Source organism: Elaeis guineensis, chromosome 3 (genome assembly GCF_000442705.2).
Source record: "Elaeis guineensis isolate ETL-2024a chromosome 3, EG11, whole genome shotgun sequence".
NCBI classification, from domain to species: Eukaryota; Viridiplantae; Streptophyta; class Magnoliopsida; order Arecales; family Arecaceae; genus Elaeis; species Elaeis guineensis.
Window position 1 is genome coordinate 122717022 of NC_025995.2, and position 125197 is coordinate 122842218.

Sequence of the window (125197 nt, forward strand, 5' to 3'; positions counted from 1 at the left end):
TTAATTCCTTATGCTTGCATTTTATTAAAGGTACTTCAAAATTCAAATAGATCAATCTATTTTCTTATTTTTTAACGTTAAATTCAAATAGATCTTTCTACGTTCTTAATTTTTTTCTCTTTTTATGCTGTTTATTTTATTATATATTTGGTAGTTTTTAGAGCATAGTGTCACTAAGAGATCATGGTTTTTGCCGTTGTGGGGTGAAAATTAAAATCTTCTATGGTCTTGTATATTTGATAGTTTTCTGGATCTGCAGGAAATCTTGAGAAGATTTATGGAACAAGATTTATTTACAAGTGAATTAAGCAGTGTTTCATTTTTTTCTATTTTAATGCCTGTGTCGTACTTGTTTCGTTCTTTGCTGCCACTATTTTTTGTTGTAGGCTCTAAATTTGCAATTTTTTAAAAGATACTTAGGATAGTGACTTTGTGTATATAAACTATTTAATGGAAATATGGGACATTCTGTGTTAGCTTAGTCATCAGGTAGTAGAAGTGACTGGGATGAAGTGCAAAAGGAAGGATTTTGCTGTCTAATTATGCATCTGAAGTTTTTAAGGATTTTATAGAGACATGAATCCTAAATATGGGATTTGCATATTTCTTTTCAAACATTTATGGCCTTTTTCTCGATGTTATCAGATGAGATAACTTTCGTGATCCATTGAGTGAGCAATGATGATGGAGTTAGGTAAAGACAATGTCTATTGTAGGCTTGAAATTTGTTTAATTAAATGATTTAGACTTCCTATTATTAGTTTCATTCTTCAATTATTTGAAGGTTGTCAGTGAGAAGATTCTTTTTATAATAAAATGGAATTTCTGGAGACAAAATTGCACTGTATTAGGTTAGCATCAAAGAGTGTCTTTCTTTGTGATAAAATGTCAGAATTTTGAGCAGAAACATCATTTTTTATTGCTTGTAGTTGTATTTCAAGAACTTCTAATTTATTGCTTTCAGATGCCAGCATGAATTGGGTACATTGGTTTGCTGTCCCCTCTCCTCAGTGGTTGCACTGGGGAGAAGCCCAGGGTTCAAACCCTGGTTGACTAAGATTTATACATCTTTGAGGAGCACATCATCAAATGCAGCTTGAACACCAGATCACATCAAAAACTGAAGGCACTCATCAAATACATCTTGAGTGTGGACAACTACTTTTTTTTCCTCATTCTTCTTCCTTTTCTTCTTCTTCTTCTTTCGTGCCACCAGGGGTGGGGGTGAATATAGCCCATTCAAAGATATTCTATACATTCTTTTTTGTTCAGGCACTTTTGATGCAACTCTTTCCTCTTTAAGTGTGATTCTTTCATGATTGCTATGTATGTGGTCTATTGGCTTGATGGCATTTGCATGCACTTCAGTTTTCCGCATTAATCAAATTCAATGGTCATAGAAATGGGAACAGTTTAGATATTTGCAGTAGATATTAGCTATCAAATTGGTCCATGGCATTGCTAACTTAGTTCTTGCAACCTTGCTAAGCTTACCTCATCATAGGGCTGGTCAATTTCAAGATTTTTAATTGGTTTGCATATTTGAAGTTTCATGGAATTTGATGAAGTCTGGGATCCTGTGCACCTCCCAAAGGACAACTTTGGTGTGGTCTTAGATTGTTCATATTACATGCTTGTGTTGTTCTTCTTGAGGCAGATAAATAGTGCTCAGAGATGATTTCCATGATGTTTCCTCTATGATTGAAAGGGCTCATATTCAACCTCTTATGCATGTTCTGTGTCATCACATGGTCAGTGGCTAGTTCAGTGGGTTCAGTCATCATGGGATCTTGCTAGCTTGTCCCTTGATATGCCTATGAATCTTATTGATAATATTCTTGTCATATCCAACCTCCTTTTGCAAAATCCTTCGTTTTGTGGCACACTTTGGCTATGACTCTTCAGATCATATCATACAATGCTCTCTAGTGTTTTATGTTTACTAAACATCATAGAGCTCAAATTATATGATTGCTTGACTTTTTGATTCTTCATCTTTCCCCCTAATTCTTCCTGCCTTCTCAGTGGTGTTCAGGTTTGAATTGGTCTGTTCTGTGGAGCATGGTAGCTTTGCATTTCAATTGAAGTCCTGGACTTGATATCTTGTTTCATTGCTAAGAAATTAACTGAAACAACATGCTGTCCTACTGATTACTTCTCTGTGAGTCTGTTTGCTATCTCAGAGCCAAATGATCCAAATAAATGTTGTCTCAACTCTCAACCACTGCATAGTCATCATGGCCTTTTGATAAGTTTTATTGCCAGAGTTGTTGTCCCTCACCATTTTTGGGCCCTAGGTTTTAAAGCATGGATTGCTTGTTTATGGTTTTCGCTAACATTGAGTGGTGAACATTTAGATTTTCCTTGTAAATAAATATCACCATGGTGACGAAGAAGCAGCTGATCAACAGAAAATCCTAACGAGATGAGGGTGATATGTTCCTTTCTTCTGGAACTTCATTTCTCAGCACGATTATTGGGTGTTCCAAAGTTAGCTACATCCTTTTTATGTGCCCCATCATATATGAACTTGCCCTCAAAAAGACCACATGTTCTATACATGACTATCCATGCCAGCTTGCTCGTAACCTACCTAATAAACTTCCATTTATGCCCCCCCCCCCCCCCCCCCCCAAAAAAAAAGGAAGCATCTTTTCTTGCAAAAGCATCATGTTTATGCAATTTTTTGAACATAGATGTGTTAGATGGTGTCAAGAAAGGGATCTTGCTCATTAAAGGCACAGTTGCAAGTTTGATGTTGGTAAGTTCACGCTGAACCCTACTACAAATGTGGGGCCATGGGGTGAATATTCAACCTAGAATCTGGAACCAGAAATCAGTTAGTGATAGACCTACTCAAGGCTTAATAAGGAAAAGGTCAGTGGCTTTTCAGGTTTTTGGATTAAAGGAAGCAAAAAGGAAAAGGACAGATAAAAAAAGGGAGAACTCCTAATGATAGATAGTGGACTAGAAGTTCAGATATTTGTCTAAATAAAATGGTGTTGGTTGGCAAAGAACAAGTAATTCAGAGGGAGCAGATGAACGATACTAACCAAAATCCAACTAAAGTATGAAGGTGAACTGCATAAAACTTGAAGTAACCTGCAACAAAAGGGTGAGGAAGATATCTTTTGGCATTCTATCAAAAAAAAACAAAAATGAGGATATGTTTCAGCAAAGTCTTCACCACCAAGAACTATTAGGAGTCATTGCTTGCAGGCTTCATTCGTACATAACAGAACAAAATCCTAAAATATTCCATTGATTGTGGCATAAAAGGGAACAACATAGGAACATAACCTCCAAAAGTAGCTAGCTGAATCCTAAAGATTTTTTCCAACTTTCCATTTAAGAATCTAAAGCTAAGTGCTAGTAGGATCCTCACTTCAAAAAGAGAATCCTCGAATATGTGAATCATGTGTCTTTCATTAAGCAATTGCAATGGACACTCATGAGATGAGCAAGTTTATATGAATGACTCAAATGTCTGAATCTCAGGCTGATGGAAATTTAGATGACTTTCATCACTAGGCACATACTGCCTGCGGGCATTATGTATATTCATCTGCAACACGTATCTGAACTGTTTCTATTTGTGGAGCAAAAGGCAATCTTTTGTAGTGAGCCTTAATCTCCTAAAACTAAAAAAATTCCTGAAATCCAATGCTTACTGATCCAAAGACATTATTTAGTTTTGCTGTTTCTAACTATCATCAGGATTGTGTAATTTTTGGAAAAAGAGGAGAAAATTTAATATTGTCAACTGGTGCTATCTAGCCATTAAAATCCTGGCCGCACATGAAGTCCTGAAATTTTTTTTTGCATAAATCTTTTGCCATGTCAAAACATATAGGCTTTAATTTCTCCTGGCATCAGAACTTTCCTTGTTTTACTTTACATTTACTAATAAATAATAATTAGGAAGTAGCTGACACAGGTAAATTTGTTGTGCAGAAGATATGTGGTACTTGTACAATCCTGATGACCCACAGTCTCTGAATGGTGAATGTGAAATTAAAGTGACAAGAACTGGGTACTGGAAACCCATGGGTGGTCTCAGAATATTCACAAGTACTCCTACTGTAGGCAGAAAAACAACAAGGGAATTTTATATAGGGAAAGCACCCAATGGAGATAAAACTGGGTGGACGATGCATGAATATCAAACAGAACAGAAGACACACCAGGGAATTAATAAAGAGCAGGTATTGTATATATTTGGCAGCCTGTACTTGGTTTTGAGCTGATGCTTTTATTGTTTGGACCTTCTCACTACCTTCCAATGGGATATTGATGTGTTCGGATGATTTTTACAGGACCACTGCTCTCTGTATAGAGTCTTTTTCCAAATTAATGAAAGGCCAAATCATGAGGAACAGCATAACTCTATGATTGCAGATGCTGCTGATGGTGATTACCTAGAACATGTGTTGCTGAATCTTCTAGAACAAGAAAACAATTCATCTTCAAGTGGTGCTGGAAACAGATCCCAGGTAGAAGTCATTTCTTTTTTCTTGTTGATGGGCCTTTGTCTGCATTAATTGATTTTTTTTGTGTTGCTTTGTTCATGTAATGAACTCCTTTTGGCTTTTGAAACCTGTCAATTTTCATTGTACCCTCTTGTTCGTTTTTAAGAGTAGTTTTTAGTTGGAATCCTCCAGATTTTTAATTTGGGTCATTATTGGCATATCAAAAGTAAAATTAGGAACCTTGTTCTTGTTTTGAACATTCACATACGTGATTTGCATTCTGTCCTTTTATCATGCTGTTTGCTAATTATCCTATTTTCACATTGACTTTTTGGATAATTATTAGCTTACATAGTATCATTCTGTTTAGGAGGCACTGAAGCTTTTATTTTTTAATCCAATCTTGCGAGAGTTATATCTGGTTAATTTCATTTGTTATACATATATTTACTTTGGGTTCTATATTATTCCAATGTAGATGGTTGGCAGGGATCAGCAGGGGCAATCAGTATTATCTGGAACAAGTGTTACCGGTCCAGAAACTGATAGCTCTGCTGAGGACGTATATGCAACTTGTGATTTTTCTAAGGGAGACTACTTGGAACTGAATGACCTGTATAGTCCAGGGACATCTTCATCCAGTTCTGACAATTCTAGCCTCATGTCAGTAAACTCTGATGAATACTTTGATGCTGATGCCTTGTTGAGGGATCTTGAGAATGAACATAACCCAAGGGTGGAAGAAGAGCATGCAGATTGCAGATACAGTGTCTCTGCATCCGTCAAATCAAATCAAGTGGTTATCAGGCCACCACCATCAGGTACGCTTGTCCCTGTATGTAGTCACATATGGATCAAATAACAATGCATTTATCTAAGAGAGGTATCTATATAAACATAGGCATCTCAAGAAGGCTGCTGGCCAAACATAACTTTTTTTTTGTCTGGTTCTGATACATTTTATTTTGACTTAGCCTATGGTACCCCTAGCATCCTAGCAATGCTAATGTATATAACCATAACCAGCAAGCCTCATCCCTACCTTTTAAAGTCAGTTTTACAAATACGTATCGTCAACAAATATATAGTCATATCTCTTCTCTATGTATAAATGGCAGCGCTCAGTGGCAGCGCTCAGTGTTGGGACTCCAACCCTGAGCAAGACTCCACTTTTGACGTTTTCCAAAATGTCCCTTCTTAAAGTCGAGGCCCTGTTCCTTTCTCATGACCATCTAAACCAGCTTTCATGTCTGCTGCCTGTGTCCAACTCTAATACCATCTAATTCTAACAGAATACATTGTTCGCTGCTATCAGATATTCATAATGGTGTTTCCGCCTTGCCTCTCATTTACTTATCCTAGGGCCTCCCCTTCTCCTTCATTACACTTTAAAAAAATCCAACCCTCTCCTTATCAGGGCCTCCTCAGATCTTCATTACGGGTACACTTTCCATTCAGCTTTTGTTCATCACCATTTTTAATAGGTTAAACTTCAACAATTCCTCTATAATACTTGTTGTCTGTCCCTCCCACCTGAAAGTTCTCATCTTTGCCATGCTTTACTTTTTTTAGATGCCTATGTGGCCCAACCTTTTGAACTACCCAACATCCTGGGGCTTGTTATCCAGCAGATTTTATTCTTCGAACTGAAGACATGCCATTCACTTATCGCCCTCAATGTATGTCTCTACTTCATTGAGCTGTATTTCTTTTCATTTTGTCTGTCCAATTTGTGTATTGCATTCAAAAATGACGTTAATGATCACTCTATAATATATTCTCATCAATCATCATCAATCATGATAGATGATTGAATTTTTGTTACTATTCCTTAAATTTCCTTAAATTTCATCCTGTTTACACTTTATTCTCTTATTCATTGTTACATCCTTATTTGTGAAGGTTTTCCTCCCACAATTTCAACATTCTATCTAATCTAGTATCTTCATTAGCTTGTTATCATCCAAAAATAAGATTGTGCCCAAGTCACCTCCTACTTTTGAGCAATCTACTTTATGAAAAAAGTGTACCCTTTGTATAAACTTGAGATATCCTTTTCTTGCCTCAGCTTCTAAAGATTCTCACTATTAGCTTCTTAGTGTATGTCTTTAACAATTGTAGTAGTCTATGTATATAATCTATATGCAATGTCTAATTTCCAATTATACCAGGGAAGGTACTATATCATATTGTTCCACTAATTACATTCCTTTTTTTTTCTCCCCTATCTTATACACAAGTTAATCATATATAATTGTGTCTATTATTGATCTTCCTACCATTAGATCAAATTATCTATTAGATATTGCTGTCGTTTTTCCCAATCTTTGTTCCGTCATTCTCTTCCTTAATGTCATTGATTGGTTCTCAGTTGTGGGTTTTTCGTCATCCGTAACCGTTTAAATAGCATCGCAATACTTGATTCATTTATCACATCCCTATTGAGAACCTTTAGGTTACCTTGATCTATATCATTAGTTAATCTCTTTCTCATCTTAAGCTAATTTATATTCTTGTTTTAAGATTTCCTTTGCCTTGACTGAGACCAACTTATATCAACGTAAGCTAATTTGTTGTATCATGGATTTCCTTTTTGTTTTTACTAAGCCAAAGCTTTATTATTATTTCGCACACCAACTTGAATATTGATGGGGTGCTTTATTTGTTCCATTTTATTTGTTTGCTACCTCTTTTTCTTGATTTCCTTTAGATCTATATCTTTTATCAGTCTAGTTTCTTGCTTTTGTGTGGTGCCAACCTTAAGATTTTTCCTCTCGTTGTTTGGCACTGCCTCGAGTCTGCAACAACCTTGGTTTGGAATGGACAAATTCAAAAAAGCCTGAAACTAGATTCTGTTCACTTATTTTGCAGGCTCAGTTTGCGGTAACAGTAGCAGTAATCTGGTGGCAGAAGGGGGCGCATTTGCCAATCCAATGCCTGAAAGGGCATGGGCTTCCGGCCCTTCCTCTTCTGCTTATGAGCTATCTCATAACAGGAAGGCTTCTAGTTCAGGCAAATCTCCAGGTAGTGATTCAGACCAATCTTCTTCCGGTAGTTCACGTGGCAGCAGGACTTCCCGAGGTCAGGGATTGAAGACTGTTGGCAGGATTGCAAAGTTGGGGAAGTACTATTGCTGCTGTGGATCATTTTAGCCTTACCATCATTCTGAAGTTATTTTTAGCTGAGTAGAACATGATTGCAAGTTTGGAAGGTGCAAGCGTCTGGGGTGCCAGAAGATTGAAAGCCTGGGAACCAACCGCTAACAAGAAAGCAGAAACATTAGTAATGTACAGTACATGTATTGGGTGTAGAGTCGAGGACAAACTGCTGCTCTGAAGCATTTTAAAGCCAGCTCAGCATTCATCTTCAATCATGCTGAGCAAAATAGTGGGGACAGGTATAGTGCCAATCATCTATTGCCTGAGGCAACTGCTGGAGGAATAATTGCTGGTCGGTGATTCTTGGATTTAGTATACCTCATTCATATCATCATCTAGCTTCGCTACAGCAATCAAATCTTAGGGATTGAACAACATACTATTTGACGGTAAAAAATAGGAAAACCTACAGGTTCTGTTCTGTTTATATTGGGTGCAGCCTCTGTAATTATATATATTACTTATGTAAGTGCATGTTCTTCCCCTTCCACCCACTCATTCTACAGAATATATTCTCAAAGTGGATGTTGATTTCTATTCTGATCTGGTTGTCTTTTTTACTTATTTTGATCCAAACCGATCCATATGCCTGCCTGCCTACCACAAAACGATAGATGGATCTTGGAAAGCCCTTTACCATTTAGGGTCGGGATGTTTGCGTAGGAGATAGGTAAACACAGGATTTTCTCAACAATCTAGTCATCAAAAATCTTCCCAAGTCTAGGCACATTCTAGCTGTTATTGATAATAGGGTTTGCAACATAAACCTCTTTTCATATCAGGATGTACCAAAGTGGCTTATACCTTCAAGGTATATCACAATGTGCAGGTGATCTGGTAGCAGGGCAGATTGACCATTAGCCATGCTGAAGGTTAATCCTGATCAAATTTTTTGAGCACACTTGGTGACAGCCTTCCAGAACTATGAAGAGTTCGGTCAAGGTTGCTCCAGGGAAGTAGCTGTCCATGTTCCTGGCCACCTTGAGTTAAGAGTTCTGCAATGAATTCTTTACATGCTTACCCATGATTTCTACTTTGGCTCACTTAGGCTTGACGATGGAAACCCAGCCAACATAGTGGAAACGTTGCTTCTTCTCATCCTTATTCCCAATGAACCTGGGAATAGCATTCGCAACCCCATATAAAATTCCATCAGCAACCCAGGAGACAGATATTCAAAAGTTAGGAATAGGGTTTAGAACATGGTTGACCAAGGTAATTCTACCAGCAATCTATTATACAATTTTTATTAGGTTATTTGTAGTTTGGTATGGTGGAAACTACTCTATGGCTTGATATTGTGACTCTTCCTTGGAGGTTGATTGGTGGCACGCATTAACACAAGCAAACCAATGACTTTACTCGCTACTAGTGTTTGCTAGATCTCGTTGGACATGTATGTTTCTCCATATTTGAGAATTCATATATATCATTTCGTGGGGTATAAATTTCATGAGTCAGAGTAAGATTTTGGCAAAGCCAGATTGTGTCCTATGCAAATTTAATGTGATAGCTTGGTTATTATTGCTTGTCATGCATCCTTTTTTTGATCCAATTATTAATTAAATAATGTCAGCATATCATGGTTGGGTTTATGTTATCATGTGGTTCGTACGAGATGTTGGGAACATGATTGCTTTTGAGTTGCAAGTAGCCCTAAATAAACCCGATAACTTCTATGTATGATAAAAAACTTACTGTCATTATATGTGTATAACTTCTTTTATTTGAATTTTTTATCACGAAAGTGTCTCTCTTTTAGTTACCTCCATACCTAGATGTTCTCAAATTCAAAATATTAATCAAAGGGTCTGGCTTCTCTGTTACTTTCTTCTAGGGCATATTTGGTTTTTCCTAAGTGGACATCTATAAATTATTTCTAGCATACAAAAAATCACATCCGGTATTGTTATCTCAAAGTGACCCAAGTGGTCTGAAGAGAGTTTATATGTTAGAGGAATTAGGCTCAAACTTGCAAGAAGTGACTTTGGCTTCCTGATCACTTTGGTGAAGTGAGTTCCCAGCGATCCATTTAAGGGCAACCAAAATAGGCTGGTAGGGGTCATGAGAGAAGGGACCGACGGAGTTGGAAGATGGATGGCTTTCATTTATCACTTGATTTTAAAAATTTTAAAAAAAATAAATAAATAATAAAAATTATCTATTCATCGTAACCCATCAATTTGCATCCCCCAAATCAGGAGGATGCAAAAAAAAAAAGTAAATATGGAGCATATGACGAAAGATTTCTATATCGACAAAATTATCTCTCATTAATTATTTTGATAAAATTTTAAAACTATTACTATTTTTCTATTTATATACATCATTTTATAATTAACTATTTATATAAAATTAATTAACTATTTAAATTATAAATTAATTTATATATTATTAATTTATAAAATTATTTACTAAATTAAATTAAATACTTATATAATTTTTTATATAACCATAAATGTGGTAGAAGGTAAACCTCGAAGACTTAGCTTTCAAAATGATGGTCGAGCTAAGGTAGTTTTATTGATATTTGAAATTTTAAGAGAATATGAAGTCTAATATCATCGAATAAAAATTATAAATTTACATATTGCCTTACCTATTTGGTACAAATAAATGTTATAAATCAATAATAATAATAATATTTTTTATAAAAAAATAATTTAATAAAAATATCATGTAAATATCGTCTATCATTCTTTTCATTTCTTCTATATCAAATAGAGAAAGAAATTATTTCTATCTATCTTTCCATATATCATCAAACATACCGGAGGATAGATTGAAGATCTATCCATCGTCTTCCTCATCCATCCTTCCTTTTCTATCTATTCCTCTTTCAATCTATTCTTCATACCAAATAGATGGTTAAAGTGGAAAAACATAGGAAAAATGATTCTTGTTATTGGCCTCTAGCGTTTTAGGCTGCGGGCCAGCTCCCTGTTGCCAACATTGGGCCTTTCGGCCCAATCTTAGGATCAATTCCAACTTTGTGCAACCACAGATCATTGCTCCACTGTCTTGCCAGAATTGATATCTCTGTTCTAGCCATGATCTTGCCTTGCTATTACTTGGCCAGGAGTCTCCTTGCTAGTTATATTTGGTGATATCTTCCTAGTCTTATAGCAATAGGCCATGCTTAGTTGCTTCAGAGTCTTATTTGAGGAGAGGGTTGTGTCAACCATGAATCTTGATCTGATCTCAGTCTCTTATGCTGGTTTTGGGTGCCAACATCTTCTTTGGTCCTGGTAGTTGACAACATGAATCAGAGAAGCTGTGTGTCTGACGGCAATCTTCTTCGGTCCCAATAGTTGACAGCATGAATTAAAGAAGCAATGGAGTCACGGTTAGACATTGTTATCTTCAATGGAGTCACGGTTAGACATTGTTATCTTCTATCTTTCATCTGGGCTTGTGCATGTTTATATTGTGCTCGTCTGCCTTGTGTGGGTCATTGGGCCTTTGCTCCACAAGAATTATGGTGGGATCGGAGATAAATGGTGCAGTCCGAATCCTTTGACATGTGATTTTAGCACTATAGAATATGATACCATTATAGATAGCCACTATATTATCCATCTTAGAGATAGATAGATCTTATTTATCATGAGAATATATCCAGGTACATAGAGATGGAAAGCCGTTCCATCTCTAAGATGAATGATTTGGTGGCTATCCATGATGATATCGTACTTTGTGGTGCGACCGAGGATCTCCTTTGTAGATGGCAAGGTGAGTTTATAGCTGTGCTTGGTGGCATGTGTTGGTCGTTTACATAACTCAAAATAAACAAATGCAAGTCTGGATCCAAGTTTAATTGCCACTCTTTAAGCATCTAGGCCTGGTCCTGCTGGACCCTATGTACAGTTGATCTATGGTCTCTCTCTGCATTGAGCCAAACCTGGATCCATCGAGAAGCCTTATCAGAACAAGAAAGATCAATAAAGTAACTCATAGTTTTAAAGTTAAGAGTAAAAGGTATTATCTTACCAAAAAAAAAAAAAAAAAAAAGGAGGAAGAGGTATTTGCTGTAGAGCATTGATGACTGGTTGCAGCAGCCCGCTTGACCCCATCCACAAGCTTCTGTGGCTTTCCTGGTGCCACACAGGAGTTGGTGACATTCCACCATGAACCCATGCGAGAGAAAGACTTGTTGGGATGTGACTTCTAAACTGAACATAAAAGAAAAGAAGAGACCAAGCGTTTATTAGTTGCTGAATGACTCTAAAAGTTCTTTTACCCCAAAAAAAGGAATGACCAGTAAGGTAGCATTTTGAAGGAGAGAACGAGCATAGTAATTCATACTCTTAGGAGCATAGTAATTTATTGATAAATTGGATTAACATATGGTTATGAAAGATATAGGGGTAAGAAGATGTGCAAGAAGAGGATAATGAGTTCATCATTCATGTGAACCATTCATTTTTTCCAACTCTCATGATAAGAACATCTTGACTTTGTGAGAAAGTTTTAAGCATCTCAATTAATGTCTTGGAAGTCAAAAATGGTGGAGTTCCATTTAGTCACGGTTTAGTGCTGTAGGAGGAGAATGATATATACATTTTGAAGAGACTGATGGCAAAAAAAAAAAAAAAAGAGTGTTCTGAAATTTAAACTTTCGGAAAAAAAATTATTTTCTCATTTATTTACTTTTTATTCATGAAAAATCATAAAGGATTCAACAATGTTTTTATCTATGATGAAGTTAATATTCTGAATTTTTAATACTCTTTAGTCCTCCTATGTTTGACACGTATAGAGATATTAGAGTTTGCCCATTTGACTTTTTTTTGATGATTATTATTGTAATTGATGATCTCTTTGGATTTTTGTGGCATAGATAAAAATATCGATGGTGATTTATTGACAATAACTAAATCTAGTGAAGCTCTATTTTGTAAAGGAAGATATATACAAAAGCAAAGTGGATAACTTAAGATGTTATAGAAGTTCTTGTCAAGAAGTTAGCATATAGAAAAAGAAGCCACTAACTCTCATTCCCATTCTATAGTCCAACTCCCATAAATCAAATATACTTAACATTATTAAAATATCAATGGTGAACCAAAATTTATCCAAATAGTTGTATCCCTCTTCTTAATAACTAGAATTCTGGGTTCAAATCCTCACGATGCTTTCTAAGTATTTGAACTTGGATATTATATACAAGTGAATATCCATTCCTTTCTTTTTGAATAAAACAAAATATATTAGCTAAAAAATGACCAATAAACTTATGAAACAAAGTACTTTAATGATATGTTATAATATTATAATGGCAAATCCTTGGCAAGAGATTTCAAAATCTTAAAATCACAATCAAGAATATTGAATCAAGTTCATCATTCTTAAATATTATCATGTTAGTATTAAAAATATTCAAAAAAGATAATGCAAATGGGGGCCCCCATGTGATACAGGAATCACCAAGATTGAGATTTGTGTATTATTTTCAACGATTATTGATAGCTCTAACATGGTTATCAAAATTTTATATTCATATTTTTATGTTGTAAGGTCACTGTATCAAAGTCCCGGATGATGAAGAAGCTAATCAGGTGAAGCTTGGGGGTATCTCCTTGGTTAGAGCCAAGGTATTAAAGTTGGCCGAGTAGTGCAAGTTTCTAACATGAAAGCTACGACAAATCATGGTGTGGCATCCACAAGCAACTAATATTTTGAAAGATTTAAATTTCGTTGTGGAAGCAAACCATATATCAAGTCAGAGTCTTGTTTGCTTTGTAAACAATGTGAAGTACTACTCTTTCACTTAGACAAAATTGCTTCCAAAAATGCATGAATCCTTTCCAAAAGTTTGAATCCTCCCCAAATTATATTAGAAGTGACAAGTCCCAATTCAAATTAGAAGGTATCCATGAATTGCACAACAATAAGTGATTAGATAAGCTTAGAGCGTACATGTCTCTCCCATCCAATCAGCAATAATTTTGTGATAAATAGACAGAAGATTCTTGAATTAGATTAGACTTCTCCGGTAACTGAAAAGGATCAAAACTTTTCCCATTATAAAGTTTTTTATTTTTCTATTTTGAGAAAACACGAGCAAGAAAAAGAAAAAAATCCTAACGACATATGAATCAATGGTTGATTGGTGCAAACGTCTTTTTTTTTTTTTCCTTAATGATGGTAGTCTTCTTCTCACGGGCGTTTTAGTTTAGAAGTAGAATGCTATTTGTATCAGAAAATGAAAGGAAAAAAAAAAAAAACCGAAAAAAGTGCAAGGTATTCTTGTAAAATTCGGATCCTGAGGTGGACCCGCCTTGACGTGGCATCAAATCTTTCAGATATGTCTGCAGCTCGGCAACCCATCGCAGCCCGACGCGTGTTTCATGCCGTTAAAACCGGTCTTAGGCCGACCTTGCTTGGGCGTTCCAAATAAAAGCGACCCGCTGGATTCACGGTGCTCCCAAAGTACTAAAAACGGCAAATTAATTCCCGAATCCTCCCTCTCATCTCAGCAGCGAATAACGGAAGCAGCACTCAATCAATCCAACCTCGTGCGTTTTTTCTTTTTTTAATTTGTTTTTTTTTAACTAACATCGTGCGTTTTTGAGACGTCTATCTCACTCCAACGATGATTAGTGCTTAAAAATAAAATCAGCAGAGAATTAGAAATATCCGTCTCTTAATGCAATCCGTGTATTACATCAACAGTTATTATAATTGAGAAGTTATCTACAAGTCTCTCTCAAATCATGTCATTTGAAAATTGATGATTCAGTTCAGATAAGGATTGTATCTTTTGCGTGAAAGAAAAATTTATCTTTCTTCGAATGAATCCATCGTCAAATCACATGATGATCTTTTAGAAATCATCGTGAAGGAGTATTTCAATGATTAACATTGTGAAAGAAAATTAATCATTTTTTTAGACATCGAAGATACAACCCAAACCCATTTAATTCATGCACTCTTCCAAATCTAAGAACAAGATGTATTTTATGTGTCTAATATGCAAACACAGTTCATAGGTGGCCATTGGATTGGAACCACATCTCTCTACCATCTTGAAAAATTTCGCAAAGCTACTCCAAGTGCCTATATGCATGTATAAATATTGCTGTGTTCTATCTTTTCTTCTCTTGTCAACGACTTAGTCTATGATTGCTTTACCCATACACGAACATTGTATGCTGCTTCATTAAATATCCTAGCCGTGTCATTGAGTTCCTTAGAATTCTAAAAGTTGTGACGTATACTTTAATATTCAATTGGTCCCATTACTGAAAGAGAGTTGGTGGATTAGTTCGTTACATGTGGAGCCAGCTAGCCTTTTCTTCATCCTTTCTCCATCATTTGGTGGTAGTAACCATATGCAATGCATGTGGATAAGAAACATGGATACGTAGAGTCCCAAATGCACTGCAAAGTTTGAAGAATTTTCTTACAAATTACAATAGATAAAGGAAGGGTTTCTGTTCTTATATTTGCTATGGATTTCTCTCTTGATTTCTATTGTAGCAGTTGGTTTTCTCTTTCAGAGGATGCACAGGAATAATCTTCTCCTCGGAAGCGCTCCATGACTTCAGCAAATTTGTGGAATATAATCTAGAAGAGCATGAAAGTCTTCAGAGCTTCAAGTCTCACTTGGTGGGCTTTGTGGACCGTGTCACTACACCCAAATCATATAATGCAAGTCAATTTTGAAGGTTTGACTCATAAAAAAAAAAAAAAAAGATTAAGACTCGATCAATATCCATGGAAAATTATAGTGGTCGTGTGTGTACATTGCATGATTTCCACTCCCATCTTTCATTTTCCAAGGTTGGAGCGAACAATGTTGACTGGTTCATGATAGAAGAATGGCCCTGAGTGATATACTTTGTCACGTTTTATTAAGAGCTACAACCAATGTTGTATCAAGGAGAACTACCCCATTCAGCAGTTTCCACCTAGGTCTTCATGGTTTACATGCTTTGGCCTTAAAACATTTCCTCCCACCAGAACTTCTCACACCACCATCAATCATTTTTATTATTATTATTATTATTTTCTCGTTATCTCTAACTTTTTACATGTGGATGATCTAATTGGGGCGAGAAGGAAATAAGTCCTTCAATTCGCTCAACTTTGATTTTTTAAAACAATAATAGAAATTAAGCAAATGTCAAATATAGGATTCTAATTTCTCCTTTTTTTTTTTAATTTAAATAATAAAACTAATTACAGATCCCTTTATTTGTGCCAGTGAGGTCCATCTTTACAAAAATCCATGTTGGATTCCTTTTCAAGTTAAAAAAAAAAATATTACAATTTTTCTCAAATAATCATGACTATTAAAATAATCATGAAAAGGCTAAAATTTCTTTAAAATTAAATTATGACTCCTACATCAACTTTAATTTCAACTCTATCAGCCAATTCTTCTAGATTGTGAGTTATATCTTGTTATTTAAAAAAAAATATATACTTCGACCGGCTCATTTTAAGATCCAAATATCATTATAAGCTCCATCCACTATCTGTGATGAACCCTTTAAAGATTGTTGCACCGCTGTAGTGTTCATTTTGGCACCTAGCATGCTAAAAACAAATGCCCGATGAGAAATTTATAACCTTTAGAAAGTATGATTCGTGGTTTGATATGATGGATATTATTCTAAAATCTTATTTAGATTTCTACACGAAGTAGCCAGAGCTGTTTACAATAAATCTGTTAATCCTTCAAAATTATCAGGCTTGTTGGATACCTAGACTTGGATCAATACTTGATCCAATCAATTAATGGATGGGCTTGTAGATTCGTAATAAGTTTTGAATCCATTTTTGGTCTAGTAAAACAAATTTGATCTGGATCACTTAAGTTGGTAACATGTGCAATATAAATTATATAATATAATTTATGTAATCTTTTATAAAGGTTAGTATATTTAAGTCTCCCTTTAGTCTCTTGGCTTCAATATGGATTGCCATCAAAATTAACCTCCGCACCATCCATCATCATCATCATTCTATCTAGCTTTTTACATGTAAACCTTTTGAATATATTGACTACTTAATCTAGTTAATTAATAGTTAGGTTCTAGAAAAAAATTCGAACCTCATCCCTTTTAAATTATGGGTCGAAGGTGATTGTACTTGGACCCAACCTAACCTAATAGGGTGGCTCCCTCCATGTAGCTGAACCAAATTAGATCGGTCAAGAAGTGTAATATGAAAAACATATGCACCTCTCAAAGTTTTAAGATGAGAAAGAGGTGTTTGTCAGAAGGCAAAATAAGTTTGATTGCTTTCCGGAGATGGCAAGGGGAGCTGCGGCCTCCTTGGCCCCGCCAATTTGCTTGATGTTTTTTTTTTTTTGCTTCTTTTGGTGCCACATAGTAGTTGATGATGATTTCATCCGAAAGCAATGCTGAAAGACCCACGGAAATGTGAGTTCTAAATTGAATATATCAGAAAGGATTAGCAAAGTCTATAAGTTGCCAAAAAGAGAGGTTGCATTTGTTGGCTGACTAATTATGGTACATCATGGATCATTTAATGAATGACTCTAATAAATGCGGCCGGTACTTTGAAAGGAGAGGAAAGGATAAAAATTGGGAGTAATTAGCTTGGAGACAGCAAGACTGTTAAATTGAGGGTGCGTTCGGTTAAACTTTTAAATTTTAAATTTTTAATTTTTAAAAAAAATATTTTTTATTTTTTTTAAATTTTTATTATTAAATAAAAAAATAAAAAAATATTTAGTAATTATATTATTATAAAATAAAAAATAATATTTAGGGACGATAAGTGAAGAGCTCGACAAGAGAGAAGAATTTAGAAAAAGAGGGAGAAGAGAGCAGGAAGATGAAAAACTCAGGAAAAAAAGTTTCGGACTCTTTACTTTATCGTTTGATGTTTTAGATGTACAAAAATAAAAAATAAAAAATAAAATAATTTTTTTTTATTTTATATATATAATAATTATTTTAATTATTTTAATTTTTGATTTTTACTATCAAATATTACTTGTTAATTTTTATTTTTTTAAAATTAAAAAATAAAAAAAAATATTTTTTTGGTGGCTAACCAAATGCACCATGAATTAACAAATGGTTAGGAAAGATGTGGAAGCAAGTAAATATACAACGAGTCGATAATAAATTCATGATATATTTCAATTTATTGGCACTGTTAGAAAGTTTTGTTATCTCAATTGTTAGTATTATTGAAGTCAAAAATTTGAAGCAGTTGCATTGTCACCATGAAGACCTACACAGGACAACTCATGCATGTGCTTAGAACGGAGTGACAGCAAAAAATTTGTAAATGTCATAATAATTTTTCATCATGCAAGGAAATTATTTTTTTTTCTTTTTTTTCTTTTTTTTCTCCTCGTACATGTTAAAGCATCAAAAGGATATGCCGATGGTTGATGAAGCTCTACTTATAAAATAAAATTATATTATTTAATAAAATAATAATTTATTGTCAATAATTTAGGACATGATAAAGTAAATGAAATTTGGCATAGCAAGTTGAGTGATTAATTAGCATCATTAAAATGTGACTAATATTAATTAAAAATAGATCAAGCGGTGGACATAATTATAGCTTAAATCCTTTGGTGAAATATTCTTTTATTGGGTTCACCATAATGGACTAATAAACCTTTGGCAAGAGCTTGAGGATTCTAAAGATCACCAGCAAAAATATAGAATTTTGTATTCTTGAATCTCATAATGTTAATGTGAAGAATAGAGAAAGAAAAATATAATAGCAGAGGTTCATAGACTAACACAAAAAGTGCTACATTTTGGGGTCTCTACATTACCTTTGATAATATTTTGTTGATTGATCATCCCAATAGTAATTATTATTAGACTCACATTTTGTATAGAATGTCAATGAAAAAACTTATGGGAGATTATTGAGGTGATGGATTATGGTAAGGCTAATTTATCCGAAGTTAGGCACATATCCTTAGTTAGAGATGAAATTTGAGATCGGTCAAATATTGCAACTATTTAATAAGGTTGTTGTGATTAGATGATGGTAGGATATCTAAAAGTAATTAATATTTTAAAAATTTGAAATTAAATAGTGGAAAAAATAAAGTACTTTATTTTTTTAACTTTTTAAGCCTTGTTTGATTGATGAATAACATGGAATAAATCTGAATAAAATATATTTATCTTGTTTTAATTCAAAAGATAATCTTTTTTATCCAAAAAAATATATATGTTGAAGAAAGAATACCCGTAAATTTCAAAATAGCTAATATGCTACTTTTGTACTCACTCATTCATCTTAACTCAGATAAAATCATGTGAACTAGAGCTATCTCTAAGTCCAAAAAAATCTATGCATGTGCTAAATAAGTCTTTAAGCATTGATTACTAATTGAAGCACAAGGTGATTATTGATCCCAAAAAAGAGAAAAAAAAGGACACACATAAAGTGATTGATATAAGCATCTTGTTAGCAAGGCTCTTTCACCTAATCTGGTTGGTAGATAAGGGATGAGATAAGGTAATTACGTTGAAGTTATCCCTGGATCTAGATATATATATCAAAGCGACCAAATCACAGGATGCAACCATTGATCTTGATAATTTTGGCAAACTAGGGATAGTATAGGATCAATACTTCCCTAAAGTCCACATAATTCCCTTTTATCCCCATTGGATTAGTGAAAAGATAAGACTAGCCCTTTATTAGTAAAAAGTGATTAAGATACTAAGGATTAAGATACTAAGGGCATGACCCTTTTATCCAAGAAAAAACATTATATGTTAGCTATAGTTTGGCACTAGATAATCATAAAAGGGGATAAAAATACTTATTCCAAATATTATTACCCATTAGCTATACTTTGGTACTAGATAATAATTAATCAAAAATACTTATTCCAAACATTAATTTTGCATTATATTATACCAACTTATCCTTTTGTTATCCAGTATTGGTTGTACCTATGGGTACAAGATGTTATCTCCAAGATACTCTATTTCTAAACTAGATTTTTGAGTTCGGTTTACATTTAAATTTAAAATAAATATCATATTATTCTAATATAGAGATGATTTTTTTTAATCCCATATCGATTATGAGTCAAGAGAAAGTATGACTCATATGGATTGAAATCTTCTCTCCTCCATGAAATATTTTTTAAAGGACAAAATCATGAAGCCCCATGTAACAGCATCAGAGGCCAAAGTGGGCAATACTTTAAGCATGCGGGTGCAGAGTCAACCTAACTATCCGAGTCATTTGATCTTTTGATTTGCAACACATATAAATCAGAAAAATAAAAGGGAAAAGAAGAGAAATTCTTTGAACCGTTTACAGAATCCACAAATGCTAATTTGATAATTTATACGAGGGTATTCAGCTAAATATGAATTGTAGGGCTTCGACGTGGCGTTAAATTTTTAAATTTTCAGACAGCTACCGGTTGTCTCCGCAACCTAAAAAAAAGAAAGCCTGACACGCGTCCTTATCAGTAGAAACCGGTTTTCCGCCAAACTTGCTTCTCCGCCGACTGCGCTGTGGCCGGCGTTGGAGCGGAACGGTCGAAGAGAGCGACCCACTAGATTCCATGTACTCCCCTCAGAAACACTCAACGGAGGGCCAGATGGCCTCGTGCACTTTCTTGGCGTTTCCCTTACTCCACCAACGGCTAATTCGCCTTTTTTTTTTTTTTTATGTGCGCCTGGTTTAAAGGCATCCACTATTGAACTTCTATGTCAACATTTAGCTCAAATTGTTTTAAATTAGGACAATATTAGGTTTCCAAAACTTGTATCAAAGAAATTTTTTTTTTTTTGTCTTCCTACAAACAAAAAAAAGATTTTTTGTCTTTATGGACGGCATGCTAGACTGTATATACATAGGGTCGATATTATTTGCAATGGATATGTCTATGATCCGAGCATTGTGAAGGAAGATAAAATTGAGCCTTGTAGCAATCTTTTTTAATTTAATAGATGCATGAATAAATCCATAGGTATAAAGTATCCTCATTGTTAAAGCAAATCAATATTATCTTCATCCGGTGGTTGCACTTTAGAGAGTTGGATATTAAGGCAGTAGCTTAAGAAATTAGCTCACAAGCAAGAAATCAAGAATGTAAAAAGGGTGTTCAAAATGCTAAGAACTCGATTCATGCTACAAGGGATGATATTGTCCACTATGTCGCGATGATAGTTCTAAAATTTTATAAAGCGAGATGGGTGCATAAGTGAGTGTTGAAAAATATCATTACCGGTTGTTGTTTGTTTGTATTGTTTCTTTCGTATCCTTTGGCTGCTTTTTTCTGTCAATTTCCCTTGAAAAATGAAATAGAAAATATATGTAAATAAATATCCAGTGCCGTTCACTGAGCAACATAAGCTATAATTAGAAACATAAGGTTACAAACTTTTTTCTTTACTGAGCTGCGTTTGGGTGGCTGTGTTTGCCCATATGCCCCATCTTTTACAATTAACTACATGAATATGTCTTTACTAAAATAAAAGTTTTTATTTAACCCGGGTGGTGATGCTTTCCATGAACCTTGATAGCTCTTTGTTTCGGTACCAACAAAAAAATTGGTTATGACCCAGCGAGTTCCACGGAGGTCAGGCAATTGCTTTAGAATATAATAAATAAAATACCACTCTTAAAACTTGCCATTTATGAATGATGGAATGGACTTTGTGGGCGCAATTTCATTAAAAATCTAATTCCATGCATCAATATTCACCATCACTAAGTTCTTTCGAAAGCTTGACCAGTCAACCAAAGCTCATGATAGAGAAGCATATTGGCTGCATAAGATGAACCAATATTTAGCAATTTATATGGTACAAAGAACCAATGCTTAGCTCTGATGACCACTGTGGACTGGAGATATCTTATGATAGGTCAATTATTAACCACCCAAAATGGAAAACAATATGATTTTGTGGCTCATGGCAGTGGATCATGCACTTGTAGATACATCAAGATTAGTTGAATAATGCAATAAATCAAAGATTGTTGGCTGGGCCAACATATTCACAAATCACATAGGAAAGTCAAAGAATATGGTCTCTGTTGGGATTACCGACCGATCCCGCTTATGCCGACTCATAGTCGGGCATACCCGACCGACCGATCGACTGACCGACCGATCGTCGGACGACACTACCGACCGATTAATGGCTCTCTACCGATTGAGGATATGTCAGCCGGACAGACCTTCTCCGCTCTCCCGACCGACCGACTGCACCAGGGAGTCCGATGGCCGACTCTCCCAACATGCCCGACTGACCGTCGGAGGGGTCCGAATCTCCACCCGACGCCACTCAGCTGGCCACCGACCTAAGATCGGTCGACTCCTCCGATCGCCGTACTGCTGCCAGAGACTGTCAGCCCTAACAGCAGTATGCGACACTGCCGCCTAAGGGCATTATCCCACCTAGGGCATTGTCAACTAGTGATTTGACAGCCCCACGGTGACGTGACACTTTCACGGCGACTCTGACAGTCTACAGTGAGTTGACAATTCTCAATTGTCTGCGCCATTAATGACGGCGCCATACTACGCTCCCATATATATCGGGGAAGGCTACAGTGCTGAGGCCCTGAAAAAAAAGAGACACAGGCTTGCTCCCTCTTCTCTCTCGTTGAGTTCTTTGCTTTCTTCTCACTGTTGCCTAGTCTCCTCTCTGACTTGACCGTCGGAGGGTCCCCGCCGGAGCCGCCTCCGGTCAGTGCGGACTTTCTTTTGCAGGCGCTCGTTCCCGGCGATCAGGCGACGAGGGATTGGCCGCAACAGATTGGCACGCCAGGTAGGGGGATCGGGACTTACGTACACTATCCCGATGGAATTTGAGATGACAAGATGAGAGCTCAGCGATCGAGGTCACGGGTCGGCGAGGCGCTCTTCCCGCGGGAAGAGCCTCTCCTCCACCCTCCGCAGCGGAAACCCCAGCTCCCGCACCCCCACGGACGAGCAGATCGTGGCGATCGTACGGCAGATGACCATGCTGACGGACGCGATCAAAAGCCTCCAGCAACAGTCGGTACGGCTGCCGCCATCACCGATCGGGCAACCGGCGGCACGTCCGATGCCCTCCAGGAGCAGCCGCCGACGCCCGCGTCGATCTCCGTCGCCTCCGCGGAGCACCTGCCGCGCACTCCCGCGAGAGGAGGAGGGGGGCGGCGGCGTGACCCCATCGGCCCCAACGCTTTCTCCCTCCAGCTAGAACGAGCGAGGAAGGAGAAGCGCCGCGAACGCCGTCCGCCTCTCTCTCGGACTCTTCCGGAGACTCCACTCCTGGGGTCTCCAGCACCGACGGACGGACGACTACGACGCAGGTTCGAGGAAATCGATCGTCGGCTTGCACAGTTGCAGGTGGACGGGCAGAAGTTTCAACGATATCGACTTCCAGACCATCCAACCTCTCTCCCGACTCATCCTCGAACAGATCTCCAGTTGGTTCAAGATGCCGCACGTGAGTCCTACGACGGCTCCACCGACCCAATCGACCACCTGGAGAGCTACAAAGCTCTCATGACGATTCAGGGGGCAACCGACGCTCTCTTTTGCATCGGCTTCTCCGCCACGCTCCGTAAAGCTGCCAGGGCTGGTACTCCGATCTTCGATCGGAAAGTATCCACTTCTTCGGGCAGCTCGAGCACTCTTTCGTGGCTCACTTCAGCACCAGTCGGAAGCTGCCGCGAACGTCGGACAGCCTTTTCTCCCTCAAAACAGGGAGAAAATGAGACGCTCCGACACTTCGTGGCATGATTCAATACGGCCACGCTTGAGGTCCGGGACCTCAACGAAGACATGGCTATCTCGACCATGAAATGGGGGCTGAGGGCGTCCCGGTTCACTTACTCCCTGATAAGACCCTCCCCGAACATATGCCGAATTGTTGGAGCACGCGTACAGTATATGCGCGCGGACGAAGGAGCTCCGACCGGCGCTCGACCGAGTTCAAAGGTCGAAGGAAAAATGAAGGATCGGGACCCCGCCGAACCTAGCAGGCCCCCGACCGATGGTCGACTCTCGCCTCCGCGACGAAACCAGAATCGCCCCGACGGCAGACTCCAGGGCCGACACGCCCCAGGTACGACTCCTACACTCCTCTTCTACTCCCCGTGTGCAGATTTTGATGGAGATCGAGGGAGAAGAATACCTGCAACGGCCTCCGCCTCTGAAGGCAAAAGGCCTCGATCGATGGAAGTACTGTCGATTCCACCGGGGCCACGGCCACAATACCGAGCAATGCATCCAGCTTAAGGATGAGATCGAAGCTCTCATCCTCCGAGGATATCTCGGTAAATTCTGGAGAAACCCGCCGACTCGATCGGTGGCCGACTGACGACCCCAGCCGACTGAGGAAGCGACCACTAATCAGCCGACGGTCGGGGTCATCAATATGATTTCCAAACGACTTTGCCCGGGGACGTCTGCTGGAGGGGGCCCGCGAAGAAGCTGCGCTCGGACGACGTGATTACTTTTACAGAAGAAGACGTTCGGGGCATCCAAACTTCCCACGATGATGCTGTTGTTGTCTCGGCAACAATAGCAAACTATGATGTAAAGAGAATTTTTGTAGATAATGAAAGTTCAACAAACGTTTTGTTTTACTCGACCTTTTTTCGGATGCGACTATCAACCAACCGACAAAAGAGGGTCCCTACGCCCTTGATAGGCTTTGCCGGGGACGCCGTCGCGACGGAAGGTGAAATTACCCTGCCCGTGATGGTCGGTACCGAACCACGACGAAGCACGGTTCATTTGACTTTCGCGGTCGTCCAAGTGCCTTCGACCTACAACGCCATACTTGGAAGACCCGGACTAAACGCCCTCAAGGCGATTGTCTCAACATACCATCTCTTGGTTCGGTTTTCGATCAGGAACGGAGTCGGGGAGATGCGCGGAGACCAACAGCTCGCTCGTCGATGCTTCCAGATCTCCGCTCAAAACGACGAGTTGAGGAGCTCCCTGACGATCGACATAGACCAACGGGAGGAGGAAGAACGGGGCTCACCGACCGAGCAGCTCGTGTCGACCCCGATAGCAGAAAACCCCGATCGGAAGGTATGGGTCGGGTCTCAACTACCCGACCCAGAACGGCAACGGTTGACGGAGCTGCTGAAGGCCAACGCCGACATATTTGCTTGGTCGGCAGTAGCTATATCGGGCATCCCCCCGGAGACAATAACCCACCGACTCAACATCGACCCGACGATGAGGCCGGTGAGGCAGAAGAAAAGATCTTTTGCTCCCGAAAGACAGAAGGCCATCGACGAAGAAGTGGACAAGCTGCTCGAGGCGGGCTTCATCAGAGAAGCCGCATATCCCGATTGGCTCGCCAACGTTGTCATGATCAAGAAAGCCAATGGAAAGTGGAGGATTTGTATCGACTACACCGACCTGAATCGGGCCTGTCCAAAAGATAGCTTTCTACTTCCAAAGATCGACCAGCTGGTGGATGCGACGTCCGAATTCCGACTGCTCAGCTTCATGGACGCCTTTGCCGGGTACAACTAGATTCGAATGGCGTCCGAAGACGAGGAGCACACTGCCTTCGTGACCCCCAAGGGCCTCTACTGCTATCGAGTAATGCCCTTCGGGCTGAAGAATGCCGGCGCCACCTACCAACGACTGTCAATAAGGTCTTTAAGGACCAGATTGGGCGCAACATGGAAGTATACGTGGACGACATACTGGTGAAAAGTACGTAGATTCCGGATCATGTCTTGGATCTCGAAGAAACCTTCCGCACTCTACGACAACATCGAATGAAGCTGAATCCGACTAAGTGCGCTTTTGGGGTGACCTCGGGAAAGTTTCTCGGATTCCTCGTCTCACAGTGAGGAATCGAGGCTAACCCTGAGAAAATAAAGGCAATCATCGACATGCGCCATCCGAACACCAAGAAGAAGGTCCAGCAACTGAACGGAAAGATCGTTGCCCTCAGCCGGTTCATCTCTCGATCGGCTGAAAGGTGCCTCCCGTTCTTCAAAACTCTGAGGCAGGCGAAGGGCTTCTCTTGGTCGGATGAGTGCCAACGGGCCTTCGAGGATCTGAAGAGGTACTTGCTTCCCCACCGCTGCTTGTGAAGCCGGAGGTCGGAGAGACCTTGTATCTCTATTTAGCCACCTCCTCTGAGGCGGTCAGTTCGGTGCTCGTTCGAGAAAATGAGAGCCGAACCCATCAGCCTATCTACTATACCAGCAAAGTACTCCACGGCGCTGAAGCTCGATATTCGGAGATGAAAAAGATGATTTTCGCCCTGATCGTCTTCGCACAGCGACTCCGCCCATACTTCCAGGCGCATGCCATTGTGGTTCTCGCCAACCAGCCCCTGAGGGCGATATTGCGCCGACCGGATACATCGGGACGACTGACGAAGTGGGCGATGAAGCTCAGCGAGTTCGACATACAGTACCGACCGCGACCTGCCTTAAAGGCCCAGATCCTGGCCGACTTCATCGTCGAATGCTCGATAGCCGACCAAGGGTCGGAAGGTGTGGACCCGGGATGAGACGCGGTCTCCGAGCCAGACCCGGTCTCCACCTGGGTACTGCACATCGACGGAGCTTCAAACGCTCAGGGGAGCGGGGCTGGGTTCCTGCTCACCAACTCGGATGGGGTAGTCACCGAGTACGCTCTCCGATTCGACTTCAAAGCCTCCAATAACCAAATCGAGTACGAAGCGCTCCTCGCCGGCTTGAGGATGGCAAGGGAGCTTGGGATCGACAGCCTTCGGGCATTCTCCGATTCTCAGCTGATCGTGGGGTAGGTCAAAGGTGAATTCGAGGTGCGAGATCCAGCCATGGCCAAATATCTTCAGAAAGTGAAGGATCTCATAACGTGCCTCGGGTATTTTAAAATTTCTCACATCCCTAGGTCGGAGAACGCCCGGGCCGACGCACTCTCCAGACTGGCGACCTCCGCTTTCGACTCTTTGGGCCGGACGTTCGTGGAGAACCTCGAGCAGCCGAGTGTCGATCGGATCGAAGAAGTGCTACAACTGACAGCTGAACCAAGCTGGATGGATCCGATTGTTCGGTTCCTGACCGACGGGATCAGCCCTGAAGATCCCATGGAGGCCAGGCGGCTCCGATGGTCGGCCTCCCAATATGTGATCATGGAAGACCGACTCTACAAAAGGTCGTTCTCCCTTCTCTTGCTCAGGTGCTTGGGACCGACCGACGCAGATTATGCTCTCCGAGAAGTGCACGAAGGAATCTGTGGGAGTCACTTGGGGGGCAAATCCCTAGCCTACAAAGTCCTGCGACAGGGTTACTACTGGCCCACCATGAGGAAGGACGCGGCTGAGTTGGTCCGGAAGTGCGAACCATGCCAGAAGTACGTCAACGTACAGCACCGACCGGCCAGCCAAATTGCTCCTATTGTCGCTCCATGGCCCTTCGCTCAGTGGGGGGTCGACATTCTCGGTCCTTTCCCTCCAGCATCGGGCCAAAGAAAGTTCATAGTTGTCGCCATCGACTACTTCACCAAGTGGGTGGAGGCCGAGCCCCTGGCGCAGATTACCGAACGGAAGATGGAGGACTTCGTCCAAAAATCTATCATCTTCAGGTTCGGATTGCCGCATACCATTATCACCGACAATGGGCGACAATTCGACAACCAAGACTTCAGAGACTTCTGCGCAAGGTTTCACGTCACGCACCGACTGACTTCAGTCGGGCACCCACAGTCCAATGGCGAGGTCGAGGTGACCAACCGGACCATACTACACGGGCTCAAAACCCGACTAAATGAAGCCAAAGGCCTCTGGGTCGACGAGCTGGGCTCCGTTCTGTGGGCTTACCGAACGACCCCCCACGTTCTGACCGGGGAGTCGCCTTTCAGTTTGGCCTATAGGACGGAGGCGATGATTCCACTCGAGATTGGGCTGCCATCTACCAGGGTCGAGCGGTATCAAGAGCCGGACAACTCTGATTGTCGGAGAGCCGACCTAGACCTCCTCCCCGAACTACGGAACGGTGCTCAACTTCGCATGGCTTTATACCGACAGAAGGTAGCACGATATTACAACGCCAAGGTCAGACCAAAGCTTTTCAGGCCTGGTGACTTAGTCCTGAGAAAGGCAGAAGTCTCGAAGCCCATGGACCAAGGGAAGCTGGCTCCGAACTGGGAAGGGCCTTACATGGTAGCAGACACCTATGGGCCGAGGGCTTACCGACTGGAGACTCTGGAAGGGAAACCCATTCTCCGGACCTGGAATGCCGACAATCTGAAGTTGTATCACCAATGAACTTTGTACTTGTTCATTCGAAATACAAATCCAGTTTCAAATTTCGGAGTTTTAACTCTTCGACTGACGATCGGCGCTCACCAAGAAGGTTGAGTCCCGACGTCCCGACTCGGACTTAGTGTCTGCATGAAACCGACGGCCGACGACGTGTCAGGCGCTCGCAAGGGCCGAACCATCCACGGCGACGGAAGTTGACACTCCTTCTACGGTCGAACTTTCGGGCCAGACTATTGGCTAACTTATCGATTGGGCCTCGACCAAAGAAAGGCGAAATGACTACGCGACCGCCGTCGCAACTTACCAACCGAGCTACGACCGGTCGAAGGATATTCGGCTTGTCACCGTCTATCACACGATGCGATCACAGTCGCATTCATGACTCACCGACCGAGCTACGGCCGGCCGAAAGATATTCGGCTTACCACCGTATATCAAGAGGCGCAGTATGAATACCCGACACAAGGGTATCGGGATCCGACTTATCATCGTTTTCCCGACTAAATGCGCCGGACGACAACCGACTGAACACGTCAGAAGAGACCCGACTGCCAAGCTTTATCCGACGGTCGGTCGGCTTTTGACTCAACGGAAGCGCCCGACTAACAGCCGGGCGAAGGACGCCCGACTTAGGCCCTTGACCATCGAAAGGTCGAGCCAAAGTCGGGACTTGTTCTACCTTCGTGGCGGCACGAATTGCCGAACGTCCTAACTGATCTATATGGGTTAGCGACTTACGCGTTCGGATGCACTCCACGACACATGAAAAGAGAAAAACAAGCAGAGGAAAAAAGTTTAAGTCCAAGACTTCGATTTCATTGAAGATCAAAATGGGCTTTACAAAGTTGGGCCGAAGCCCGAATACAAGCCGGAGCAAAAGCAAAAAAGAAAAACAAAAACCGACTAATCATCGGAGTCGGCCTCCTCCACTGGATAGCGACGGGGGACGGTAGGCGAATCCGCTCTGGCTTCGGCAGTTGGGGCCGCCTGATCTTCAGTAGCCTGCTCTACGTCTTCTTCAGCTTCCGCCCTGGTGGAAAGGCCTTCCGACACTGGTTCGGCCGTCTCCTCCACGGTTGGGGCCTCCGATTCTGGCAGAACTATGCTGCTGAGGTCAATTTTCGGGTACAGGCCTCGAACGGCTTCCCGAGCATCCTCGTACCTGACCCGATACGAAAGGAAGCCGCTCTCCAGAAGCTCTTCTCGATACTCTTCCGAGTCACGGAAGTCTTCGACGGCCCGACCCAAGGCCTCCTTCTCCGACTCTGCTTCGGCCTTCGCGATGTCTGCGTCGGCCTGGGCGATGGACAAGCTTTCTTCGGCCTTGGTAAGATTTTCGAGGCTTACTCGGAGCTGCTCGCGGTCGGCCTCTAGTTCCTTGGCGAAGTTGTCTCGCTCGTGCTGAAGCCGGCGGACGGTTCGGGACTTCTTCTTCGCGTCGTCCCTGGCCGACTGCAGCTCCAACTCCGACGTCGCCAAGGCTGTCTTGAGTCGGGAGACCTCCTCCGTAAGTCGGGAGACCTCCCCCTCAAGTCGGCCCTCCCGGTAGACCGACTGTTGCAGCTGGTCGACCAGGATGACCTTGTCGGCTTCAAGGGCCGCGACCTTGTCCCTCCAAGCCGCGCGCATGTCGCCGAACTTTCGGTATCCGGCCTCTAGCTCGGATATATTGAAGACCAGCTGTGCAAAACAAAGCCAACCGTTAAGGGACCGAACTTACGAAAACTGCATTGAAGGCAAAGAAAAGAGAAACTCACCCGGATTATCATCGGATAAAATGAAGACAGCATGTCGGAGACACGCTGGTTCTTCATCGCATCGATGTCGGCAAGAAGGAGGAGCGCCTGGCACAGTCTCCTGGTCAAGTCATGGTTGGCCAAGCCCGACGCACCTTCGGGGAGTGGGAAGTCGGTCGATCCTCCACCGGCCGACCGTCCTTCGTCGCCCGACGCCATGGGGGCCTTCCCTCGGCCGGACGCCCAGGCCCTGACGTCGGAGATCGACGGCAGGCTTGAGCCCGACCGAGTCTCGACCGACGGCGCGACAGCAGCGGGTGCTGGTCGCTCGGGTTCATGGGCCTCCCCCCGATCCTCCTCTGCCTGCTGGGCGGCCGACGCACCATCTACCGACTCAGCCGCCCTTCTTTCAGGCGAAGCGGCGCCCTCGCCCAATGGTCCCTCGGACGGGACTTCGACAAGCACTGTCGGCGCCGACAGTGCGATGACGGGCTCCGCCCCGACCCAGTCGGTTCGCTCGACGGAGCTGCGTGGGGCCTCTTGGGAGGCCGCGACGGTCCGGCCCCTTGCGCCGGCCTCTTTCGGATGGCGTACTGACGTACGTCGACTGCCGTCAATCGTGATCTCGACGGCATATCTGCAAATAACGACGGACGGTCAGTACCATAAGGAAGAAACAAAAAGAAGAAAAAGGGCAAGAAAAATGAAAAACCGACCTAGACGGGGGATCGGGCTGAGGCCGGCGTCGTACAGGGCCTGCTCGGTGACGAGCTCACTCTGCTTCGGCACCAAGATGTCTTTCAGCTGGTGGAAGTCCTCCCGGTCTTCAGCCTCCACCCGACTGTTCTCGTTCGGCTAAGTTCGGAGATTCCCCCAACGAACAGGGAACCCCCAGGGAGTGGAAGAGGATGCGAAGAAGAACTGGTTCTTCCATCCGTGAATAGACGACGGAAGACCAGTAATGAAGGAGAGCCCCTTCCGAGGAATGAAATACCACCACCCTCGGGCTTTAGGGTGGGGTCGAAGGACGAAGAAAGCTCGGAAGAGGGAGATCCGAGGATCGGTCGGCAAAAGCCGACACAGAAGTGCGAAGCTGACTATCAGCCGAACTGAGTTCGGCGCGAGTTGTGCCGGGCACAGCCCGTAATAGTCAAGAATGTTTCGGACAAACTCCGGAACCGAAAAACGAAGGCCGGCCTGGAGGTCCTCCAAGTAGAAAGCCACCTGGCCCTCGGGCGGGCTGTTAACCCGACCGTCGGCACCAGGGGCGAACAGCCGAAACTACCCCGGGATGCAGTATTGCTCCCGGAGCCGATCGACGTTCGGCCCTGAAAGTGAAGAGACCTCCACCTCCGGGGTCGACCGAGTGTCGTCAGTCGGCTCTCCCGACCGACCACCTCGTGGAGACGTTCTGGCCATGGACTGAAACAAATGGTAGGGAATAAAGAAGAAGAAGATGGTGAAGATGATGATGGCCCTCAGAAGAGGGAGAAGGAACTACTAAGAAGAACGGAAGCGGAGGAGAGTACCTGGGATGAGGAATTACGCGAGCAGAGTCTCGACAGCGAAATGAGGGGGGTAAAAAACTGAATAGGGGCGACCCTGTATATATAGCGCCCCCCGACGGTCGAGATGAAGGCACGACCAATGAGGACTCCCCAGATCTTGCCATGTGGCGTCATCCGGGCCGTCCGTCGGCCCGACGGTTTGACGCACCTACCTTCAGATCGAGCCACGTCACCTCCATCCGCTCCAACGAACCCGTCCCAATGGCCGCGCGCCACGTGGCATAAAGGCCGCGACGTTTCGTATCCCCGAAGGGACGGCGGGAATGGCGGTTCTCCTTCCCGATGGGATGAGACGTCTGACACCGACAGGACGTCTGACACCGACGGGACATCCGACACCTGCAGGACGTCCGACGCCGACATGACACCTGGCGCCGACAGGACGTCTAATGCCAACGGGACGGGACATCTGACACCGACCGGACATCTGACGCCAGCGAATCGCTCGGTATTCATGAGACGCCTGACATCATATCAACCCTCGGTACGGTCGGAACTTGGCACACAGTGAATCCACTCCTTTTCGCTCGACGTTACTGCCCAAACGAAGACATCGGCCAGCGCACCGTCCGACTAAGGAGTGGAGGGGGGCAACTGTTGGGGATTACCGACCGATCCCGCTCATGCCGACTCATAGTCGGGCATACCCAACCGACCGACCAATCGACCGACCGACCGATCGATCGACCGATCGTCGGGCGCCATTACCGACCGATTAACGGCTCTCTACCGACTGCACCAGGGAGTCCGATGGCCGACTCCCGCAACGTGCCCGACTGACCGTCGGAGGGGTCCGAATCTCCACCCGATGCCACTCAGCCGGCCACCGATCTAAGGTCGGTCGACTCCTTCGATCGCCGTACTACTGCCAGAGGCTGTCAGTCCTGACAGCAGCATGCGGCATTACCGCCTAAGGGCATCATCCCGCCTAGGACATTGTCAACCCTAGTGATTTGACAGCCCCACGGCGATGTGACACCTTCACGGCGACTCTGACATTCTACAGTGAATTGATAATTTTCCAATTGTCCGCGCCATTAATGACGGCGCCATGCCGTGCTCCCCTATATATATTGGAGAAGGCAACAGTACTAGGGGCCTTCCAAGAAAACTCTCGGGCTTGCTCCCTTTCTCTCTCTCAATTGGGCTCTCTGTCTTCATTTCACTGTTGCCCAGTCTCCTCTCTGACTTGACCGTCGGAGGGTCCCCGCCGGAGCCGCCTCCGGTCAGTGTGGACTTTCTTTTGCAGGCACTCGTTCCCGGCGACCAGACGACGAGGGGATTGGCCCCAACACTTTCCAATGTGGCGGTCTTCTATTAATCCAAGTTATAAGTTGTGTGAGGAGAATAAAATTATAATGTCCTTGTGTGGTTATTTCAGTAAATGAATTCATGTTCTCATTATAAAAGTGTGTATAAAGTATTTTCAGAAATGGTTTTGATATCATTTGCGCTTTAAAGACAAAGATTTTAAGTTATATAATGATATTGAAAAATAATCTATATCAGGAGATTGTTTCTTTAAGAAAAAGAAGTTTGGAGGACTGCTGAAAATTCTAGTTTACAGATGCAGCACAGACTGATTGGTAGGATCCATTTGCTGATTCCTTCTTGTCAAAATGCCCTTTTGGACTCTTCGCTCAGTTTCTTCCTAAGGTCTAACAAGTTCCGGTCTAGCCTAGTCATATGGCTCAAAGCAGATTATACTAGAGTTTAAGCTGATACAGCAAACTTTCATCTGGGTTCGTCCCTATGTGAACTATAACATCAACATGAGCTATGTGAGATCAGCTGTTGCCTGTGGCTCCTACCCCTTCCGCCAATGGAGGATATATTCTTCATGTCATGGTTAGTCTGTATCAAGTTTTGGGAGATGGATCAGTGTCCTACTAACAGGGACATTACCTGTCCTGGCAGGGTTATTGGAGAGATACAATAGCCTCCAAAGTAATAGAGGAATGCTCATCAGAAGTGCACCAACTTGAAGTCGTTTACCAATATCTATTAGCCGCTGGATTGGACTCCATGCCGCATGCACGCTTGTAAGGGGTGGCGAATCCTGATTTGAACCTGCCAACCTGCTCAAGTCCATCTAAATCAAACGGAGAAGGCCATCCAAATCCTGAGTTGAACCTGCCATGAATTAGTCATTCAAATGATTACCAAGATCTATGACATTCTCTTCTCAATTTTTTCTCTCTCCACCATCTTATTCTACTCGAGAACATATTTCTCGATAATTTATTTTAATTTTCCTGATGTGAATAAGTTTCGCGGGTCGGATGTTATATTAATGAATTGAGGTGGTGGGATGAATATTTCTTCTTTAACGCGACTGCAAATGGATCGGATTTGTACCGAAAAGTCTTTTTGATCCGATCCAAATCCAATCCGACCCAAATACCACCCGAAACGTTCTCGACCTCGGTCCTCGTCCCATGGATAGATGGGTGTCGCCGTATGCGGTGAACGCTGTCAAACCCCAGCCGTGCGTGTGCTTCTCGCTCCTCTCTGGAAAATAGGACGGGCGAGCGATGGCCGATCCCTACTGGAGGTACCCTTCTGCCGAAAGAGGTAACCCACCACCCCGCCCCCCCTCCTCTCTCTCTCTCTCTCTCCCTCCCTTATCCCTCTGTTACGCCCCAATTTTTTGGTTCTATTATTACCTTCTCCTCCCCTGCGCTCAAAGGCACCGGCAAGCCCTCATAGGCCCTACATGTCAATGAACCATCCTGATGGAGTGTAGTGAACTTGGAGATGGAACCCTCACAACGTGCCTTATTGCTTTGCAAAGAGTTAAAAAGATATCATGGCATGTAATGATGCAGTTTTTTAAGAACCCATATACTGCTGCTGCCTGCATATCTAGTCAATTAGATATTAATCGAGTTTGTATTTAGGCAGTGGTCATAATTGCTTTGGTTTCCAGTATTATGATGTGATTTTCCCTTTTATATGACCTCCATAGTGGTTGTAGTAGTTGTGCATGTCAATCCTAATTGCATGGAAGCATGGTTCGATTGAAGCACCCATGGAAAGCATCAAAGTAACTGCCTGGAAATTTATGCGGAAGTCACTGGAAAACATGATTATGTGCACAAGAAGAGCCTAAAGACCGCAACCAAATTTCCCAGCACTTCCCCAAAATTTCATTTTTTTCAAACTAGTATTTAGCACACTGCACGTGAGTCCCCTATGCATGGGATCAAAAAGCAAAAGGTGAAAGAGTGTAAAAATCTTGGGAATAAGAGGAAGAGAGAAAAGAAAAAGAGGGAGGAGCAACTCCTAAAAAGGAATCATGGAACTGAAAGGGAAAAGTATATAGAGAGTTGTTCATGGCTAAAGTCTCTCTCATATAAAAGGTAATTTTGTAAATATATCAGTTTTTTCAAATGGGGGTGGAGTCTTACTTCCCAAGAGTCTCCCCATTATGCAAGTCGTGATGTTTCACCTGTTTCTACAAATGGAGTACTCTTTCTTCACACATTGGTGGCATTACTCCTATCCTGTTTCCATTTTCATCACTCTTTCTAGGTCATTTGCCAAAGTGGAGATTACCATGGGAATTATTATGTTTGAACTGTTGATCTTACTTTCTATGCCAGACAACACCTGTAAATCATTACCCTAGATTACTTTCTAGGAGAGAGTAGGAATTGGCCCATTCCCTCTAGAACCAGAATGGGAACAGGATTCCCCCCCTCCTCTCCCCCCCCCCCCACATCAAAAAAAAAAAAAAGAAAAAAAAAATAGTTGGAATGGGAGTCACTCATTTCTATTCCTATTTCAGATTCCAACTCTCCCCAACCAAATATGTTCTTAAAATTGACTAGATGAATGAGATTGGTTACAATAGTCTCATGCCATATGAGCATTGGAAGGTTTTAGCCAAGGATAATAAGATTTCATCTCTCATTTTGGTGGACACATCATGATGAGAAACATTTTGTGTATGAGACATGACTTATGACCACTGATGCTCTTAAACTTTTTTGCCTTTTTCCTCAATGTTATTTATTGATGCTTAATCTACACTTTTTTGGTACTTTACATTTGATTTTTCTTTTAGATTGTAGATTACATATCAGTAACCATAGTCGTGGTACTTATAGATGAAAGTTTTCATATTTATTTTTCTTAGTTATTGTGATATTTTTATGGTCTTATCATCTTAGTTTTATTAGTAAAATTTAGATAAATGGGCAGGCTCTCTTACTAGTAGTGGTTTGCTGCACCTTTGCTTTCTTTTTCGATGCTCATAGTTTGCTACTAACCTGTTGGGTATCATGCTTCAACTTAGGTTTTATGTATGTAGTTTGATTTTTATCTAGAATCACATAACTGGTTTAACCTCTGTAGAATGGCAATCTAACATTTTATCTGCACTTTTATTGTGATGGCACTCGTACCATTCTGGAGTGCATGATCCTTTTTTTTTTCCTCTTATATTCTAGCAATTTCCTACACTTAGAGGTACAGCTATTATCATTTAAAGAAGAACAATGTGTTCTTTCTAACTGTGTATGGGATGGGAGGGGGGATGTTAGGTAGCGATACGCAGCGGATTATGGTAGTCGCAGGAGAAAGGAAAGAAAAATTGAAAAAATAAAACACACATGCACAAAACAAAACATAAGGAATTTTACGTGGTTCGGAGTCTCTTGCTCCTACGTCCACGGCTGCATAGAATATATATTTTTTCTTTATATAATAGCAAGGGATTTACAGGAGTAAAACAGGAGAAGAAAAATAAGAAAAAATCTCTCTTTGCAAGTGGTGCCTCCTAGAAGAAAATCCTTCCTCTAGCCTTGCACGCCTCCTCTTCTTTCTCTTGGAAGAAACCTTTCTTCTCTCTCTTGTGAACACCTCTCTTCTCTCTTGGAAGACCTCACACACACCCCTTACAAAAGCACTCAAGAACCCGTCTCAAGCTCTCTTAGTTTTCTCCTAGAAACTCTCTGTCGCATTACACAAAAGCTGTCTGCCCATGGGCCTTTTTAAAGGCCCAAATCCGCATTCAGATCGGAGTAACCTTTCGATTAAAACTTAAAACAGCCTCCAGCCATCGGATCAATAACCTGATGAACCCATGCCGTCGGATCGTGCGCTCGGTCCACGAAAATACCTATGGACCGTGAGAAATAGGTGGGAAATGCCCTTTGGTCCATCATGGACCACGAGAAACGGTGGGGAAACCGATTGCCGATCCATGCGGCCTCCCATGGACCGCGCTTTCCTTACTGATGTGGTGGACCTCGGTACGCCATGCCCGTCTGGGCCGGCCCGCGCAACGCTCGTGCATGCTCGTGCTGGCCGCGTGCGTGCCTGGGCCGAGCGTTGTTGCTTGCTGCTGTTCTTGTGGGTCGGGCCATGGCCTACTGATGGTCGGGCCATGGCCTACTGATGGCCAGGCCCTCCTGCAGGCCTCCGCTTCGCTGTGAAGTCTTTTTTAGGCTTTTTTGGGTCTTGTTTATGTCCAGTTTGGGTGGATTAGGCTCCACCACCCAACAACTCTTCTACTTGGAGACTAAGACACCCAGAACTTGCATCCATCTGAAATAGAAAAACAATCTTTCAAAATATAAATTAGTATTCTATGCGACACCTCCATTCAACTAGTTTCAGAGGTCAATTGAGGCCGTACACAGCCTCAGTTTCTCTAAAGTGACTATCTTGGTTAGCATGTCAGTTGAATTCTTTAAGCCCTATATTTTCTCCAGTGACAAGCTTCTAGCTTCAAGCAATACCCTGATAAAGTGATATCTTCGCTGTGTGTGCTTTTTTTTCGCATGGAACATGGATTTTTTGTAAGATGAATAGCACTCTGACCGTCACTGAATATTACGCTACAACTCTGCTCTCTATCCAGTCCTTTCAGTAAATTCTGCAGCCAAATCATCTCCTTGCTGGCTTCTGTGATTGCAACATACTCTGCCTCCATGGTAGAAAGAGCCACGATCTTTTGCAGTGGTGAAATCCAGCTCACTGCTGTCCGTCAATGATAAAAGGATATCCTGTCGTGCTCCTCCTGGTGTCGGCATCACTACCTAAGTCTGCATCCACGAATCCCTATAGTGTTTGACTGTCCCTCCTATAGCATAAGCCGACGTCTTTGGTATCTTTCAAGTATCTCAGGATCCACTTGACAATTTTTCAATGTTGCTCATCCGGATTGGTCATGTACCTGCTCACAGCTCTTACTGTATGTGCAATGTCAGGTCTCGTGCAAACCATCGCATACATCAAGTTGCCAACCACTGAAGCATAAAAATCCTTACCATTCTCTTCAGCTCATCATCGTTCTTGGGTGATTGTTCCTTTGAAAGTTTGAAATGACTGACCAAAGGTGTCTTCACAGGCTTTGCATTTGTCATGTTGAACCTGTCCAGCGCCTTTTCGATGTAGCTAACTTGAATCAGCTTTAGCATGCCTGCCACTGTCTCTTTCAATTCTCAACCCAAGTATCTGTTTTGCTGCGCCCATATCTTTCATTGCAAACTCTCTTGATAGCTTCTTTTTCATCTTTCAATCTCTCGCATGTTCGTTCGGCTATCAGCGTGTCATTAACATATAAGAGCAAGATAATAAAACTATCATCGAGTATCCTGTAATAACAGCAATGATTCTCCTGGCATCTTGCAAAATTATTGTTAGTCATGAATCCATCAAATTTTTTGTACCATAATCTAGGAGCCTGTTTCAAACTATACAAGCTCTTTCTCAACTTACATACAAGATCTTCTTTATCAAGAACTATAAAGTCAATAGGCTGCTGCATATATATGTCCTCATCTATCTCACCATGTAGAAAGCAGTAGTAATATCTAACTGTTCTAAGTATAAATTTTTAGCTGCTACTATACTTAGAATCACTCTAATAGTAGAGAGCTTAGTAATAGGAGAAAAAATTTCAATGGAGTCGATACCTTTTTTCTATTGGAAGCTTTTAACAACTAACCTGGCCTTGTACCTCTTACTACTATCATGCTCTTCTTTGATCGTGTAAACCCACTTGTTGTGTAGAGCTTTCTTTCCTTCCGATAGTGTACTGAGCTCTCAAGTCTGATTCTTCTTCAAAGACTGCATGTCTCTTTCATTGCCAGCTCCCACTTGACTGAATCTTTGCTCTCCACAGCTTCTTCGTAGCATTCGAGTTTACCGTCATTTGTCAACAACAAATAATGAAGAGAAGGTGAGTACTTTTCTGGTGGTCTTGAGATTCTTGTGGATCTCTGTAGCTGAGGTGTCTCTGGCTTGGTTCAGGATCTTCATTAGCTCCTTTGGCAATATCATCCTTTGTGATACCTTTCAACTCGATCTATTCTTTCTCCTCAATTGACCGTCTGCACTGTCAGGAACATCCTTGTCTTTGTAGAGGCTTCTTTCATTGAAAGATCATGTCAATTTTCTGTTTGCTTGCTCCGGAACTTGTAGCTGAATTCATCAGTGCCATACCTAATGAAGAAGACTTTTGTGATTTCGTATCGAGCTTGTCTCTCCTTTCAGCATTAACAAGTACATAAGAGACACAGCCGAAGACCTTCAGGTGAGATAAATTCACTGACTTTCTTGTCCACTCTTCTTCTGGTAGCTTGTTATCAATAGGAACTGAGGGACCTCTATTTAATAGGTAGGCAACAGTGCTAATTGCCTCAGCCCAGAACATCTTGGGCAAACCAGCATGAATCCTCATGCTCCTGGCTCTCTCATTCAAGGTTTGGTTCGTACGCTCAGTTATTCCGTTTTATTGTGGCGTGCTTGGAATGGTCTTCTCCATCTTGATTCTACTTGCTGTGTAGAACTCCTTGAACTCGGTGCTGTCATATTCGCCTTCATTGTCTGATCTCAAGCACTTAAGTTTCTCATCAGACTCGTTCTCATCAGACTCTTTCAATTCTTGAAAGTAGAAAATACATCAGATTTATTTTTCAAAAAATAAATCCACACCTTTCTGATGGAATTATGATGAACGTCACATAGTATCGTGAGTCTACAAGGGATGTGACTAGAGAGGGACCCCACACGTCTGTGTACAAGCTCCAACTTTCTTGCCTTTGGTGTTTTGCCAATCTTGGAGAAACTGACTTTCTTCTGCTTCTCAAGAAATAATACTCGCAGAGACCAACATTAAGAGACTTTAGATCTGTCAGTTTGCCCTTTTTCAACAGTACTTGCATTTTTTTCTCGCTCATATGATTCAGTCTGCAATGCCATAACTTTGAATCTGCCAGTACCAGTGCCATTGAATCTCTAATATTACTCATCATGTAGAGGGTACCCATCTTGCTTCCTTATGCTACCATCATAACACCTTTGGTGATCTTCCAAGAGCCACCAACAAAAGTCGTAATGTACCTCTTAGTATCCAACTGCCCAACTGAAATCAAATTCTTCTTTAGACTTGGGACATGTTTGACATTCTTGAGCTTCCATACCGACTGGTTCGGCATCTTTATATGCACATCTCCTTTCCTCACAATATTTAACGGCTCATCATCAGCAAGATAAATCTTTTCAAAATTTTCAGCAGTGTAATTCAGCATACACTCTTTTTGTGAGGTGGAATGAAACGAAGCTCCGGAGTCTAGGATCCATGACTCCATTGGACTGTCCACGCTGAGGACCAAAGCATCAGCAGTTGCCTCTGTTGCTGTATTGATGGATTTTTCGTGCTGTCCTTTATCCTTTCTTGCCCAGCAATTCTTCCTGGTGTGTCCTTTCTTACCGCAGTGCCAACAGCCATCACTTTTCGGTCTTGATTGGCTCCTCTGTTTAGACTTGGATCTTCTACGGTCTTTGTTGCATTGTGTAGTCCTTTTTTGTCTTCTTGAGTAACCAAGGCAGAACCAAAGTTTTTTTTGGATTCTTTTCTTCTGATATCTTCACTGAGAATCAGGTTTCGGATCTCTTCAAATTTCAGCTTGCTTGAGCCACAAGAACTATTCATTGCTGTCACAGTAGCACCCTAACTCTCGGGCAAAAAAGACAGTAAAATTAAAGTACGAATTTCATCCTTAAAACTAATATCAACAGAGCTTAATTGACTAGTAATCAGATTGAATTCATTGATGTGATCAGTAACAGACGCACCTTCAAGTATTTTCAAATTGAATAGACGACACATAAAGTATACCTTGTTGGAGGTTGAAGGCTTTTCATACATGTTAGACAGAGCCTTCATCAAATCAGCCGTCGTCTTTTCCTCCACAATGTTGAACGCGACGTTCCTGGCCAACGTCAAACGGATGCTTCCCAAAGCCTGGCAGTCCAGTAAATCCCAATTTGCTTGGGATATGTCTTCGGGTTTCTTTCCTCTAAGAGATAGATGAAGCCTCTTTTGATACAAATAATCCTTAATCTGCATCTTCCGAAAATCAAAATTTTTTCCATCGAACTTGTCGATTTTGACCTTTCTTTCGTCTCCTGCCATTGCTCCCAGTCTTTCCCTCAAATTGGACTCTGATAGCAGTTGTTGGACCTTAGCCCCTAACCAACTTTCCAAAAGATAATTGCCTGGGGGAAGATGGGCTTTATTAGTCTTTATTAACCACATAGAATCCTTGCAACCCTGAGTTGATCCGTATCAAGCCAGATCACCCTATGCGGCAGGCTGGGTGGTCAGTCCCATTTAATTTTTACCAACCTACAAGACTTGTTGCCACATCATCAACCACCCTCCGACTATCATCAGCCACCCTCCTGCTGGCAACCCCTCCCTGGGTCCTATCGGATGTGCGCTGGCACATGGCCAACAATCTTCCCCCTTAACGACACTCAGGGGGTCTGTCAGATTTCGAATTTGCAACCTCGCTCTGATATCAGTTGTTAGGTAGCGATATGTAGCGGATTACGATAGTCGCAGGAGAAAGAAAAGAAAAACTAAAAAAATAAAACACAAGTACAAAATAAAACACAAGAAATTTTACGTGATTCGGAGTCTCTTGCTTCTACATCCACGGTCGTACAGAATATATGTTTTTCCTTTATATAACAGCAAAGGATTTACAAGAGTAAAACAGGAGAAAAATAAGAAAAAACCTCTCAAGTGGTGCCTCCTAGAAGAAAACCCTTCCTCTATTCTTGCACACCTCCTTTTCTTCTCTTTTGGAAGAAATCTTTCTTCTCTCTCTTGTGAACACCTCTCTTCTCTCTTCGAAGACCTCACACACACCCCTTACAAAAGCACTCAAGAATCCATCTCAAGTTCTATCAATTTTCTCCCAAAAACTCTCTGCCACATTACACAAAAGCTGTGTCTGCCCGCAGGCTTTTTAAAGGCCTAGATCCACATTCAGATCAGAGCAACCTCTCTGATTAAAACTCAAAACAGCCTCCAACCGTCGGATCAATGCCCTGATGAACCTATGCTGTCGGATCGCACATTCGGTCCGCGAAAATACCCATGGACCATGAGAAATGGGCGGGAAACGCCCTTTGGTCCATCATGGACCGCGAAAAATGGTGGGGAAACTGGTTGCTGGTCATGCGGCCTCCCATGGACCGCGCTCTCCTTACTGATGCGATGGACCTCTATATGGCGTGCCTTACCTAGGCCGGCTAGCGAGCGCTCGCAAGCGCCCGTGCTAGGCCTGCCTGCGCGCTGGGTCGTCTGCTCGCTGGGCCATGCGCGTGCCTGGGCCGCGCACTGCGGCCTGCTGCTGTTCCTGCTGGTCGGGCCGTGGCCTGTTGATGGCCAAGCCCTCCTGCAGGCCTCCTCTTTGCTATAAAGTCTTTTCTGGGCTTCTTTGGGTCTTGTTTATATCCAGTTTGGGTGGATTAGGCTCCACCACCCAACAAAGGGGAGAGACAGAGAGCGAGAACCACGGAAGTGATAGTAATTGCCAATATTCTAGGAAACTTCTAATGTACCAACATGCAGGATTGGCATGTCTGGTACCTTATAACTTTGTTGGTTATGTATGGGACATTCTTGTCCAGCTACTATCTGCTTAAGGCAATACCACTGATATATTTTTGGTTTCAAGCTTCTGGCTTCTCTTCATTGATTTGTTGCTGTTTATAAAACAGATCCAAGAGCTGCTTTTTCTAGTCATCTTCCATCCGATGGTTCTTCTGGAATATCTAATCACATGTGGAGTGCTAGTGATCCAAGGGGCACATCAGATTTTTTGCGGAGTGATGTAAGAATTCGCATAAAAGTGGTTTAAGAAATATTTGAAACTTGAGTTACAGTATCCTTACTGATATCCATGATATGTGGTGGCTGTATTCAGAAATTACCAATACATTCTGGAGGTTATGGTTCAGATGATATTGCTGGAATTGGAACTCATCGTACAGCTGGACTTGGTAGTTTGGCTGCTGGAGCTACTGTAGGAGGATATACTCCATTAGAAGACCTGGTCTTAGCAAAAAGAGATGCATTAGACATCAAGCCTGACGTGGACATACCCAATCCTTTGATAAAATCTGATGGTCCATCTGCAGATCAATCTAACATCCTTTTTGTTGATGGTCTTCCTACCGATTGTACACGAAGAGAAGTGGCTCGTATCCTTGTGGCTGAGACTCAATGGCATTGCCTTCTGACATGATTTCTCTTTGATTCTTCTCTTGTAATCCTTAATATTGTTCCCAAAAGATCTTTTCCGCCCTTTTATTGGTTTCAAGGATATCAGAGTTGTGCACAAGGAGCCTAGACGTGTAAGTATATTGATCCGATCAGTTTCTTAGTTTTGAAAAATTTTGAACTCTATGAAATAATTATTGACATTTGAAATTATAATTTGTTGGTTCTTATGCTTGTTATTCTTTATGCTTATTACAATCATGGCATTTTTAGTGCTTGCTGATATTTAGTATTTATTTGCCTGTGATTGATGTGCTTATTTATTTGTGGCAGCACTTTTTTGTCCAATGAGTTACAGCACAGTGCTCAATTCGGTGTTGTCTTTACAGGGCTTGTTTTGCTACTAGTCCTAATGAAGGCCAGGTCCTTCAAAACGGAATCATTAAATTGTTTTTACCGGATCCATTAAATTCTCCTTTCTTTGTCCCCTTTCTTTCCTGCCTTTTCAACTGAATCTAATGACCTGTCATAGGAGGCACTTTTATATGCATATTTCATACTGTTTGGAAAACTAATTTGATTGTATTTTTAGCCCCTGAAAACTTTGTGGTCACAACCATGGTTTCATGGCTAAGCCATGGCTATGCCCTGAAAAGTTTTCACATTAATACCTGTTTGGTGTCAAAATTGCAATTTTCTTCTTATCTAAATATTGTGCTGATATATTCTACCTGGTAATTTATATAGGTTAAAAATGTATAATATTTTACCTATGGCTACCGGTGTTCTACTCGTATCTCTTTTTCCCTCTATCATGATATGTCTCAAGAAAAATTGAAATTAAAAACTGGTACAAGATTTACCTCCTAATCGTTTCCAGCCTTCCTTTTTATTCAGATTTTTGTCATCAAAGTGATGATGGTCATAGGTGGTTAATAAATGCAATTGCTGCTGCTAGGCCAGCTCTTTCTTTTCATTTTGGCTGAGATCTTGGTTTGTGTCAATATCGAGTGAACCCCGATTAGAGACATTCAAAATCTACTTCTCTATTTCCTTGGCCAATACAAAGTGATGATTTCTAATGGTGTCTTTTTTACTTCCTTGAATTGATATTTTAATTGATTGACTCAATAATACATGCTTTAAAATTATTGCTAATCCTGGATTTACCATATCGCCCGTGATTTTGATATCTCGGTCCTAAATGGCTACTGAGGTCTCCCAAAATGTCTGACCTTTCCAAGTATCCCCACCTTCCATTGTAGTTGAGATAATTTGAGATGTAGGTTCATCTTGATCTTGTTCGCGGACCAAGATGATAGGTTTCTCGGTTTTCCAAAACCTTCCTCTTTCCCTTCTGGGTATCACTTGGTACCCTTCACAAGATGAACTTGTTTTTGTGGCCATCAGATCTAAATGTGGCGCTAGCCTATCTTGCTGGAAAGGAGTTTCTGTTTCATTATTGGATTGAAGTGATCTAGCTTTTATCCCCTTAAATAATATATATACTTTCTGGTTATCCTCTATTGATAAAGTGCTGGCCATCATGCTCTAACCTCATCATAGGTCTTCATATGGGCCCAAAGGTACTTTTAGATGTTATAGCTAACTCATGTTGATAAATGAGTTAACCCATGTTGTCTTTTGAGTCTTCAGGTCAGCTCGGCTATATCAATTCAAGCCCAGCTGAGGCTACAGCGAACCTCAGCTGTACATGTTCAAATTTAGGTCACTTTTAAACAAGCGAAGCCAAGCATCTAGTTTTTCCCCCCTACCCAGCCACAATTTGTCTCAGCTCTTTGATTCACTGAGCATTAAGTTTACATGTTGCCTTATGCTGAAGTTATGCCCATTTCATGTTATGGTGGACCTTTGAAGGTTGTTTATTCTAGAAACACAGTACGTAATAACGCAATTGTCTGGATGTGTCGGTTTGTGAATTTGAAAAATGCTCTCTTTTATTGTCAATTGCTGCTTGTTTTTCCTGTGTCTATGTTTTTGGTCTCTGTGTTTGTTGGTATTTTCTGTTTAGTTGTTATACTTGTTTGTAAACTTTACCAAAGAAAAAGAAAAAAAACAGTTGAGCTGCTTGTCTAGATCATATTTTTGGGTCATATGAATATTCTTGTTATCCCTTTTAGGTTCTGTATTGATACCAGTTTAATAATGTAGATGGTCTAACATTTCTTAAATTGGTACATTTACAAATCGAGAAGATTTCATCTAGAATGCTCTGTTCTTTCTCAGATTTCATAGCTTGACTACGAGTTGTTCTTTGAGTGGTACATCAGTAATTGCAAATGGTGCTCATGAAAATTCGATGCTGTCAGTTTTGGAATGTTAGGACATTCAAGTTTGACATAAACCTATGATAATTGTCTGTTCTATTTGAATTTTCTTTCAAACTTATTAACTTAAATGTTTGAGTTCTACTGCCAACAAGTCTACTCATAGTTTGTGGAACTGCTTTCTTGCAGACTGGGGATAAGGCTCATGTCCTGTGCTTTGTGGAGTTTAATGATTCCAAATGTGCTTTGACTGCTCTAGAAGCTCTTCAAGGTGTTTTTTTCATAGGATGACTTGCTGAACTTTCATATACTGCTTTATTTGCTTGGGCGCTCTAAATATTTCCACAACATTTCCTGTTTTAGTATTTTGGAAAGTGTTCATGAATAAGACTTCTCTTTTCTTTCCCCTCTAAAAATTTTGATCTTTCGTAAACATCAGTTATAAAATGTACTTGCATGGAAAATCATACCAGTTTTTTTTTTTTTTTTTTTTGGTGAAGAAAAATTTAACCTGTGAGTATTTTTTTGCTGCTGTTTCTTTACTGCTATTAGATGATTTTTATGAACTTATGTTGGATGTAACATTTTTTGGATAAACATAAAAGAGTGATGCAAACATACTTCCTGTATGTGGACATACCATGAGCTGGCAACTCCATATTCTATTTCAACACCACCAACTAATCACCTGGTTGGGCTTCCTGCAGAATATAAATTTGATGACAAGAAACCAGATTCACCAGTCTTAAAGATCCAATTTGCGAAATTCCCTTTCCGTCCATCGTGTGTACGTGATGATCGGAGACATGGAAGTGCACACTGAGCCATTCTATGTGGCCCAAAATGGTGGGGCATCCTCAAAACGTGTTACGGATGGCTATGCTTAGAATGTGCCCTTTACCATGTGGAGACATCTATACAGTGAGCTGTTATGCTGGGGCAGTCATCAGTCAGCTCACCAGTATAGAACCAGTGAATTCATGCATTTATTGTGATGACCATGTAGATGTGTCAACGTGCAGGATATATTACACTTGAGAAGTTCCTTCTCGTTGACAATGTATTCATGTCGGTTAGGTCAAAGAGCAATAAGAATGTTTTCCTAAGTAGTTGCTTTTTCTTTGTTTTTTCTGCTCGTACCATTGTTGTGATAGTTGGGTTGAAATGGCACATGATATTGGGGTAGACTAATTTAATGCTGGAATTTTGCAAAAAGACTGATTCATTGTTGGTTTTTGTGCCTGCTAGCGAACCCCAACTAGTTTGGGGTTAAGGTTTTGCTGATTTGATCAAGTTTTTGTGCATATTAGTTTTAAACGTTGGAAGGTGGTCAAAAAAATTTTGATGTCTGAAGATTATTTGAGATTTAATACACTTTCTGGTCTCCCCTGCATTATGCTGGTCATTCAACTTCAAAAACTATTAGTCAAGCAGTAACTGGAAAGCACAGGTATCTGGGCTGGTGAATTTGTGATTTATTTTGCAGGTGGCTGACCAAGATAACGTGGAATGTGCGTGCTGCAGGAAGTTTGTTGGATTGTCTTAATTTCTGTTGGTGAATTCTAAATGCACCAGACTTCAATCAGTTCTTCAAAGAATGACCAAAATTTTTGTTGCTTTGCTTTAGCAGGTTATCGATTACCAGAAGTAATTTGAACGATTGCCAGGTTGTTTTTTGGTCACCAGAAAAATATTTACAAAGCATCATTAGAGAGTTTATCCTTTTAAAATTATGAGGGCTTAGTAGTTAAAATTGTTGAGGCCTATCTGAGGCTTAAATTCTTTCCCATTTATGACTGGATTTGCTATTCATAACATCACACTGTAATTGTCAGAAACCTTTGGTTTGACAGTATGTGGTAGAAAGATTGATTGGATAATAAATCAAATATTATCACTGGATTGTGAATTAGTTACAGGAGAACCCTTGGTTTCTTAATGTGACCATGAAACCTGCTAGTATTGAATTTCACGAAACAAATAAAAAGAAAAAAAAAAATTGCTTACCCAGACTGATATGGAGAGACTGAAATAAAACAAAAAGAAAAATCATCCATCTATATTTTATGCAAATTAACACCATAACACAAGTAGCGGGCGGCAGCCGGCAAGAAAATTTTATATATTAATCCTTGTCTCCTTAAACCCAGTATAAAATAATTCAAATTTTATTCAGTAAAAGGGTTTCATAACTTTTTTTTGGTGACAATCCCGTTGAAACTTTCTCAATCACCAAAAAAACCTTGTGTTAGAGTGAATTAATCAATAATCACGTCTTAAACCTTAGAAGAATTTGCCATTCAAAGTTCCATTCAGATTTACGATCACTTCCACCCAGAAAGAATTCATCAGAAAAGGGCTAGACCTAGAGAACCGAAATAACACCATAAATAAACTACAATAACATGCATCATTGAGATCAAGAACCACAGCTAATGAATGCCAAATGAGAAGGAGCTACATTTTTTTCTTTTTTTGGTAAGAAGAAGGAGCTACATTCAGCGGTTGAAGAAAATACCAAATAATCAAGTCTCTGATCTTAATCCCAGAACCCGTCACCCAAGAACAACGGCTGCATGCCCAAGAACACGTGTGCCCAAGTAAAGAAAAATTCGAAAACGAGAGAGCTGCATGATCAAGAGAGCCTCCATCATTCACCGTCCATCCTCCAGCGTCTCCTCCTCCTCCTAATCTTCCTCCAGCGTCTCCTCGTCCTCCTCCTCCTTTCCTTTCCTTTCTCCTCTATCTTTATCCCTTCCTTGACCTCCTCCATCTTTTTCTTTCCTTTATCCTCCAGCTTGAGCCTTTCTGACATCTCCCCCTCCAGTCGTCTCACATCTTCGCGCAGCTTCTCCTCGAGATTCAGCCCTGCATGGCTGCTACTTTCCGGAGGTCCGATCCATCCTCCCTTCGAAATGATCTCCTCCCACCTCGTCGTCTGCGGTTCTTGCACGAGGAGCTGCCGCAACCCCATCTCCGGCGACCCCTCTCTGGCAACCGGAGTTACCGGACTCGATCTTGTACGTCGACCGGGGACCAGCCGCCGCCAAATCCCCCGCGACTTCCCGCGGCTCAGACGATTGTTGATGGCGATGCCAGGCCTTTGAATGCTTTCTTCTTGGATGATGGTGGAGAAGAGCCAGTCGAGGCCTCGCCTCCAAAGCTCTCTCCACCGTTGCAGATTCTGAAAGCTGATCTCGCTGCGGCCTTCCATGCACCGTTCCCTTCGTGCTCCTCTCGTCCCGATGTCACGAGGAAAGGCGAGTTGACTCAGCCTGGCCAACAGCATCCGGATCAGCATCTTGACGAACCGCGCCATTTCGCGGACGCCCCCGAGATTGATCTGCCCGCGTTTCGGCATCTTGAAAACGAGGCTTCCTTGGTTGGCTGCCTGCAAGAATGCAAGAGGGTGGTGTTGGATATGAAGGGTTTTGTTCATGGCTAAAAAGATTCGGAATTAATGTTAATTGGAGGGTTTATATGTAACCTCGTTCAGGGTTTCTTCGATATATATATATATATGTTCGCCTCCGGCCTTCTTGGTTCTTGGAAGATCGTGTTCTATAATCTATATATCTATAAGCGAGAAAAGAAAAGCAAGAAGGACATGCTAGCATTAATGCGAAAAAGAAGAAGAAATTAAAAGGAGGGGGGAGGAAGAGATTACTAACTCGGATTGCCTCCAAGTCTTCTTTCTCCGGAGCTCCCGTATACGGTGTGGACGTAGACTGAGGATGAGAGAGGAAATGGCGAACGAGTTCTTTTATAGCATGCCTCTACTAGGTAAATTTATAGTTTTGCCCTTTGGCCTATCAGTTGTAGTCAGTTAATTGTTACGCTAAGCCTGAAGCTGGGCTCGAGTTTGAACTCCGCTATGGTATAAAACTCGATTATTTAGTCTCAGTTCCTTTGCAACCCTAGAATAATACATACATACATATACATATACATATACATACATAAATACATACATACATATATATATAAAATGTGAGCCATTAATAGACCCTGGTCTCGGATACCATTAGCCGTGTCTTTATATTACGTGCTTTTACAAGCTCAAGAATTAATTATCCCATTCCTATCACTGGGCTAATGTTAAGTAGATTAACATGTATCTCAAATTTTATATAGTTCAATATATACTACTTAATGAATTACTGCAATATTAGCTAGGTGCACATCATGCGTCGCAATTATCTGATTACATGTGTTGCATCCTCCCTGTTGCATGCGTTGTGCACACTGCATCAACCGTCAAAATGTTGGAGATGATCGATCTAGCGTCAAAATTAGCATGAATGATTACACGAGAGAAACCGGTGCCAATATATATGATGCATATTCCTAACGTAGCATGGAATATAATACTGGTATAAAAACCAAAGGTCATGAGTGATCGCACATTAATTGTCCTGGTCTCGCAACAAATTTAGGCAAATCGCATCAAACCCGTGTTCAAACAAATTGCTTCAAGCGAATAGAGGCTGATTGGCCAGACAACAATAGCGGCAGGTTGTGGTAGCCGTAATTGTAGAGGACTAATGAACAGCAATCACACAATTTTAGTCAGCACCGGTGATCTGAAACAAATTTTTGCCAGATCAAGATTCAATCATCACATCTTAGATCTTCAAGTAGTAGCTATCTAGAATATACTGAATTGAAACTATCATTTGCGCAGAAGAGCTACAGAGAGGGAGCTATATGTATAAGATGGCTATGCTATGTAAAGTAGCACTTGGGGAAACTAAAAGTCACGAGCTGCTAACGAACGTAATGAGATCAAGAACCACACAATTTACTTAGGAACACCAATGGCTATCTATATCCAGTATTTCAGTGGCACAAGAATACACCGGATCACACATGACATAAATCAATCTCTGATCTCAAATAATCAAGAACACGCCATCACCCAAGATCGATCCATGGCTGTATGCCCAAGAACATGTCCTCCCACCGAAAAGGGATGAAAAAAAAATTCAAAAAGCCCACAAAAGGATTCATCACACGAAAGCTTCCGTCATCGCGGGAAAATTAAAAAGGAGAAACATCATGACCATCTTTCCATATCCTCCTACTCCTCCTCTTCTTCCTTTCTCCCCTTCTTGACCTTCCCCTTTTGCTTCTTTCGCCTTGCCTTCAGCCTGGTCAACAGCGCCCCCACCAGACGTCTCATGAACTCTTGGCGCCGCCTCTCCACGTGACTCGACATCGCCTGCGGCTCCCGCGTCCGCTGCGACCTGCGGCGCGAATGAACGTCGTAGACGATGACACGTCTTCGAGTTCTTGGTCTTTTGATGGTGGTGGCGTTGAGCCTGATGAGGAATCGCCTGCAAAGGCATCTCAACAGTTCCAGCGTCGCAACACGCCGGTACTCGCTGATGGGTGCCAAGGGCCGTTTCTTCCATATTCTTCCGGTCCCGGTCCTGCAGGCCACGATGCTCATTGCCGTGATGAGGGCAAGGAAGGCGATTTGACTCAGCATGGCTACCAGCAGTCTGAACAGCGTCGTGACAAACCGCATCATTTGGAGGACAGCCCTGCGGTTGATCTGCCTGCGTTCCGACATCTTGAGATCGATCAAGGCTCGTGCTTGGTTTCTTTATGTTTGGATGCGGTCTTCTTGGTTCTTGCTAGTTTCTGTTATAATTTGGGAAGATCTTGGACCATATATCTGCAAGAAAAGCAAGAAACGCTAATTACTGTTCGAGAAAGAAGAAGAAACGGAGAGGGATTGGGATTGCCTCCAAGTCTTCTGTCTCTGAATCTCACGTACGGTATGGACGTCAGGCTTGGAAACGAGATGAGAGAGGAAATGGCGAAGGACGAATCCTGGACTGTTTGCGTTGTGCATGGCAGGCGATATTTATAGCATGCGGCCGCTTGGTAAATGGACAGTTTTGCCCTTTGGCTGGCGGGTCACCGATAAGTTAATTCAGAAATAAACCAAACTTGATCATTTGTGCTAATCTTGAAGCTACGCTCGAGTCCCTCTGCCGCCTAAAGCTCAATGAAGCTTAGCTAGTTTGCCACCATTTAGAAAAGACTATCAAATATTTGGTCACTTGACAAGATCAAAATTGTTCCAACTCACTCATAATTGCTAGCCGTTGTACTTCTTAATGCCTATCTGAATAAGCGGAGGGATTGGGCGCTGACTCAGCTAACAAGAAACGGGCCTTAACTTCCAGTGGGGAACGAGTGAGAGACGAAGTAGAGAACACGGAATCCTAAAAAAGAAAAACAAGACTATGCACCGGCACTGGGGCGACTTCAGTGGTCAATGGTCAATCATGGATTAAAGACGCATTGATACATGCATAACTTTATATTTTACACGTGTTCTATTTTCTGGATAAGAGATTGGTTTGGATGGATTTTAAACGGATATGTAATAGAAATTCTGACGTGACCCTTAAACGGATTATATAGATAAAAAAAATCAAAACCCAACTCAAATAATTAAATAAGTTGATCTATTTACAATTTAAATTCATTCAGATTACATTCAAATCTAAATTTATTTTAGATGGATCGAATATGAATTAGATTAACAGATCGACAACATATTTTTTTCGGTTCTAGCTCTCCTTCCTATTCTTTTCCCCTCCGTACGTGGAGCCAAAAGAACAGGGAAAAGAAGGCGAGTAGAGAGGTCGTAAAGAACCAATCTTTGGTGAGACGTCGCAATGAGCCATTCTCACCGGCCTCGAATCACTTTTCTTCTTCAATCCGGCGGGGCTATCAGCTGGTAGGATAGCCGGGGTTAACTGGGTTTCTTTTCTTCCGTTCCTTTCTCTGCCTTTCTTCTCTTTCTCCGCGGTTATTTCCGCATGGGATGCAAATCTTAGCTCGTCCGTGAGAATGCCAGCCATGATCTTGGAATTGCAAAATACTTGTAACGTAAAAAGAAGAAAAGAAAAAAAAGTGAGCGACAATTTATCGCACCGGCATTAAGGTGCACCGTGGAACAGCTGACGGCAACTAGTCTAAAACCCTGAATCTGGTGGATCAAAAAATTCTAAAAAATATCTATGGCACGGAAGGGCGTTTTTCTGTCACCGCAGTTCAGGTACATCTCTTCCAGAAATACCTGTAACGTTTTTGACACAAATACCAAGTTCCATCATGGTAAAGATAGGATAATACTCTACATACTTTACAATCTTTACAACAAAAGGAGTTCAACCCTCATGTACAGCCTGTGCCGAAATTTTGAGCCACCTGAAATCACCGAATAGTTTGGAGCAACTTTAAAAGGAGTGTCAGCAAGCGAGTTATATGAAACAAATCAACCCGAGGTAGTTTACTGCCCCAAAAGCGAAAATCCAGCACCCTTAACGTGGTGATCTATTTTTCCAACTGAATGCATGATATATTTGATTTAAAGACATCCATGCAACAATCCTCCTCTTACAGAGCAGACTTCAGCTTCTCCACCACAGCCAACAGAGTAGAATTTCCTTCACAGGCTTCCTTGAGAAGCTCAAACCTCTTGGCAGTTTCAGAATTATACTGTGGCTCTTGTAATGAGCCTAGTCCATGACGAATGAAACTCAATAGCATACCCTGTAAGAAGATTAACATTGAAACAAATAATACCGTAAGTCATAATTTAAATTTTTATGTTTACTGAAATTTATTCCAGCAGATTTTTACAAGCCTCTTGGTGATCGCTTTATGAAGGTTCCTTACCTCATGATGCTGCTTTTGCGCATGACTGCGGAGAAGAGATTTTGCCAATCTATTCCGTAGTACTAGCTTATCTGAAGCATTAGTTTTGAAAATGAAACAAGAAAGGTGATGCAGAGCTATTGTGAAACTAACAGATCCTCTGGCAGCAGCTCTATCAAGGCCTCCAGAAATCCATGACTTGACATATGTCTCCAGAATCCCTTCATGATCCTGCATAACATTTATCAGAGGTCAGCTCACATATATTCTTTTTCTTTACTCAGCTAAAAGGCAATATTCTTCATCTTGATCTGACATAATAGATATTTAAGCTTTCATTTTCTCCACTGAGCAACATCTATAATGGAACACTATTTGTTATTGTTCATGACGCACTTTAACTGAGGCGATCAATCAACCAGAAGTTGCTTCCAAGTGTAAGAAGATTGCATAATAATGTATTTTGTAGAACGCAGAATTTGAGTTTCTTGATAGCATTCAGCATTTCAGCTATCCATCAAGCTAAATGCTGAATCTTTGAAGTGTAGCAGCATTCTTGAATGTTGGAAAAGAATTGTATTTATCAGTGCAAGCTTACTAATCCACTAGTCAAGAATCTAGGCTTACTCAAAGTTAGTTCGTGCCCTCCATCACAACTTTATATAGTGCATCTTTTCAGCATATTGCAAGTTGTTTGCATCTACTTACATCAATAACTATGTTTTATTTCGAATATATTACTTTGTTTTGTGTGGGAAATAGGGCATTTTTTGCAGAAAACCAAATCTGCTATATATGCTAAAGAGCTCAGCAAATGATAGGATATGTGACCTAGCAGCATGAATTGAACCAAACAACAGGAAGCCATAATATTACTAAATCACATATTCCACATATAAATTAACCATATAAATAAAGCACAACATGAAAATTTAATAGTTTCAAGCAGTACCTCAACAGGTTCGAGGTAACCCTCAGCTTCAGCAATACATTTCTCTAAAGGAGGCAAGAGTTCAAGGACATGAGCATTAGATAGCCCATTCCATGCAGCAAGTCTGACAGTGGCTTCAACAGTACGGTGCAGATAAAGTGCTACTTGCCGGCCATATATAACATCACCATATGATATGGCCGCAAACTGCTCAATGAGATTCTCAACAAAAGTACTATAGCTCTCATGAACTTCTGTTTGGAAATTAAGTAAATTTAGGTTACAGTTCTCTTGAGCTTCTGGCAAGGTAGCTGATGAAACTTGGATTTTTTCATTATGGCCAAGCAGGGTTTTAATATTTTCATGTCTTAACTGATCGAGATGTTGCCCATACAGTTCTTGCAAAGTTTCAAAAACATCCCTGCTCTTGTCTTCAAGAACATCCATATTGGCATGCAATGCCATTGAAAGTGCATGAAATTTCCAAACCAAAGTTGCACCAGATATTGGAGAGCTTTGAGAATCTGAGCATAGGAAAGAGGATGCTGCTTCCAGACCTAAAAGAAAAAAGAGTCCACTTTTGGCTGCATCAAGAACATCAGTCGACGAAGGGGTCCTCGTGTTTATCTCACCAATGCTGCATATTGCACTAAGAAACCAATGCCCAGGAAGTGGCAGTTTCTGATGTGCCCACTCTACAAACAACGAATTACAAGATGGATACTTGACAGTTGTTTCTCCCTGCTCTATTTCCTCATGTATTGTTTCCAGAGCATCACCTTTTCTAGACATGTCTTGGCTATGATTATTTCTGTCCATTTTCTCAGATGACTTCTTCTTAATACCTAACCATCTGTTCCTGAAATGAGAATTTAAAATCCTACTGAAAAACAAATAGTCCCCTTCACCATATTGCCAATCAAATGACTTGAGACCCTTATTATGATGAACATAATGATGAATACAGAAGCTGAGATACTTGAGAACAGGAGCTTGGAGCAAAGTATCCAATGCCTTCTCCATGGCAACCCGGTCTCCAGGTCCTGCAACCAAACACACTCCAAGGAGAGAACTGATTCTCTGCAGAATCAATGCATCAGCAGGTTTGTCAAGCACAGGATTCATGCCTCCAACAAAAGCTGGGAGGATTTTAAGCAAGTCCAAGATCAGCAGTGCATCTGCTTGTGCTAGCAAAACATTCATGGACCAGAAGCCTCCACCAGAGGAACCCCAGCCAAATCCAATCCCAGGAGCAGGTCCTCCTCTACTGAACATCTCAACAGACTGCACAACAGGCCATTCTGAGGACATCAAGGTCATGAAAGCCATTAGCACTCTTGTCAAGTCATTCTGAGCCCACTTAACTATACCTTCCTCTAAAATCTTATCAGCTGTTCCAATATTAGATCCTTGGGGAGCCTGAGTACAATTTGTGATTTTAGCTCTCTGGATGGATCTATCAACCGAATAAGCCAGTCTAACTAATCCTTGAAGACAACTTACTGAAGCCAATGATGCATCAACATTATTTTGTTGTCTTAAATAACAAAGACCCTCTGCTAGTGATCCACCTTCAGTAGGAAATGTTCCAAGTCCCAAGTTGTTTGGACCCAAGAAGTCCAGAAATCCATTTTTAATAATTTCAAGAGCAACTTTAGGAACAAAGTGGGGCAACCATGGCAAATGATTATAGGTCTCACTCATATCATTTGCATCTTCTGGAGCAATCTTGTCAAATATAGTACAGAGCATGTGCAAAATTGCTGAAATCACCCAAAGCATGCAACTTGCAGATGCATCTTGCACATGGTTCCTACTCCTGTGGCCTCCAATAAGTGAAGATACATGTGGAATAATTTTAGACATAACCAATTCAAAGCTAAGTCAACCATTGGAACTACATGACTCCAGGACCAATATTCCATGTTACCATCAGAAAAATCCATGGCTTGCTTTTCAAGCTGCTCCTTGGAATGAAGGATCGGTAGCCTTCGAGCTAGGGCCTCTAAGACAAGGTATGCTTCTCTTGTAATGGAAGTGAATTCACCAAGAACATTGTTTTCAATTAGCTTGTCAAATGTAGGAGGACTAAGCCACAAACACATGGCAGGAAAAAAATCTGCAAAGTATGTTATGCAAAATCCGTAGTGAATACAGACCTTCCACAAGCGTAATTGTTCAGCCATCAAGGCAGAAGTGAGTTTACAATGTTCCCTTCCAGACTTTATCCATTGCTCAAGGGTAAATGCATTTTTATACCAGTGCCACATTGCCTGCTGAAAAATTCCATGCTTCACAAAATCTAAGCAGATTTGCTTGCTAGATTGAGACAAGACCTATATTAAAGAAAAGCAACAAACAATAAATTAAGAATTGATGTCAAAGCTTCATTTGTTACAAATAAGGGAAGCAAGAAAATCCTACAACAATAATACCATTTCTGCAGCTTGTTAAACAGACTATATTATAATTCAAACTTTGATTTTAAGAACTGACATTAAGAGCATCTCAGAACTAATGGCATATGCATGTATAATGTTTCACTTGATTCATACATTTTCATCAGCTCATGTAAGTAAAAAGTGACAGTGGTTATCTGTTTTGAATAAATTGGTACAAGCATTAGAAAATCACTTAGTTTGAACAGATGTAACTGCAGCGCTCATTAAGTCATTATGACAGAGCATCAGGGAAAGTGAATAAAAAACACATAGGCATGATAGTGCACCAGTCATCTCAAAAATAAATGAAATGCAGGAACCAGTGCAGCTCAAAGGCTAATCTGAGGAATAGTCAACGATTAGTGAAAGAAAAACACCATTACCAATCAAACTTTCTATATGACGCAGTCTAAGAGCTTCAGTAAAAATTCGGTGAACTAATAAGTGGCATCAAAAAGGTTACAGATTAAGTTAGAGATGCAACAAACTTGACTGAAATGACCAGCTATAAAATTGAATTTGCAATGAATCCATAATAACTCTGACTTAGAGCAGTAGCTTATAGAAATGTGCACAGATGACTATAATCTAGTTCCTACTAGTATTCTGTCATTCATTACAAATGCACCTCTTATTGTAGTGGCATAATATTGATTGCAAATGTATGTATCCGGCTAATTCTCTGATTAGATATTGCATTTGCTCCAACACTTGCTTCTCAAGTTGATGATATTACAACTTAAAATCATCATTCCAGGTCCTCAAAAACTTACAGAGCTGTGGCCACAGATATTCTCATCCACAGTAAATCTCCACTCTTGGATAAGTGATATCACAAGTTCATGACCACTGAGAGTCTTGCCACCAATGTGCATATAAAATTTCAGCCTAAACAGCAGGCTTGGTTTCAGGCATCTTCTGTATCATGAAATGGGCACTCCTGTGACAGCACCAGACTAGGCGTTGAAGCAATATATAGCATCAGATTTGTTTCCAGCCAGACACAAATGCCCAAATGAATTAGTGGAAGTTCTTGGAAAAAGGCATGCTTTGTCTGGTACAAGTAATATCAAGGACACTAAAGAGCCCTATCCTTGGTGACTGTTTTTTTTGGATTCTACTCAAAGCAAGTACAATCAAAAGCTAACTCCTTCAAAACAACAAAATTATGGCATTAAGCCACATCATATATCCAACTATTTTTGGAAAACCGTCCAAGATCAATTACCCTGTTTACCAAAAAAAGATCAATTACTTTTAACAGGAAAGGGGAAACAATAAAAATTAACATGAGACTTACATGATTCTGGTTTGACCATTTTTTAGAAAATACAGAACTTGGCTTAAAAATAATGTCCAAAACAAAAAGTTCCACATGGATTTAAATTTAACATCAACTTTCAGAACCACAGCCTTCAACCAAAACCAGCAACACTTGTCTGGACAATTAGTATTGCCTTAAACAAAAAATCCTAACATAAAACCTCCAAAATCACAATGAGAAGATGAGGGAATAGTAACAAAAAATTGAGCATCATATCACAAATTCATAACTCAAAAGCTTGTCTAGTCCTTCACTAACCTGTGCTAAAACTCCAGAAACTACAAATGTCAAGATAGGAATAACACTTGATATTATCAGGAATGCCCAGAAAATATCATATTCATGAAGCGGAAACATAAATCTACTCTTGTTAATTATTATTGTGTAATGTTTCTTTGTAAAAGAAAAAAAAGGAGTAAGTCTAGGGAAAATTGACAAGAAGATATTGGAACATCAATTTGGAAGCAATGATGGAAGCAGGAGTTCATTTGGTCATTGGATCCTCACGTTTTAGAAATGCCCCAAATTCCACTTCCACATCCAAATCTCGATTAATACCAGCTCAAATTGACTTTCCATTTCCATAAAGGATATAAATGACAACTCTAAGTTGGAATAGTATCTTTTTCGTGCAAGAGATCCTGAGAGAATGTTTGATAGAGAGATATAGAAAACAACTGCAAGATTATAGTATTGTTTTTGGGGTCTGTATATTTTGTGGTAATTGTGTCAAGCATCGTCCAACAAACTGCTAATTAACAGCTGAAGAATATGAAATTTCAATAATGTTGCTTTATCATTGCCATGTTTAAACCACATTGATAGAAAAAGATCTGCTATTTATGGTCTTACCTCCAAATATGTTTAATTTGTTTATCCATAGCTTAACCATAAAGTCTTGTGCATAATACTATTTGGTGTATTTTTTGTTCCTTATTACAAATAACATGTGAATGGAAATCACTGAAGCTGAAGCTACATTGTTAAGGGATGAGTTAACTTGACCTGCTTGGATGCAATGTATCAGCGACAAGCTACCAAGCCAAGCTAGGTTTGCATGCCAGCCACATGTGGAAATTGCCTTAATATCAATATATACCTTTTATTAGGAGTAAAAAAAAAAAGGATTACAAGGTGATAAGGCCCGCATTCACACCAGCACGCTAATGCAGATTGTACATGATGTATGTAAATGTGAGAATGGTATTGAATTGATTGGAACAGATAAAAATACATGGATAATTGGAATTCTACACTTTTAATATGTAATCAAGATATATAATCCATACAAAATAAAATGCACTGAAACTTCACAGGAAACATATATTTCTGGTAAGCTGCTTAGAAATACACTTTATTATTCATGCTAGGTGAATTGGATTTTATAACCGTTAGTACAATTGCAACAGTATGACAGATGTTCAATCTGGAACATACACCAATGAGTACCAATGAAGGGCAATTACTGCATCTACACTAGCATGATTCCAGAGTTCCAAAAGCTACAGATGGAGATCAGCACAAGGGCATATGCATATCAGTGCATCACTCACCATGATGCTCAAAAATTTTATATATGGCACATTATTTATAATTCAAAGCAGAACCTAACGTTTAGAACAACAAATGCTATTTAACAAATCATACATAGAATAAGAGCAGAAGCTAACCTTTAGGAAAACAACTGATTTTATATGAGATGGATGAATTTCCACCATGCTTTGCTTGGTAAACATATCAACAATGGTCCGAACAAGCCTTGGGCATCTTATAATAGCATCAGCGCATGTTGGGGAATGCCTGGCTAAAGCAACAAGTATTGAGACAAGGCATTCATGTAAAGTTGGAAGAGGGTCCATCTGAATCAAAAGAATGATATTCAAACGATCAATCAGGTTAATAACCACAGGTTAATATAAAGAGAAAAAAGGAAATATAAAAGCTGTTTAACCATGCCAATTTTAGTGGAATAATTTATTTTGTAAAGTACTGATCATGCATCTGAAACATGGTTAAATGGTACCAGCTAAATTTCATCCCAAATTGGGACATGCTGAAACTAAAATGAAGATGTTTTGGCAACAGAACCACTAAAACAAACTACCTAACCGATAAGTTGGTTATAAATGGCCAAACCATTTGGACCGTGAAAAATATTCAAGCTGACTTCAAAAAATGGAGTCTCAAATGGTCGCAATCTGAATAATAGTTCTCCAAAAACAACCCAGATGGCATTGTTAAAGTTTTAAGCATGTACACAACTAGAATATAGAAGTTCTCTAACAGGAAAGGGCCTAAGAACAACCCAAACAATCACAACACATGAAATGCGAACATTCTAAGACATGGAAATGAGTTTTTTCCAGTGACAGTGGAGGTGAGTTGGTTGGTCCAAATCCAAATGACTCCAATGAAAAATCTAAATTTTTGTCTAAATACATTAGATATAAACCAAGTAGATAAAGGGATATGGAAACTAGCAGAATAATGCCTTCATGATAACATATATAGATAGTTAAACTGCAGTGTACAAAACAGAAACCCAAACAAGACCATAAGCATGCCCACCTCCATAAGATAGCAAATTCTTGGAAGTATTCCCATCCTAATGAGACCAGCAGCAATATCTTGTCCAGCCACAACAATGTCATCTTGGATGGTATGTCTCCCTTCACTCTCCTCATCCTCATTCTCGTCAGCATAAGGAATTATACTTGAAGGTTTTGTACTGTACTTCCAGTATCCACCATGAAGAAAACCACCATCAACCTCAGGCCTCGTCCGAAATACAGGAGCCGTGCAAATATTGTTTTCATGAGTAGCTGATTTCTGGAAACAGAAGGCATAAGTCATATTAAAAAGAAACATCAGTTAAAAGTAAACCTTCAGATAATTTCAGTTTTACCTCCTTGATGTTGAAGAAATTCTCATTTATCTCACAGCTCAATATTGACTGCAGCACCTTGGCACAAGCCAAAACCACAGAGTCATGGTTATCATCCAATGCAATCCTGCAGGTGTGCTTAAAAATTAAGCATTGTGAACACATATAGACATATATAATTATTTAATTCATGCTAGAAAGATTACAAATGTCCTTCCTGAAACACAACATTGTTCCAGTATATGTATTTTAGAGCAACTCCAAGAACTTATAATAATTGCATTTCTAGGATAACAACATCCTCTAGCATTATAAACTATGCAACCAGAGAGAATGATTTTTATGTAAAAGCTTGAAGCTGCAAGCATGACAGAATGGAATAAACAAAAAGCCACAAGCACTTGGAGGTAAGATTGCTGTGAAACACACATTGATAGATAAAGGAGACTTTATATATATAATGTTTACATAAATTCCATTACCATAAAAGAATTACCGATCTTAACTCATCATATATCATGGGAGAAAGAAAAGAAAAAACAATCTACCCACCCATATTGGTTCTATCATTTTTCTCATTTATCAAAATGTACTACCCAAAACCCGCAAGAACAATGACAACGACGACGATGACGACAATAACGACAAATACCAACAATCACAACAATAAAAGCCCTATATCTCTAGAAATAATAGGACTTCTTAACAAGCTTGAAAACCACAATTCAGATGCCATTAACAATTCCTGTAGTATAATTAGATCTGCATTTCTCCAAAATTTGGAGAAAAGACGAGGGGGAGAAAAACTTGCCTTCTACACTTAGCTAGCACCTAAACTCCTCTCTTCAAGTTCATATGATATTTGCTGAAGCAATCCTTTTAGAAACCCTTTGCCATGCTTTCTGATAATTGTCTTTAAAATCTTTTCTAATATTTTATATAACTGGTGATTCTACCCCTTTAGATTTTGCATATTTGTGCTAAACTTACCTTCCAAATATGATTGATCTAGTATTAGCTGCGCAAATTATGATGGCCTCAAACGGTGCTTGGTTTAAGTCCTCCTTGCAATACAAATCTTATACTGAAGGAAAAACATATTGGTGTATCAAAAATGGGTGCTAGAGAAGTCCTTGGAGAATAGCATTAGGTGGCATACATATACATATTAGAAAACAATGAAGGGGAAAAAATGCCTCAAAGACTAGCAACTAATGAAACACATGTAACTAGAGAATGAGGTCACTTTCATCATACTCAGAGACAGCATCTAGGTGCTCGGTCATGGTAGGCAGCACAGTCATTGCCTGCTTAATGTTTGGTTGGACTAAGCAACCACTAGAGGTCCAACCAGTAGTTACATATGCCCTTCATTTTTTAGGAATTCTGGATTGCCAACACTTCTGGACACTTGATCATGACATCATAAGGTATTCAAGTACACGCGTGTGCGTGCGGACACACACACACACACATATATATATGAATGTCTCTATGTGTACATGTGCATATGTATCATATTATATACCAAAGTATATTAGCATTTAACAATATAGAATAACGTATGCTTTTCTTCTTGCTCCTAACCTACCACTCTTTAAAATATCGACTCTGGCAATTCTTTTTCTTCTTACCATTTCTGCTTTTCATCCTGCTTTCCTCTTTCTCCTTTCTAAACTGCGTTATTCAATCAAAGCAAAGCTGTCTCTCCTCTCCTTTTCCCTGTTTGTTTATAATTTGCTCAATTCTCCTAATGCTTCCATATGACCATCATCCTATGGATTTTTCTTTAAAGTATTTCCTTTACTCTTTTATTTTCTTCACCTTTTCTTCCTCTTTACACATCCTCCTCCCTTCTTCCTTTTACCTATTCTTCCTCCTCTACTTTCCTCTTGTTGCAAATATTTTTGCTTAGAATATGCTCAGATCTATAAGTTTCATTTTTAAATCTAGTTGCCATACTTAGAGTTCAAATTCGATGCCATTACAAATTCAACTAGCAAATATAGGAAACAATTTACATAATTTGAATTCTTAATATGACATCCTTCAGTGTTGTTGATTTGTGATATTCTTCAGTTTCATTCCATGTTCATAATATGTAATTGCTAATTGAATGTATAAACTGCACTAGTTAATTCTTTTCCTAAGATAATAATGTTAATTTCTTTTCTAGACTTGGTAAAATGTGCATGGTAGTCAAGGTGTTCTAGATGATGATGTGCTAATAGAACACAGTTTTTTTTTCTCCTTTTATTATGCGTGTATTGTCACTTTAGGGCGATTTTCATGAAGAAGCTGGCAAACTAACAGATTAAGATTTGCTCTTAATAATACTTCAATCCTTTTCTTATGCATATGTACACACAATTTTGCTTGCAATCATTGCTACCTAAACAATTAGGGAGTGCCAAGAAGCCCAAGAGTCCACCTGCACAGGGACCACCTTGACATACTTGGCTATGCTTGAAGGTTATATAATGTATATGATTGGTCAAGACTAGAAAGACATTAAGAAGTCCCATCTGCATAGGGACAGCTTTGACAACTTTGTGGTTATGCTTGCAGTTTGTGATGATATATATTACTGGTTAACACTCAAAAATAACGGAGAAGGAATCTGCGAAAAAGCTATCAGTTGCTGGGGGACAGCTTGTCATAGTTAAAACATTAACGGAGTTGCTAAGGAATTTATTTAAAACAGAAATTAGAAGGGATGGAAAAATACCACTAAAAGGATGAAAAAATATGACTAATATATTCAAACAACTAAACTACAGATAACTTATAAATGGGTGCAGAGAAGTCAACTACAATCTTTAACCATAAAAAAGCACCCCCCACACCCCCCCCCCCCCCAAAAAAAAAAAAAAAAAAATTCCATTCTCCATAGCCTGTCTTATTCTTACCAAACCTCATGGTGAAACCTTAAAAGACCGCAACCTGAAGTAGAACAGCTGAACAAGCTATTGTCAATAACATGGAAAATTGTTTGATGTTTACCTTAGTGATAAAGCCAGTTGAGGTTCAGGGCCAAGGGCAAAAGCCCAAACAGCTTGCCAATCAACCAATTTGCCAACAGGATTCATGTCCATATTATAACCAGAATCCTTGCTTTGCAAGTTTTGTAAAGCCTTGTTAAGAACAGAAGCAAGCAGCTGTAAAGCAAGTACACGTTGTCCAGGTACCTGAAATTTAAACACGGGCTTGAGAAAAACATGAACATCTGAGGATATATACGAGAAGAATATACCATAGCACTGCTGACACCCCATGCATTAATAGGTGTAGAATATGTATCATCAAAAAAGAAAAAATTAGTCAATTTCCATAATAGGATACGATTCAGCTAATTAAAAAAAAAAAAATAGAACCTAGATTAACTCCAGTATGCATTAGAACTATAAGATGCAGAAAATGATGGTACTTTGTCCACAAAAGACAAGTTAAAGCATGTTTTTTGATTAAAATTTATAGAATGAAAGTGAAACAAAGCTAAATTCATACAACCTGAACCAAGTTGCAGCTTTTTTTAGGCCGACAATGAAATATGCCTTTATTTTCAAGAAAGCAAAGAACATATGAGGTGCAAGATGAAATGGCTATTGCATATAAATAGGTAAAATAGAAAGATACACATATAATGATTAATCTTCTTCATCAATCATTGTCCAACAAAAGAACACAGGTGGAGTAATGATTCTTCAAAGACAAGCTTTTTGGCTGTGAGCCATGAAATGTCGACAAACTCCAATAAGCTGCTTTGGGAAGAATGTCAATCACATGTTACAGAAAGCATCATCCATCTTTTGGTTTTCACCTTCAAATCCTCCACCCCAACCAAGGTTCAATTAAAAACCAAGATATATCCTTTCATCTATCTTTTTCCAGGAAAAAAATTTTCCTTGATCATCATCATCACATACTCACTGATCAACTCATCTTCAATGATGCAAATCTTGTGAACACTTCAGCTATGGTCTAACATTATCTTGAACAGAATAAGTAATACATCAATATCTTGCATGAGAACTATAATACTTGAAGCCATATGGATATTTGTTATAAAACCAGACAATACAGTCAGAAAGGTGTCTGGTCCAAACAGCCTGGACCAGCTGTTCCATGTATTGTAATCAGGTAATGTCAAAATAAGTTATTGATATCAGAAATCAATGTTTTTATCACAACAGCTTGTAGTGAATACTGACTTGGCTCTAGAATGTAAGGTTGGCAAGTTTGCATGTGACTTGTCAAGGTAGTGTTAGTTATTTCTAACAACACAACCCCTCATTTAACTTTTATTTTGAAACATCTGCAACATCAATTCAAGTTCTATTTTAGTTGCAGTTAAAAACTAACCAATGTTTGTAACTTGATTGAGTGCTTCTGGATGACACCCTAAAAATTTAGGTTTGCTTCCCGTTCTCTGAAAAAATAGAACCAAAGAAAAGAAAAGAGAAGAAAAAGAAAAACTTATGTCCAAGTCACCCTAGTCTGCTAAACGACCCAAGTATTTGTCATAAGAAGAACAGTTAAGCCGGCCCTAATGGTCATGAAGACGAACAGACTGAAAAGGGGGTCAACAATGACAAAACCTGGTGCAAATGTCCCTTCTGCTTTAATCTCAAAATAAGATGTCTCTCATTGATCATCATTGTTCATGTCAAAGTTGGTAATCAATCCCTCATAACCATGGACTTTAGAAGCAAAATACCATCCCATTTATGGAATGCATGCTAGCATGTTCATCTACTGTATTATCCACAGGGAAGGACAACTTAGGCAGCTAGATGCAAGTAAATATATATGGCTTGTATTGCATAAGTGCAAAACTGACCATGCTCCGAATAAGTGCTACTGCTTCATTGATTGTATATCCCACAGCAGCAGGATCACCCTCAGTTCGAAGAAAGTCACGTTCAGCTACATTCTCAACATTGTACTGACCTACACAGGAAACAACCACCATTACATGGACAGATTAATGATATCAAGTAATGCAAAACTCGAGTATCCATGGCCCGTAGAAAAGAAAATGTCAGGACATGCTTAACCAACCAGCGTTTCAGTATGTCACTTTCTCATTGCCATTGCTGAGAGGAACAAATCCATGACATAAATCATAATGCCATGGTGTCAAATGACACTTCTCGTTGAATTAAATCTATGACGATTTCTTGCCAAATGACTGAACAGGGTCATATTATAGGCAACCAAGATCATTAAACTTGCCAAAGGAGATGCAAAAAGCAGAAGGAATGAAAAGGAAAACAGCAACCAATTCATAGCAGTTCCACCCTAGAGGAAATTGACATTAAACAAGGATCAAACTAGAGAAGTGGGACAAATGGAATATGAGCTGGATCCAGGGACAAAAACAAAGAACTAGCCATTCTGGGCATCTTAAGACAATTTTTCCACAACTATTACAAGCCCTCTATGCAGCATATTGCTTGCTGTACGTTCTGTCTGATGTGATATGCACACATAACTCTGCCAACATAATATATGAAAATGGCCCAAGTAAACAAAGGTGCAATCTTTCAAAAGAGCGATATGGGCACCAAATGCTAATAAATTATAAGCATATGCAGTGAAGAAACAAATGCTCCATTTGCATAAAAGATCAATAACAAAGAGAAAATGTACTACAATGTCTTATACTCTGTTGTTGCCATTGATTGCCTTTAAAAACACTGGTGGACACATCATGTGACAAGAAAAAAGCGACGAAGTCAAAAAAACCCAAAAATGCACCCACTCAGAGAAAAGAGGTGTGTCAATATAAACTACAAAGCTATAACAAGACTGAACACCAAAAATCCCATCAAATGGCAATGCCCACAGCTTCAATCAGCACCATTTCGTAACATCTTATTGAGAATAGACTAGATAAAGTATTATCAACACAAGGTAAAGTGTCTGTTTCTCTAAATGCCAATGCATAGCTACCTTAGTTTAAATATATAAGATATCTTTTCGAGATAACAAGATCCTCACAAGGTACGTAAAGTGAATTACAAAATATTCAATTGAGTACTAAAATGAGACAAAGAAAGCATTCAACATAATATAAATACAAAGCTTACCATTAGATTGTTTTTGAGTAGAATCAATTTCCATAACATTTCCTTCCAAGGAAAACCTCAATCTCCTAACCTTCTCAACACTCTCGCTCCAAACCTTCCATGAGATGTTGTTATGTTCACCGAATGGGAGCCAATTCCCAGGTGGAACAACTGATGTTGAACTCTTCCCACCTTCAACTGGCTTAGCACTTCCCAAATCATGCCATCCCCCTTCCCGTTTCAAGTCGGCACCTTTCTTTCTCCCTAACTTATTTTGCCCACGCTTCTTTAGCATCTCTATCAGGGAAGAATCCATCTTCTCCATTATCTCCGCCTGTGCCTCTGCGATCTCATCCGCTGACATCTGCTTCAGCCGAGCAAGATTCTCCGCATCAATGTCATCCATGAGAGACACAGACCCCTGACCACCAGGGACTGATGCTTCCAACTCGACATCCATGGGAACAGGTTTTTGTTCGGCTCTTGCGGCGGTTTCATCCATGAGAGACGGCGATCCCTGATTGCTGGGCTTTTGCTCGACTCTGGTCGTGAGATCAGTTTGGGAACTCCTGCACAGCAACTCTTTGGGAGGTGAAGTAGTTGAAGGTAAAGATTCTTTCTTTACTTCTTCTTTATTAGCAGCATTCACCTCTCCTGCTTTTCTTGCAATGCCGTTTTTCTTTGATTGGGGCATCGCAGCGTTATTATCCCGCATGAGTTCTTTCCACTTGCTCAAGTCCAAGCCCTTCTTCTCCTTCCTCTCGATAGGGTTAGCGAGGGATGCTATCGGGTCGTAATCCGTCTCATCCTTGTCCTCCTCCATGTCGTCCTCGTCGGCGGCGTCCGGCAGGGAGCTCACCGGTGCCCAGTGCTGGGAGATTGAAGAAATGGACCAGTTAATGAGGCGATGACGAGAAAAAATTGGGACAAACAAAAGGTTTTTTTTTTTTTTATTGTGGGTTAGGGATTTGTACCGGGCCATGGGAGCGGTGGCGGGCGACGGGGAAAGGGAGGACGGTAGGATGGGGAAGGAGGCCGGCTTCTGCTGGGGTTTATAGTCATCGGACGAGGAGAAACCCTTCTCGACGATGCTGCCGACGAGGCCCGGCCCGTGGTGGAGCTCTTCGACTCTCTGCTTCAGAGAGACGGCCGTGCCTCTGATCTCCACTACTTTCTTCTTCTTGGAAGAAGAAGAAGGAGGCCGCGTCTTGTAAGCTTTCTCCGCCGCCTCCATCGCCTTCTTTTCTTCCTTTCGGTTCTCTTCGCCTTCTTTTATTTATTATTATTTTTTTCCGGAAGAAGAAATCGTTTCTTATGCTTTCAAGATTGTGGCATCGACATGGCAGCGTGCGCGGCAGCACGAGGACTCAAGGGAGACGGGAGAACGGCCGCGCGGCCCCTTTGGGACTTCCAGAACGCAGCGTGGTTTCCTTTTTCTCCGCTCGGGAGAGTCGGCGTTATGCCTTGGCCAGAATGCCGCCTTTCTCGCTGAGACTGAAGGCACACTCCCTGTGCGAGGCGGCGGGGGGGCGGACGGTTTGTGGAGTATGGGCCGATAGGTCGGTCTTGGGGCACGCCAAGAAACCCCTTCTGGCCGTTCTTTGGATGGTTCATCGCCAGGATTTGGCTCCGCAAGGAATTGGGTGTGGAGGGATGTAGAAAGATAAATGATAAACTGGAAGCTTCCTAAGCTAATCCGGCTTATCGCATGTTAGACGGCACAACGGGCACAATGGGTGCTGTGGGGCAAGCTAAGCATCTTCTCATTTCACCAAACCTGTTCCTAGTCCTAACCATGCGATTGCACGGGTTTCCAGCACAAAACAATAAAAAAAAAGTAAACACTATGCTTGATTCCAGACCCATGAATCAACTTGAACTTTTGGAACGATGGATCATATTATTTCTTTGAGTTTCCTAAGAAATTCATTGCGCAATGTCTGAAAAGAAAATAAAGGAAAATATGACTTGATCCCTCCAAGTTCATGAATAGCAATTAAACCTCAAAATTTTAAAAAGTCATGATTAACACTACCAAGTTAATTTATTGTCTAGCTTGCTATCTAGCCCCTGTAACTGCTAGTGGAACGATTTAAAAAACTGAAGTGCCTTATCGAAAATATCAAGAAGAAAGATTCAAGACTAAATTGAGCATCCTTGCCGATCCACAAGGGGTAATTTGACTTTTAACCCCTCTTCTAGCCCATGTTCCTTGGGAGAAAAGGAGGAGGGGCGAGTGGCAGAAAGGCTAATGAGCCTACGTGGATAATGGGTGTTGTTTATACGAGTACTAATGCTATAGAACATCGTGAAGTTTGAGATCAAGTTTAGAATATACTAAATTAGGATCCCCTTTACTTTTAGTTGGCGATTTTAATTGCAATTTGCATGCAGAGAACAAAAAAAGTGGTAGCCCATTTAGAGTTAACTATGATATTAGAGAATTTTGTGCTTTTTTTTGTCACGCGGGCCTCATTGATCTTCGATAAGGACCTCAATTTATATGGTGTAATAATTGGTTGGGCATGGTTAGGATTTGGAAAAAGATTGATAGAGCATTCAGCTCCAATAGCTAGTTGCATATCTATCCTGAATCTACAATCATGCATTTAATCAGGTTGCATCTGATCATTATTCTTTGTTAATTTCTGTTTTTGATAAAATTGATACGTCACCACCCCATTTTAGATTGAAAAAATTATGATTGAATTATGATGAATTGCATCATGTTATTCAGACAACTTGGCATTGTGATGGGCATCACTCACTAGGAATCAAGCTACCTTTGTTACTTGATAATGTTCGAAGATCAGTTAGAAGGTGGAAAAGGCATATCAGGAATCTTGTTGTGCTGGGACAGCAATAATATAATTAGATCTAAGATCTTCAAACCATGGAAGCTAATCAAGGAGGCTTGTCAGCTCAATTGCATCTTTTCATGTTATCTCTTCCATAGAAATACCATAAAATTCTGCACCACCGAGAGTGGCTTTGGCATAAAAAATCCAGGGCCACTAGGTTATCAGAGGGTGATGCTGATACTAAACACTTTCATCAATGACTGTCCTCCGTAGAAGAAGAAAAAAAATTCATAGATTGATTAACTGTCATGGAGAGAACATAAGGAGGTTTAGGGCATAGGGTTTATAAATTGTTATCTAGAAGGCATCAAATTGTTTGTAAATTTGCTGCTCAGCTGATTCTTCAACCCAATTCTCTATAGGCCCGGTTAATTAGAGTTAATTAGAGCTAATTTAGATATGAATATTTGCTGGATCTTGGGTGCATTATACATTACCTAGACAATGCTTGATTATTTGGCACAAAATTTGTGCTGTTGGTAGGTTGGTACAATTTCAGTTTCAATGGATTGTTGGTTCAGATGAATCTATAAATCTTTATACTGACCCTTGGATATCTAATCTATCTTTACTTGCATGGCCTACATATATTAATATGGATACTCAATCTTTTGATACTTGAGTGGCTGATTTAATTACTTCATCTAGAAATTGGGCTGCTGATTGATTTTTTGATTACTATATAACTTCATTCAGCAAGTAAGATCCATCATAGAGTACAAAATAATAAACAACCAAAAACAGAGCCCAGGATATCTAATAGACTCAGATCAATAATAAAAACACATGAAGTGAAAGAGACACAGCTATGATATAATATACAACAGAACCTGCCAAAAATGCTATAGCTACAGTCTAATTGCTGACAAAAGAGATGAGCATGCTCTCCTGGAGAGTCAAAAAGCCCACTGCACAAAGGTTCGAAATACGCCATATCAATTGTTGTTGTTGCTAGACAATAAAGATGCCCTGTTGTGACTGATCTGGGATTGAATACAACATTAAATCTGGAAGCAGCATATCTGTACAATATAGGGAAAGACTGTATGTGATGTATGTGTTGTGTATGCCAAAACCCATTGGATGGTTTTCCATGATTCTTCCAACGTTCCAATTGCCTTAAGGATCCCTTACTGCCAGCTGTATATCAATAGAGTTCACACTGTATGTTATTTGATATGCAATGGTAATCATACATGTTCCATACCCCAATTCACAAATGCTGCAATATCTTCAACCTATAGTTCGTGTGTTATTCTAAGATTCTGCCGTTACTTCATAGCTGCATTCAACTTGAAAGACTGCAGGATCTACTTTGGACTACCAACTTCTTACACTCTACCGAGCTGTTACAAACATCTGCAAGTTGATGCATCATTAGTTGCCTGTTTGGTGCTATATGACTATTGTACTTTTGTCATTACAGATGTTCTTTCTGTTCATAGGACCCGTTTCTTTTCTTCTGTAAATTCTACATGCTCTTGCTTCTGTTTGTGTCTTGGTTGCAAGAGGTTTTGGTCCTTTTGATACTCATTTTATGTAATTAGCTACACTTGGTTGTACCTTTCTCAGTTTCCTTAATATACAGCCAATGGCTCCACTATTTTACCAAAAAAAAAAATGGTACTCGAGCCCCCAAAACATATCAAAAGCGTGGAGGTCGTCATTCTCCTTTGCCACTTGGAAATGTAATTTTCTATTGTAAGTCAAAGAAAATTGTTCAGCATCATCATAATTTGCAAATTCATAAATTTTCAAGAAGTATAAATAGAATCTTGCTGCAATGATAAGTTTACTTCATGATCACTTGAAGATTGGAACCAGAAAAATGAAGGTGTAAGTTTGCATTTATCTAGTCATTTTCTTGTCTCGGAATGGTGGAGCTTGATTACACCGCTAAACTTCGAAGAGATTGGTAGCAGATCGAGCTGGAGATCAGCTTGGAGACAAGCTGGAGGATGACTATTTTAACTTGCAAATAAATCTTTACTTGTCAAAGTTTGTTTAGCAGAAGACTTTAAGTTAGTTGGAATTTAAAGAACTCTCAAAGAGAGAGAGAATAAGAGAATTTATATTCAAAATAACTTATTTGAGGATCTTCTCTTTCCCCTTTTATATAGAGGGGGATCATGAGCCATTACGTTGGATCTTTTAGATGCAGCTATGATATTTATGGATCCGAAATATGAGTAGTTACTGTACCTATAATGGATTGTTGTGGGTAGTTACTGCATGCACAATATCGAATATATCGCTCCACGTTCTTATGAATGAAGAAAACGGTTCGGAAGATTTTATTGAATTTGGACGGTCTTTTAATTATCAAGTGTTGGTAAATGACCAAAGAGAAAGGTTGTAAGTAACCGAAGTTGAGAAAGTTACTCTCCATACGATTGATAAGATATATCGGTAAATATTTCAAGATCGAAAAATTTGATTATTCCCATAACATCTCATATATGGACTGCTCATCGAAACATATATTCTATATTGTATATATTATATGATTATGCAGTAGCTAATCATAACCGTTCTTTATCATGAGTCTTGTTCATCAAGTGTTCATCTTGATGTACTGATACAGGAAAAGTGGCTGTGGCTATTGGCGTGCACAGTATAATTTCTGGTTTCGTCGATTCTACGGTTGCAGGTTCCCGCTAAGCGGCCTGACAGCTACAGTGCTGGCGATTCACGCGCTACCTGTCGTGATCCGACCCGCTACGACGATGTCAAGCGCTCTAGGCCAATCCAGCCATTTCCCGTGTGAACAGTGTCCAAGACTTGAGCGGCTGCAAGACCGTTGGAAGTCTTCCGCGTTCTATAATGCGTCACGCCCGCGGGGATTCCGTTGAAACCCGAGGCCCCTTTCTGGAAATCCGCACGCCAGACTGTGCGTGCGATCGGACTTGGACCCGACTACTGTGAAAAAATTCCTCCCGATCAAAAAGCTCGCGTCCCCATCCCTTTTTCGTCCCCTCCGCCCGCCCAAGAATCTTCTTCCCCTCTACAACTCCCCTTTTCCCTCTCGTCCCGTTCCTACGTCTCCGGCCTCGCATCTTCTACAACGAGGAGAAGAAGAGTAGGAAGAAAAGAGAGGCCATCGTCGCCGTCATGAGAAAGGCCGTGCCCAACCCAAACCTTAAGCTCGCCGTCCCCGCCCACGAGATCACTATTGGAAAATTCTTGTACTTACCAAACCCCTGTTTTCTTTCCAACTTTTTGTTTTTCCTGGTTTTGTTTCTTGATTTTTTTTTTTTTTTGGGACCCGGATGTTTGCTATGGGGATGTAGAACTCAGAGTGGAACGTTCAAGGATGGCGATCTTCTCGTGAACAAGGACGGTCTTCGGATCGTTTCCCAGAACGAAGAAGAAGAGGTACAATCGATGCTGTTTTCATTGTTTCCTTGACAATATTCTGATCTATGCTCATGTTTTTCTGAAATCTTTTTTCGACAAGAATCAACCAGACAGTTAGCAAACAAATTGCGCAGAGTTTGGATGCTATGTATCTATATCTACCTAATTCAGGCTTACCATACATTGGTTTCGTTGCATCCAGGAGCTATTCTTTCGTTATCCCAGGCAATCAATTTAATAGGGTGGGAAGTTCTTAGTGTCATCCTCAGGAACTTAGAGATGTGGTATCCAAGAATCTAGGTTTTCTCCCCTTTCAAATCTTGTTCCCTTATCAAGCACTGTATCTGGCAAATTTTTGAGGATAAGAACAAGAATTTCTCGTTTCATTAGGTGATGCATGAGTTTTCCACTAAATAACCTCAATCTTGTAATTTCCATTTATTGGGGTATACCGACCGACCCTGCTGCCGACTCACCCGCGTCGACCCGCCCTCAACACCGACTCTTTACGGGCCCGACCGACTTCGCCCGACCGACGGTGGGCAACACCGACAGTGACTACCGATCGTGCCTGATCGGAGTGGATCGGTCTAACGGGCCGATGTCGCCTCTGATCACCTAAGAGCCGATCCCCCGTGATCGACTTCCTATCGGGTGGGACACCGCCGACTAACCATCGGTTTGGATACCTGACGTCCCATCTCTATAGGTCTTCTAGACGCCGAATGAGTGGCATGGGCTGCAGTCCTATCAAGCAAACGCCGTACGAACGCCAGAAGGCATTCCCCTGCCAGGAAGCCTGGGGCGCTGTCCTGCCAAGGACGCAAATTAATTTCTAGGACCTGTCAACTCGTCAACGACGTGACAACCTCCGGCGATTTGACAACTCTCCAGTTGTCTACACCACCAACGGCGAGGCCATACCACCTCCCACTATAAATCGGGAAAGGCAACAGTGCTAAAGGAGTCCCTTCGAAAACTCCCAAGCTCTCCTTCTACCTCTCTCCCTCTCTCGTTGAGCTCCTTTTCCCTTCTTACTGTTGCCTAATCTCCTCTCTGACTTGACCGTCGGAAGGTCCTCGCCGGAGCCACCTCCGGTCAGTGTGGACTTTCTTTTGCAGGCGTTCATTCCCGACGACCAGGCGACGAGGGATTGGCCGCAACAGATTGGCGCGCCAGGTAGGGGTGATCGGTAGCTACAGGATCGACAGCACCAGGGATTATAGCCCCCACGGAATTCGAAATGACAAAGACAAGAGCTCAGCGATCGAGGGTCACTGGATCGGCGAGGCGCTCTTCCTGCCGGGAAGAGGCCTCTCCTCCACCCCCTATGGCGGAACCCAGCTCTCCGCATTCCGCGGTGACCACGGAGGCACAGATCGCGGCGATCGTGCGGCAGATGACCGTGCTGACAGATGCGGTCAGAAGCCTTCAACAGCAACCGGTCTGGCAGCCCCTTCACCGGCCGAGCAACCGGCGGCGCCCCGATGCCCTCCAGGAGCAGCCGCCGACGTCCGCACGATCTCCGTTGCCCCCTCCGGAGCACCTATCTCAGCGCTCTCACCAAGAGGAGGAGGGGCGCCCGCGGCGTGACACCCGTCGGTCTCGACGGCCATCTCCTTCCCACTGGAGCGAGCGAGGAAGGAGAAACGGCCGCGAACACCGTCTGCTTCCTCTCGGATTCGTCGGGAGACTCCACCCCTGGGGTCTCTCAGCACCGACGGATCGACGACTACGAACGCAGGTTCGAGGAAATCGACCGTCGGCTTGCCCAGTTGCAGGTGGACGGGCAGAAGTCCTTGAACGATGTTGACTTTCAGATCGCCCAACCTCTCTCCCACTCATCCTCGACGAACCGATCCCAAGTCGGTTCAAGATGCCGCACGTGGAGCCTTACGATGGCTCCACCGACCCGATCGACCACCTGGAGAGCTACAAAGCTCTCATGACGATCCAAGGGGCAACCGACGCTCTTTTTGCATCGGCTTTCCCGCCACGCTCCGCAAAGCTGTCAGGGCTGGTACTCCGGTCTCCGATCGGGAAGTGTCCACTCCTTCGGGCAGCTCGAGCACTCCTTCGTGGCCCACTTCAGCACCAGCCGGAAGCCGCCGCGAACGTCGGACAGCCTTTCTCCCTCAAACAGGGAGAAAACGAGACGCTCCGACACTTCGTGGGCGATTCAACGCGGCCACACTTGAGGTTCGGGACCTCAATGAAGACATGGCCATCTCGGCCATGAAGCGCGGGCTGAGGGCATCCCGATTCACCTACTCCCTGGACAAAACCCTCCCTCGAACGTACGCTGAATTACTGGAGCGCGCATACAAGTACATGCGCACGGATGAAGGAGCTTCCGACCGGCGCCTGACCGAGCCAAAGGGCCCGAAGGAGAAGCGGAGGAAGGGTCGGGACCCTGCCTCGCTTAGCAAGCCCCCGACCGATAGTCGGGTCTCACCCCCGCAGCGGAACCAGAGGTCGCCCGACGGCGGAGCCCAAGGCCGACACGCCCTAGGTACGACTCCTACACTCCTCTCTCCGCTCTCGTGCGCAGATTTTGATGGAATCGAGGGGGAAGAGTACTTGCGACGGCCTCCGCCTCTGAAGGCAAAGGGCCTCGACCGACGGAAGTATCGCCGATTCCACCGGGGCCACGGCCACAATACCGAGCAATGCATCCAGCTTAAGGATGAGATCGAAGCCCTCATCCGCGAGGATATCTCGGTAAATTTCGGAGGAACCCGCCGACTCAACCCGTTGCCGGCCGACGACCCCAGCCGACTGAAGAAGCGACGACTAATCAGCCTACGGCCGGGGTCATCAACATGATTTCCAAACGGCTGGGCCCGGGGACGTCTGCTGGAGGGGAGCCGACGAAGAAGCCACGCCGGACGATGCAATTACTTTTACAGAAGAAGATGTTCGGGGCATCCAAACTCCCCACGACGACGCTGTTGTTGTCTCGGCAACGATAGCAAACTATGATGTAAAAAGAATTTTTGTAGATAATGAAAGTTCGACGAACGTTTTGTTTTACTCGACCTTCTCCCGGATGCGACTATCGACCGACCGACTTAAGAGGTCTCTACACCCTTGATAGGCTTCGTTGGAGATGCTGTCACGACGGAAGGAGAAGTTACTTTACCCGTGACGTTGGCACCGAACCACGACAAAGCACAGTCCATTTGACTTCGCGGTCGTCCAAGTGTCTTCGACTTATAACGCCATACTTGGAAGACCCGATTAAACGCCCTCAGGGCGATAGTTTCGACGTACCATCTCCTGGTTCGGTTCCCGACCAAGAACGGAGTCGGGAAAATGCGCGGAGACCAACAGCTCGCTCGCCGATGCTTCCAGATCTCCGCTCAAAGCGAGGAGTTGAAGGGCTCCCTAACGATCGACAAGCTAGACCAACGGGAGGAGGAAGAACGGGGTGAACCGGCCGAACAGCTCATTCCATCCCGATCGCGGGGAACCCCGACCGAAAGGTATGGGTCGGGTCTCAACTACCCGACCCAGAACGACAATGGTTGGTGGAGCTGCTGAGGGCCAACGTGACATATTCGCTTGGTCGGCAGCAGATATGTCAGGCATCCCCTCGGAGACAATAACGCACCGACTCAACATCGACCCAACGATGAGGCCGGTGAGGCAGAAGAAAAGGTCTTTCACTCCGGAAAGACAGAGAGTCATCGACGAAGAAGTGGACAAGCTACTTGAGGCAGGCTTCATCAAAGAGACCACTTATCCCGATTGGCTCGCCAATGTTGTCATGGTGAAGAAAGCCAACGGAAGTGGAGGATCTGCATTGACTACACCGATTTGAATCGGGCCTGTCCGAAGGACAGCTTCCCACTCCCGAAGATCGACCAGCTGGTGGATGCGACGTCCGGATTTCGACTGCTCAGCTTCATGGACGCCTTCGCCGGATACAACCAGATTCGGATGGCGCCTGAAGATGAGGAGCACACTGCTTTCGTGACCCCCAAGGGCCTCTACTGCTACGAGTAATGCCCTTCGGACTGAAGAATGCCGGCGCCACCTACCAACGACTTGTCAACAAGTCTTTAAAGACCAGATCGGGCGCAACATGGAAGTATATGTCGACGACATGCTGGTGAAGAGTGCGCAGATTTCGGATCATGTCCGGGATCTCGAAGAAACCTTCGCACTCTACGACGACACCGGATGAAGTGAACCCGACTAAGTGCGCCTTCGGAGTGACCTCGGGAAAGTTCCTCGGATTTCTCCATCATCTCGCAACGGAGAATCGAGGCCAACCCCGAGAAGATCAAGGCCATCGTCGACATGCGCCACCCGAACACCAAGAAAGAAGTCCAGCAGTTGAATGGAAAAATCATCGCCCTCAGCCGGTTCATCTCTCGATCGGCTGAAAGGTGCCTCCCGTTCTTCAAGACTCTGAGGCAGGCGAAGGGCTTCTCTTGGTCGGACGAGTGCCGGCGGGCCTTCGAGGACTTGAAGGAGTACCTGGCTTCTCCGCCGTTGCTTGTGAAGCCGGAAGTCGGAGAGACGCTGTATCTCTATTTGGCCACTTCTCCCGAGGCGGTTAGTTCGGTGCTCGTCCGAGAGAACGAGAGTCGAATTCATCAACCTATATACTACACCAGCAAAGTGCTTCGCGGTGTTGAAGCTCGGTACTTGGAGACAGAAAAGATGATTTTCGCCCTGACCGTCTCCGCACAACGACTCCGCCCTTACTTCCAAGCGCACGCGATTGTGGTCCTCACCAACAGCCCTGAGGGCAATATTGTGCCGACCCGACACATCGGGACGACTGGCGAAGTGGGCGATGAAGCTCAGCGAGTTCGACATACAGTACCGACCGTGACCTGCCTTAAAGGCCAGGTCCTCGCCGACTTCATCGCAGAGTGCCCGACGACCGACCAAGGATCGGAAGGCGAGAACCCCGAAGGAGCTGCGGTCTCCGAGCCTGACCCGGTGTCCATCTGGGTACTGCACATCGACGGAGCCTTAAACGCTCAGGGAGCGGGGCTGGTTTCCTGCTCACCAACTCGGAGGGAGTGGTTACCGAACATGCCCTCCGATTCGACTTCAGGGCCTCCAACAATCAGGCCGAATATGAGGCGCTCGTCGCGGGCTTGAGGTTGCGCTGGAGCTCGAGGTCGACCGACTCAAAGTCTTCTCCGACTCTCAACTGATCGTTGGACAAATTCAAGGCGAGTTCGAGGCGCGGGATCCGACCATGGCCAAATACCACCAAAAAGTAAAAGATCTCGTGGCACCCTTCAAGTACTTCGAGATCTTCCACATCCCCAGGTCGGAGAATGCCCGGGCCGACGCACTCTCCAGGCTGGCGACTTCAGCTTACGACGCTTTGGGCCGGACGATCGTGGAGAATCTCGGGCAGCCGAGCATCGACAAGGTCGGTGAGGTGCTGCAACTGACGGCCGAACCAAGTTGGATGGATCCGATCGTTCGGTACCTGACCGACGGGATCAGCCCTGAAGATCCCGCGGAGGCCAGGCGGCTCCGATGGTCGGCCACCCAATATGTGATAATGGATGGCCGACTCTACAAAAGGCCGTTCTCCCTTCCCTTGCTCAGGTGTTTGGGACCGACCGACGCAGACTACGCACTCAGAGAAGTGCACAGGAGATCTGCGGGAGTCACTTGGGGGGCAGATCCTTGGCCTACAAGGTCCTGCGCAGGGTTATTACTGGCCCACCATGAGGAAGGATGCGGCTGAGCTGGTCCGGAAGTGTGAACCATGCCAAAAGTACGCCAACGTACAACACCAGCCAGCCAGCCAAATCGCTCCTATTGTCGCCCCATGGCCCTTCGCCCAGTGGGGGGTCGACATTCTCGGTCCCTTCCTCCGGCATCTGGCCAAAGGAAGTTCATAGTCGTCGCCATCGACTACTTCACCAAGTGGGTGGAGGCCGAGCCCCTGGCGCAGATTACCGAGCGGAAGATGGAGGACTTCGTCCAGAAGTCCATCATCTTCAGGTTCGGATTGCCGCATACCATTGTCACCGACAATGGGCGACAGTTTGACAACCAGGACTTCAGAGACTTCTGCATGAAGTTTCGCATCACGCATCGACTGACTTCGGTCGGGCACCCACAGTCCAACGGCGAAGTCGAGGTGACCAACCGAACCATACTACACGGGTTCAAAACCCGACTGAATGAAGCCAAAGGCCTCTGGGTCGAGGAGTTGAGCTTCGTCCTATGGGCTTACCGAACGACCCCCGTGTGCCAACCGGGGAGTCGCCTTTCAGTTTGGCCTATGGGACGGAGGCAATGATACCGCTCGAGATCGGGCTACCGTCAACTAGGGTCGAGCAGTATCAAGAGCCGAACAACTCCGAGTGCCGGAGAGTCGACCTAGACCTCCTCCCCGAGCTTCGGGACGAGGCTCAACTTCGCATGGCTTCTTACCGACAGAAAGTAGCCCGATATTACAACGCCAGGGTGAAGCCGAAGCTCTTCCGACCCGGAGACCTGGACTTGAGAAAGGCGGAGGTCTCGAAACCCCTAGACTGGGAAAAGTTGTCCCCGAACTGGGAGGGACCCTACAAGGTAGCCGACACCTACGGACCGAGGGCTTATCGGCTGGAGACCCTAGAAGGGACGGCCATCCCACGGACTTGGAACGCCGACAATTTGAGGTTGTACTATCAGTGAACTCTGTATCTCCCCATTTGGAATACGAACTCAGTTTGAAACTTCGGAGTCTGAAATTTCGACTCCTCGACTATTGTTCGGCGCTCGCCAAGGGATGCGAGTCCCCGACGTCCCAACTCGGACTTGGCGATCCACTACGAACCGATGGGTCGACCGCCAACGATACATCGGACGCTTAAAGGACCGACGCATCTGCGACGACGGGAGTTACACTCCTACATCTAAAAATCTCAGCCCAAAACGATCGAACAGAACGATCGGCCGACTTGCCGACCCGGCTCCGGTCGGGAAAGGCAAAGCGCCAACGCAACCGACGTCGCGTTCGTGACTTACCGACCAGGTCGCGACCGGTCGAAGGGTATTCGGCTTACCACCGTTTATCACACGGCGCGACATAAGCACCCGACCTAAGTCTGGGTAGTGGGAACTCGACTTACCATCACTTTTCCGGCCAAACACGTCGACGCCGTACGATGATGTATCAGACGCCATCCGACTGATCATGTCGGACGACACTCGGGTCATCAGGGTGCGCCCAAAGGTCGGTCGACCTTCGTCCCCGCGATCGACCTTCGACACCGCTAGCGTGCCCGACTCAACGGACTCGTGCCTGGAAGTCGGTCGACTCCCGATTCATGCCAGGACGACGTACGTTCGACTCTGGCCTACGATTTACGACTTAGCGACGGACGATCGGCTCGGGCCTTAGGGTGGGGTCGGAGGACAAAAAATGCTCGGAAGAGAGAGATCCGAGGGTTGGTCGGCAGGAGCTGACACAACAAGACGAAGCTGATTATTAACCGAACTGAGTTCGGCGCCAGTTGCGCCGGACAAAGTCCGTAATAATCTAGCAGATTCCGAACGAGCTCCGGAATCGGAAGCCGAAGACCAGCCCGGAGGTCCTCGACGTACAAAGCCACCTGACCCGCGGGCGGGTTGTCAGCCCGACCCCCGACCCCAGGGGCGAAAAGTCGGAACTGCTCCGGGATGCGATACTGATCCCGAAGCCGATCAACATTCGGCCCCGAAAGCGAGGAAACCTCAACTTCCGGAGTCGATCGAAGGTCATCGGTCGGGTTTTCCGATCGAGCCTCTTGAGGTGAAGTTCTGGCCATGACACTGGAACCAAGGAGAAGACAAGACCAAAGAAGAAGGAGAAAGAAAAGAAAAGGTTTCAAAGAGAGCGAGAGTAGAGCAGAAGGGGGCACGAACCCCGGATGAACCTTTGCGAGAATGGGGTGGGAGCAGCAGCCGGCGACGATGGAGAGACCGTTTGGGCAGAGTCTCCGCAGCAAGATCATCAGAAATGAAGCTTTGAGTACAAGTGGCCCCATATATATAGGGTTGACCGACGGCCAGGATGTGGCCGCGCCGACCGAGACCTCTCGGATGGTCGACACGTGGCGGCATCCGGGCCCTCTTCCGGCCCGGCGGTTCGGCGCACTCCTCCCAATCGGGCCACGTCGCCTCCATTAATGTGAAGGACGCCGGCCCAACGACCTCCTGGCGCGTGGCAGCAGGGACGCGCCCCAGAATTAAATCGCCTACGGCGATTCGCGTCCCGATGGGACGCCTGACGGCGGCCCGCGCTCCCAAAGCCGGCGCCGAACGGCGGTTTGCATTCCCCAGAAGGCGCCGGATGCCCGATCGTCTGACACCAGATCGTCCGGCACCCGATCTTCTGACACCGGATTGTCTGCGTCAAGTCACCGAACGATGGGACACCTGACATCGGTTTGTCCGGATCATCCGCTGGTGAGGTCAGCAAATTTAAGGCAGGACGCAATAAAGAATCCACTCCTTTCGCCCAACGCCCCACCCGCGTGGAGACGCGAGCCAGTGGACATCAGGCTTAGGAGTGGGGGGGGCAACTGTTGGGGTATACCGACCGACCATACTGCCGACTCACCAGCGCCGACCCGCCCTCAACACCGACTCTTCTACTGGCCCGACCGACTTCGCCCGACCGACGGTGGGCAACACCGACAGTGACTACCGATCGTGCCCGACCGGAGTGGATCGGCCTAACGGGCCGATGTCTCCTCTGATCACCTAAGAGCCGATCCCCCGTGACCGACTTCCTATCGGTGGGACACCGCCGACTAACCATCGGTTTGGATACCTGACGTCCCACCTCTACAGGTCCTTCTAGACGCCGAATGAGCGGCATGGGCTGCAGCCCTATCAAGCAAACGCCGTACGAACGCCAGAAGGCATTCCCCTGCCAGGAAGCCTGGGGCGCTGTCCTGTCAAGGACGCAAACTAATTCCTAGGACCTGTCAACTCGTCAACGACGTGACAACCTCCGACGATTTGACAACTCTCCAGTTGTCTACACCACCAACGGCGAGGCCATACCATGAGGCCATACCACCTCCCACTATAAATCGGGAAAGGCAACAGTGCTAAAGGGGGTCCCTTCGAAAACTCCCAAGCTCTCCTTCTACCTCTCTCCCTCTCTTGTTGAGCTCCTTGTTCTCTTCTTACTGTTGCCTAATCTCCTCTCTGACTTGACCGTCGGAGGGTCCCCGCCGGAGCCACCTCCGGTCAGTGTGGACTTTTTTTTGCAGGCATTCGTTCCCGGCGACCAGGCGACGAGGGGATTGGCCGCAACACCATTGATGTTGATATGCTGATTCGTAGGGAGACTTTTGATGTTTTCTGGTTGGATTAGCGAGCCAGGTGGTGGCAAAATCCATGATCAAAGTTTGACATGCTCTTAAAGCTGGCAGAGGTATATGATCCACTACTGAAAGGCAAGACTGATGCTCAGCCAAAGGTCTTATCATCAGTAGACATGCAAAATAGTAGAGAGATCTACTTTTGACTTGTACGCGAGGGTAGGAGTGGGATTGAAGTCTCAAAAGTATCTTTAGGTTTCTTGTTAGGACTGGAGTCTTCTGATACCAGGTTCTTTGGAGTGAAAACATCTGAGAGGTAGCAATGGGATTGTCACCTCCCACTGGTCTGCTCTGTTGTCTTTTTGTTAGGTAGAAGTTTGTTTCTTGAAACTATTAACCAATCCTTTTCCAAGAAAAGGGGAAAAAAGAACGCTTCTGTGCTTCGGATACTTAGGAGAGATTATCTCTGCCACTAGATGGCAAAATATGTCACTTCCTTTTTAGGGTGAAGAAAGGAGAAGAGAATTAAAGTTGCAAAATAAGCTTCTGTGCTTCTATGGGAGTGGCTTGGACAGTTGTAGCAATGCTTGGAGGATCAGGCCAGATACAGGTCTTTGGGTGTCAAATCCAGCAGCCAAAACTACATAATCATGTAATTTCAGTTTAGCGCTAGTATTTTTTGCATTTTACCTTGTTATTTTCTTTGCTCCAGTTAGGGAAAAGAAACAGGGAAGATTTAAAGGCCTTTTGCCCTTTCCTATGGACTAGTCAACTTGCCAAACCAATTTTACTCTTGATTTCTTTCTTTTCATGCTCATGCTCTCTCTCTCTCTCTCTCTCTCACACACACACACACATCCCCTCTAGTATTCTTATGCAAAATCTAACCTTTAAGCCGGATCCAGATAATATGATAACAGAATCACTTGAAATAATTACAAGTAGTGGGAATAAACTTCTGCCATAATGAATGACCTTTTGTCATTTGGAAAGCAAAGAAGAATTTAGTGTTGGAAGTAAAATCTTTTGATAATGATCATCAAAAGATATGTGAAAACCCAGGAGTATAAGGAATACGGAGGAGTTGGCTAGTGGTAGTCCACTTTCGGACTTGAATGACTCATTGCTCTTTAATACATTACTATAAACTCTAGCAATTTGTCAGTTGGAAAATGTTTACTAAGGCAAGTCCATGCCTGATTGCATTTTTCTTTGTGAACAAAGCACTTAGAAAATGTAAGGCCTTCCTTTCTGCAAGAGAACTTGAGTGAGGTTATCAGTTTGATTAGTAAGTTCTTTGTAATTGATATAAATATTGAAGAAGAAAAAATGACATATTTTATTTCATTTTATGCTAGCCTGTATGATGGATTAACCATGAATTTGAAAAGTAAGAAATCTCCTGACATCAATATTGTTACGACTAAGTCATTTACCTTGGAATAGAGGATAAAATTCAATGGTGGATAACCTTCTAATGATATTTATTGGCAGATCAATGGAGCGACACTGTATAATGATACCTCAAGGTCAAAATTAATAATTCAAGAGAAATTTAATTGTTAGGACTTAGGACTATGTAAACCATGACATATGAAAAGAACTTTTGGCTGTGAAAATCAGTTATGATGCTTCTATATATAACTTCTATGGCTTTTCTGTTTAAATCCACCCTAAGTATTTTTATTACTGTACGTCAAATGCTTCCAAAATGATAAAGTTCTCTCTGGACAACAAAACTTCTGCATGCAACCATGCTTTTCTATCTCATAAAATTTGTACCAGTGTTTGATCATCATCCATTCTCTAAAATCTTAACCTCTCATGCACCAATTATTTTGAGTTTTTCTTATTGTTATTGTGGTTTGTTCAATTTGTGCTCAGCCACCTCTTATAAAGCCATCAGACAATCAATTGACTTTAGCTGATATTGATATGGTTAAAGTTATTGGAAAGGGTAGTGGTGGAATCGTGCAATTGGTTCGCCACAAATGGACTGGCCAATTTTTTGCTCTCAAGGTATAGTATCTTTAACATTTATGCTTGCTTATAAGTGATTGTTTAGTTTCTTCTCACTCTTATCTCAACCTTTTTTTTTTGTTTCAAAACTCGAAGTGTAATGAGTTGATTTTCACTAATTTCTTCTAGCATTGCCAAAATAGTGGTGGCAGTTTTTAAGTTTAAACCCATGAAAGGACAGTTTAGTTATTACATGCAAAAATCTTCTAATATTGCTTTTTTTTTTACTGAGAAATAATTGTAAATATCAATATTTTCTTTATGAAATTCTTCAAAGTAGTGACCAACTATAGGCTATGCTAATCTATATATTGTTAGCAGTTCTCTCTCTCTCTCTTTCTCTCTCTCTCTCTCTTTGGTGTGTGTTGGGGGGAGGGGGGGAGTGATGCCACCATACCCCTCAGAGAACCTCATTACCCCCTCTTTTTTTGTTCATATTTCCTGCTCCTGCCCCTTCTTCCTCATTACTGTAGCTAAACCAAAACCACCAGCCCCTCTTCCCTTCTCAATGGAGCACACCCAAGCCCTAGCAGCCCAAGGGGCACTTAAGATAGTCCATTTAGTCATACAATCAGCAAATAAGAATAAAAAAATTGTTTACATGATTACAAAATTCTTCATATGATTGGATCTCATAATATCACATCCCCCCATCTCATTTGCCTTGCTCTCTTTTCTTCTGTACCCCACTTCTATCTGTCTCTCCATCTCTCTCTTCCCCTCCTGCTCTTTTCATGCAATTGCTGGACCTCTCCCAGTGTCCGTCTTTGTCCCCAGATCTAGGCAGCTTGAGGCAACTCTCTCTCTCTCTCTCTCTCTCCCTCCCTCCCCCCTCTCTCACACACACACACACACAGAGATAGACATGCACCCGCACCAATCTCCATCCAGTTGGGTCAGTCATAATCCAGCTCATTATATCCTTTTCTCCTTGTTTTTGGGCACAGGTCATTTCTTTCTTTCTTTTTTTTTTAAAAAAAAAAAATTCCAATTCTGAATTTTCAATGCTACTAAATCTATAGACACCTAGATTCAGTCTTACGTGTTGACCAGATATGACATTAGTTACAAGAGGGAGGTAACTGGAGAGTAGAGCAGGCCACTGCAAGCAGCAGCTGAGCACTGGAACTCTTGACAACTCATCTTTTACCCTTTCCTCCACTGAAGTTAGTCACGTGAATTCCTTGAATCAATTTCTTGAATTGCATTGATCTTTTCCGCTGAAAAAAATAATCACCAACCATGATGCGAACATGCAGTTTTTTCTGGGTAATGTAGAAATTGTCTTTGCAGTTGGGTTTGCCATGTGCAATGCACATTCCTTGAGAAATCTGAATCATAGAGCAATTTTGTGAATGCCCTCGGCTTCCAAGTTTGGTTTTATGTATAGATGATTAGCTATCGAATCTGATTTATATGTTTTTTTTGCTTTTACAATGTTTAATAATTAAAAAAATTATAAAGGAAGATACAAATTAATTAAAATTAGTAATGGGGGCATAACTTTCTTTAGTGATGTAATTAGAAATGTTCTGTCACTAGAATGAAATTTTATTGTAAATTTAAAAGTTTAAATATTTTGTAATAAAATAAATTTATAATTAAATTACAATCTTCTCTTGACTAATGTTGGTGCTGCCACCTGCATGAAATCTTGGCTTTGCCCCTGATTGTTAGCACTTAGAACTGCCTTTATTTCCACATATATGGTTAGAAGGTGCTCCTTACACAACTACTTTTTGCTAAAATTACATAATTTAGTGAGTGCTTATGAACACATCTAGAATCAATATTTAATTCAGCATGAAGCCATATTGCTGTGATACTTAAAATGGTCCGTGAACAAATTCATATAATTCCCTAGACAGCGTAGCCATACCTCCATTGTGCTTAAAAGGCAAAGGTATGATAGAAACAGTGTCAAGGGAATGTTTAGTTTGTGGAACTTGCAAAACATTGTCTAACCAACATGGTAAAGCAAACTATGTAGCCATTGACACTTGCAGGGGTAAACTACAGTATCTACTTATCTCTTATAAATCAATTTACCAAATCTTGGAAAATGTTATCCAATGGGCATGCACACACATTTAATCTTTGAGTTTAACTGGTCATGATTTGTATTATTTAAAAGTATTATTAGTTCCAAATTCAAACCTAATGTCCTTGATTATTAGATCATGTGACTGCTAGATGCTTCCAGACAAATTTTAGTGGAATTTAGTTATTTTACCCCAACAAATCCTGCTGAAAACTAAGTGTTCTGAGACTGCAGACTTTTGAATCCTCTCACTCCTTCTGGAGTGTGCGAGATGCCTTACCAGTGGATCAACCTATACCTTGCAGGGACTTTATGTACCTGAAAATCATCAGAAGAAACATGAACTGGGCGCAGCAATAAAATTTTATAGATCCTGCTCCTTCCAGATAGATTGAAAAAACACTAACTGGGAAGGCCTAACAGCCATGTCTGCCTTGGAATGGGGTACTACTACCTACGAATAATAACAATGTGAACCCGCAATTGTTATGCTTGACCAAATCCAACAACATTCCACTATGCCCAAAATATATAATTGCTTTTAATCTTCATTTTCTCATTGGAAGTCTTGTTGTTACATCCAGTGAAAGTGCAAATTTACATGTATCTTCTATTAGATTGGTAATTAATTATTAGAGAACAATATGATTAAATATTGTTACATGATTTTTTTTTTATTTAAGAAAGAAAGTTAGGAGATGTCACGTGATGATGTTATTATCTAAGTTTACAAGTAAAAGCAAACAAAAAACAAACAAACAAACTGGACATGTTACTCGAAGAATGTGGATCATATCTCCCTCTCTCTGCACGCATATGGTATACACATATGCATGCCTGTATTTATGGGTGCATGATAGAAGTATACATGTATCTACATTCTATCACCAGAATAATTTCATCCACAAAACCCCAAGTTCTAGCTTAATGGGGAGCTGTTAGGGTTCTTTTCTAACACCCAAATATTAGGTTCATTGTTAGATTAATCCTCCTTGGATTTTTGTGTGCTATCTTGTGCCAAGTAGTTGTAAGACTTACTCCTTGTCACCTCTTTTAGTTATATGCATCCCCTTTTTTGATCCATGTTTAATATGACTGAATGATTAACATATACATTTCAAAACCTCATTTTGTATCAAAATAACTCTCAAGCTTCCTCTGAACTTGATCCTTCTTGTTTGTATTCTAGACATCCACTGGAGCATTTTCATCTTTGACCCATATACTTTATTTGATAAGTTTATCTTATCAGTTAATGAAATACTTCATCACATGCTTTTACAGGGTCAACTGAAACCATGCTACAAAAAGCATGCTGAATAAAGATTAGTATGAAAGCAGCAATTAATTCCAATATGCAAAAATGCAACTAATGTCCATAGGCAATAATGAAAGAATATGATGGAAGATGAATAATTTTTTGGGGAGATTACAACATTCTTTCCATGTGCCACTCACCTCACTTGTCATATTTAAAACTTTTTAAAATTGAATTGACACCTTTTTGATTGAAAATACGTGACTTAAAGTTAGTGTTCAAATTTGTTTGGATTTTTGAGTGTTGCCTAAACTTGTTTGCCTCATCCATGATCTGTTGTCAAAATGTTATGAAGTTTATGAAGATGATACACTATGGGATGACTGAGAAACAATGTTTTGGAAATGTTTTACCTTACAGAATGTTCAATTGCATGGCTTGTTCAGAAAGGGCCTCTTAGTAGTAGGCATGTTATAGGTGAGTTTAACTTATCATTGTAGCAGAAAGGAGTTACAGAACTGCACCTAGATATGAGTTCAAGTTTGCATACATTTTTTGAGAACAAAGATGGACAAATTTATGTGCATTTTATTGCTGCTTATGTACTAGTCCCCTCTCAGGCAGTATATCAGCATGTTTTATTGCCTCTGACATTAATGACCCATAAACATGACATCCTTTTCAAAAGGTTTTCATGCGATATTGTACATGCAGGTTATACAATTGAATATTGAAGAGAGTATGCGCAAACAGATTGCTCAGGAACTAAAGATAAACCTGTCCACACAGTGTCCATATGTTGTTGTATGCTACCAGTCTTTCTACGACAATGGTGTTATATCTATAGTACTGGAGTACATGGATGGTGGTTCTCTAGCCGATTTTCTAAAGAAAGTCAAGACCATACCCGAGCCATATCTTGCTGCAATCTGTAAGCAGGCTAGTATTGAATGGCAGAAGAGTTCCATCATCTCACGCAATGACTGTAGCATTGGTAATCCAGTTTCTAGTGTTCTTGTTCCAATTAAAAGCATGCCTTTTTTCGTTTGTGCAGGTGCTTATAGGTTTGATGCATCTTCACCATGAAAAACGTATTATCCATCGAGACTTAAAACCATCGAACATACTAATAAATCACAGAGGAGAGGTCAAGATATCTGATTTTGGTGTCAGTGCTATCATACAGAGTTCTTCTGGTCTGCGAGATACATTTACTGGCACCTGCAACTATATGTCTGTGAGTATTAGTTTCTGGTAACCGCTAGTGCTTGTTGTTTGGGATGAATTTTTTAATTCAACTTGGAATTTCTTTTATATTTACAAATTTTAGAAGCAAGCATCTCTGAAGCTTTAAACTTAAAAGTTATAGAGAATTTTTGTCCTTGATAGCCAGAACGAATTATTGGTGGAAGACATGGATATCTAAGTGATATTTGGAGCTTGGGTCTAGCTATGCTTGAGTGTGCAACAGGCCAGTTTCCCTATCCTCCTCGTGACAGTTTTTATGAGCTTCTGGAAGCAGTTGTCGAGCAGCCACCACCTCGTGCACCTCCTGACCATTTTTCTGAGGAGTTTTGCTCATTTATTTCTGCATGGTAAATATGCTACATCATGTTATACTTTGATCAGCACCCACTGAAAATGATTCCTTAATGTTTGTTCAAAATGTTATTTGATCATTAATATTCAAGTTTGCTTTGAGGCAAGAGCTGTGTATGTGCAGTCTAGTTGGAACAAGGAGCTTCATGTTTTTTTTTTTTTACTAAAACATTTAAGAATTATAGTCATGTTAAGCTGACTTTGTCTAGGTAAGTGATGTTGATATTTCTACGTGATACCACCAAATGCATGGCTCTTCATTAGTAAGAGGTAGAGGTGGTGATGTAAGAGAAGAAAAATATCTTAGTATACTTCCTGAATAGATTAAAGCCAATGAAAACAGAAATTTATTTATCTGGTAATTACACTTAAAAGAAAATCATGTGTAGGGATTAGACAAAAATGGTTTCAACAAGTCATGACACTTCCATTATTGAAATTTGATGAATAGTGGTTTTTATGCATTAAAATATATGTTGGAAATGTATGTCTGACATGAAAGACACATATACATGATAAACAAGCATTGTTTTGTTAGTCAGCATTAAAGGGACAAAAGAGAACATATGTCAACTTAATAAACATTACCACAGTACAGTGCAAAACCTGCACCCAAGGTTTTATGGTCCCATATTGTTCCGATGGAGGAACCACAGTGGTACAGGGTGCAGGACACCAGAACAAACCTAATCAATATGTACTGACTGTATCAGTCTGTGCCAACCGTAGTGGTTGCATGCTGAGAGTCAGGAAGTACTAAGGGTCAGTATGCATCATTTCCTTATCTTTTTCTGTTTTCTTATATGTTTCGGCCTGTCCTGACCATACCAGTACAATACCATGTTGGTTCAAAACCAGTAGGGGGTCCAGTAATGGTATTTTAAACCTTTCCTGTGCCCTCATCACTTGAAATGCCTTCACATAGTTCCACTCGAGGTCTGGATACTAACCATATCCAGATAATCTGGTGAAAGATCCAGCTTCAGATGTATGCTATGTTTTGGAGTTCATATTCCACATTTTCCTCGACAGTGATGTGTTGGCTCCATCTGTCTATCCATCCATCTGTCTATCCATCTTGTGAAAATTATCCAAGATTTTCAAGTCATTATGTGATTTCAGAATAAAAACAACAAATACTTCTAATGACAAGGGAAAAGTACTCAATGAGGCTTATGAAAGAATATGTGGTTGATCAAATTTATCTTGTTGTGTTATTTGAATGCCTGCAGAATGCAAAAAAATATGTAGAAATATCTGAAGAGATTGCCTTGGAAGGCTAAAAAGCCAAACAAATTTCACTGTTCTACTAGTCTTTTGAGTTTTGCATGAATATTTGCTTATTGATCTAATCCAACAGTTTTGAAATAAAAAATTCTCAAACTTCTATTTCGTTTTAATTATTTTTGTATAATGAATTTTGATTCTTTTACATGATAAGGAAAGTAGAATCTCTTGGTGTCTATTAGAGAAGACCCTGTGGGATCTGGCAGGATCGGCTGGAGAGAGCACAGGGGGAAGCTTGAGGGGGGAGCAGGAGAGAGGACAGAGAGCACATGGGGGGTTGCAGGGCCTGATCTCCATGGGATTAAAAAAATTAAAAAAAGACTTTTCTCTCCCATCCTCCCCCTTGCGCTTTCTCGGATCCCATGGGGTCCAAACAGGCCCTGAAGTGTCACAAGTAAACAACCATTTTGGCCTCATGTTAAATATATATACCTTTTTGATATGTAATGTGCTAGTGATATTCCTGGCCAGTTCTGTGATCAACTTGTCATTGTATGATAACAGGTTAGTTGTTCATGGTTTAGATATCTTGGGGAAAATTATCTACAGATATCCAATTTATTAATCTGCTTCAGTTTACTACTTAATTGTTTCATGCTATGATTAGGGATTTAATTGACTATCAGTCATGATCACGTAGCTAGTATTGGATACAAGGACCTCCACGGGCGTGATTTGCACCTATGGAATGCCCTATGTTTTTCTCTTTTTTTTTTTTCCTTTTTGCTAAGATTAAGCCATGTGCCAATTTGTAAGGTGAGTTACATGTCTTCTTTGGTTTGTATTATAAAAACTACATGATACTTTTCTGATTCTAGTTATACATTATTTGCGAACATTAGTATAGGAGGTTAATACTATGATGCTTTTAAAACTGTGATTTTGAGGTAGCAATTGGAAAGAATTGAGTTGGAGGCTTGATGAAAGCAAGTGATAAGAGGCAATACCTCAAAAAGCGGATGGATAAATGGCTAGGACCAACTGTATCTTATCTGGAATTTGGAAAAACTGTTAAAGGAAAGGAGCTTTGTGATGTTGGCACCCTATGTTCTAGGGAAAATTGTCCTATCTTTATTTGTTCTTGAGGACATGATTGAAGAATTGTAGTTGGACAATTTGCTTCTACATGGAAAAGATTTAGTCAGCATAAGTTTGATTATATGAAAAATAAAGTGCTCTTGCAATATGGTTTTATGTATAACCCTTTTTAGGTCATACATAGAGAGAGAGAGGAGAGGAGAGAGAGAGGATTATGATGCTTGCTGTGCTTCAGATAGATAGGGAAGTGTTTCAATTGTACAGGCTAGGCAATGTACATGCTTCAGCTACGTAGGAGTGTCATATCTGATATATGTCTTTTTCCATGTCCAACATATATACTGGCAATCAATTGTCGAGGTAAAATATTGAATTTGTAATGTTTCGAGCTTGTTATCATATATTATGAAAGCTCTGGAAATCCAGAGGAACGTGCTGATGGAGCGAAGGTGCTGTTTTGCATAAAGTTGTCTAAGCTCCCTCGGAGCGGGGAAAAAAAGAACAAAAGAAAAGGAAGAAAAATTATTCTATAGCTGTTTCATAGACATTAGTCACTCTGTCACATATTTTTTGCACGATGATTTCGGTGATGTCCTTGTACCTCTATCTGTCTTCCTTTTTAATCTTTTATCTAGTCATTTTTGAGTCCTTTTTCTTTAACACAAACATTTTGATATTGATTACAGTGTACAAAAAAAGGCCGAAGATAGAAAATCTGCCCAAGTGCTTTTGGTAAGATTCAACTCTGCCACCATGATTTACCTACTTCATGCCCTTTTCTTGTAAAGAAGCCAGGAGCTGACTCTGGGAATAATTTTTTCTTCTTTATCGTGCATCGTGTTTTTTTCTGATTCAGGAACACCCCTTCTTGAGCATGTATGATGACCTGCATATTGATCTCGCATCTTACTTCACCACTGCTGGATCTCCGCTTGCCACCTTTTGAATCTGCGGTATTGGACATCTGTTGCATGTAGAGTTCCTTTTTCCATGCTAAGTATTCCAATTTACCACGATTTGATGTTAGGTATTATGTAGTGTTTCCAATAAAAGAACAAATTGGAAGGGTTCTTCGAAGTAATTTTGAATCATATCAATCATATTTCATGGGCGTGATATTTCGGTGGTTCTTTGGGTATGCACCGGAAAACAATGGTGTATTCTGCATGCAACTTGTGCGCTTAATGGAGCATTATCAAAGTGCAAGCCAAATATTGAAACGCTGCTTCTCTTTATGTTGTAGAGGCACATACGATTCTGGTGGATTTTCTGATGTGTTTTTTGCTAAGACCGTGGAAATGAGAGTGATACCAAAGTTTTGTGGTTCGTGTACTAGATTGTAATAAGAAAGCATCCCCCATGTTCTGTGCTCCAAAATGAACGGAAAATAAAATTCCATAAATCTATCTCTTGTATGTAAATGATGGAAACCAGAAGGCTTGGAAAACGACGCTAACGGAATGTTTTTTGGTCCAACGAAGTGCTGTATCTTGAACATTTGTCTTTATAGACCAGTCAACTTAATTATTTATCCTACCTTTAGCAAAAAAAGAAATGAGAAAAGAATCTGTTCTAGCATGTACAAACTTCTAAATCTCCACATTTTTTATGAACTGGCTACATAGTTTGATAGGAGGTTGTCACTCCAAAAATTTTTTGCTGCAGCAGTAATTAAATACGGCTCCTTTAAAAATCTCTTCATGGCAGTTTTTGGTGAATGCAAGGGTTTTCTTATATTATTATTTTATCATGCAGTACATACAACTACTGGAATTGTAGGTGATCATTTATAAGGGGTAAAATTTTTATAGTCAGTTTTATTATGAAAAAAATTATGATTGGATCGTCGTCATCTGTCACTTATCTCCCATCTATTAAAAAAAATATTTTTTTTTTCTCTATGTCCAACCCTCTCCTTTGACGGCTCCATCTTGGGCCTCCGCTCCACCGACATCTGCACCTCGGGCCCTCGCCCCACTGGCGTCTGCACTCCGGATCCCTGCCCCACTCCGCTCCGCCCCCCCATCCTAGCCCCCTGCCCCGATGTCTACACCCCGGTCTTGCACCGTCGCCTCCCGCCCCTGCTCTGACGTCTGCATTCCGACCCCTGACTGCTTGCACGCCGGCCTGCGCCGCCCCTATCCTTCTCCTCCCCTGGCTCTGAAGCCACCAACCTCCTTCCCTTTCCCTCTCCTATCATTTCTTTTTTTTTTCCTCTTTCTGCTTTTGCTTTGTGATCCGTGAAATAGAGGATACATAACAGACGATGATTATCCAATCATAATTTTTTTCATGACCGGATCGACTATAAAAAATTTATACCATTCATTCTTAAGTGGGTCATGCAATTTCCTTTACTATTTATATATGGTTCGGGTCAGATCTCATCCATAAGGCGACAATATCAAGCTTATTTGCCATTTTGTCTGTTGCGGCCAATCCCTCGTCGCCTGGTCGCCGGAACGAGCGCCTGCAAAAAAAAAGTCCACACTGACCGGAGGTGGCTCCGGCGGGGATCCTCTGACGGTCAAGTCAGAGAAGAGACTAGGCAACAGTGAAAAGAAAACAAGGAGCTCAACGAGAGAGGGAAAGAGAGAGAGGGGGCAAGCCCAAGAGTTTCGAAGGGACCTCTAGCACTGTTGCCTTCCCCGATATATATAGTGGAGTATGGTATGGCGCCGTCATTAATGGCGCGGACAATTGAAGAATTGTCAACTCACTGCAGACTGTCAGAGTCCCGTAAAGTGTCAAATCATCGTGGGGCTGTCAAATCGCCAGAGTTGATCATGCCTTAGGCGGGATAATGCCCCTAGGCAGCAGTGCCGCATGCCGTTGTCAGGACTGACAGTCCCTGGCAGTAGTACGGTGATTGGGAGAGCCGACCGATCGTAGGTCGGCAGCTAGCTGAGGAGCGTCGAGTGAAAATTTGGGCCCCTCCGACAGTCAGTCGGGCACATTGCAGGAGTCGGACATCGGACTCCATAGTGCTGCCGGCTGGGAGAGTGGATAAGGTTGCCTGACCGACGTATGGTCGGTCGATAGCCGTCGGTCGGTCGGTCGATAGCCGTCGGTCGGTCGGTAAAGGCACCCTTCGGTCGGTCGGCCCGACGATGAGTCGGCATGGGTGGGGTCGGTCGGTATTCCCCAACAGTTGCCCCCCTCCACTCCTGCGTCGGATGGCGCGCTGGCCAATGTCTTTGTTTGGGCAGCAGCGTCGGGCGAAAAGGAGTGGATTACCAGCGTGTCAAGTTCCGACCATCCCGTGGGCCGATATGACGACCGTACCATGGGTTGACATGATGACAGACGCCTCATGAATGCCGGGCGATTCGCTGGCGTCAGTCATCCTGTCGGTGTCAGACGTCTCGTCGGCATCAGATGTCCTGTCGGCGTCAGGTGTCCTGTCCCGTCGGCGCCAGACGTCTCGTCCCATCGGGAAGGGAAATCGTCGTTTCCGCCACCCCTTCGGGGATACGAAACATCACGGCCTCTGTGCCACGTGGCATGTGGCCATTGGGACGGGTCCGTTAGAGCGGATGGAGGTGACGTGGCTCGATCTGAGGATGGGTGCGTCGAACCGTCGGGCCGACGGACGGCCCGGATGATGCCATGTGGTGCGATCTGGGAGTTCCTCATTGGTCGTGCCTTCATCTCGACCGTCGGGGGTTACTATATATACAGGGTCGCCCATATTCAGGTTTTTATCCCCCTCACTTTGCTGTCGAGACTCTGCCCGCGTAGTCCCCTGTTCCAGGTACTCCACTTTCCTTCTTCTTAGGAGCTCTCTCTTCTCCTTCTTAGGGCCATCACCATTTTCACTGTCCTTTCCTTTGCCTTCTCGCAGTCTGCTCCTTCTTCTTCTTCTCCTGTTTTTTTGTTTTAATCCATGGCTAGAACATCCCCATGAGGAGGTCGGTCGGGAGAGCCGACTGACGACCCTCGGTCGACCCCGGAGGTGGAGGTCTCTTCACTTTCGGGGCCGAACGTCGATCGGCTCCAGGAGCAATATCGCATCCCGGGGCAGTTTCGACTGTTCGCCCCTGGTGCCGACGGTCGGGTTAACAGCCCGCCTGAGGGCCAGATGGCCTTCTATGTTGAGGACCTCCGGACCGGCCTTCGCTTCCCGATCCCGGAGTTCGTCCGAAACGTGCTTGACTATTACGGGCTGTGCCCGGCACAACTCGCGCCGAACTCAGTTCGGCTAATAGTCAGTTTTGCTCTTTTGTGTCGGTTTTTGCCGACTGATCCTCGGATCTCCCTCTTCCGAGCCTTCTTTGTCCTCGATCCCATCCTAAAGCTCGAGGGTGGTGGTACTTCAATCCTCTAAAGGGGCTTTCTTTCATCACTGGTCTTCCGTCATCTATTCACGGGTGGAAGAACCAGTTCTTTTTCGTATCTTCTTCCACTCCTTGGGGTTTTCCTGCCTGTTGGGGGAATCTCCGAACCGATCCGAACGAGAACAGTCGAGTGGAAGCCAAAGACCGGGAAGACTTCCACCGGCTAAAAGACATCTCGGTGCCGAAGCAGAGGGAGCTCGTCACTGAGCAGGCCCTGTACGACGCCGGCCTCAGCCCGGTCCCTCGCTTAGGTCGGTTTTTCGTTTTCCTTCCCCTTTTTCTTTTCATCTTTTCTTTATGGTGCTGACCGTCTGTCGTCGTTTGCAGATATGCCGTCGAGGTCGAGACTGACAGCAGCCGACGTATGTCAGTACGCCGTTCGGAAGAGGCTGGTGCAAGGGGCCGGGCCGTCACGGCCTCCCAAGAGGCCCCACGTAGCTCCGCCGAGCGAGCCGACTGGGTCGGGGGCGGAGCCCGTCATCACACTCTCGGCACCGACAGTGCTCGTCGAAGTCCCATCCGAGGGACCGTCGGGCGAGGGCGCAGCCTCGCCCGAGAGAAGGGCGGCCGATGAGTCGGTCGATGGCGCACCGACTGCTCAGCTGGCAGAGGAGGATCGGGAGGAGGCGCATGAGCCCGAGCGACCTGCGCCTGCTGCTGCCGCACCCTCGGTCGATACTCGGTCGGACTCAAGCCTGCCGTCCTTCTCCAACGTCAGGGCCTGGATGTCCGGCCGAGGGAAGGCCCCCATGGCTCGGGCGACGAAGGGAGGTCGACCGGTGGCGGAGGGTCGATCAACTTCCCACTCCCCGAAGGTGCGTCGGGCCTGGCCAACCACGACTTGGCCAGGAGGTTGTGCCAGGCGCTCCTTCCCGCCGACATCGAGGCGATGAAGAACCAGCGTGTCTCCGACATACTGTCTTCATTCTACCCGATGATGATCCGGGTAAGTTTCTCTCTTCTTCGTTTTCAATGTAGTTTCCGTAAGTTCGGTCCCTTAACGGTCGGTTCTGTTTCGTGCAGCTGGTCTACAACATATCCGAGCTAGAGGCCGGATATCGAAAGTTCGGCGATATGCGCACGGCCTGGAGAGACAAGATCGCGGTCGTTGAAGCCGACAAGGTCATTCTGGTCGACCAGTTGCAACAGTCGGTCGACTGGGAGGGCCGACTTGAGGGGGAGGTCTCCCAACTCACGGAGGAGGTATCCCGACTCACGGGCGCCTTGGCGATATCGGAGTCGGAGCTACAGTCGACCTGGGACGACGCGAAGAAGAAGTCCCGGACCGTCCGTCGGCTTCGGCACGAGCGGGACAGCTTCACCAAGGAGCTGAAGGCCGAACGCGAGCAGCTCCGAGTAAGCCTCGAAAATCTAGCTAAGGCCGAAGAAGGTCTATCCATCGCCCAGGCCGACGCAGACATCGCGAAGGCAGAAGCGGAGTCGGTAAAGGAGGCCATGGGTCGGGCCGTGGAAGACTTCCGAGACTCGGAAGAGTTCCGGGAGGAACTTCTAGAGAGCGGCTTCTTCTCGTACTGGGTGGGGTACAGGACGCTCGGGAAGCCGTTCGAAGCCTGTATCCGGAGCTTGATCTCAGCAGTGTTGTTCTGCCGGAGTCGGAGGCCCCAGCTGCGGAGGAGACGGCCGACCCAACGTCGGAAGGCCTCACCACCAGGGCGGAAGCCGAAGAAGATGCAGAGCAAGCCACCGAAGATCAAGCGGCCCCGACTGTCGAAGCTCGAGCGGGTTCGCCGACCGTCCCCGACCGTCATCCAGTGGAAGAGGCCGACTCTGAGGACTAGTCGGTTTTTTCCTTTTCTTTTTGCTTCGGCTTATCATACTTGTAGTCGGGCTTCTGCCCAGTTTGTAAACTTGTCTTGATCTTTAATGAAATCAAAGTTTTAGACTTGAACTTTTTTCCTCCGCACGTCTTTCTCTTTTTATGTGTTGTGGAATGCGTTTGAACACATAAGTCGCTAGCCCAATAGATCAGTTAGGACGTTCGGTAATGCGTGCCATCATGAATGAAGAGCAAGTCCCGACTCTGGATCGGTCGTCCGATGGTCGAGGGCTTAAGTCGGGAGTCCTTCGCCCGGTTGTAAGTCGGGCGTATTTGTTGAGTCGAAAGCCGACCGACCGTCGGATAAGACTTGGCAGTCGGATCTCTTCCGACGCATTCAGTCGGACGTCGTCCGACGCGTTCGATCGGGGAAGCGACGATAAGTCGGATCCCGATACCCTTGTGTCGGGTACTTACGCTGCGCCGCATGATATATGGTGGTAAGCCGAATATCTTTCGACCGGCTGTAGCTCGGTCGGTGAGTCATGAATGCGACAGTGGTCGCATCGTGTGATAGACGGTGGCAAGCGAATATCCTTCGACCGGCCGTAGCTCGGTCGGTAAGTCGCGACGGCGGTCGTGCAGGCGTTTTGCCTTACTTTGGTGGGGCTCAGTTGGCAAGTCAGCCGATCGTTTGGCCCGAAACTTCGACCGTAGAAAGAGTGTTAACTCCCATTGTCATGGACGGTTCGGCCCTTTGTGAGCGTCCGATACATCGTCGGTGATCGGGCCGTCGATTCCATGTGGACATTAATTTCGAGTCGGGACTCGTCCTTCTTGGCGAGCGCCGATCATCAGTCGAAGGGTTAAAACTCCGAAATTTGAAACTGGATTTGTATTCGAATGAACAGGTACAAAGTTCATTGGTGATACAACTTCAGGTTGTCAGCATTCCAGGTCTGGGGAATGGGTTTTCCTTCCAGAGTTTCCAGTCGGTAAGCCCTTGGCCCGTAGGTGTCTGCTACCATGTAGGGCCCTTCCCAGTTCGGAGCTAGCTTCCCTTGGTCTAGAGGCTTCGAGACCTCTCCCTTTCTTAGGACTAGGTCCCCAGGCCTGAAGAGCTTTGGTCTGACCTTGGCGTTGTAATATCGGGCTACCCTCTATCGGTATGAAGCCATGCGAAGTTGAGCCTCGTTCCGTAGTTCGGAGAGGAGGTCTAGGTCGGCTCTCCGACAATCAGAGTTGTTCGGCTCTTGATACTGCTCGACCCTGGTTGATGGCAGCCCAATCTTGAGCGGTATCATCGCCTCCGTCCCATAGGCCAAACTGAAAGGCGACTCCCCGGTCGGAATGCGGAGGGTCGTTCGGTAAGCCCACAGAACGGAGCTCAGCTCGTCGACCCAGAGGCCTTGGCTTCATTCAGTCGGGTTTTAAGCCCGTGTAATATGGTCCGGTTGGTCACCTTGACTTCGCCATTGGACTGTGGGTGCCCGACTGAAGTCAGTCGATGCGTGATGTGAAACCTCGCGCAGAAGTCTCTGAAGTCCTGGTTGTCGAATTGTCGCCCATTGTCGGTGATAATGGTATGCGGCAATCCGAACCTGAAGATGATGACTTCTGAACGAAGTCCTCCATCTTGCGCTCGGTAATCTGCGCCAGGGGCTCGGCCTCCACCCACTTGGTAAAGTAGTCGATAGCAACGACTATGAACTTCCTTTGGCCCGATGCCGGAGGGAAGGGACCGAGAATGTCGACTCCCCACTGAGCGAAGGGCCATGGGCGACAATAGGAGTGATTTGGCTGGCTGGTCGGTGTTGTACATTGGCGTACTTCTGGTATGGTTCGCACTTCGGACCAACTCAGCCGCATCCTTCCTCATGGTGGGTCAGTAGTAACCCTGCCGCAGGACCTTGTAGGCTAAGGATTTCCCCCCAAGTGACTCCCGTAGATCTCTTCGTGCACTTCTCTGAGTGCGTAATCTGCGTCGGTCGGTCCCAAGCACCTGAGCAAGGAAAGGGAGAACGACCTTTTGTAGAGTCGGCCATCCATGATCACATATTGGGAGGCCGACCATCGGAGCCGCCTGGCCTCCGCGGATCTTCAGGGCTGATCCCGTCGGTTAGGTACCGAACAATCGGATCCATCCAGCTTAGTTCGGCCGTCAGTTGTAGCACCTCCTCGACCTTGTCGATACTCGACTGCTCGAGATTCTCCACGAACGACTGGCCCAAAGAGTCGAAAGTCGAGGTCGCCAGCCTGGAGAGTGCGTCGGTCCGGGCGTTCTCCGACCTGGGGATGTGGGAGATTTCAAAATATCCGAGGCGTGTCACGAGATCCTTCACTTTCTGGAGATATTTTGCCATGGTTGGATCTCGCACCTCGAATTCGCCTTTGACTGCCCCACGATCAGCTGAGAATCGGAGAATGCCCTGAGGCTGTCGATCCCAAGTTCCTTGCCATCCTCAAGCCGGCGAGGAGCGCTTCATACTCAGCTTGGTTATTGGAGGCTTTGAAGTCGAATCGGAGGGCATACTCGGTGACTACCCCATCCGAGTTGGTGAGCAGGAACCCAGCCCCACTCCCTTGAGCGTTCGAAGCTCCGTCGATGTGCAGTACCCAGGTGGAGACGGGTCAGGCTCGGAGACCGCGTCTCGTCCGAGGTTCACGTCTTCCGACCTTGGTCGGCCGTTGGGCATTCTGCGATGAAGTCGGCCAGGACCTGGGCCTTTAAGGTAGGTCGCGGTCGGTACTGTATGTCGAACTCGCTGAGCTTCATCGCCCATTTGTCAGTCATCCCGATGTGTCAGGTCGGCACAATATCGCCCTCAGGGGCTGGTTGGTGAGAACCATAATGGCATGCACCTGGAAGTATGGGCGGAGTCGCTGTGCGGAGACGGTCAAGGCAAAAATCATCTTTTCTGTCTCCGAATATCGAGCTTCAGCGCCGCGGAGCACTTTGCTGGTATAGTAGATAGGTTGATGGGTTCGGCTCTCATTTTCTCTGACGAGCACCGAACTGACCGCCTCGGAGGAAGTGGCCAAATAGAGATACAATGTCTCCCCGACCTCCGGCTTCACAAGCAACGGCGGAGAAGCCAGGTACCTCTTCAGATCCTCGAAGGTCCGTCGGCACTCATTCGACCAAGAGAAACCCTTCGCCTGCCTCAGGGTTTTGAAGAACGGGAGGCACCTTTCGGCCGACCGAGAGATGAATCGGCTGAGAGCAATGATTTTCCCATTCAGCTGCTGGACCTCCTTCTTGGTGTTTGGGTGGGCATGTCGATGATTGCCTTTATTTTCTCAGGATTAGCCTCGATTCCATGCTGAGAGACGAGGAACCCGAGAAACTTCCCCGAGGTCACTCCAAAAGTGCACTTAGTCGGATTCAGCTTCATTCGATGTTGTCGTAGAGTGCGAAAAGCTTCTTCGAGGTCTCGAATATGATCTGCGGTCTGCGCACTCTTTACCAGCATGTCGTCCACATATACTTCCATATTGCGCCCGATCTGATCTTTGAAGACCTTATTGACAAGTCGTTGATAGGTAGCTCCAGCATTCTTCAGCCCGAAGGGCATCACCCTGTAGCAGTAGAGGCCCTTGGGGGTCACGAAGGCAGTGTGCTCTTTGTCCTCGGGGCCATCCGGATCTGATTGTACCCGATGAAGGCATCCATGAAGCTGAGCAGTCGATAACCGGACGTCGCATCCACCAATTGGTCGATCTTTGGGAGTGGAAAGCTGTCCTTCGGACAGGCCCGATTTAAGTCGGTGTAGTCGATGCAAATCCTCCACTTTCCGTTGGCTTTCTTCACCATGACAACATTGGCGAGCCAATCGGGATATGTAGTTTCTCTGATGAAGCCCGCCTCGAGTAGCTTGTCCACTTCTTCGTCGATGGCCTTCTGTCTTTCAGGAGCAAAAGACCTTTTCTTCTGCCTCACCGACCTCATCGTCGGGTCGACGTTGAGTCGGTGCGTTATTGTTCCCGGGGGGATGCCCGACATATCTGCTGCCGACCAAGCAAATATGTCGGCGTTGGCCTTCAGCAGCTCCGCCAACCGTCGTCGTTTGGGGTCGGGTAGTTGAGACCCGACCCATACCTTTCGGTCGGGATTCTCCGCTATCGAGATTGGAACGAGCTGTTCGGCCGGTGAACCCCGTTCTTCCTTCTCCCGTTGGTCTAGTTTGTCGATCGTCAGGGAGCCCCTCAACTCGTCGCTTTGAGCGGAGATCTGGAAGCATCGGTGAGCGAGCTGTTGGTCTCCGCGCATCTCCCGACTCCACTTTTGGTCGGAAACCGAACCAAGAGATGGTACATCGAGACAATCGCCTTGAGGGCGTTTAGTCCGGGTCTTCCAAGTATGGCATTGTAGGCCGAAGGCACTTGGACGATCGCAAAAGTCAAGTGGACCGTGCTTTGTCGTGGTTCGGTGCCGACCGTCACGGGCAAGGTAACTTCTCCTTCCGTCGCGACGGCTCCCCGACGAAGCCTATCAAGGGCGTGGGGACCCTCTTGAGTCGGTCGGTTGATAGTCGCATCCGAAAAAAGATCGAGTAAAACAAAACGTTCGTTGAACTTCCATTATCTACAAAAATTCTTTTTACATCATAGTTCGCTATTGTTGCCGAGACAACAACAGCGTCGTCGTGGGGAGTTTGGATGCCCCGAACGTCTTCTTCCGTAAAGGTAATTACGTCGTCCAGGCGCAGCCTCTTCGTCGGCTCCCCTCCAGCAGACGTCCCGGGCCCAGTCGTTGGAAATCATATTGATGACCCCGGTCGTTGGCTGATTAGTCGTCGCTTCTTCAGTCGGCTGGGGTCGTCAGTCGGCAACTGGTTGAGTCGGCGGGTTCCTCCAAATTTACTGAGATACCCTCGGTGGATGAGAGCTTCGATCTCATCCTTAAGTTGGATGCATTGCTCGGTATTGTGGCCGTGGCCCCGGTGGAATCGACAGTACTTCCGTCAGTCGAGGCCTTTTGCCTTCAAAGGCGGAGGCCGTCGCAGGTACTCTTCCCCTCGATCTCCATCAAAATCTGCACACAGGGAGCAGAGAGAGGAGTGTAGGAGTCATACCTGGGGCGTGTCGGCCTTGGAGTCTGCCACCGGGGCGACTTCTGGTTTCGTCGCGGGGGTGAGACCCGATCGTCGGTCGGGGACTCGCTAGGTTCGGCGGGGTCCCGACCCTTTCTTCGCTTTTCCTTCGGGCCCTTGAATTTGGTCAAGCACCGGTCGGAGGTTCCTTCGTCCGTGTGCATGTACTTGTACGCCGCTCCAATAGTTCGGCATACATTCGGGGGAGGATCTTGTCCAGAGAATAAGTGAACCGGGACACCCTCAGCCCCCGTTTCATGGCCGAGATAGCCATGTCTTCGTTGAGGTCCCGGACCTCAAGCGTGGCCGCATTGAATCGCGTCACGAAGTATCGGAGCGTCTCGTTTTCTCCCTATTTGAGGGAGAAAAGGCTGTCCGATGTTCGCGGTGGCTTCCGGCTGGTGCTGAAGTGAGCCACGAAAGAGTGCTCGAGCTGTCCGAAGGAGTGGATACTTTCCGATCGAAGATCGGAGTACCAGGCCCTGGCAGCTTTGCGGAGCGTGGCGGGGAAGCCGATGCAAAAGAGAGCGTCGGTTGCCCCTTGAATCGTCATGAGAGCTTTGTAGCTCTCCAGGTGGTCGATTGGGTCGGTGGAGCCGTCGTAAGGCTCCACATGCGGCATCTTGAACCGACTGGGGATCGGTTCGTCGAGGATGAGTCGGGAGAGAGGTTGGGCGGTCTGGAAGTCGACGTCGTTTGAAGACTTCTGCCCGTCCACCTGCAGCTGTGCGAGCGACGGTCGATTTCCTCGAACCTGCGTTCGTAGTCGTCTGTCCGTCGGTGCTGGGAGACATCAGGAGTGGAGTCTCCGAAAGAGTCCGAGAGGGAGGCGGACGGCGTTCGCGGTCGCTTCTCCTTCCTCGCTTGTTCTAGTTGGGAGGGAGAAGGCCGTCGGGACCGGTGGGTATCGCACCGCGGCCGCCCCTCCTCCTCTCTGTAGGAGCGCTGTGGCAGGTGCTCCTGCGGAGGCGACGGGGATCGACGCGGACGTCGGCGGCTGCTCCTGAAGGGCATCGGACGTGCCGCCGGTTGCCCGACCGGTAATGCGGCAGCTGGACCGGTTGTTGCTGAAGGCTTTTGACCGCGTCCGTCAGCACGGTCATCTGCCGGACGATCGCCGCGATTTGCACCTCCGTGGTCACCGCGGGGTGCGGAGAGCTGGGTTCCGCCGCGGAGGGTGGAGGAGAGGCCTCTTCCCGGTGGGAAGAGCACCTCGCCGATCCGGTGACCCTCGATCGCTGAGCTCTTGTCTTTGTCATCTAGAATTCTGTGGGGGTTACGATCCCTGGTGCTGTCGATGAAGCACTAACTTGTCACTATGAGCGTTGCGTCCCCCTACCTGGCGCGCCAATCTGTTGCGGCCAATCCCCTCGTCGCCTGGTCGCCGGGAACGAGCGCCTGCAAAAGAAAGTCCACACTGACCGGAGGTGGCTCCGGCGGGGACCCTCCGATGGTCAAGTCAGAGAGGAGACTAGCAACAGTGAAAAGAAAACAAGGAGCTCAACGAGAGAGGGAAAGAGAGAGAGGGGGCAAGCCCAAGAGTTTCGAAGGGACCTCTAGCACTGTTGCCTTCCCCGATATATATAGTGGAGCATGGTATGGCGCCGTCATTAATGGCCGGACAATTGAAGAATTGTCAACTCACTGCAGACTGTCAGAGTCGCCGTAAAGGTGTCAAATCACCGTGGGGCTGTCAAATCGTCAGAGTTGACCATGCTTAGGCGGGATAATGCCCTAGGCAGCAGTGCCGCATGCCGTTGTTAGGACTGACAGTCCCTGACAGTAGTACGGCGATTGGAGAGCCGACCGACCGTAGGTCGGCAGCTAGCTGAGGAGCGTCGAGTGAAAATTTGGGCCCCTTCGACAGTCAGTCGGGCACGTTGCAGGAGTCGAGCATCGGACTCCATAGTGCTGCTGACTGGGAGAGTGGATAAGGTCTGTCTGACCGACGTATGGTCGGTCGATAGCCGTCGGTCGGTCGATCCGGTCGGTAAAGGCACCCTTCGATCGATCGGCCCGATGATGAGTCGGTATGGGTGGGGTCGGTCGATATTCCCCAACATTATCAATAATTCCGAAAAAGATGTGATATTTTGCATCTCACCTTCCGTCCATAATTTTGATGACTCAAAATGTAGCCATCTCGTCACCGATGCGATCTTTATCTGTTGCCGCCTGCCGATGGCACGTAGCTGTCTCGAACGCTGAAAATTATGCTGCGGTAGAGGCTGCTTTTGATGGAAAGTTGGTTATCAAAAGATAGCATTTGGCGAAAAACGTGATTGCTGTCTTATCCTTCCCATTCCCTGATCTACAACATTATTGCAGTGGGTAATGCTTGGTGACACAATGTTCACAGATGAATAATGCTCCAGGAGGGGCTTCTCGATTCCACCCTTTGCCTTTCCCTTGCTGTGAATCAACTGTAGAATTCTTGCAGCCGTAGCCATGATATTCTCTGTCTGTAAAATTCCTCAGGCCACGTTCGGTTCAGAAATAATGATACCAGGTCAAGTGGGCTGATTCTGATTATCTAGAATAACGTGTTCAAAGTTTCTCATAAAATTAAGTTTATCCAGGATAAATCCAGTTGGTAGGGGAAAGGAGACGTTGATAGCCTTGACGCTGATTCAGCCCTACATAATTTAGGGTCAAGAATGAGCTTTGAAGGTGGATATAAATTAACAGGAATCCATCAAATTTGAGGCTAAGCATACGACTCAGGGACTGTTACATGGGAAAGATGGAGACCCATGCTCTGTTTTTCCTCACGTTGAGGACCACCTCCACCCCGCCTCCTGGAAGGTGGAAGGCAGAGGAATCAAAGGGACGGCGATATCACTGTCCACCGATAGCTGCCTGGACGCTCGAGACGATGGATGCCAGTGGAAAAAAAAAAAAAAGAGGAGGAGGTAGAGGGGTCAGTGTGACGGCGGGGCGTCATCGGTTGGTCAAATCAGTGATGGTCCGCCGACGACGCGTGGCGACGCTCAGACAACACTGTCGGCGTCGCGGACTCGTGGCGGCGCTGCCTGTGGCCCAATCGACGTCAAATGTTTGCGGAACGGCGACAATCTCACCCTCGAAACTGATGTTCCCTTTCAATAACGGCCACCACATCCCCTCTCTCCCTCTCCCCTGACGCCCCGGCGCCGTCAATAAGCAGTTCAACGGAGGGCGAGGCCGATGTTTCCATCTCTAAAGTAGATGATATGGCGGCTAACTGCGAGAATGGTATTGATCTAACGTGGCTTCATGCACGGCTTTTAAAGGTAGTGTTGTCCGGAACGGTGGGTAACGTTCATCGTCATGATGTGATAGCACCGGTTGCCTTGCCGGGAATTTAGCCATGGAGCCGGACCATCCGAGATTCGGCGGAGCAAAGAAGGTGAGCTTGCGGGGCGGAGGACGGGATCCGATTCCTTTCCGGGAAAAAATAATAGCAATGGGTCACATGTGCTCAACAGCGGGCCACGTGTGCGCCAAAACGCATCTAGACTTAAATCCGCTATGATTGTCGAAGGGAACTGGCAAAGCTGAAAGGACGCCTCTCCTGCCACACGCCGGCCCCACCGTGGTTCTTTTCATCAGACGGCAGCGATGATATCACCCCGCTGCCATCATCGATCCCGGACCCATCAGGGCGCGTCGGAGAGCGACACTTGGATGCGGCCTCGGTGCAACTCCGCCATTCCGATAATTGTCGAGAGTGGTTTCGTCATTACACTTGAAATTAAAATTTTCTTTCCGGGCGAAGCGAAAAGAAAGTGGGAGAAATGGACCCGATCACCGTCGACACCCGACACCTGGCACCCTTTCTCCTCCTCCTCCTCCTCCCTTCTCTCTCTCCTCCCTTCTCTCTCTCTCTCTCTCTCTCTCTCTCTCTCTTGCTCCATTATCTGCTCTCCAGCTCTGTTTCCACACCTAGCTTCCCACCAGAAGAGGAGAGAAGAGAGGGAAATAGCACACAACCGCACCCCTCTCTCATCGTGGTACGCCTTCCATTTTAGCTCCCCACTCTCCCTGGAGTGGGGTTGCTTTCTTCTTCTGTATTGTTGTTTCTATTGCAAGAGATAAGCACAAAAGATCTTTGTTTGTTTTGCTCTCCCTATTTGAAAGTGATAAGATGTCAGGCAGTGTGCAGCTCTTTTATTTCTTTACTTTTTTTTTTCCTCCCCTCTCTCTGTGTGTTGTGAAAGGCTGATGATATAAGAGGGGGGGTGAGAGAGAGAGAGAGAGAGAGAGAAGGGAGGGGGGCGAAGACTATAATCTAGGAGATGATTTTTAGATTTGTAAAGGTTGACCTGGGTTCCTTCAGATCCACGGAAGCCATGTGGTGAGAAGGCCTCCTCCCATCTTTAAGTTGGTTTTCTTGTGATCCTTCAACACCTTCTTTTCAAGGTACCTCCCCCCTTTGGGCTCTTTCTGCCCTCCTTATTCTTGTGCTTGAGGATAGCGGCTGGATCCTTTATTTCGGTGTTTCCAGATTTAGATCAGCCTTCCTTTTTTTTTCCTTTTTTCCCCCACCTTTCCCAACATTTCATTGTTCAAGATTTGTTCATAATAAGGGGCAGTACTCAGATCTCAGGAGTCCTTTGAGTTGGGGTAAGAGGAGAGCATTTCATAGTGATGAGAAGGAGGAAGAAACCATTCTTTAGCAATGAGAGTTGACGTGATTCTTGGGGTGGGCTGCTGTTCCCAGTTTTTCAGTTCTTGTTCTTGTTTCAACCACGACGCCGCCTCAGGAGGAGGAGGCGATGGAGGAGATGTCTCCGGTGATTGCTTTGCCGATTAGCGTAGGCAATCCGCTCCAGGATAGGAACCCAATGGAGATTAGTCGCCTCAAGTTGATGACCGATGCCGCGAGCATGCTTTCTGATCCGATCGAATCAGAAGTTGAGGCTGTGATCATGGAGGAAGGAGGGGGTGGCGACGATCTGGAGGTCCGGACGCTGCCTGGAAGCGACGAGGAAGACTCCATGTCCGTGGGGCCGGAGCAGTCTCCTCAGAGCTCCAGTTCCGTAATCATTGATAGCGGTGGCATTGCGAGCGTTTTGGAAGAAATTTCTGCTCTGGATGCAGCTGATGCGGCTGCAATAGTGGTCCCTTTGGACATGGTGCAGAGCATTGCTCCCGCTGTCGAGATCATCGCCGGGGAATCGGGTTCGAGTTTGGTGACCGCACGCGTGACCGATTCTGATCTGAAAGTAGCAGCAGCCCTTGTTGACCCGGCTGTTCATGGTGGTCGTGTTTTCCTACCGAATTACGGACCCCTTTGGGGTTGCATCTCTATTTGTGGGAGAAGACCAGAGATGGAGGATGCCGTAGTGGCTTTGCCGTGGTTTTGGGAAATTCCAGCCCGGATGCTAAGTGCTGATTGCTTGGTGAAAAGCACGAGTGTAGGCTTGAGTCGCTTGCCTGCCCATTTATTTGGAGTCTATGATGGCCATGGTGGTGCTCAGGTAAATATTCATTCATTTCTTTCTCTGGTTATGCTTTCCCTTCGTGTGAATTATATATGATGTTGCTTAAATTGGAGCTTTGCTGTGTGGTTGTGGTTCTCTGATTCCAGGTCGCTAACTATTGCCGGGAGCGCGTCCATTTAGCATTCATTGAAGAGATTGAAAATGTAAACAGAAGTTTTGGAGATGACAGCGGGGATGACTGGAAGAAGCAATGGGAAATGGCTTTCACTGATTGTTTTAAGAAGGTTGATGATGAGGTTGGAGGGAAAGGTAGACAAGTTGTTGTAAGCACGCTAGATGTCTCTGAGGAGGGGTCAAGCTCAAGCCTTTCTGCTTCCGTGCCATCAGAACCCATTGCCTCGGAGACTGTTGGATCTACTGCGGTTGTCGCTGTTATTTGTTCATCTCACATTATCATTGCAAACTGCGGGGATTCAAGGGCAGTACTTTGTCGTGGCAAAGAACCAATGGCTCTATCTGTGGATCATAAGGTAAGGCAAGTGATGTTCTCAGTTGGTTTGCACCTTGTTCTAGTTTGGATGAAAATGAGTGGCTGAGAAGAGAACAATATCCACTTCTGTGCTCCAGCCAAACAGAGATGATGAATATGCCAGGATTGAAGCAGCTGGAGGAAAGGTCATCCAGTGGAATGGATACCGTGTGCTTGGTGTTCTTGCTATGTCAAGGTCAATTGGTATGTATGCTCTTCCCAAACAAGCAATAAATGTTCAGTCTGGAAAAATTGTAATTGAGAATGCATGTATCATGATAGTTTTGCTCGCATAACATCTTTTTGTTGAATGCACTTGATAGTCATATCCATCTTGCTCACCATTATGAGACGTGAGCATGGCAATGTTTGATCAGACAGGAATGCTAGTTGCTAGGGAACATTCTCAGAGTTTAATGTTCCAATTATACATCAGTAGCTACATTGTTTTAAAAGGGAGGGAGACCCACACCGAACTTTAACAACCCAACTAAATGTCAGAAGAGAAATGTAAAACTCTCTATAAAGGATGCCATTTATTTTGTAGATACCTGTTGCTCATACTGTGTGACATATGCTAAAGGGGCTTTAAATCAGATCCCATGACCCTTATGAATTGTGTTTGTTTTTGCTCAAGTGTGTGATTTGCGGGGGCTGTGAGGCCTGATTGAAACTGAATTTCCCAGCCCGACCTGCTGCTGTAGGTATCCCTGAACCTAACTGTGTCCCTGCACAAATTGAACCAAATCCTTCTCATTTATGTTATAATACATTTAGAGAAGCATTAGGATGGCTTAACCACCATCAACAGATCAATGTTAGGATTTGTGAAGTGTTATATAGAACTTGAAAGTCAGCCTAGTGTTTATTTTTGTTCTTTTTCATTTTCCCCCCCTTTGACTCCTACTCCCTCTTGTAGTACTGTGTGTTTGCATTTCAAACTTCAGATCTTATGATTCAATTGGATTTTCATGGAAATCATGTAAAATATGCGTGCCCAATCTGTTTTCACTTCTAGTTGCGACAATTGGAATAAGATCCAATACAGGACATGGAGATGCTGATATAATTGTCGTGTTGGAAAAGTTAATATGAGGTCAAGGGTAGCTCTTGTTCTTTAAATTTTGAAGCTTATGTTGGGTTTGGTGTATCAAAATGAGTAAAATAAAATTTTACTAACTTCATAAAACAACTAAAATTTTTACATTAACCATGTCTGGTCCTCAAAGAACATTATTCTCCTTAGATAAGGAAAAAGCACCCGAACATTTTCATCTCTGCTCCAATGTTTATTTTAGTATCTCTATAAGCTTAACCATTTTCCTAAATCATGTTGGCATCTTTTTTTCGCTTATCATTTGTAACATGCTTTCCTATTAAATTTTGGAGCTTATGTTGGGTTTGGTGTATCAAAATGAGTAAAATATTTGCTGTGTGTCATTGTATTGGGCACCTGGAATTTAGATTAACTTTCTACCTCGAATTGTGTTATATACAATCTGACTCGCAAGATATATAACTTTGCGAAGGGGTATCTGCATATTATATGTGGACCACATGCATGAGTGCTGGCAAAGAGCGTTCTGCTATATGTTGAGACATACTTGTAGAGATACATTTATAATATTTTGCATTTATGATTATAAATGAAAAATATCTGTTCCTTTACTGATCTTTTCATCTCACACTTCACAGGTATGTGATCTAGTTTGTTTGTATGAGGATGATGATCATATTCATGCCATGAACTGGTCTGCATATGCTGTGCTCTTTTTTTCTATTAGTTATATTTTCTCAATTTATAGAAATTGGGACTCCTACCTGTGTACTTTTCTTGTTACAATAAATTCCTAAGCTCCGAGGATGCCTTTCAACCCCTTTCTTATCATTTTGATTTGGTTTCTAGCTCTTTAAATTCCTTGGGCAAATGCATAAGGTTTTGTATCTCTGTAATTCTTTGTGTTACTTAACTAAATTGGTGGATATCACCCCTCCGTTCTTCTTAAAATGATTTGCTACTGTTATCCTGTCTAGAATAGCATTTCTGTGAGCTGAGCGTGAAGGCAACGCTCACCAAATTTTGGTGTCAAACTCATCAAACTATTTTGCCTCTACCACATCCATTCCCTGTTAAACTTTACATAGCAAAAAACTTACAGTATCATCCCCCCTCTTTCTGTTTCAGCTCATAGATTCCAAACTTTTGTTGTATAGACTCAATGGGCATGCATTTCACTTGTCTGACATGCTTTTGTGTAGGGGAAACTTGTGTCTTGATTCACATGCCAAACATGCACAATTTTTTGGTTCAGATACAATTGTTGAGAAGTGTTTGCTTCCCCCGCATACCATGAATAACAACCTTTTATCTTGTTTTTAACTAGGCATTTTGTAATTCCTTTTCACAAATCAAGTCTAGGTCCTCTGAAGTCTGCCTAGAAATGTGGTTACAAGTATTTGCAAATGCAGAAGGTGCATAATAAGTGATATGCATTCTTTCACAATTTTCAGCCCAACATTGCCATCCCTCTTGAATTACATGGGACGGTAGCTGATGAAATTTTATGTGAAGAATTTTAAAGGCTGATACCTAGTTCAATCTCAATGGGTGACCGATACCAAGATGAACCAAAATATTGGTTTATTTCAAATAAAATGGAGCATTCAAATAAACAGTGACCTCCGGCAGCTAGTTGGTTTTATATGGTTCATGTCCGTTGCTTTTATGCAGCTTTTGGAGGTGCTGATGGCATTTAATTTGAGAAGTAAATACTTTAGCAATTTCTTATGTTCTACCTCACGAGGTTATAAATCTGAACATATTCCATTATAACAGGCTCGGATCCAGTGTAAGCTGTTATATGAGGTGTAACTTTTGTTGCCATGTAGCAGTCCTATTATTGGTACATTTACAGATTTATACAAAATAAATTGGACATAGTTGAGTTAGGCTGCTATAGGTTTCTGATAAGCTGTGACATGTATGCTCAATACAACGCTTAAGTGAAAGTTGTTATGTACCCTTATATTTTGAGGCAGAAGAAAAGATTATGATACATGACACCTTTTGTCTAAGTATTGTACCTGAGCATGTTTATTATAATTTATTAGAACAAACTGTTTGAGTTTCGACAAATCGCTGTCATGACAATGGAATTGAAAGTGCAAATTCTTGAGTTTCTGGATGAGTAGGATTTGTGTTGACTATCGGAGAATTTGTTTTTCATGTAATCAATATTGCCAAATGCCAACAATATAATACATACATGTCAAGCATGTATTCTATATGTCAGGACTGTAAGTCATGGATTTAAGATGAATGTAACATGTATTTGTACAAGCATCTCATCATCAAAGTGGTATCATAATTTCTTGTTTATCTACTCTAGTAGTTTACATATGGACATGATCAAGTGATACTATTTAGACTCGGCTAATAACATATATGGGCGGTTGACATGCAGGGGACAGATACTTGAAACCATGGATCATCCCAGAACCAGAGGTCAGAATTGTACCACGAGTGAGAGAGGATGAATGCCTCATATTAGCCAGTGATGGCTTATGGGATGTAATGTCAAACGAAGAGGTTTGTGATGCTGCTCGCAAACGGATTCTTCTCTGGCACAAAAAGAATGGTATTACGGCCTCTTCCATGCAAAGAGGTGAAGGCACTGATCCTGCAGCTCAAGCAGCTTCAGAATACCTTGCAAAACTTGCTCTCCAGAAAGGTAGTAAGGATAACATCACCATTATTGTTGTTGACCTGAAAGCCCAAAGGAAGTTCAAGAGGAAGACTTCAGTGGGTTAATCAGCTGTCATTTAATTATTAGCGGAGTAAAAAGAACCCTAAGATATACGTTCAGTTTAGTCTGTTATTCCCGTTGATACGTAAGCCCGTATATATATTTTTTAAATGTGGGCTGTAAGGGCTGTTTGAGAAATTATAGGCTATGTATGTATTAGGATGTTTCAAGAAAGGTTTATTTTCTATTTCCAGTTCTATAATCTTGTAATTTTCTCTTACCTGGGCAATGTACTAGCTATGTAAATTTAAGTTGCTGTGGATTCTCTGCTTGAGTGTATTTTGCGTTTACCTCCAAGCTCTACGGCTCTGTGAGGGATATTAAGATTGAATCTTTCTCGTTACCCACCACCTAGTTTGATGAGAACAGTTAAGGTTAGAATCTGCAAATGATAATTCTGATAATGTTGGTATCTCTGTTTATTTCTGTTATTGTCCATAAGTTGTTTCGGATCAGCTGTGTGAAGTACCATATTCGCTATGATATATGAATTGCTTTCGAGATGATATCCGTGCAGATGATGTTTCTTAAAATCCTGTTTAGTGCCTTTATTCGAGTGGCTATATATTGTATTCATTTTCTGAAGAATAATGGCTTCAAAAAAACCAGCAGTATTATTATTCTGATTTATGTAAGATCGGAATAATGCTATGATGACATCATTATTGGATCTTGCCGGTTGCTTCATGGTTCTGTCCCGGAATTGTCCTAACCTACATTTTATCCAGCCAAGCTCTAAGCTTCTTCCAAACTTCAATGCCAAAAGTATGCTGTTAAAACTGAGTTTGTGTGGTGTATGATGCACGAGGCATGGAAGGCTCCGTATTTTTTGGTACATAGAACGCTCATATTAGGCGTGTATGATGCACGAGGCGTTAAGGAACCCTTGAAGATGGGCTTCTCATGTATCTCTAACCCTGTTGTTGTTGCTAAACTCTTCAAATGTATAATGCATATTGTCTTTTCTGTTTTTCTGCTATCCAGGAGCGGCTCAACATCTTTGGAGGCCTAAAACTAAAAACGAAGGTGGGACCAGGGAGCGGCCTTCTTCCGGGTTCCAACTTTCGAGAAACGAAGGCGGACCGGCGGGCCGCCGGCCCGGCGCACAACCAGGGCGGAGGGGGAGTGTCGAAAAATAAAAAAAAATGAAGAAACTTACCGATGGAGGCCGGAGGGTGGACCGGGACGTCGGAGTCGGAGGCGGAGGCTGGACGCCTGGACCGGGATGTCGGAGGTAGGAGGCGGAGGCTGGACCGCGATGTCGGATGCGCGCGAGCGGGGGGCCTCCTGGGGGCGGGGGCCTAAGGCAAGGGCTTCGGTGGCCTTGCCCTTCAGCCGCCCCTGCTGCTACCATGTGTATAATTGTTTCAATGTGTATATTGTTGGTGGTGTTTTCTTAAGGTTGGGATTTAATTTCTTGTAAGCTAAGTAGGATGTTTTCAGGGGCGGTACAAATGAATATGGGGTTCCCTATTGATCGCTCCTCTTTCAAGGCTTTCGAGGAAAAAAGATCCGGTAGTTAATCCGATTCGAAGCATAAATTTTAGGAAAGGGGTTAACAGGTAAAACCTTAATTTCTCCCTCAACTCTGTCCATTGAATTTTTCTTGTCTTTCGATGTAGCCGTTGTGACAAGATCTCCATCTTAAAGTTGATAATAATGAGATGTTACCGAAAATCGTTTACAGAAGGATGACCTTATATGTGTTGATAGGAAATCCTTTATAGGTGATAATATATAGAAATCCTTTATTCAGCCATTTCCGTTTCACTTCACATTAATTATCCTATATCTTTGCATTAATGTAGGATATTACCTCCTTCAATTTATCAGCATGGTTATAACTGGTTGCATGAATATAATTTCTGTTGGGATATACCGACCGGTCCCTCTCACGCTGACTCACCGTCGAGTCTGCCTGACCTGCTGCCTGACTCTACCAATCGACGACTGCCGATACCGTCCGATCGAAGATATGTCGGTCGGGCAGACCCTTTCCATCCCCGACTGGCCGAACGACGGAGCCCGATCTCCGACTCCCACAATGCGTCAGACTGACCGTCGGAGGGTCCCTGGGTCTTCACCCGACATCCCACAACCAAATGCCGATGTATGGCCAGTCGGCTCTCTCAAACGCCGTACGACTGTTGAGGGTCGCCGTCCTGACAAAGGTATGTGGCATAGCCATCTTGAGACATTGTCCTGCCAAGGACATAGATTAATCCCAGTGATTTGACAACCCACGGCGACTTGACAGTCCGCGGTGACTCTGACAGCCTCCGACGATTTGACAACTCCTCCAGTTGTCTGCACCATTAATGGCGGCACCACGCCGCGCCCTACTATAAAACGGGGAAGACAACAGTGCTGCAGAGAGGTTCTTTCGAAGCCCCTGAACTCCCTCTCTCTAGTTCTCTCTCTCTCTTTCGCTGAGTTCTCCTGATTCTTTTCTACTGTTGCCTAGTCCCCTCTCTGACTTGACCGTCGGAGGGTCCCCGCTGGAGGCATCTTTGGTCAGTATGGACTTCCCTTGCAGGTGCTCGTTCCCGACGACCAGGCGACGAGGGGATTGGCCGCAACAGGTTTTGGCACGCCAGGAAGGGGCCCGACCCCCACAGAGCTTGGAAAAATCCTTTCAGAATGACAAGAACTAAGGCTCAGCGATCGAGGACCACCGGATCGACGAGGCACTCTTCCCGTCGGGAAGAGACCTCTCCTCCACCCTCCATGGCGGAGCCCAACTCTCCGCATCCTGTGGTGACCACAGAGGCACAAATTGCGGTGATTATGCGGCAGATGACTGTGCTGACGGATACAGTCAAGAGCCTTCAACAACAACCAACCCGGTTGCCGCAATCACCGGTGGGGCAACCGGCGGCACACCCGATGCCCTCCAGGAGCAGCCATCGACGCCCGCGTCGGTCTCCGTCTCCTCCTCGGGAGCAGCTGTCACAGCACTCCCATCGAGAGGAGGAGAGGCGGCCATGGCATGATACCCATCGGTCTCGATGACCGTCTCCTTCCCAGCTGGAACGAGCGAGGAAGGAGAAGCGACCGCGAACACCGTCTGCCTCCCTCTCGAATTCGTCGGGAGACTCCACCCCCGGGGTCTTCCAGCACCGACGGGCCGACGACTACGAACGTAGGTTCAAAGAAATCGACCGTCGGCTCACCCAGCTTCAGATGGACGGACAGAAGTCTTCAAACGATGTCAACTTTCAGACCGCCCAACCTCTCTCCCGACTCATCTTCGACGAGCCGATCCCTAGTCAGTTCCAGATGCCTCATGTGGAGCCCTATGATGGCTCTACCGACCCAGTTGACCATCTGGAGAGCTACAAAGCTCTCATGACGATCCAAGGGGCAACCGATGCTCTTCTCTGCATCGACTTCCCCGCCACACTTTGCAAGGCCGTCAGGGCCTGGTACTCCGACCTCCGCTCAGGAAGCATCCACTCCTTCGGATAGCTCGAACATATTTTTGTGGCCCATTTCAGCACCAGCTGGAAGCCCCCATGAACTTCGGACAGCCTTTTTTCCCTCAAGCAGAGAGAAAATGAGACGCTCTGACACTTCATGACGCGATTCAACGTAGCCACGCTTGAGGTTCGAGACCTCAACGAAGACATGGCTATCTCGGCCATGAAAAGGGAGCTAAGGGGGTCCCGATTTACGTACTCCTTGGATAAAATCCTCCTCCGGACATATGCCGAATTGCTGGAGCGCGCGTACAAATATATGCGCATAGACGAGGGAGCTTCCGACCGGCGCCTGACTGAGGCCAAGGGCCCGAAGGAGAAGCGAAGGAAAGGTCGGACCCCTGTCGAGCCTAGCAGGCCCCCGACCGACAAACAGGTCTCACCCCAGCTACGGAGCCCAAGATCACCTCGACGGCGAAGTTCGAGGCCGATGCATCCCAGGTATGACTCCTATACTCCCCTCTCTACTCGTGCGCAGATTTTGATGGAGATCGAAGGAGAAGAATATTTGCGACGGCCTCCGCCTTTGAAGGCAAAGGGCCTCGACCGACGAAAGTACTGTCGATTTCATCAGGGTCACGGCCACAACACCGAGTAGTGCATCCAACTCAAGGATGAAATTGAGGCCCTCATACGCCGGGGGTATCTCAAAAAATTTCGAAGAAAACCATCGATTCGACCCGTCCCCGACTGACGACCTCAACCGACTGAGGAGGCAGCGAACAATCAGCCCACGGCCCGGGTCATCAACATGATCTCCAAATGACTGGATCCAGGGATGACTGCTGGAGGAGAGTCGATGAAGAAGCTACGCCAAGACGATGTAATTACTTTTACAGATGAGGATACTCGGAAAATCCAAACTCTCCATGACGATGCTGTTGTTGTCTCAGCAACAATAGCAAATTATGATGTAAGAAAGATCTTTGTTGATAATGAAAGTTCGACTAATATTTTATTTTACTCGACCTTCTCCTGAATGTGACTATCGGCTGATCGGCTCGAAAGAGTCTCCACGCCCCTGGTGGGTTTCGTCGGGGAAGCCGTCACAGTAGAAGGAGAGGTTACTCTTCCCGTGACGGCTGGAACCGAATCACAACAAAGCACCGTCCACCTAACCTTTGCAGTCGTCCGAGTACCTTCGGCCTACAACGCCATACTTGGAAGACCTGGGCTGAACGTCCTCAAAACTATAGTCTCGACCTACCACCTGCTGGTTCGGTTTCTAATCAAAAATGGAGTTGGAGAGATGCGCGGGGATCAACAGCTCGCTCAGCGATGCTTCCAAATCTCTGCTCGAAGTAACAAAGCGGAGGACTCCCTGACGGCCGACAAGTTGGACCAGTGGGGAGAGGAAGAACGGGGCGAACCGGTCGAACAGCTGGTTTCCATCCCGATAGCGGACAATCCTGAACGAGTGGTCTGGGTCAGATCCCAATTATCCGACCTTGAGCAACGACAGTTAGTAGAGCTGCTGAAGGCCAATACCAACGTATTCGCTTGGTCGGCAGCGGATATGACCGGCATCCTTCCGGAGATGATGACTCACCGACTCAATATCAACCTTGGAATGAGGTCGGTGAGGCAGAAGAAGCGGTCTTTCGCTCCTGAAAGACAGAAGGCCATCGACGAGGAAGTGGACAAGCTACTCGAGGCGGGCTTCATCAGAGAAACCACGTACCCCGATTGGCTCGCCAATGTTGTCATGGTGAAGAAGGCCAACGGGAGGTGGAGGATCTACATTGACTATACCGATCTAAATCGTGCCTGCCCAAAGGATAGCTTTCCACTTTCAAAAATCGACATGCTGGTAGACGCGACGTCCGGGCATCGACTGCTCAACTTCATGGATGCCTTTGCCAGATATAATCAGATCCGGATGGCGCCCGAGGACGAGGAGCACACGGCCTTTTTGACCACCAAGGGCCTTTACTACTACAGGGTAATGCCCTTCGGACTGAAAAATGCCGGGGCCACCTACCAGCGACTCGTCAATAAGGTCTTCAAAGACCAAATCGGGTGCAACATGGAGGTGTACGTAGACGACATGCTGGTGAAAAGCGCGTAAGCCTCAGATCATGTCCAAGACCTCAAAGAAACTTTTCTCACTCTTCGACAACATCGGATGACGTTAAATCCGACTAAGTGCGCCTTTCCGAAAAGTTTCTCGGGTTTCTCATTTCTCAATGAAGAATTGAGGCTAACCCTGAGAAGATAAGGGCAATCATCGATGTGCGGCACCCGATCATCAAAAAAGAGGTACAACAGCTTAACGGAAGGATCGTCACGCTCAGCCGATTCATCTCTCGGTCGGTGGAGAGATGCCTCCCGTTCTTCAAGACCCTAAGACAGGTGAAGGACTTCTCTTGGCCGGACGAGTGCCGGCAGGCCTTCGAGGACCTGAAGAGGTACCTGGCCTCCCCGCCACTGCTTGTAAAGTCGAAAGTCGGAGAAATGCTGTACCTCTATTTGGCAACCTCCCTAGAGACGGTTAGCTCGGTGCTCGTCCGGGAGAACGAGAGCCAAATTCACCAACCCATATACTACACCAGCAAAGTGCTCCATGAAGCTGAAGCTTGATACTCAAAGATGGAGAAAATGATATTCGCCTTGATCGTGTCTGCACAACGACTCCGTCCGTATTTCCAAGCGCACGCTATCGTGGTCCTCACCGACTAGCCCTTGAGGACGATATTGCGTCGTCTCGACACATCAGGACGACTGACGAAATGGGCAATGAAGCTGAATGAGTTCGATATTCAGTACCGACCACGATCAGCCTTGAAAGCCCAGGTCTTGACCGACTTTATTGCGGAGTGCCCGACAACCGACCAAGGATCGGAAGGCGGGAGCCCCGGAGAAGTTGCAATCTCCGAACCTGACCCCGGGTCTACCTAGGTGTTGCACATCGATGGAGTTTCCAATGCTCGAGGGAGCAGGGCCGGGTTCCTGCTCACCAACTCAGAGGGAGTGGTTACCGAGTACGCCCTCCGGTTCGACTTCAAAGCCTCCAATAATCAAGCCGAGTATGAAGCGCTCATCGTCGGCTTGAGAGTAGTGAAGGAGCTCAGGATCGGCAGCCTCAGAGTCTTCTCCAACTCCCAGCTGATCGTGGGGCAAGTTAAAGGCGACTTTGAGGTGCGAGATCCGACCATGGCAAAATATCTCCAGACGGTGAGAGATCTCGTGACACACCTCAAGTATTTTGAGATCTCCTATATTCTCAGGTCGGAGAACGCTCAGGTCGATGCACTCTCCAGGCTTGCGACATCAGCCTACGACGCCTTGGGTCGGACATTGGTGGAGAGTCTCGAGCAGCCGAGCATCGACAGGACCGAGGAGGTGCTGCAACTGGCAGCCGAACCAAGCTGGATGGATCCGATCGTTCGGTATCTGACCAAAGAAACCAGCCCTGAAGACCCTACAGAAGCCAAACGACTCCGATGGATGGCCTCCCAGTATGTGATAATGGATGGCCGACTCTACAAAAGGTCGTTCTCCCTTCCCTTGCTCAGGTGCTTGGAACCGACTGACGCGGACTACACGCTCAGAGAAGTGCATGAAGGGATCTGCGAAAATCACTTGGAGGGCAAATCCTTGGCCTACAAAGTCCTACGGTAGGGTTACTACTGGCCCACCATGAGAAGGGATGCGGCCGAGTTGGTTCGGAGGTGTGAGCCATGTCAGAGGTATGCTAACCTACAACACTGACTAGCCAACCAAATCACTCCTATTGTCGCCCCATGGCCCTTCGCCCAGTGGGGGATCGACATACTCGGTCCTTTCCCTCCGGCATCTGGTCAAAGGAAGTTCATAGTCGTCGCAATCGACTACTTCATTAAGTGGGTAGAAGCCGAACCTCTAGCACAGATCACTGAGCGAAAGATGGAAGACTTTGTCCAGAAGTCCATTATCTTCAGGTTCGGGCTACCGCACACTATTATTACCGACAATGGACGATAATTCGACAATCGAGACTTCTGAAAGTTCTGTACGAGATTTCATATCACGCATAGGCCGACCTCGGTCAGGCACCCACAGTCCAACGGTGAGGTCAAGGTAACCAACCGGACTATTCTGCATGGACTCAAGACCCGACTGAATGAAGCCAAAGGCCTCTGGGTCGAGAAATTGAATTCCATCCTATGGGCGTACCGAACGACACCCCATGTCCCGACCAAAGAATCTTCTTTCAACTTGGCCTATGGGACGGAGGCGATGATCCCGCTCAAGATCAGGCTACCATCGACTAGAGTCGAGCAGTACCAAGAGCCGGATAACTCCGAGTGTCGGAGAGCCGACTTGGACCTCCTACCCGAACTCCGGTGCGAGGCTCAACTCTGCATGGCTTCCTACCGACAGAGAGTGGCCCGATACTATAACACTAAGGTTAAGCCGAAGCTTTTCAGGCCCGGGGACCTGGTCTTAAGAAAGATAGAAGTTTTGAAGTCTCTAGACCAAGAAAAGTTGGCTCCGAACTGGGAAGGACCCTACAAGATAGCGGACACCTACGGGCCGAGAGCTTATCGACTGGAGACTCTAGAAGGAAGCACTATTCTCTGGACTTGGAATGCTGACAATCTGAGATTGTACTATTAGTAAACTCTGTGTGCCCTTGTTCGGAATACAAACTCAGCTTCAAAACTTTGAAATCTAGAATCTCAACCCTCCAACGGTGCGTCGGTGCTTGCTAGTAGTACGAACCCCGATGCCACTGCTTGGACCCAGCATTCCATTGGAAATCTACGACCCAATCGTTGATGGCGCGTCGGACTCTTGCGACGACTGACATATCTACGTTGGTGGAAGGTCGGCGATGGTGATGAAACCTCCCTAAGTCGAAGCCGCGCCCCTTCCGCAGTCAGCTCCTGAGCAAGGTGACTGGCTAACTTGCCGACTTGGCTCCGACCAAGAAAGGCAAAACGTCAACGCGACCATTGGTCGCGTTCGCGACATGCCGACCAGGTCACGACCGGTCGAAGGATATTCGGCTTACCACCATTTATCACATACGCCCGACAAAGAATCGGACAATAGATGACCGACCTGTCATCAACTAAATGTGCCGGACACTATTCAACTACCAGACTCTACAAGATGATCGGGTCAAAGAGCTACGCCCGAAGGACGGGCGATGCTCGACTCGACGAATATGCCCGACTTAGGTCTAGGCAACGGGTGCTTGACTTAAGCTCTTGACTGTCGGGTCATACGACAGTCGGGAGGCCGATCTAAAATCGGAGCTCGCTCTGCCTTTATCATGGCGTACGCTACCGACTATCCCGGCTAGCTACCTGGGGATCTTACCAAACATCCTAGCTAGTACGTCGGGCCTACGACTTATACGTTCGAAAGCGTTTCAGCGAGGCATACAAGATACATCCCAGGATACATAAGGATAGAGAAAAAGTTGAAAAGATTTTGATTTCATTCAAACTTGAACTAAGTTTACAAAATTGGGCCGAAGCCCGATTACAAGTACATTAAACAAAAGTAAAGGATCCTCCGACTACTCGTCGGAGTCGGCTTCCTTTATCGGGAGACGTCTGGGGGTGGTCGGTGTATCCACTCTGGCCGAGGTAGCATCGGGGGTCGGAGCCACCTCGCCTTCGGTAGCCTGGTCTGCGTCGGCCTCCTCCACGGCAGTGCGATCTCCCGACGACGGGTCGGTCACCTCTCCCACGGCTTGGCCCTTCGACTCTAGGGGGACGATGTTGTTGAGATCAAGCTCCGAATACAGGCTCTGGACCGCTTACCGGGCATCCTCGTATCCCACTCGGTATGAGAGGAAGCCGCTCTCCAAAAGTTCTTCTCGATATTCGTCGGAGCCGCGGAAGTCCTCCACGGCCCGACCTATGGCCTCTCTCGGCGACTCTGCCTCCGCCCTCGCTATGTCTGCGTCGGCTTGAGCGGAGGATAAGTTTTCTTCGGCCTTGGTGAGATTCCCCAAACTTATCCGAAGCTACTCGCGTTCGGCCTTGAGTTCCCCGACGGAGTCGTCCCGCTCGCGATGCAGTCGGCGAACAGTGCGGGACTTCCACTTGGCGTCCTCACGAGCCGACTGCAGCTCGATCCCCGAGGTGGCCAGAGCGTCGGTAAGGTGGGAGACCTCCTCGGTGAGGTGGGAGATCTCCTCTTCAAGCCGGGCCTCCCGGTCGACCGACTGCTTTAGCTAGTTGACCATTACCGCCTTATCGGCCTCGACGGCCATGGCCTTATCTTTTCAGGTCGCCCGGAGATCGCCGAATCTCCAATTTTCGGTCTCCAGCTCGGACATGTTGTAAATCAGCTACAAACAACAAGACCGACCGTCAGAAGATCGAACTTATAAAAAATGATGATGAAAATGAAAAGTAAAAGAGAAAGACTTACCCGAATCATGATCGGGTAGAAGGAGGAAAGCATGTCGGATACCTGCTGATTCTTCATGACCTCATGATCGGCCGGAAAGATAATCGCCTGGCACAACCTCCTGGCCAAGTCGTGGTTGGCCGAGGCCGACGCTCCTTCGGGAAGTGGGGCGTCGGACGAAGCACCGCGGCCGGCCGACCTCCTGTCGTCGCCTGGTGCCATCGGGGCCTTCCCTCGTTCAGACACCCAGGCTCTGACGTCAGAAAGAGAGGGCAGGCTCGAGCCCGACTGGGTCCCTCCCGAGGGCGCGGCGGCCGCCGACGCAGGTTGATTGGGCTCGCGTGCCTCTGCCTGAACCTCTTCCACCGGCTGTGCGGCTGGCACATCCTCGATCGTTTCCTCGACCGCCAATCCCTCGAGTGGGGCTGCTCCCTCGGCCGATCGTTCCTCAGACGGAGCTTCAGTAGGCACTGTCGGCACTAACAGTGCGATGATCGGCTCCCGATCCGACGCCCGTTCGGAGTCGGGCTCCTCTCCCGTCGCCGTCGGCTTGCTTGGTGGTGCTACTTGAGGCCTCTTGGGAGGTCGTGACGGTTCGGCTCCATGCGCTGGCCTCTTTCGTGCCGCGTGTTGCCGAATGTTGGCTTTCGTCAACCTCACCCTCGGCGGCATGTCTGCAATTTCAGCAGAGGATCAGCATCGAAAAAAAAGAGAGAGAAGAAAAACAGACCTAGGCGAGGAACCGAGCTCAGACCGACATCATACAGGGCTTGCTCGGTGACGAGCTCCCTCTGCTTCGACACCGAGATGTCCTTCAAACGGTGAAAGTCCTCTCGGTCCCCGGCCTCCACTCGACTGTTCTCATTTGGTTGAGTTCGGGGGTCCCCCAGCGGGAAGAGAACCCCCAAGGAACGGGAGAAGAGACAAAGAAGAACTGGTTCTTGCATCCATGAATCGACGATGGAAGATCAGTGATGAAGGAAAGATCCTTTCAAGAGTTGAAAAACCACCACCCTCAGGCTTTAGGGTGGGGTCGGAGAATAAAAAAGGCTCGAAAGAGAGAAATACAAAGATTGGTCGGTAAAAGCCGACACAGCAATGCAAAGCTGACTATCAGTCGGACCGAGTTCGGTGCCAGCTGCGTCGGACACAGTCCGTAGTAGTCCAGCACGTTCCGGACAAACTCCAGAATCGAAAAGCGAAGACCGACCCGGAGGTCCTCGACATAGAAAGCCACCTGGCCCGCGGGCGGGTTGTTAACCTGACCATTGGCTCCTGGAGCGAACAGCCGAAACTGCTCCGGAATGCAGTACTGCTCCCGGAGCCAATCGACGTTCGGCCCCGAAAGTGAAGAGACCTCCACCTCCAGGGTCGATCGAGAATCGTCAGTCAGGTTCCCCGACCGACTTCCTCATGGAGAGGTTCTGGCCATGACGCTAGAATCGAAGTCAAAGAATGAGGAGAAGAAGGAAGAACTTTTCAAAGAAGCAAGGAGAAAACAAAAGACAACGAAGGCTTCTAGAAAACTCTCTAAGGAAGGAAGCGAAGACAACTACCTGAGGCAAGGACCGCTCGGCCAGAGTCTCGACAACAGGTTTGAAAAGTAGGGTTTTGGATGCAGGTGACCCTGTATATATAGTACCCCTCGATGGTCGGGATGAGAGCATGCCCAACGAGGATCTCTCAGATCATGACACGTGGCAGCATCTGGGCCTTCCCTCGGTCCGATGATTCGATACACCTGCCCCAGATCAGGCCACGTCGCCTCCATCCGCCTGAACGGATTCGGCCCAATGGCCCCCTGCCACGTGATGAAAAAATCATGGCGGTTTGCGTTCCCGAAGGGACGCTGAAAATGGATGTTTCTATTCCCGATAGGACGCCTGACATCGATGGGACGCCTGATGTCTGGCACCGGATCGATCAATGGTACGGTCGTCAGAGTCGGAGCTTAATGCGACGGATATCCACTCCTTTCGCCTGAAGCCGCCGCCCACGCGAGGACACTGGCTAGCATGTCATCCGACTCAGGAGTGGGGGGGGCAACTGTTGGGATATATCGATCGGTCCCTCTCACGCCGACTCACCGTCGGGCCCGCCTGACTTGCCGTCCGACTCTACCGACTGACGACTGCTGACACCGTCCGACTGAAGGTATGTCGGTCGGGCAGACCCTTTCCGTCCTCGACTGGCCGAACAACGGAGCCCGATCTCCGACTCCGGCAACGCGCAGACTGACCGTTGGAGGGTCCCTGAGTCTTCACCTGACATCCCACAACCAAATGCCGACGTATGACCGGTCGGCTCCCTCAAATGCCGTACGACTGCTGAGGGCCGCCGTCCTGACAAAGGTATGCGGCATAGCCGCCCTGCGACATTGTTCTGTCAAGGACATAGATTAATCCCAGCGATTTGATAACCCACAGCGACTTGACAGTCCGCGGCGACTTTGACAGCCTCCGATGATTTGACAACTCTCCAGTTGTCTGCACCATTAATGCGGCACCACGCCGCACCCTACTATAAAACGGGAAGGCAACAGTGCTGCAGAGAGGTTCTTTCGAAGCCCCTGAACTCCCTCTCTCTAGTTCTCTCTCTCGCTGAGTTTCCCTGATTCTTTTCTATGTTGCCTAGTCTCCTCTCTGACTTGACCGTCGGAGAGTCTCCACCGGAGGCATCTCCGGTCAGTGTGGACTTCCTTTGTAGGTGCTCGTTTCCGGCGATCAGACGACGAGGGGATTGACCGCAACAATTTCTAAAGCTAAATATAAAAGTCAGTGATTTTTTTGAGTGTAATATGAAATCTTGAACATCTTTTTCTCTACCGCTTTCTTATTTTCTATTACATCTTTATTTATGTACAATGTGGAATGAGTAAATATTATTTTTATACAATGTTTTATAACATTTCCATTAGATGCTTCCAAAGTATGCCTGCTTCCTATGTGCTTCAAAGAACTGCTTCCTTTTTCCTATATTACATGGCCCCTCAATTTATCATAGTAACCCGCACCTGACATTCAAATACGGATGTTGCCTATATGTTTCAAGGCATTTAGACACACACTTTCACCAGGCACACAAACCTGAGTCCATGCAACATAGCCCTCTGTCCTCATCTAAATGCTGTTATGATTTGATATATCAAAAGGATAACTTGTAATGGAAAATAAAAATAAATAAACTTCATAAAAATAGATTGGAGTGAGTAAAAAAGTAGCAAATCAATAAAAATAAGAGAATTTAAATGTCTATGACACTTATGTAGGAGCTGACGCTCCCCATATCATATTAGCTCAAAACTTTCCACTACATTTGGTCGAAAGGACAGACAAAGTACCAGCAAGATCCTGCAAAATAGA

At 44.4% G+C, this 125197-nt stretch overlaps 5 protein-coding genes and 1 long non-coding RNA gene across 12 annotated transcripts; 4 read left to right on the top strand and 2 right to left on the bottom strand.

The window, feature by feature from the left end:
* The first annotated feature begins 2740 nt into the window (after window positions 1-2740).
* Window positions 2741-8167, top strand: LOC140856670 (NAC domain-containing protein 13-like). Of its 2 annotated transcripts, XM_073254766.1 has the most exons (5): window positions 2741-4205; window positions 4317-4493; window positions 4948-5290; window positions 6042-6148; window positions 7341-8167. In XM_073254766.1, exons 1-5 carry the CDS (start codon window positions 3960-3962, stop codon window positions 7560-7562), a joined length of 1095 nt encoding a protein of 364 aa, XP_073110867.1. In that variant the 5' UTR covers window positions 2741-3959; the 3' UTR covers window positions 7563-8167. The 2 variants fall into 2 exon arrangements, with proteins under 2 accessions (XP_073110867.1, XP_073110868.1); XM_073254767.1 differs by lacking the exon at window positions 6042-6148 and having other exon boundaries at window positions 2794-4205.
* A 25384-nt stretch (window positions 8168-33551) lies between these two features.
* On the top strand, window positions 33552-46826 carry LOC105040390 (RNA-binding protein 2). 3 transcript variants are annotated; one of them, XM_073254770.1, is made up of 7 exons: window positions 33552-33715; window positions 42170-42282; window positions 42376-42652; window positions 42744-42805; window positions 45149-45230; window positions 46446-46470; window positions 46590-46820. In XM_073254770.1, exons 1-6 carry the CDS (start codon window positions 33676-33678, stop codon window positions 46451-46453), a joined length of 582 nt encoding a protein of 193 aa, XP_073110871.1. In that variant the 5' UTR covers window positions 33552-33675; the 3' UTR covers window positions 46454-46470; window positions 46590-46820. The 3 variants fall into 3 exon arrangements, with proteins under 3 accessions (XP_073110871.1, XP_073110870.1, XP_073110869.1); XM_073254769.1 differs by having other exon boundaries at window positions 46446-46826; XM_073254768.1 differs by lacking the exons at window positions 46446-46470; window positions 46590-46820 and adding an exon at window positions 45667-46174 and having other exon boundaries at window positions 33553-33715.
* A 3003-nt stretch (window positions 46827-49829) lies between these two features.
* Window positions 49830-50947, bottom strand: LOC140856153 (uncharacterized). The gene is made up of 2 exons (XR_012139507.1): window positions 50710-50947; window positions 49830-50639 (listed from the first exon to the last, which is right to left on the bottom strand). It is a non-coding gene; the product is annotated as an uncharacterized lncRNA (long non-coding RNA).
* A 1027-nt stretch (window positions 50948-51974) lies between these two features.
* LOC105040389 (transcriptional elongation regulator MINIYO) lies at window positions 51975-67665 on the bottom strand. Its single transcript, XM_010916894.4, is given in 12 exon segments — window positions 51975-52534; window positions 52661-52870; window positions 53592-55426; window positions 55429-55906; window positions 59006-59194; window positions 59904-60164; window positions 60241-60346; window positions 63223-63407; window positions 65060-65169; window positions 66312-67161; window positions 67265-67314; window positions 67317-67665. Coding segments are annotated over 12 exon segments (4638 nt in total). The 5' UTR covers window positions 67525-67665; the 3' UTR covers window positions 51975-52378.
* A 4449-nt stretch (window positions 67666-72114) lies between these two features.
* Window positions 72115-92517, top strand: LOC105040388 (mitogen-activated protein kinase kinase SIPKK). 3 transcript variants are annotated; one of them, XM_010916891.4, is made up of 8 exons: window positions 72115-72336; window positions 72442-72526; window positions 83680-83814; window positions 87828-88052; window positions 88168-88350; window positions 88503-88708; window positions 91724-91769; window positions 91894-92517. In XM_010916891.4, exons 1-8 carry the CDS (start codon window positions 72263-72265, stop codon window positions 91981-91983), a joined length of 1044 nt encoding a protein of 347 aa, XP_010915193.1. In that variant the 5' UTR covers window positions 72115-72262; the 3' UTR covers window positions 91984-92517. The 3 variants fall into 3 exon arrangements, with proteins under 3 accessions (XP_010915193.1, XP_073110873.1, XP_010915194.1); XM_073254772.1 differs by having other exon boundaries at window positions 72115-72526; window positions 91894-92153; XM_010916892.4 differs by lacking the exon at window positions 83680-83814 and having other exon boundaries at window positions 91894-92153.
* Window positions 92518-106042: 13525 nt separating this feature from the next.
* LOC105040387 (protein phosphatase 2C 50) lies at window positions 106043-112348 on the top strand. Of its 2 annotated transcripts, none has more exons than XM_073254773.1 (4): window positions 106043-107706; window positions 107817-108205; window positions 108298-108403; window positions 111664-112348. In XM_073254773.1, exons 1-4 carry the CDS (start codon window positions 107002-107004, stop codon window positions 111676-111678), a joined length of 1215 nt encoding a protein of 404 aa, XP_073110874.1. In that variant the 5' UTR covers window positions 106043-107001; the 3' UTR covers window positions 111679-112348. The 2 variants fall into 2 exon arrangements, with proteins under 2 accessions (XP_073110874.1, XP_010915189.1); XM_010916887.3 differs by having other exon boundaries at window positions 106046-107706; window positions 107817-108200.
* The last annotated feature ends 12849 nt before the right edge of the window (window positions 112349-125197 follow it).

Excerpts from the sequence above, each read along its gene's own strand:
- LOC140856670 (XM_073254766.1), top strand. The coding sequence starts at position 3,960 with ATGTGGTACTTGTACAATCCTGATGACCCACAGTCTCTGAATGGTGAA. Across the intron at positions 5,291-6,041 it reads TATCAGGCCACCACCATCAG|ATGCCTATGTGGCCCAACCT; the intron begins GTACGCTTGTCC and ends TACTTTTTTTAG. Across the intron at positions 6,149-7,340 it reads ATTCACTTATCGCCCTCAAT|GCTCAGTTTGCGGTAACAGT; the intron begins GTATGTCTCTAC and ends CTTATTTTGCAG.
- LOC105040390 (XM_073254768.1), top strand. The coding sequence starts at position 33,676 with ATGGCCGATCCCTACTGGAGGTACCCTTCTGCCGAAAGAG. Across the intron at positions 33,716-42,169 it reads GTACCCTTCTGCCGAAAGAG|ATCCAAGAGCTGCTTTTTCT; the intron begins GTAACCCACCAC and ends TTTATAAAACAG. Across the intron at positions 42,653-42,743 it reads TACACGAAGAGAAGTGGCTC|ATCTTTTCCGCCCTTTTATT; the intron begins GTATCCTTGTGG and ends TGTTCCCAAAAG.
- LOC105040388 (XM_073254772.1), top strand. The coding sequence starts at position 72,263 with ATGAGAAAGGCCGTGCCCAACCCAAACCTTAAGCTCGCCGTCCCCGCC. Across the intron at positions 72,527-83,679 it reads CCCAGAACGAAGAAGAAGAG|CCACCTCTTATAAAGCCATC; the intron begins GTACAATCGATG and ends ATTTGTGCTCAG. Across the intron at positions 88,053-88,167 it reads TTGCTGCAATCTGTAAGCAG|GTGCTTATAGGTTTGATGCA; the intron begins GCTAGTATTGAA and ends TCGTTTGTGCAG.
- LOC105040387 (XM_010916887.3), top strand. The coding sequence starts at position 107,002 with ATGGAGGAGATGTCTCCGGTGATTGCTTTGCCGATTAGCGTAGGCAAT. Across the intron at positions 107,707-107,816 it reads ATGGCCATGGTGGTGCTCAG|GTCGCTAACTATTGCCGGGA; the intron begins GTAAATATTCAT and ends CTCTGATTCCAG. Across the intron at positions 108,404-111,663 it reads TGCTATGTCAAGGTCAATTG|GGGACAGATACTTGAAACCA; the intron begins GTATGTATGCTC and ends GTTGACATGCAG.